This window comes from Manis pentadactyla, chromosome 2 (genome assembly GCF_030020395.1).
Source record: "Manis pentadactyla isolate mManPen7 chromosome 2, mManPen7.hap1, whole genome shotgun sequence".
Taxonomy (NCBI): Eukaryota; Metazoa; Chordata; class Mammalia; order Pholidota; family Manidae; genus Manis; species Manis pentadactyla.
This window is the reverse complement of record NC_080020.1, coordinates 228,389,095-228,533,273: the sequence shown is the minus strand read 5'-3', so window position 1 is coordinate 228,533,273 and position 144,179 is coordinate 228,389,095. Positions and strand designations below refer to the sequence as shown.

Sequence of the window (144,179 nt, the reverse complement as noted above, 5' to 3'; positions counted from 1 at the left end):
GAAGATATGGGTTCTTAATGAAAATGCCGAGAGAAGCCAATTAGAGCGGCATGAACAGTAATCATTATAATAAGGGTAATTGAGTTGGATTTATAGCTGACAACAGGCTTTTTTTTCCTTAAGTAAAGAAAATAATTTACTAATACTAAAATATGATTTAAGTTTTCCTTTAAATCCCTGGGAAACAGCTCGATTTCTGGAACTACGGCTCAAATGAGAGACTGGAAGAAAACAAGAAGACAAAAGCTGCCTTGAGTGACTTGACTCTCTGAGGTGGGAGCTCCTCTTGGCAGAAGTAAAACCAAATGAGCCCAGAAGGACTTGCGAGGCAGCGAGGGAGAGCAGGAAGGACAAACTGGGATACAGACCCCGTCATTTACTGTGTGACTTAGCAAGCTCCTCAGCCTCTCTGAGCCTTCGTTTCATCTGTAGAATGGGGATAATAATACTAACATTGCAGGGTTGTCAGAGAAATTAAGCTAAATTACATTAAATTTAATTAAATAAGGTGCATAATATGCCTGGCAAGTTGGTAGGCACTCCATAAATATTAACAACCTTCCTTAATAATAGGGAGCTATCTATGGGGAGAGCCCAGGGCTCTAAAAGGCCTGCCGTGGCTTTTTTGTTTTTTAACAAGATAAAAACTTATTTCTCTCTCATGTGAAATTCTACATGTAAGCAGTCCCTGGCTGGCAAGGTGATTTCGTGATCTGCAGAGACACAATCCCTTTCTCTCTTGCTATTCCACCACCCTCAGCAGGAAGCTTTCACCTCATGACCTAAGGTGGCTGCCAAGTTCCAGCCACCATTTCCAGCAAGCAGGAAGGAATACATAGAGGGGTTGTCTCCCTGTCTTTAAAGGACATTTCCTGAAAGTCACATGCAACACTTTGGCTTAGAGATCTTTGGACAGAACTTGCCATCTGGCCTCATCCAGCAACAAGGATTTCTGAGGAATATAATCTTTACTCCAGCAGCCAAGTGTCCAGATAAAATTGGGGTCCTTGTGCTAAGGAAGAAGGGTAGGAACACTGTGGGAAATAGGCCATCTCTGTCCCACTGTCACATCTGATTAGATGTTTTATGGGTTGATGGGTTGATGTACATAAAACTCCCAACTGTGTCTGCACCATATCAGGTCAGAAGCAGGCTTGCATCCCCGCTCTCCACTGGAAAGCAGGCCTGTCTTCTGGAAGGGTCTCCTCCCGTTATGCACGGGCACAAACCCCTTGTGTCTGACTTGCTTGGCCCAAGTCGGATGCTGAGACCAGTAAGCTCAGAGGTGCAGGTTGAGGAATGCAGGGACAAAGTAGCATTTTTATTTATTTATTTTGCAGTGGATATTTACCATGTGCCAGGCACCATGGATATCTTAACCTCTCTAAAAATATAGACTTAAACTCAGTGAAGTAATGATCGCACTTTCAGATGTTTATTGGTGTGAGAAAATCCACAGAATATTATATTTAGTTAAAAAAAAAACAGTATACAAAACAGCAGGCAGTAAGGTCCGTGTTGTGACTATTTTTAAAAGTTACCTTTTACACTGAAAAAACCTAGAACAAACCACAAACATCTACTATCATTGCTTAGATGTGTGACTATGAGTGATTTCTGTCTTCTTTATCCACTCTTCTCTGTTTTCCAAGTTTCTCATGAGCATGGATTACTTTCATCATTGTAAAAAGCAATTCGAAGTATACACATATATTGGTATTCAGGTAATGGTGCCCAGACGATGGCCATGTGGGGCGGGGTGGGGCAGGGCCGAGGGTGGAGGAGACCTGCGCTTCTTTGCCCTGGGCTGCCTGCAGGTTTGGGACAAACCCCAGGGGATTCAACTCTGTCTCGTGCCAGTTGGAAAATGACTCAGTGGCTCCCGGTCACGGGAGGCCATGCTCCGGAGAACATCTCCCTGCCAGGTTCTCGTGGGCCTACACTCTGGGCTCTGCTCCTGTAAGCCGACTGAAGCCTCCTATCAGACGTTTGGCAAGCTAAATGCTGAGTGATTTCTCCATTTTTCGGGACCACTCTGCTGGAGGCTCCCACAGGGCATGGCGGTTTCTCCTTTACTCTCTACAGAGGGCCTGGGGGCAGACCTGCAGGAAAGGGCAACCTGAAACCCAGGGGTGGGCGGTGCCCCATGGGCCGAGGCTCAGCCTCCCCGCCTGTGGGAAGAAGGCAGCGGCTAAGCCTCCCGGGTGGTCCTTCTGGCCTGGTTCCTCAGGAGGCTCAGCCTCTGGATTCAGAAACAGATCCACTACGTGGGTGTGTTCAGGGGTGACTGTGCGCCTCCCTTCAATCAGACAACTTACCCGCCCCCTCCTGGCCCACTTCTTACGGACATTTCCCATCTGCTCAGAGCACATGCCTTGCCCACAGCCAATTCTTTCGACCTCTCTTGAGTCTTCCTAAACCCTGTCCCCGAAGTGTGGGTAGGCCTGGCTTCCCTGCAGCCCCTGGAGAGACAGGGAAGCTGGGCACCTCTCTGGAGAGTGGCGGCTCAGGTAGTCTGGCTGGAGCCCAGCGGGCAGTGGGGACAGGTCACAGAGGGCCTGAAGCGGGCTGAGCCAGGGCCACCGAGGCTGTATGGAGTAAGAGAAGCCCCTCCTGGGGTGGCAAGCACCCTCTGACCAGCTCAGAGAGTGGGCGACACTTGTGCATCCAGGGAGAAGGTGTCCCTCTCTGACAGGGACACGCTGGGTGGCACTGGAGTCTCCCTCATGTGATGGCCCTCCGGCTCCTGCAGCTATAACCTCTGATGCAGGGACAGTGGAAAGGGGATGAGATGGGAAAAACCACACTTTAGAAAAAGGAGCCAGAGGGCATGAGGTGTGAGGGTGTGGAGCACAGCCTCTGGGAGCACAGGGGCCACATGATCTTCATGGTCCTGAACAGGTTCATCCCCTCCTCCGTATAACCGCCTGCAGGAAGCAGCCTCCCGTGGGCATCCTCATGCCCTGGTCTCTGGCCCTCCCAGCCCCTGGGCAGCCAGGAACCAGGTCTCTCTGACTCCCTGCTGCTGCATCTTTTCCCCTTTAATTTACTCATGATGTTCCTGCCAGAACCATTTTCTCCTGTAATCACACCGGCGGGCCGGCCCCCTCAGAGCCAGGGCCCCCAGGTCCAGCGCTTGCGGGCCCTCCCCTCCCCTTCCTGAGGGAGATGTGAGTTCCTAGAGAGGGTCCCCCACTCTCTCCAGGCCCCCCGACTCCCTTCTGGGGCCGTCTCCAGGCCCTGCCACCCCTGATGCCCTGCCCTGGGCTCTCACTGGCCTCCAGCTGCTCAGAGTGCTGCCAGCCAGACCTGCCTTCCCCGCACAGGTCTCCCTCCAGCTGTGCTACCCCTGGGCTTCCCCCACTTTCCTGAACGGCCACTGACCCCATCATATTCCAGGAAGCTAACGAAGCCAGCAATTTTGTACTCGTAATTGTGTGTTCTTTTCCTCCAGTAGGGTTCCCAGACTGAATAAGCTTCAGACACCACAAAACCCAGATTGGCCCCATCTCCTACGTGTGGAACTTTCGAGAAGTCTTGCCTAGAGACGGTTCTGTTGACCAATGTTTCAACTAGGTCCGCTGCCCCATGTCACAGCTGAGCCGCTGGGCCCAGAGAGATTCAGAGAACCAGGCTGGCTCTAAAGCCTGTGTTTTCTTCTCTCCCTCCTCCCAAATAGGGAGCCTGGGGGGAAAGGGTGGGGCCCAGGCACAGACCAGCTCACAGATGGCTGCCCCTTCTCCTTTATCTCCCCGATGGTCCCACAGACATCCTCTCCCCTGCATCATCTTCCCTAGGAAGTGGCAGTGACACTGTCCCTTCTGGCTACTTCGAACGGAAGACATTTGTTATGGGGTGTTGACTAGCTTCCCCCATTTTTGAGCAGCCACCCACCAAGCTTGGACGGATGCAGCCTCACTGCTGAGGAGGATGCTGGGGGTGCCGTCTGGCTTCCTCTCTGAGGGGGTTTCCCTTCGGGGCTGTGCCTACGTGGGGCTTCTCCTCCTCAGTCTACAGCTGGGGTCGGCCGAATTGTGTCCCCTCAAAAAAAGTCCAAACTCCCAATACTTGAGAATGTGACTTTATTTGGAGATAAGGTCATTACCAATTTAGTTAGTTAAGAAGAGGTCACACTGGAGGAAGGTGACCCAGATCCAAAGTGACTAGTGTCCTGAGAAGAAGAGGAGAGAGACACAGACGCATGCAGTAAGACCACCGTGTGACAACTGAGGCGGAGCTGGGAGGGATGCATCTATAAACCAAGGACTGCCTGCAACAGCAGAAGCTGCAGTGGGCAAGGACAGAGTCCCCCTTAAACTCTCAGAGGGAGGGTGGCTCTCCCAAAGCCTCGAGTTCAGATTTCTGGCCTCCAGAACTTGGAGACCACACATTTCTGTTTGGCGTCACTCAGTTCGCGGCACATTGTTACAGGAGTCCCCAGGACTCTAACGCCAGGGCCACAGGGGTTCCCAGTGGGGGCCTGGGGCTGCTCCGGAAAGAGGCGGTGGCGCAGGAGGGGCCAGAGCAATGGGAACGTGAGCTGCCTGCACCTTCAGCTCATCTGCACCTTCACAACCTTCTCATGCCCAGCCTCGCACCTGCCACCTCCCGTGACGATTGACTGCTGCTGGGCACACCCAACCCGTGGCCTGATCATACTCGATTCAAGATGCCTAGCTCAGGATCATGGTTAATTGACGTCTCTCATGGCTGATGCTGGGTTTGGGAGCTGCCTCTCAAGTAGAGAACAGCCACTTGCTGATGACAGCGTGGCTCTGAAAGCCTGGGCATCTGTGCGGGGAGTCCCTCACTGGGGCTGGCCTGGGGCCCCCGCCACTGCATCCTGGTCTGGCACGACACTTGGAGCACTCCTGGCTCTGCTGAGCCATCAGGGTCAAACAGCAGAGCTCCCTGCCCTGGGGTCTGAATCAGCTAGAAAGACTTCGCTTTGACCATAGAACTAAGAGCCTGTGGTTGTGGCTCTTCAGTACATGGCACAGAGCAGCCATGGAAATGTAGTATCTGTGGTCTCCAAAATCCAGAGGGACTCTCCACACTCTGTGCCTTTTTCCTAATGTGGGTGCAAAGGTCCTTTTGGAGGGGATACGCCGTCTAGTCCCAGAAACTGCTCAGGCAGGAGGGGTTTATGTATCCTCTGGCACATGTCTTCCTAAAGCATCCAGATAATACCTGATACCTCCCCAGGTCCCGTCAGCATGACTTATCATCAGAATGGTCCAGCCTGATGTCTTCTGCCAACAACGAGATGCTCATGTCCCTGTGGACTAACTCTAGGCAAGCAGCCACACAGCAGCCCCGTGGTGACAGGAAGCTGCAGACCCTGCTGGGTAACGACCCGCCTCTGGTGCCCTCTGCATATGAGGATGGAAAGGGCCTCTCCCAGGCTAGTAACCGCCCGCAGGTGCCCCCGCTGGGAGAGAGCTCCGGCAAAGAGCCCACAGCACGCCCAGCAGCTGCAGGTGAGAAACCACCTGACCGAGGCTCCGCGACCTCCCCTGGGCCCTGCGGCCTCTCTCAGGAGCATGCCCACATGGCCTGAGGTAGGTGCCTGTCCCTCACGGCCACCCCTTGGAGATGCCATCATTCCCTTTGAAATCAGGGAGCCGCCTCAGCAGCAGCAAATCCTACGGCCACCCTGGCAGCTCCGGGAGGGACACCACATCTCCCTTCAAAGATGCTGGTTCCGCTCTCAAACAGCTCGTCTTGTTACAGGTAAGGAGAGGCTCCTCCGTGTCCCCAAGGGGAGTGGGGGGTGCACAGGACTAATCCACCCACCATTTACTCTCCCAAAGTGTTTGGACTCCTCTCTCCACTTTAGTCAAGGAATCTCTGAAAGTTTATCTCAGGCCCACACTGGGTCCAGATCCCAGGCTGTGGCCGAGCCGGCAGCTCCCAGGTTAGCTCGTGGACTCCAGAATTTTGCACGGTGCAGCCATATTAATGAAATCAACCCAATCTGAAATTCCTTTCTTTCTTCCTAGCCCAATATCCTCAAATACATTCTCACATATATTTTCTTCAATTTTTTAGGAAATAAATTGGCAAATATTTTTTTGTGTGTGGTAAAGGAAGATGCATACTGTCCCTCTTCCCAGAAGCTTGTGCTGATCGCTGTGCACCTAGCTGGGTGATGGATCTAAAGGCAATGAGGGTTGGTGGGTGGTAGGCGGTGGGCAAGTTTCTTAACCTCTCTGAGCTTCAGTGGCCTTATCTGTGAAAGGGCCACATTTGTAAAAGATGAGAGAATAATACATATTAGAAAGAATTGCTGTAAAGGGAGATAAAACTGTACCCATAGAATACTTATCATAACCCCAACACAGGTAATAAGGTAGTAACAAAATCCTAGCACCTTGTATGGATTATCTCATTTAATCCTCTAAGCAACTCTGCGCCCATTTTTCCTTTGATGATGGAGAAACCAAGACTGGTCTCCTGCAGGGTAGAGGCTAGACTCTCATGCGGTCTGCATGGCCCCAGGACCTCCATTCAATCTACTGCATTGTAGCATCTTTTCTTGGCACATCTAGGAGAAACCTCCAAAAGAGAAGCTCTTTCTTTGGGACTCTCCTGGCTTTATAAGCCAGGGGGCATCCATGAGGGAGGGATCAGGATGTGGGCCAGCTTCGTGGGCAGCCAACCTGGGCAGCCACGCAGGGCCCTGGCTTGGTCTAAATTTCCGCTGCTGCCATCTGAAATTTGCACGAATTTCTGAACAAGGCCCCACATTTCTGTTTTGCACTCGTGTGAGCAGAGATATTGATCTCTGCTCCTGGTTCCTGGCACAGGGCTCCTAAATCCCTGGTGATGTTCTTACTGACAAGAGCACTAGGAGTATTTTCTGTTCTCATATTTGGTCTTTGATCCCAGAACCTGACAGAGCTCCTAAACCCCTTGGAGTTTCCTGGGTGGCAGCAGTGTCTTTGTTCTAATGAGGGGACTCTTGGTGGGTTCCTGGATGGGGGCTGGTCACCAGAAAGACTGAGCCATGATTAGAAGCTTGGAGTTTTCAGTGCCCCCTGCCCCTGCCCCACAATTCCTCAGAGAGGAGAAAAGGGCTGCAAGTGGAGTTAATGACCAATTGCACTTACATGGTGAAGCCTCCATAAAAATCCCAAAAGCATGGGGCTCAGCGAGCTTCTGGGTCAGGGCCCACGTGGAGATATGGAGAGACTGGCACGCTCTAAGCGCTCATGAACCTCTGTGCCCCTTCCCACACACCGTGCCCTACACAGCTCTTCTATCTGATGCCCCTCCATATCCTTTAGCATATTCTTTTATAATGAACCAGTAAATAGTAAGTAAATGGTTCCCCTGAGCTCTGTGAGTCACTCTAGCAAACCGGTCAAAGGAGGGAGGTTGTGGGAACCTCTGATCCACAGCCACTTGGCCAGAAGCACAGGTGACAACATGGACTTAGGACCGGCATCTGAAGTGGTGGGGAGGACCTTCTTGTGGGGCTGAGTCCTCGCCCTGCGGACTCTGCTGCTCTCCAGGGAGTCAGGATTGAGTTAATTGTAGGACCTCCTGCTGGTGCTGCACAGCCGCTCAGTGTGGAGAAAACTCCACATCTGGTGTCAGAAGCGGTGAGTATGGTGGCAGCGGGGAGAGTCAAGGGGAAGTGCCCAGGAGGAAGCGTGAGTTTTTCCCAAATAATTAAATTTCTCTGTAAATGACATAGCTGGTCATGACCAGCATGGTGAGGGGCCTCAACAAACCCAGACCATTCGGCAGGGCCACTGTCACCTTGGAGCGCAGGGAAGACTCACAGCTGTATGCAAGTATCTGAAGTGCCTGGCAGAGAGAAGGACCCGGCTATTCCAGAGCAACCCAGAGGGTGGAACGGAGGCCAGTGTCTGGAAGCCGGAGGCAGAGAATCAGCATCAGAGCAGCTCCAAGGTGCAAGGGGCTTTGCTCCCCACCACTGGGGGGTGCACTGCGGGCTGGAGACACCGGAGACAGACGCAGGGCCAGGGGTTTGGTACCCGGGATGTCCTTCCTGACACCTTGAACCTCCGCAGAAGGAAAAAAGCCATGTGGTGAATGCACTGAGAGACCACCATCTGAGCAACCAGAGGACGCGATGACGTGCCAGGTCTTCTGAGCACACACAGAGCCACCTGTCCCTTGCCTGGGTTCATAAACAGAAGGCCTGATCACTCTGGCTTTCTGTCTTCGTGACTGTCATTTTCTGAACGCATTCTTCCCCATGTGGGAGACTGGCATGCTCCCAGAACTTGCTGTGCTGAGCTGAGCTGCAGCAGCCAGGCCGCCAAACATGCCCTCCAGCCCTGCTATGGGCTGTCTGGGCTGGCATTTCGTAGTTGGCATTGCTACTCCATGGGACTTAGATAGAGAGGCGCCTCCTGTCTGACTACTCCTCAGCCATTAAAGACAGCCGGCTTTCCAGCCACCTCCCCACGCGAGCCCCGGCGGTGGTGTTTGCTGGCTACTTCCTGCTACCGTTTGCTTAGGTCTGTTTGACTGGCAGTTCAGAAAGAAAAGGGCCTTTCCTATCACAACCTTTGCAGACACAGAAACAATTGAGCCTGGTTGTTTGGAAATTCCTTGCCCTGGAACGTAATATTCTTTTGGCTTTTAGCTTTGATCTTGTGTTGGGAGAACCTTTATTTCTCTAACTGGTGAAGGTTATTCTAGTTCAAGCAGGAGGGTATTTGGAGCAGGGAAGCTGTGCAGGCAGCCTAATGCTTGGGGAAGGTGAGGGTGGCATCATTTTTTCATTTCTCAGGATCGAGTTGGTGCTGACGTAGGGGGGCCAATTTGCCTGGTTTTCCCAGGACTGCTTCAGCAGAGCCCCACAGTCACGCCAGGCCTACGTCCAGGACAGAGGCGCTCGAGGCCCTCAAGGAGGTGGGTGGGGTTTCCCTAAGGACAGGGTGCAGCGTCCAGTCCCCTCTCCCATCTGCTAGCACCTCAAGGCCCTCCTGGGAGAAGCTGGTTCAGAGGTACCAGCCCCACAGCCAGCGAGAGTTAAGAATAACAGACTCTGTTGGTCTGTTAGGACAAAGTCACAGAAATAAAAACAAGATGGTACTAGTTCAGGAATTGACAAGTAAACGAATGGAACACAACAGACAGCTCACAAGTGATTCTATGTGTAATGGGTGCTTGCTATGTGATAAAGATGGCACCACAAAAATAAGGGGGAAGTATAGCTTATTTAGAAAACAGGGTTGAGAAAACTGGCTCATTATATGCACAAAATTAAGCTGGATCCCTTTACCATCACACCTAGATTCCAGGTGAGTTAGTGATTTAAATGTGGAAGGTAAAACTTCAAACCTAATAGAAAGAAAGGTAATAGAGATTGTATATGGCCTAGAGATTGGAAAATGCCTCTTAGATGAGTCCTCAAAAGCACACACCATAAGGAAAAAAATCCCAAAGAACACAGACTCTGCTCCCCAAGCTCCCCTCCCAACCCTGACCCTGACCCTGACCCCAGACACCCTTCCCACAGACCACCTGTCACCATGGCCCAGAAACCTTCCCTTTCCTGCCCATCCCATTGCCAAGCCTTGTAGTCTACACATTCCCACAGAGGCCTGGGCACCAGGGACCTGTGTACCCATCCTGGGATGAGCCTCCAAACCCTTGGGATTTGCCGAGTGTAGGGTATCTTGTTATGCATGGTGGGCCCCTGGACCACACTGATTGGTTATGCTAATGAGGTGATTCACGGGCCCCTGACAGCTCGTAGTAACAGATAACTCAGGATGGCGGGTCACACCAGAAAGACCACCTGTGTGATTACAGCTGGGGCTTGAGCCACACAGTATCACCCGACCTGGGGGCTGGGGTGAGGGGCTGGAGAATGAGGTCAACCCCAGGGCCAATGACTCAATCAGTCCCGCCTATGGAATGAAATCCCAATAAGAACGCTGGACACCAGAGCTCAGTAAGCACCCCTGGTCAGCAGTGCTGGGTGAGTACTGTCCCACTTGGATGCCGGAGAATGCCATGACCCTGGGGATGACGGAGCCCTCCCGACTTTACCCAATATGCTGCTTCCTCTGGCAGGTTCTAATTTGTGTCTTTTGCTGTAATAAAATGGTAACCATTAAGTATAGCACTTTCCTGAGTTCTGCAAGTTGTTCTAGGCAATTATCAAACTTGGGGGAGTCTATGGGGACCCCGCATTTGTAGCCAGCTGGCCTAAAGGGAAGGTGCCCTGAGGACTCCTGAGCCTGTGGTTGGTGTCTAAAGTGAGGTCTGCCTTGGGGAGGACATACCCTTCACCTTGAGTTTGGCTGACCCCAGGCAGCTCTCCTTCCTGAGGCCCCATCCTCTCTGCACCACCCCACAGTTACAGCACCCCTCTGGCCGGCTCCCTGCCCCCTGCCTCTCCTTCTCTGCATCATCCTCCAACCTGTTGCTAGAGAGACTGGACACCTCCCTTCGGCCCTTCATTGGCCTGCATTGACCCTCTCGGTAAAGTCAAAACTCCTTGGCCCCTCACACAGGGCCTGTGACTGGCCTCTTGCTGACCTCTCCCACCCAGCTCAACCCCAGGACATTTCTCTCTGTGTTGCTGCACTCCTTATAATTTCCTGAAACATAGGTCATGATTCTGACCTTCAAAGCTGAGCCTGAACATCACTTCCTTCTGGAAGTTTGTCTTTGACCCTTTTCTATGACTCATGACAGATGGAGGAGCCCCCTGCCCTCCTCCCAGCACCGCCATCACCCCATGATACCCACATCGCACGGTGGACTTGACATCTACCCATCTGGACTGATGACTGAACCGCGCGATTCTCAAAGGCAAAACCACGTCATTCAACCTTGTGGCTTCAGCAGCCCCCAGGCGTCCCCCGAATGAGGGAATGAGAAGCTCAACCTCCAGAATCATCACTGATTCAGTTACATCGAGACAGTAAGATTGACGAATATTTCCTGCTCATATTGTCACTGGTCCCCACTTGGCCTCTATGTCAGAAGGTCACTTCTGCATGCAAAATATGGGGCGCTCTCTCCTACATTTTGTCCCTTTTTAGCATTGTGTGATATTTGCAGATCACTTGTACCCGGATGATTCATTATGGATAGATGAATTATATCACCTGATTTTAACAGTCTTCAAATAGAGAAGTGGATTTGATATAATCCAGCAAAAAAATGAACAAATCTTAAAATTGAAAATAATCTTAATATGCAAGAGCAAGGGAACACTAGGTATGGTAATAAAAGAGTGTCTTTGCTCATGAAATGACCCACGGCGGGGAGAGGGGTTGCTAAACAGTTTCAGGATGGGGGCTGGTCACTAGAAAGATCCAGCCGTGACCGGGGTTTGGAATTTCAGCCCCACCCTGACCTGCAGGGGGAGGAGAGGGACTGGAGGTGGAGCTCACTCACTAACGGCCAGTGATCCCAATGTCATGCCCTGGTAACGAAGCCTCCACTAAACACGCCTAATTGGTGGGGTTTGATGAACACCTCCATGTCCTCACCCTCACCTCCACGAGGACAAGCCTCCCGTGCTGCAGGTGCCTCCACACCTGGCCCTATGCTGCTTATTTGTATCCATTATAATAATAAACTGTGAGCCCGTGAAGCACTTTGCTGAGGCCAGTGAGTCATTTTGGCGAATTCTCAAAGTGGGTTGTAGGTGGCTGGGCAGCAGGTGGGTCACCTGCGGGACCTGCGGCTGGCGCTGGAAGGGGGCAGACTTGGAGGGCCGAGCCTTTGCCTGGTCAAGTTTCTGCTGTTTACCTCCAGGTTAAGTTTAGTTTCCTCCAGGTTAATTGTTGGAGTTGAATTGTTGGTCACCTGGCTGGCATCAGAAACTTGGAGAATTGGTTACTGGTGAGGAAAAACGATGCCTATCTGGTGTCAACAGTGATGTCAGAACATGTGATAATAGTGCCCAGAGCTGAGCAATATTCAGGAAAAAACAGTGCAGATAGCATTGGCTCAAGTCAGTCATTTTCTTAAACTTATTAAGCTATTTGGAAGGTGGATTCATATTTATTGCTGTTGCTAATCAGAAGCCTGATTATACATCTAAGTATATGTTACACATCAGGTTGTGCGGCGCCTCTTCAAGTAGCAATACATTTAGAAAACTAGGCATCTAGAATCCAGCACACCTCTACACCTTTTGTGATGTGTATAGGGCTCCTTCATCCAATTCTTTACAAACTAGCAAATTTAATGAAAACTGTTTGGAAGCTTCTTTTGAGTTTTATTGTAATAGAAAGTCTAAGAGGCATTACCAAGGGGCAAACACTTAAATGGATTAAATAAAGGAATACAGAATGGTAAAAAACCAAAATACATTCTTTTGTCAACATATACTGTTGGGAAATGCCTAAAAAACACTAGTGAGAATTTGAACAAATTATTCAGTGGGAAGTTCGCTATACAACTGGATAAAAAGACAGATGTTGTTACTCTATCTGGAAAAGATTATGTTTCAAGAATGAAATGAGCAAAGAACTACTTTTACAGAATGAACCACAGAAAGAAGGACGACTGGGGAAGGTATTCTCTCAACTGTAAATGACCTCTTCAAAACAATGTGTTATTGAAAAACTTTGTAAGTAGTGGAGCTGCATTTTACTTGGAATTAAAAAAAAAAGAAAGAATTCAGGATCAGATTACAGAGACAGGGAGGCAGGGAATTCATTCCTTTCATTGTTGAGGAAAGTAAAGCAGGTGCAATGCACCAGAAATGCAATGTGACCATAAGCGTTTAGTTTTATAAAACAAGGCATTTAAACCTAGTAGGATGTTTGCAGTATTTTGAAATGAGATTGGAGTGAAGAACTCCAAACATGATCTCATGACAGGGCACTTAATGGACCCGCTGAGCTGAAGGCAAGCAAAAAAATACATGTTCCGAACTTAGGGACCCATTCTCTGGCACTTATACGCGCAGTCCATCTCTTCAGAACAGAAATGACGGTCTGATAATTCTAAGATATTGCCGTGTCTTGTGCACTTGAGCATTTTGAAAACTGTATTTGAAAACGGTACCGTTGTTGGGTCGGGGGGCGGGAGACAACGATCTATCTGTCAACGAACCAGCTTTTGTATCTGCATGCTTCAAAAACGGGAACGATGTCAGAAAACCTGGGAATGAAATGCTCTAACCTGCTTAAAAATCACCCCGAGGAGTCTTGGTGGACTTTGAACACATTTCTTGAAAGTATAAAAATTTCTGGTTAGTTCGCAAAATAATGGATGGAGAACAGGGAGGATGGAGTTATTAGCCAGATTTTAACAGTTACAACAGAATCTTGCATAGTTGGTAGAGTTAAAAAAAGAAACACAATTTAGTCTGGGTAGACAACAAGGTTTTTATATACTTATCAATTTTTTCTTACTACTATTTATTTATTTCACTCAGCATAATGTCTTCAAGGTTCATCTGTGATAGCGTATGTCAGAATTACATGTTCTGAACTTGCTAGACCCCACCACGTCCTTTGCTGTTCCAGCCAGGCTGATCTACTGTCTCCCCAGCATGCCTTACACATGCCTGCCTCTGATCCTTTGCTCATTTCACTTCTTTCTTCTGGAATGTTCTTCCATTGCTCTTACATTCTCCAGCTCTGCTCATGTCTTGGAGCTCAGCTCAGACTGGACTTTCTTCAGGAAGCATTCTTGGATGACCCCTTTAGCCTGGAAGGGGGCTTTCTCTCTCCTGGGGTTCCACAGCCCTCAGAACCTGCACCCAACACACGGGGCATCACCCTCTGCGGGCACCCTGTTTCTCAGCTGCATGGCCAGCTCTTGAAGGAAGGCTTGGCATTATGTGTCCCTGACAAGCTCCACACCAGACCCCTCACACAGCAGGTACCTGATAAGTAAATGCTAAATGTATGAACCATAATAAAATTGCTCTAAGTACCCTGCCCATCCAGGTCCATTCAGTAGGCTCTTAGCGGATCTGCCAGCCCAGTGGTGAGCAAGGCCTCTGCGGCCTGGAGTAGGCACAGCTCAGCTTTGAAGAGCATCAAACTCCAGCTGGGCCACTCAGTGGCTATGGGACCTTGACCAGCCTCGACTTCTTCATCTACGAGACAGACAGACTCTGTGGACTTTCCAAGGTTGGAGGGAGCAGCCGCTGGACACCAGGCATAGTGTCTCACACGGTATCCAGCTCTTAAGGGTGCGAAGCTCGCTGTGGGTGAGGCACGCAGACACGGTGCATTGGTCAAGGGTGTGCTCCCCCGGCCCACCCTCCCCGGGGGTCCTCCCTGGAAAGCTGGCCCCAAAGCTCTGCAGTCCTTCGCCTCTTCTTACGGGAGTCCAACTTAGCGGTTCCAGAGTGAACTGAGTGCAGAAGGAATAAAGACGTTCTCGAGCCCTTTCACCATTAGACGTCCACGTGCCCATCCCACGTCAGTGGCCGCCGTGACTGCCTGGCTTCACGCCCGGCGCAATGCCCCACCACTGCCGCCTGGCCCTTTACTCACAGGAGGAAAACCACTGGAAGCGCCTCTGAGTGTGGGCGGGGCTCCATGGGACTCCGGGGAGGGGAGGCTGCCGGGACGCGGGGCCCACCCGGCGCCCTCTGGGTCAGAGCCTGCGGCCGCCCGCTTCCACCCTGACGTCTCCCCGCAGCCAAGGCCTCACAGCGACGGGAACTCCCGAAGCTTCTCTCACTAACGAGCCCTTGTCTGGCTGGCCCCACGGCTGGGAACGAATCCTGTTCTCGGAGAAGGCTGTGGCTACGCATTCCCGGGTTTTTATCTTTAGTTGTTAACAGTTTCTTTTTTTGAGAATCTATTTAAATGTTTCCTTTTAAATGACAGAAGTAGGCAAATAGGCTTTGGAAAGATAAAGACAATACAGCTGTGTATAAAGGCAAGTATAAAACACCCATCTCCAGCCCGGCCAGGAAGAAACTGTTTCTGCTAGAAGAGTCACAGCTTCCCCACTTCTGAATTCCACGCCAAGGCCGCCTGGCTGTCCTCCCCGCTCCCCGCCCCTGCTCCCCGGGGTGGTTTCGGCGGCTGCGGCCCCGCCGTCCTGCCCGCTGCCCTGCTGGGACGGCTCCCGGCCCCTGGACGTGCACAGACCCCGCAGCGGAAGGCCTGGTCGCCCGCCTCGGGCAGCTGACCTCGGTCCTTCCTTCCTGAGGGCCTTTCCTCCCTGGGACTCGGGCCCGCTTGGGGCCTTGGTCAGACGCCTCGCTCAGCAGCCACAGGAGGCGGCGTCCCATCTGGAAAGATCGGATCTAAGAAGCAACGTCATCCAGACACGTCAGCGGCATAAACTGGGTCAACAGCGCCCTCAGTATTCCGCAAAAAGGGCTTGTCTGGAACCTAAAAGAGGTATTTTCAGAATGAAAAAAGGAGGTGCCATTTGGCCCAGCAGGAGGTCACTGTACAGCCTTTGTTACTCTCCAGGTAACAGGACTCTAAAGGGTCAGATCAAACCAAATCAAAATGTTTCCTCTATGCTGGATGCTGAAAAGAATACATAGAAGCATAAACATGGTCTCTCCTGCCAGGGAAATGTGAATATTGCTGTCATTCGGATATAATGGGCATTCATTCCATGTGGCCTTGTGAGGCGGAGAGACTCCAAGCCGCACCCTCCCGTGCTCCGGCAGCTTGGACACACAGGGGCTCCACCGGATCGCTGGGGTCCGGGCCCCCCGGCTCTCAGAGCCCCATCCTTGGGGTGTATGCCTCGTCCTCACGGTTCGGAACAGCTGCTGGGGCTTGGCCGTTGTGCTGAGATTCCAGTCAGGTGGAAGAGACTGGAAGGGTTGCTCTCTCCTTTGGGAACACTGACTCCGCAAGTGGCACTTACCAATTCTGTCACAGCCCCCTGTCCAGGACTTAGTGACACGGTCACACCTAGCACTGGGGAGACCGGGAAGGGTGTGTGCTCCAGGGGGCTATGTGCTGGCAGGTGGGGTTTCTATGGGAAGAAGGGGTGACGAGCAGAGGGATGTCACACGCCACAGTACAATAAGGAGAAAGGAACCCCTGGGGCGCTGGTGGCAATGGCATCAAGATGGGGCTGGGCTGACAGGTCCCTCCGCACCAGCCTCACGCAGACCATGGGGCCCGTGTGCTCCAGCCGGGTACAGGTTCTTAGAATCTCAGGATGAAAGGCCCTCAAGGACCAATTGTTCCCATGCCCTCTGCCCCAGGAGTGACGTTGGTAGCCCCCCAGTATGTGGCTGCCCCTTTCCTGTTTGAACAGACCCATCGATGGGCAGTTGGTACCCTCTGAGGGAGTTTGCATTCCTTCTACCTAGATGGTCCTTCTTTAGCTTCAACTTAACCTGCTCTAAACTTCTGCCCAGGAGTGACTAACGCAGCACCTGAACTGTGCCAGACGGGGGACACAGGGCAACTGAGACGGGGCAACGTGACGTGTGCACAGGCTGGACCTTGACCTGTGCTGGGCCTCGGGGGCCCAGGGGTGTGTCCTCGGGGTGAGCAGGGCAGGACACCCCACACAAGGGAGAGCCGCTGTGGGCGGGAGACAGGCTAAGGGCCGGGCATCTCCAGGGCCACTCTTTTCCAAACACCTGGGCGACAGAACCCGTTCCAGCCCCTGAGTCTTCACTGCATGAAAGCTCAGTGAGGCAGCTCCTTGGGGAGGGCAGGGGCAGGGCAGGGGCGCCCCTTCCCCCCTGAGATGGTGCTGCCTTTGTCCTGTCAGGTCCAGCAGCTCTGCACGCCATCCTGACAAAAAGGCCCAGGGGTGGGATACCCCCAGTATCGCTGGCACGGGTTCCCGGGCTCGAGGCCAGTGGCAGGGCAGGCACGGTCCCCAAGGTCTGGCCACACCTCTTGCACTCGGGGTTTTTCCGTATTTATCCCTGAGGGTTCCTTCAAACAATTGGGAGGAAATACTCTCAACCCCAGCTGTGCAGGATACACGTGTCTGCAGCCTTTTTCCAGGGAGGGAGCTGCTGCTCTGGGGGCGCTGGTCGCGGGAAGGAAGCCCAGCCCACGCGATCAGGAAGCAATAATGTGGCATCGCTGATTTCACAGCCACTTCATTCTTCAGACAGTGAGGCAGGCACTGCAGGCATCCTTCCTCAAACAGCAGGTTTGGGCGGGTCCCTGGGGGCTGCCACCCTGCTCCATGCTCCATGCACCAGCAAACCAGACGCAGAAGAGGGCTGCATGCCAGACCACACAAGGCCTGTGGCTTTTCTTGAACGCACACCCAGCCTTGCTTGCCCCCCATTTGAGATGCTCAGGCTCCTGCTCACCGGGGGAGCCTATTTTCCGGCCTGATTTATAAGGCAAACCTCAATCAGCCATGTTTGATCTTGCCTTCCACTATCTCTGAGGGCCACGGGAAAGATCACAGAATGCCACCCTAGACTGCTGTGAAGGGAGGGAGGGAGGCGAGCAGAGGAGCCCCTCTTGGGGCCCCCAGGTGCAGCTCTGATTAGGACTGCCAGCCGGACAGTCTGCGAGGGCTGCTGGAACAAGGCACCGCACGCTGGGTGTTGCAACAACGGGCATTCGTGTCTCAGAAGCTGGAAGCCCGAGATCAAGGTGTCAGCAGGCTGGTTCCTTCTGAGGCCGGGAGGGAGTGTCCGCTCCAGGCCGGTCCCCTGGCTGCTGGGGCTTGCAGGCTGTCCCCGGCGGTGCTTCGCTCATAGACACATCTCCAGGATCTCTGCCTGCATGTTTACATGGCGTCTCCCTTTGTGCGCGTCTGTATCCCAATATCCCCTTTATAAGGACACAATTATATTGGACGAGGGCCCATCCTATGACCTTATTTTAACTTGATCATGTGAATGACCCTATGTCTACATAAGGTCACACTCATAGGTACTGGACGTTAGGACTTCAACATGTGGAATTTTGGGGACATAATCTAACCCAAAACAGATTAACTACAGGACCCCCAGTCACAAGTGAATTTCAGTGTGTCCCATGCAGGAGTTGGGACACACTTACATTAAAACAAATTTGTTGTTCATCTGAAATTCAGATTTAAGTAGGCGTTCTGTATTTTTTTCCACTGGCAACCCTACTTTAAGCAAACCTCACCTAAGAAAGCTCAGATTCTCAACAACAAAAAAATGGGGTGATTTTTTATATTATGAAAAAGTTAATCATAGGACACTTTTAAGTAGCAAATTCCTCTGGAGGCATTAAGGCAGTCAGAGTAAGGACCGGTACCAGTACAAAGGCAGAAAACCCTATGTCTGTTCTGTGTGGAGGGCTGGAATGGGGAGGGTGGGTCTGGGGGGGAATCAGAGGCTGGGGGACTGCGGGGTTTTACCCCTGGAAGTGGCAGGGTGTCAGGGGTGAGCCAGGAAGTGACCAAGAGACCCAGACCCTGTCCCAAGACCATCTCAGGCCAGTCCCCTACCCTCTGAGCCCCGGCTTCCGCACCTGCATGGCGGGTCTCCTGCGTCCCCTCCTCACCGACTGGCAGCTCCCCGTCACCCGCACAGGCCCACTGCACCAACAGGGTCGCAGCTTTGGTTCTGAGCTTTAGGCAGCCAGGACGCTTGACACAGTTAGAGCAACAGGAAAATAAACTTGCCCAACTCTGTGACAAGGTGGCAGAGAGACCGCAGGGTTGCAGAGGTAGGTGAATGAGGTGAGGGGTGTTTAGGGCAGGGGCAGGTGATGAAGGAGCCCCCGGGTCCCGCCAGGGTCTGGGTTCCCTGGGGGAAGTGCACATCTCCCTCCTCAAAGCAAGAGACCAAGACCCCGAGCCCGCGCGATGCGAGGCCGGCAGGCCGCAGGCTCCCTCCAGCAGAAGGGCACGGGAGGCCTCCAGCCCACCCCTGCCAGGCCTGCCAGGGGCTTCCCCACACATCCAGGGGGACTCGCGGTCATGAAGATGCCAGCAGTCTGGCCACGGCCCGCCAGTGTCCAAACTTTCTCTGCTAAGAGATGGTCTGAGGGATGGTGTAGCACGCCCGTAACTGTATCCGGCATTCCTGAAACCCGGATTGTCTGCTGCGGTGAACAGCTCGCCAGGGATAATGGCAGGACATTATTCATATAGACGGCATCAGATATGGTTAGAATTCCCCCAAAGTTTTACACTGAGGAGCTGAGCTGTTCTGTGACATGAAATTATAGTGTCAATCTGAGGGGCATTTTGCAACATGACACACCAGCAATCAAACATGGGGCGATTAGCAGGACCAAGCAGTTCTGGGAGAACCGGGTCCTGGCACCTCTGCCTAGTGGCTCAGGGCTGGCTCAGCCCCCATCCTGCTAACACAACAGGCCTGAGCTCAGGGACAGGGCTGGCCTTTGCTCCTGCAGCCACGAGGCCCCGCTGTGCCCTGTGAGCAGCGTTCAGCCCCACAGTCCAGGCCCTCTGGCTGCACCCTCCCTCGGTGTGCTGCTCACCAGCTCTCCCTTGCCAGCTCCTGTCTAGACGAAGGTGTTCACTCCCGGAAAAGCTCAAATCCAGGTAGTGCCAAGGACAGCCTGAATCCTTAGAGTCCAGCTGTGGGTGGCAAACACCCATTAGATGAGGAATCGGGATGGTTGCACAATCTGAGGAATCTGACAAACTGGGTATGACTCAGATGGGTAAGTCTACCATCTCCTTCAAATGCATCCCACCTTGTGTAGTAATACTGGTGTGCGTTTTGTTCTCCTTTCTCTTTACTGTTATTTAATACCCACACTCACTCCCTCCCTGACTGGTGAAACTGCATCTACAGAAATCCATCAAAAATGGCAGACAAAATTCCTGCCCCAGAGGTTGTGGGTGCTGGTGGGTGTAGGGGCATACAGGAAGGGGCTGACCAGGTGGGAAGGGGGAGCTTGGGCATGCAGGGTGGGGGCTGGGGGATTCCTGAGAGGGGAGCCGGGCACATGAGCATGATGGTCAGAGCGAGGCAGGAACAGGCTGTCCTCAGGCAGCGGGGTGGCAGCTGCCCTCCCGCACCCCCTCAGCAGTCACCGCACAGGCCTGCGGACTCGGGGCTCATGTGCTTCAGTCAAGCCGTGGAGAAAAGACCAAGAAGCCCAGGCCCCAAACAGGGTCCCAAGGAGTGGGGTGCTGCTGTAATAAATACCTGAAGATGTGGAAGTGGCTTTGAGTGGGGTGGCAGGTGAGACTGCAAGGGTTTTGAGGTGCATACTGGAGATACAGGAGATGGGGTGGCTCTGGTGAGGGCCCAGAGAGGGGCGGCTGGAGAGGTCCCCACCTCCTGGGGGAACGCCCAGCGGCTGGGAGCAGAGCCTCTGGTAGGAATGTGGGCAGTAAAGGCCATTCTGGTGGTGGTGGAAGACAGAACTTGTTGGCAGTGACCCCACATATTTAGCTGAAGACGCTGCTGAGTAGGGTGCTGGGAGTGGCCTGGTTTCTCCCGACTGCTAATAAAATGCAAGGAGAGAAATGATTTGAACATGGAATCGTTAAGCAAAAGGGAGCCAGAATTTAAAGATTCCAAAGTTTCTCAGCCTATCCAAACTGTGAAAAATAAAAACAGTGTGGTTTGAAAAGAATACTAAGGGTGTGGCAAAGCGACCATTATAAGGAGTGGACTAGACAGACATTAAGACAGACTAGGGTCTTCTGGAATGTTCTCTTGGGAATGGAAGGAAGAGGGACTTCTTTTTGTTATGTTTTTATTTTCAAGTCTTTTACATGGTGCTGCAGTGAAGAGCTTGTGTAATTCAAACACATTAAGTTCAAGTAAGCATTACTAAAAACTTGAGACACAAGTGTCAGAACTTCCAAACAACAGGAAATTGACTTCTGCATGCAGTTCTTAGGAACAGATGGCTCCAGACAACTAGGAAAGCTCATGTTCAAAAGGGCAATGTCCTGTATCAAGGCAGGGTGTGCCTGAGCTCCCTAATTCTGCATGAATCCCCTACCTTTCACCAAGTCAGAGAAGTGCTTCCTGCTGCCAGGCCTGGGACTGGGGGACCCTCTGGGGTTTCACTGCTGAATAATCCCCAGTTCTGGCCTTGAGGACTTAGTTTGCTCTCCATGGAGAAAGCCCGGGGGACATAAACCCCCAGCGTGGGGTGAACCTGGGAGGGCAGTCCCAGGCACTGCATATCCCCAGAGCCCACCAGCAGTCCCATGCAGTACCACCTGAGGTTCTGGAGAGCCCAAGCCCCATCCATTTACATTCCAAGGCAGAACTTTATATTACAAGCAAAGGAACTCGTAACGTTTTGGAAGACACGGCTAGAAGGGGTAACTTTCTCCTTAGTTGGCTAGAGAATGGATTTACCTGCACAGCCATGCGCTCCTGGTGCAGTAACGATGCCCTCCTTGGGTTCTTACTCCAACACATCTAGATGGAGCATGGGGCTGGCCCAACACGGCACAGCATGCCCCTTACTGGCAATGCTTCAAGGATGTCTGCTTAGCATTTACACGTATTAGTGAGGCTATGGGCAGCCTCAAGAAAGAGGCTTTCATTTCTCATGTGAGGGTTTGTAAGGAAGTAGTCTGAGCTGCAAGAAGTCACTTAGGGGCCTGGATGGCTTTGCCACCTCCCCGGTGCACGGTCGGAGCTGGCCTCCTATCTCAGGAAGAGAAAGAGAGGAGCTGAAGGGCAGGCCATTTCCCTTCAGTCCGGGCACACGGAAGTGGCGCACATGAACCCGCCCCATGCTCCCTCCCGGGAACTCCAGGGTGCAGCCCCGCGCTAGGTGCTGCGCCCAGCTGAAACTAGGGGTCCCATTACTAAAGGACTGAAGGGGGACAGTCCGCAGCAGTGCGGCATGGGGTCAACACGAGTGGTGACGGTCCCAGCCCGGCCCTCATACAACCCAGACAAGCAGACTTTGAGCTTCTTTCTTCTGCAAAAGGGTAAGAATGCCATCTGCTCCTAGAGGACTCCACTTACGGGAAAGCACTGGCAGAGTGTCTAGAATATTCTAGACACTATTCTAGAATAGTGTGCACTGCTGCTCCACCAGTGATAGGTCTTGTGATGAAGCCTGTCATTTATCCCCACAACCTCCTAATTGGTCTGGTCAGTTACCCTGAGTTAAGGTTTCCTGAATGCACGTTAATGTGTGAAAACATATGTGCTCAGAATGTGAGCATCATTTGTGGGTCTGAAGCAGCACTAGACAGACAACCCCCCAGCAGCTATCAGACAGATCTGTGCTCACGTGGCTTACAAAGTGCATTTACACACTTCATCACTCTCTCCTTTTAGGAGGTTGTGTAGCCTGTATCGGAGTCATGGGGCTGCCATTTGACTCCAAGTCCAGGACCCCACCCAAATCCAGATCTGGTCAACGTTTCCTGCCAGAGGGGACTCTCCACAGTGGCAAGAATCATGGGTCCCCTCCACTTGTAGTCTTGGTCCTGAGGTACTAAAAGCGGCCACAGTCTCAGCCCGTGCCAGAGGCCACACTGGGAGAGGCGGGCCTCAGACTTCCTGGTAGCCCTCTCCTTGCGATCGTCTCCTGCAGTAACTGGGTAAAACTCTATGATCGGAGTGTCCTTGGCTGGATTGCAGGGCATGTGGATCAGACAGCCCCCTGGACATGCAATTGCCTCCAGCAGGACTGGGGCCCCCCGCCCCCGCAGGCAGACACCCCCATCCCCGGTTCCCTGCTCTCAGCAGGGTGTGCCCAGGCAAGGCTCTGGAGACTCCGGGCCTGATGAGTCCTCCCCATGATGCTTTGTGAGATTAACTGTTGGAGGCCAGAACTGTAAGAGATCCCAGATGTAGCTCTCCCCCCTTCTCATCTCTCATTTCTTCCCACTCCTGTCCATTTCCAGTCTGTTCCCTTAAGACACCTGGTTAACTAAGGTCCTTCCTGGGCATGGAATACCTAAGAGTAGCCCTTCCTAGTCCACCCAAGTATATGTGCTCCCAGGTGTGTGTGCACAGATACAAATCCAATAGAATTAGTGGTTAATATCCAGAATATATAAAGAACTCCTACAACTGAACAAACAACCCAATTAAAAAACGGGCAAAGGACATCTCTCTAAAGAAGATACACGGCTGCAACACGCATTATGGAAATGCAAATCAAAACCACAGTGCAATACCATTTCACAACCACAAGGATGGCTATTTAAAAAAAAGAAAAAAAACATAGAATAACAAGTATTGGCAAGGATATGGAGAAACTGGAACCTTTGTGCACTGCTGGTAAGAATGTAAAATGGTGTCCCCACTGTGGAAAAGAGTTGGCAGTTCCTCAAAAAGTAAAGCATACATTTACTATATGACTCAGCAGCTTCACTCCGAGGTATGTATCAGAAGCAGCTGAAAGCAGGGACCCCAACATACTGCACACCCGTGCTCACGGCAGCATTATTCACAATGGCCAAAGGGTGGAAGCCAACTCAAGTGTCCATCAACAGATGACTGGCTCAGCAAAGCGTGGTCCATCCCTCCAAGAGCATATTATTCAGCCATAGAGAGGAACGCAATTTGGACACAGCTGCCACTGCATACATGGACCTTGAACACATCACGGTGAGTTTGAAATAGGCCAGACACAGAAGGACAACTACTGTACGATTCACTTATGTGAGGAGCCAAGAATCGTCAAATCCAAAGAGACAGAAAGTGGCACAGGTGTCACCAGCACTGAGAGGAGAGAGGAACCTGGAGTTAGTGCTTAATAGGCACAGTTTCTCTTTGTGAGGATGACACATTTAGAGGGGGATGGTGGTGATGATTGCACAACACTGTGAATATCCTTAATGCCACTGAACTGTATGCTTAAAAATGGTTAGGATAGTAGAGCAATTCTCCGCCATTAAAGGGATGGGCCATTTTTACTTGTATTAGTAAAGGCATTTTCAGCTCAGCAAATGCCCCAGTTGGCTGAGTGAGGCTTGCTTAGTGCCTGGGGCCAGAGCTCGGGCCCAGGACAGGCCAGTGTTAGGCCAGAGCATGACCCTGGCCAAGGGCCCCCTGCGCTGCCTGTTCCTTTGGGTGTTGGCTTGGTGTGTGCACACCACGCAGGAGCGGAGCACGGGGAGGGAAGTTCACGCCGAGCCATCTGCAGGACATGCAAGTCCGGGTAGGACCTCCGGTCTTGGTCATCTCTGAGGAAATGATTTTCATTTTTTTTAGATTCTCGTGTAACCTGGACACTCAGCTGGGTCTCCGAACAGTTGTGTGTGCGATCTCCATGAACACATGTCCAGGGGAAGGAACCAGGAGCTGGGCCTCTGCAGGCCTGCTGGTCAATTCCTCCAGCTCCCCATGCCCGTCCAGCACTGCAAGAGGAAGAGGGTAGCAGGGGACAGCCACGGGACAGGAAGTGGGGACGCTCAGGAGCTCCTTTCTGCACTTGACCTCAAAAAGCAGTAAAATGGAATGTGGACTGAGAAGACATAGTGAGCGTGTGCAGCTCAGCATGAAAACTCCGCTCCACTGAATGGGGGAGAGCGGGGGCTCCGACCTGCGCGTTCTCAGGCTTTACGCCTTCATGCAACGCTTCCCTCCAGAGGACAAACAAGTACACACACTCGGGCATCCACACAGCGTCCACAGAGCCCTCCCTCGTGGCTGGCCGAGGAGGCTGAGAACCAGGGCAGCGAGGCCTGGCCTCTGCCCTCCAAGTGTCTGCCAGCTGTCCCTTTCTCCGTAGCATTTCCAGGCCTCATGATGCCACTTACAGGACCAGGGCTCTGCCAGGGAAGGATGGGGACCGGTGTCGAGATGGAGCCTCTGACTGTTCTCCCCCTGAAACACTCGCCTCCAGTCCTTTGCTCCCACGGGAGGCCACTCTGAGGGGTCCCCAAGAGGCGCCCCAGTGTTTCCAGCTGAGGAGCCGAGGAGAATGCGCAGACCCAGGCCTGGGCTTCTCCTCCCTCAGCAAAACACTCACCGCTTTGCCTTATCTCCTGGTTTTGTTATTTCTTTAAATAGACTTTGTTTTTCCAGTTTTAGATTTATACAAAAATGGAGAATATAGCACAGGGAGCTCCCACACAGCCTGTACCCAGTAGTGGATTGGGTGCCTTCCCCACTGACACACGAGGTGGCTGGTGCCCAGGGACATGGAGTGGCCCACCTGAGATGGCCAGGGGCACAGGATGGGCCCAGGGCATGGGCGTACCGGCTTTCTGTCCTCACCCACCCAAGGTATCAGGACAGGGGCTTCGGAGCCATTTGGTATAAATGCCATCCAGCACAGTGCAAACCACCCCATCTCCTCCTTGGGCACTTCGGGCACCCAGGCCCTGGCCCTGGCGAGGATGCTGCTGGAATTAGCAACACTCCAGGGAAGGCGGGCAAGGCGATGTGGTGCTGAGCAGTCAGGGCGCTTAGGTTGGACAGGTCACCCTTGGCTCAAGAAGCTGCCCAGCCACCTTTGCTCCAGAATTGAGGCCCAGCTTCTTGGGGCTCCCAGGGAGCCCCGCGAGCCCCTGGCCACCTCTGGGTACAATTGCCGGCAGTCACTCATTCCCTGGGCTGCACCCCATGCCTGGAGTTTGGGGACCACCCACCCTATCATTGACTTGCCCCAGCATATTTTTCCCAGCTGACCTGTGTCCTCATGGAGGGAGGGCCGGGTCTGATCTGTCTCTTACACATCTCTTCACCAAGTGAGCACATGCCAGGGGCAAAGGAAACATTTTCCTTGCTCAATTTCAACAGCAAACTGATGGAACAAGCATTTTCAGGCATGGCTGACATTTCTCTCTGAAGCCTCAGGTCCTGTTGAGAGCTCACGTCCTGGTAAAGGAAGCTGGGTACGTGGTCAGGGGAACAAAGCTGGGCCTCCAAGGCCCACCTGCCCCCAGCTGAAGACACCACTTTGGTGCTTTCTCTGAGCCACTGTATCTCCCGTGACCTGCAGTCACCCCACCCCTGCCTTCAGACCTGCTGACCATCTCTCCCCAGGACCAACATGTCCCGGAGCCACACCACACTCTGGCCCTTCAGAAACACACAGCAGCAGTCCGACTGGCAAAGGATCTCAGGGAGAAATGGACGAGCAGGGATTGTGCCACCAGACAGACACCCTGCAGCCTAGAAGTGTGGGTATTTGGTAAAAATCACCAAGTGGTAAGTCAGATTCATGTACCATGTGTTGTTATTATTGAAGCCACAGATCTGCTTTTGGGAAAAGTCAAATGTTTGAAACCCAAGACATCAGAATTCTGAAATCAGAGAAAGGCTAGCGGTGAACAGAGGCAGTGAAATGCTTGCAGTTCAAAGGCTGGGGTTTGCTCTCATCCAGAAACTGCAGGGCAAGAAGAGAAGGTGGTTTTCCACTAGGAGGCTTGGTACTGCCAAGCAAAGGAGAGGAAGGTCATGGCAGCCCGCCAGGCAGCGAGCCAGGGAGAAGCCCATCTGAGGCGAGTCTCCTCTTTCTTTCTCCACAAAACCTTCTGAGGTGACTTCAAAGACACAATGCGTCCGGCAGGCAGTGTCAGGCAGAGGGATTAACAGTCACTTGGAGATTGTAGCTGGCTGACAAAACAGTGGTGGTGCACAGGGGGTTCAGCAGTGGGGAGGAGGACTCTAGGATTTCCAGAACTGTTTCCATGGTAACAGAGCCCGTGACCCGAGTGTGGAGCCCATTTCAACGACATGGGGCCTGGGACCTCACTTGGAGCAGATCTCCACTGCGGTGCCACCTTGCCAATCAGATGACTGTCTGTGGGCAGAATCTGCCAGGATGACGTCTCTGCAGCGCTGCTCCTGTGACTAGGCAGGGTCCACGCTGGGCCACAAATGTTGGCAAGACTGGGCAGGGTGCTGATGTTGAATGTCACCAGGAACCTACCACTTTCCGGGCACTGCCAGATTCTTTGCACACTTTATCTCATTAAATGCCCCAGAGCCTTAGGAGGTCGAAATAATTATGCCCACTTTACAGATAAAGCAATCCAGGAAGTTTTAGTCATGTTTCCAAGTTCTCAGATGTGGTGAACAGCAAAGCTGAGTCTCCCCTAAGCTGTGCGGCAGCTGGAGCTCTGCAGAAGGGAGGCCTGGTGATGGCGCGGGCCCCGCCCACCAGGAGGCTGCCGTGGCGGCACCGACTGCACGGAATCCCAACCTGCTGGATGAAGCTCTCGGAGGGCACTGTCAGCTCCGGGAGAGGAAGAGCAGTCCCCAGCCCTGCCCGATGCCATCCTGGTCACCAGAGGGTGCCGTGCATCCTGTCCCACCCTGCCAGGGCTGGAAGTGATTGATTTAGGGGTTAACAGTGAAGATGACAGATGTGAACCGAATAGCTAAGATTTAGAACACAAAGCTGGATTGCAGACAGCATGCTGTGGACACAGCCCTTGGACGGTGTGGCCCCCAAGGATCCCCAGCTGGTGGGTTCTTAGCCTGAAACCTGAGTTTTCATTGCATGTACTGCCCATCTCCATGGAGAGAACACACTGACTGTAATTCCTGGGGTGCCGTGCTTGCCCACATGGAAAGCCAAGACCCTATGTGTGAGACCAGACCCTGAAGGAAAGTACTTTCAAGCAGGTATTTCTTAAATGCCTCTTCAAAAGTCCATCCCACAGCCCCCTGCCGAGGGAATGCCCCCTAATGGGGGAAGAGAAGCCTGCAGTTCTGGGAGAACCCACCTCGCCCTGCTTCTCCACCTCCCCACTCGCACTCCCCTCCATCTATCTCTCCCTCTCTTCCCAACTGGTTGCCCCTGATGCTGCCTCGGCGGCTTCTCATAGACAAGAGGCCTCTGCTAGGCAGACCTCCTGAGCTTCCTTGGTCTTGGTTGATTCTCTCCCTTGCCCCTGCAGGCCTGGCGCTATGGCCAGGGCCACAGCCCCTCTGTCACCGGGGCAGTAGGAGTGTGACTGGGGCTTGCATTGGGCACCCCGGAAGGAGGAGTCCTGTGATTGCGGCTCCGGAAGCACTGATGGGTTGTACCTCTGGTGACGCCTTGGGGCCTTAGAGGGGACTTGCTTTTTCACTTGAAGTTCAGGGACAAGCAGTGCATTTCTTGTTCAAGGAGGAGAGAAGCCAGCCAACCAGATTCTTACAGTTGGAATGCACTCGGCCCTCTGCTTGCCTCAAACTCCAGCCTCATCACTTTCATCATTGTTAATTAAGAGTGTGTTCTCTCCCGTCCTCCTTGATCTTTGTAGCTTCATCCTCCCATTTGAAGTTTTAGTATTTTGTTAACATCTGCTCCCAAGTCTCATAGCTGGTCCCAAACCTTCGTTTGCTGATCCCCGGAAACAATGCCTAGTACCTGTGAAGCATTTGGCCGAATCCAGTGGGCTTCCCCACATCTGTTTGCTCATCGATTTATTGCTTCTTTCAACAAGGCTGGACCAGAAGCTCACTGAGTGTGCTGAGTTCCAAGTGTGGTGTATAGATAGTAAGGGCATGGCAAGTATCAGTGTGATGGTTAGTTTCATGCATCAACTTGACTGGGCCACTGGGTGCCCAGACATTTGGTCAAACATTCTGGGTGTGTCTATGACTATGTCTCTGAGATGAGATTAATATTTGCATCAGTGGACTGAGTAAAGCAGATAGCCCTCCCCAGTGTGGGTGGGCCTTGTCCAATCAGTTGAAGACCTGAATAGACCAAAAAGGCAGAGCAAGAAGGGATGCCCCCTCCCTGACATTGGTCTTTTCTGACCTTCAGGTTTATATTGAAACACTGGCTTTTCTTGAGTGTCAAGCCTGCTGGCTTTCCAACTGGAGCCACACCATCAGGCCTTTAGACTTGGGCTGGAATTGGCACCCCTCGGCCTCCAGCTTGCTGACTGCACACCTTGGGACTTGTCAGTCTCCATAGTCATGTGAGCCATTTCTGTACAGCAAAAATCTATTGATTTTGCTCTCTGGAGAACACAATCAGTGTTTGTTACTAATATTACAACTGTATCTCCATTCTATGCAGCCAATAACTACCCCTGGAGTGTCAGGCACTGTGAGTTCATTAGTTCAAAGTCTTTATTAAAAGTGCCTGTTATATGCCCAAGAGAAATAATAATGCAGTCCTTGCTGCAAGATGCAGAAGTTACCAGCTGCATAACAGCTGGCTGTCACTGTAAGACTGTCAGTAAGGAACTATACATTCCTAATCACAACAGAAATCAGCAAAATAAAATTTACTTGTTATTGTGAGATTTATGGCCACCCCTTTTCTATATGTGTTTTTCAAACAAACCTGTCGTCATGGTAACCCTCTTAAAACAAGATGCAACCTGGTTTGAAGAACCTGAGAGCTAATTACAACAGTGCTTTATATTCAGTCACACCTTTCTTCTAAGGGGTTTAATGGACCTCACTCATCAAGCCTCACAAACACCCTCCTAAGTCTTTAGGGGACAGATACCATTAAACCCACTTTACAGATGCAGACACCAAGGGTTAAGTGACTTGGCCACTGACTGGCAGTCTGGCCACAAACAAGTCTGGGCCAGACCCAGGTCTCCTCTTATTTCCTTCTGTTGTCTCTACTCACCAGACTCCATTCTAGGTTTTGAAAGGCTCGGTTTCCCACAGTGTGGTCTGGGGTCCCCAGATTCTGCTGTAAACCAGGCGCAGAAAAGGCCGTGGGCCAGGAGGTTGCAGGGGTGAGCAGAGAGAAGAGAGGGGGTGGGCCGTTGGAGGTCCCCAGGGCAGAAAGTGCTGTCCCACCAAGTGCCGGTGCGGACTCAGCCTTCGACGGACCTCAGCGGTCTGCACGCTTGGCCTGATGTTCCCAGGGTGGTGCAGCCCCAGGGGCACCACTGATACCAAGCTGCTCCTGCCTCAGTCGCATGGGAGTCTGACATTCCGCACTGCCAGTGGCCAACAGGCTCTTCCTTGGACATCCAGGCAAACGCCGCCTGAGGGCCTCTGCTCCCGCTCACTGGTTCTCAAAGTGGGGCCCAGGGCAGCTAGAGCAGCAGCTGTGAGCGTCGGAATGCGCCGAATCAGAAACTGTTACAAGCCCTCTGCAGGCTTCTCCAGTAACTGTGCTAGAATGTTCCTACCCCAGATATCCTGGCCAATGTCTCGGTCCCTTCAAAGCTGTCCTCGAATCTCAGCTTCTCACCAAGGCCTATCCAGGCACGCCTGGCTAACCAGCTAGGAGCCCTGTCCCTCTTCCCGGGTCGCAGCGCTCACCACCTTCACGTATGTTAGATACCGCCTGTCTCCTCACGGAAACGTCAGCTTGGGAGAGCAGCGCCCCGTGCTCCGGCGCTTGCACGGCGTGATGAATAAGTACTGAGAGGGACCACGACTTTTGACTCAGGTTATTGGATGAACAGTGAGGAGGAACAGGATCTGGGCGGGTGGGGGCAGGGGGTCCATGAGTTTTGGTTTTGGGGCACGTTGAGCTTGGGGCACCTGTGGGCCACACAGACAAATGGGGCGCTGGCTATTTGGCAGGCAGCTCCACAACCACGAGGTGACAGCGCTCAAGGAGGAATGAAAGGTTTCGGGAAGAAATCCCGGGGCACGCCACACTGTGGTGGGGTGAACAGCCAGCGGCAGGACAGGGAGGCCAAGGGCCAGCCGGCTCCAACACGGCGGAGGCCTGGGGCTGGGCTGGAGAGGTGTGGTCTTAGGTCGGCAAGACCGGGAGATGGGCTTCCGTCCCGAGCGCTTCGGTGTGTGTGCAGGGGCAGGAGGGGCTCTGGCAGGGCAGGGAGGGCTGTGCAAGGGAACAGAGGCTGGCTGGGCTGCTGTGGGAAACCTGGGAGGGATGGCTGGCAGGGGTGGGAGGGGGAGAGGTTTCAGCACTGCAGATTTTAACACACAGTCGGAGCATCTGCAACAGGAGGCGCCTCTTGTCCCTGGGTGTGCACAGCAACTGGACGGAACTGGGATATGACTGAGGACATCCAAGCAGGCAAGTGTCTCACTAACCAAACTTGAAGATCCTTCAAATCCTGAGAGTCCAAGAGTCAGAGTTCTGTCCTGAATCTGAAAGAAGCCAAGGCTACCAGGAAAACACAGCTGGCTTCCCTCCCACTGACAGGAAAGCGTTCGGCCTGACAACTTTGAAGTCCCATCTGCGTTTACAAAATAGTCAAGAGTCTGGAAGCCACCACCGTCAGAGAACAACTTCCTTCCCAATTAAAATGTGTGGGACTCTCACTAGGCAGGAAGACCGGGAGCGAAGGGGCGGCTTCCACTTCCCTGCAGGGGAGCGGCGCAGCTGGACGCCACACAAAGGCCGGGGAGCCTGTCCCTCCCAACGCTCGGCTCCAGGCCATCCTATCTTGAAGGGCAAGGACGGAACATTTCCTAATAAATTTCCATCACGAATGTGCTCATTTATGATGAGGCTTACATGTTTGGAGTGGGAGGCAGCACCCTAATTTCTAAAACAGCTCTTTCAAAAGTAACTGTTAAGACTTTTGTATTACACTAATTAATTTTGGAAAATTTACATATGGGTGAAAAAATGAATTTTAAGAATCAAATTACTAGGACTGGAATTTTCCCTGTATGTTCAAAGTGGTGTATAGTATCCTAAATCAAGCTACTACAGGTGACCCTTGAACGTGGATTTGAACTGCACAGGTCCACCTAAATATCAATTTTTTTCAATAAACATACTGGAAAATTTTTTGGAGAGCTGAGACAATTAGCAAAAACATTTTGTCTCTAGCTTACTTTACTGTAAGAATACAGTATTATAATACATGTAATATACAAAATATGTGTTAATCAATAGTTATCAGTAAGGTTTCTACTCAACAGTAGGCTATTAGTAGTTAAGTTTTGAGGGAGTCAGAAGTTATATGGGAACTTTTGCTCAGAGGGTCAGCTTCCCTAATCCCCTGCATTCTTGGAGGTCAGTTATATAATGTCTAAATATGAGGAAACTCTGGATACAAGGCAATTCCATATTTTCCAAAGGAGAAGAAAAAAAAATTATACGATCTTGGATATAGGAACTTTTTAAGGACGTGAAAGAAATAACCAAGTATTTACTTAATTATATTTATTTACATATACTGTAAAAATCACTTTCTTTTGCTATCCTTTTTCAAAGTTTTGAGTAGAGTTCAGTCACTCTAAGAGCTAACACATCGATTTACTTTGGACTTATCTTGTACTAAAATGTATTATCTCTAGCATTCTGAAATGCTAAAGGGAGATTTCTATTAGATATGAAATACGGAGACTGGTCTTCTATGAACAGGAAAATGGTTATGTAACTGCCATCATCTCTATTTGCCTAAAAATTACGACAGCACGAACTCGAGTATTTTACTTCAATTTCATGGCCACACAGGTAAAGCAAGGTTTGAAAATAATTTTAAAACCAAAACCAAATCAAATTTCTAGATTTTTAATGCATTGAGAGCTTACCTAAGAACCACAAAATCTTCTAAATTTTCTTATGAAACCATTAAAGCTGTTGCATAAAATCTATTTTGCATTTAGTTTATGCTGAAGATAGAACTTTAGGAAAAAAATACTCACCTTGTGTGCTCAAAAAAAAATTCTCATGGAAGCTCCAGCAAAATGTCTCACTACACGATTTATCACCATTACAAGTCATGGCAACAATTACACGTGTGGGGAACATGTTTCAGTGGGCATGCCAACATGCTCCCAGGTGCAAGAATACAATCTGGGGAGTAGGTAAGCAGTGGGGATGGGTCCATCACTAGTGGGTCGTGAAATCAATTTAATGGGTTTGGGAGTTGGCGGGGGGCAGCGAGGCACTGGAATAGGGCAGAACAGAAAAATACCAGTGTGCTTTATGTGCTGCAAGGTGCAGCTTGTAACGCTTTGGATATAATACATGTGTTCTGGGCTGTAACGTCAGATGTCTTTCTTACTGGGACAAAGTAAAAAAACGTTTGAAAACCACTGAGGTAGAATTCTGGAAACCCAGAGAGGCAGTAAAACCAAAGGAAAAGAACAAGCAGAATCCAGGCTTCTCAACTCTATGTCCTGTGCTGCGTTACTCTGAGGAAGCAATCGTTGTTTCTCAAAGATGGTCGCAGGGGTGGAGAGGCGTTCAAGGACAAGGAGTATCTACCTGCTCCCTTCCCCCAACCTACCTACTGTCACCTACTGACCTGAGCTCGCCTGTTACCTGCCTTCACGCTCGGTGCCGTCTGCCTGTTGGTCTGCGTAAGGTCAGCGCCTCTACCTGTACACTACATCCCATTCCCACTTCGGTGATTCAAAGATATGTCTACAAATTCTTTCTAGAGTTGCCAAATCTAGCAAATAAAAACGCAGGTCATCCATTACATTTGGATTTTTCAGTAAACAAGTAATTTTTAAAATATAAGTATGCCTCAGGCAATATTTGGGACATACCTATACTAAAAAGTTACTTGTTTTTCTGAAATTCAGATTTAACTGGATGGCCTGTATTTTATTGGCCCATACTTGATACTCCCTCCACTTAAAAGATGGCACCTAATTAGTCTCCTGTTGAAGCATGAGTCGTAGAGTTACTTCAAACAAATCAAAGAAAGGCGAAGTGATGATGTGCACCCTCTGATACTGGGGGGTAAAAGCACTGTGGCTCCCACCTTGGTCTCTCGTACTCTCCTGGACCCCCGCCCGGGGAAGTCAGCCACCGTGCCACAGGGACATTCAGGCAGCCCCGTGGGGAGGTCTGGTCTGCTGGCTGCGCCAGGCTCGCAAACACTCTGCCCACATTTTCCTGGTGAAGACCCAGGAGAAATACGGCCAAGTAAGAGCTAAGCAATCTATCACAACACAGAAAAATTACAAGTATGAAACTTGTGTAATATTTTTAAAACAGGAGATGTCAATGAAATGTGAGGGCTGCAGCAGGGGCCTCAAGAATCTGCGCCCTGAAGAGGAGGGGCTGTTGTAAGGATCAGTAAGGGGACAGTGGTGCCTGGAGGAAGGGTTCATGTAACTGTGTATTCAGCAAGGGTTTCTTGAATGTCCACGACTTCCACCAGATTCTGCCCAGGCCCTCCAGCCGCCCTTTCAGGAATCCCCCAGAACAAAAGCTGAGGGGCATCTATGCTCTGGAGCAGCCTCGGGGTTAAAGGGCATGCTGAGTCTGAGTGGCGCGCAGGGGCGAGGGCAGGGCGGCTGGGGCAGATGAGCTGCATTAGTGCTCGTGGGCCTCACACTGATCGATGCTCCCTAATAAAGCATCTCCTCCGATTCTCATGAAAATGAAGCATTAGGCTCGTTTTAAAGGCAGAAATGAGACTCAAAGAGGTTAAATAAATAGCCAGGATACAGAACTGACAAGCAAGAGGGTTGGGATCCAACCCTGGCCAGGCTGGCTCTGCCGCCAGCGCCTTGGGCCTGGAACAGAGCCACTGCCCTGCTCCACCTGGGAGACGCCAGCGCCCCGGCTCAGAGTCCTTGTTTCCCAGGGAAATGCACGCCCTCTGCTAGCACACAGCACTGCTTCTGGGACTTTCCGCCACGGCACGCTGGCTCCCCCCACACAGGGAGGTCCCCAGAGAGGAGGGAGGACAAGAGAGGCCGGGGAAGGCCAGGTGTAGGTGTGGGAGCATGACTCCAGGAAGTGGGTCTGCGGCAAAAGCGCTCAACCCCTGGGGAAAAACCCCAGCCACCAGTGTCCTTTTGCAAGTCTCATCTCTAAGGAAGCAGTGTGGGAAGCCGAGGAGCAGAAGCCACGGGAAAGCTGCAGCCCCTTGCTTTGGGAAGAGGCAGCTCATGAGCAGGAGTTTTAGGGCACAAGAAGCTGGAAAAGCAGAGCAGCCGGCACCAGGGACTGAAACAGGTGGAGGGCCTCTGGCACCTCAACACAAATAGGGCTGGCTGCCCAGGTGACAAGAGTCTCTTCCTGGCGACCGTGCCTGCGCACACACACGTCATCCGCACCGTACACCCGAACACCACACACACACACGCACACAGACGTGCTCTCTTATGGAAACGGGCCCCACCTTGCAGACCACAGAAGGGGACCTATGGCCCGCACTGTCCTGGGGAGAACAAGTCAGTCTGCGCAGAAGCTGCAGAGATGACGGGGAGGGAAAGGGGTCAAGGAAAGAGAGCAGGGGAGGCCTGAGGAGGAACAATGCTGAAACCGGAGGAAGAAGGAGAGGGAGCGACCGGGCTCAATCTGGAGCCCTGGATCCGGGCGTCCCTGAGGCCGGTTACACTAGGACAGCCTGATTATGTCAATTAGTGCATCCCGCCTTTTTGCTTACAGCATTTCAAGTCAGAGTCTATCATTTACAGCCTGAAGACTTATATTCCAGTTGTACATAAAGAAATGCACCTCCAAATTTCCTGAATATCCAAAAACTAAGGAAACCAAATTTAATTTTCAAGTTAACTCAAGGTATGATCTTTCTCAAATAGCTGTTCAAATAAAAACATTTATTTTTATAAATGTTTTCTCCAGCCAGTTTATCTCTAATTGCACTTAAGAAAGAGAAAAAAAAATCTGTATTTAATCTTGTGCCAAGTTAAAAGAATAACCAGTAGCTTCCATTTCTTGTCTGAGGTTATTACCATTAAATTATATTCCCTTGGCATAAAAAAATATATATTTTAAAATCCCATAAAATCTTATGCTTCTTATAAACAAGAAACAACATAAAAGTATAGACACGACCAACACTTACACATTAGGTAAACAGGAATGGTATTATTTCTAGGTGGTTTAACTGTGAATGGCAGCAGGCAGTCCAAGAAAAAAGCTCTTATAAAATGACTGATGTTCATTTTCAGCACAGGACAATCTCTCATTTCATGGTACACTTTTCACAAAATCAAAAAAAACAACAACCTGATTTACTTGGTTAAATCAGGGGGGAAAGGACAATGTTTATGGGGAGAACAACTTATAGAAAGTGTCCTGGGGATGATGCGCAGACCGGTGTGGGGCCTGGTTTCAAAGGCTGACCCAGATGGCACAGGGACAGGCTGCTAGATCTTTACCTTTGCAGATACATCAAGAATTTACATGAAACTTTTAAAACGTGCACTCCCCCATCTGTGTTTCCTGTACAACGATGGTCCCCATGGGGGAGACGTGCTCCTTCCGAATCACACGCAGGACTGTTTCCCATCTCAGCGGAACGGCCGTCCTCTCCGGTGCCTTGACTTCAGGTGACTGGCTGAACGGCGGAGTGTTTTCCGCTCCTGTCGGTGCAGTTTCTCAGCTTCCTGTTGCTTCTTCTGCTGCTCAGACTAAAGGAGAAAATTAAACAAGGAGAGGGAAAGAGCAAGAAAAATCCCAACACGCCTTTTTTTTCCTCTAACACAATAATACTCACAGTTAAATGGTACATATGGAGTTGACATACCATTTTTAAAAAGCTGCCAATTCCTGAAATTATATATAGAATTCTTCTATTTTCAGATTTTCTTTGAATCTGTTACTTTATGATAAGATCTTATCAGTCTTTTTTTAAAATTTAAGTGTCATTTACATACAATCATGTTGGCTTCAAAGGTACAACACAGTGGTTCAACAGTTGTCCACATTATCAAATCCTCACAGCCCTCTACTGTGGTTACTATCTATCAATGCAGAGAGATGTTAGAGAATCACTGACTATATTCTCCATGCTGTACTACTGCCCCCGCTGATTGTGAATTATTGTGCCCTTTGTCCCCCTCCCCCCTGGTAACCCCACTAATCACTTCTCAGTGTCTATGAGCCTACTGCTGTTTTGTTCCTTCTGTTTTCCTTTGTTTTTATATTTCACAAATAAGTGAAGTCACATGGGATTTGTCTTTCTCTGCCTGGCTTATTTCACTGAGCAAATACACTGTGGATCCATCCATATTGTTGCAAATGGCAGAATTTATTTTCTTTTAAGGGCTGAATAATATTCCATTGTGTACATGTACCACCTCTTCTTTATCCATTCATCTACTGATGGACACTTAGATTGCTTCCATATCTTGGCTATTGCAAACAGTGCGGCAATAAACATAGGGATGCATTTATCTTTTCGAATCAGGAATTTTCTTTTCTTCAGGTAATTCCTAGAAGTGGGATCACTGGATCAAATGACATTTCTATTTTTAGTTTTTGTAGAACCGCCATACACAGTGGTTGCAACAATTTACATTGCCACCAACAGTGTAGGAGGGTTCCCCTTTCTCTGCATACTCGCCAACATTTGTTATTTGTCTTTTGGATGGTGGCCATTCTAACAGCCAACATGGTTTTTTTTATAACCATGAGAACACCACAGCACAACCACCCAGCACAGCCCTCAGAGAAGGGCCTCAGAGGCCATGGCAGCACTCTGGCTACTGGACTCTGGTCCTACACGGCTGCTCCAGCACGGACAGCAGGACAGGGCCAACTTTCACAGTCCCTGTAAAACCAGAAATCCTAACCTCCTGGTAAGAGAAGTGCCCTGACAGACCAGTCTGAGCTACAAAGCATGAGACCAGCTTCTCTGTCAGCATACAGCACTGCCAGGATGGTTTAAGAGGATTTTGCTCCCCTTCCTGCAAAGCACCAAGTTGGGAAGATGTTGTTGCTTCAAAACGCCCATGATTTCTCTTGTACGACTGTCTTTTGTTTGTAAGCCAGACCATTAATTTATTCATACTGTCTTGAAAACAAAACAAAAAAATACTTTTATGTACTAAAAGTATATAATTATCCACTGATGATTAAACATTCGTTCACCAGAACTGGTTCCAAAGAATTTTTGGCTATTTCCAGAAAATCAAACTCCCCCCGATAGCCAGAGATGTGTACCGTTAAGCACTGGAGAGAGGCTTGGCAGAGAAGCCACAAGGTCACGGCCGGAGGAGCAGGGAGTGAGCAGGCCACTGCTGCAAAGGCCCCACGCTCATCGGCAGGACGAGAGCGGGACCGTCTCCCCTCCCCAAACAGGCCCACTGCTTCTAGCAGAAATTCTCAGAGGAGTATTACTACAGAATCCACCACGAAGGTAAGACCTGTGTAGTTTTAAAAACACACTCGATGGTTTTGATAATACAAACTCCTGAATGCAAAGCTCAAAAAAATATGCTTAGCAGGAGGCAGCCCTGCACAGAAGGTGAGCTGACAGGGTTCGGGTTTGAAAATTGAAAAACGTTGCTATACAAAGACCTGGGGAGCCTGCTTGACTATGATTTATGTTTTCCTATGCACTTCATATTCATTTGTATTTTGCTCTTGAAGAAACGTTTCCATATTCACCTCTAGCTGGTATCATTCAATTTAAAAATTAAAGAGCTGGGAGGTGAGGGAATAGCTGGAAAGAAAAGCAATTTGTAAGACCAAAACCAGATGAATTTCCTCCATTTGAGGAAGCTCTTAAGCTGGGATTCTGTATAATTCTTTAGGTTCTTTTTCTGATTATTACCATTTCTTCAAGTGCTTTCTCAAAATAAATGCTGCCCTCCTGAGTACATGCCCTGGCTGGCACCTGGCCCAGAGAGCTGGGGTTACTGTTCTCTGCGCCCCTCGGTCCACTCCTCATGCAATAGCCACAGCGAGTTTTTAAAAATAAAAAGTTATGTCAGTCTTCTGCTAACTAAATCTTTTCAACAACGTCCCACAGGTCTCAGGATTAGGTTAAAATTTAACACAATCAGTTCCCACAGGACTTGCCATTCCGTCTGAATCACTCTCCCTTGGCCACTTATTTTACACACGGGCTCTCTCCCTCCTCAACGAAGAACCCTGCGCACATAGTACCTGTGCAGGGGCCCTACTCGACCCGAAGACCCGCCTGAACATCACTTACTGCCCCAGCTCCTCCGCCTCGGGCAGACCCCGCCCTCCCCTGGAGCACCCACAGTCATTACAATGATGTAAGGCAGACAATTACGACGGCAAGGACCATGTCTGTCTTGTTCCGTGTGTCCACAGCACATGGCACGGAGCAGACACTTGATACAAATGTATTAATAGAAAACTCAGAAAAGCTGAGGGCAATGGCACCCTCCCCAGCAGACTGAATGATGCTATCATCAAGAGCCTTGTGAAATTCACAAACACTGGTTAATATTTTGTTTCTTATGTTAAAAAATAGTTCTATGCTTGTTTCAAGAACTTGGAATTTGGTGCTTTCCATGCCTGGCCCACTCTTCTCCAAGATAGTCTTATGGCTCGCTCCCCTCCTTCATGTGGATCAAATGTCACCCTCTCAGAGAGAATTTTCATGACCTTCTTTGTACTCCATACCACCCTTTTCCTGCCTTAATGATCTCTATTTCACTACCAGCTGACTACTAGTCTGATTTGTTACATGTCAACTCCCTACACTAAAGGGTCAAAGAGAAGCGTCTTTGTCTTTTGTTCATACTGTAACCACAGCGTTCAGAACAGGTGCACGGCAGAAGCTCTGCATAATGTCTGTGGTTAATGATACTCACGTTAAATGTTTAGTGTTCTGACCACACACACCCACAAAAGGGATTCAAGGTCTCTTTGGAAGTAATGAATATGTCTAACATCTTGACTGTGGTGATGGTTGCATGAGTGTATATACATGTCCATATCATCAAATTATATACCTTAACTATGCACAGTTTTTACATATTGATTATACCTCCATCAAGCTGGTAAAAAAGAAGCTCAATTAAGATTTCTTGAGTGAACAAGCAAATAAAAGCTATTTTTCTTGGAAAATCATCTTCATTACCTACTTAAGTTCTTGTAATAACTGTCATTCACTGAGTGCTTATGATTTTCAGGTACCATGTTGACTTTTCTTTGTACATTATCTCACTTAACCACCCGAGAAACTTATGCAATGGGTCCTACTTACGTTATAGATGCAGAGATTTTATAAGATGGAGAGGTTATAAAATGGCATAGTGGCTTTCAAAAAAAAAAAAATAGTTCTAAAAAAAGTTTCTTGTTCAAGTGATTTGTAACGATGTACTAAATAAAGATCTACAGGGTGTGCTAGAGCTTCTAAGTTATGTGTTTTGTGCGCCTTCACTACAGACATCACTTGCAGGCATTTCCTTATGCGTCGATGGCGAAGCAGTCTCCTGCGAGTACCTCTGCATCTCCGGAAGCGCATCTGGGGAAGATGCTGCCAAACCTTCCCCACAAAGACAGGAGCCTACAGAGGAGCTTGTAGCAGGGACCACCCTGCAGACAAACCCATCCAGAAAACGACTCTCCTTAGCCTCACTCTACAAGGCGCTTACGAGCCAAGTAGCTCGTGTCCACGCTTTCCTGCCCTTCCCCCTTTTGCTCCTGTCAGAGAAGCATCACAAGCACAGACCCACACGCCCGTACCAGCAGCAGCCTGGGCGAAGAGCTGAGGAGGGACTGGATTATACGGAATTTTAGAAGTGGATTTGGAGATCAAATCCATTTTGCACAATACAATTTTAAATAATATTAAAGCACAGACTTCCCTCTAAAATATTATTTACATTTTAGAAGTATGAATAAAAATACTGGGAAAACTAAAGTTTTTACTTAACATTATTTATCACACACCTAACACAAAAAGAGATTTCTATAAATACACAAATCCCTAAACATTCTCAAATAACACAGATTTAATAGTGAAAATGTTGTTAGTCAAATGACATAACAGGCGTAAGTCAAACATTAATTGATGTATTCCCAGAAAGTTTCAAAGCCTCTGCTTGACCAACCATGAGGCCATTTCAAGTATTTCTTAGTGCTTCTTTAGTTTTAGCAAAAATAAGTAATTTCAGAGTCATCTTATTTTCATTTTATCACAGATTATAAACTGATATTCAACTCAGTAACTTCTAATTAAAAAAAGGTGGGAAAAGGCATGTGCTCGCACCCTAATGCCAACAGAAGCTCGCTCTCATAGCACAAGGAGCCGTCCAGCAGCTGGGGCGCCTGGTAAACCACTGGAACGGCCACTCTGCCTTGGTGACACTACTCCTGCCTTACACCTGGAACCTTTATTTGAGGGAGGCAGGAAATGGTTGAAGGTACACAGAGAATTTATAACAAGCTAGGAATAGGCATGATGAATAACTTCTGACAGGCATCTGGTTTGGGCTTGCTTACTGACATGAGAATGCAAGAGTACAGATTTGCTCTGAATGGAGAAAGATTTAATGGAAGGCTTCTTACACAGAGAATAAAAAGCTCTCATCTGGCAAACCTCCTGGATGACATCAGAGAGAACAGTCAAAGACTCAGAGGTGCATGGGCAGAGGATATGAACAGATATTTCTCCAAAGAAAAAATATAAATGGCCAATAAGCACATGAAAAGATGCTCCACATCATTAGTCATCATGGAAATACAAACCAAATCCATGAGGTACCACTTCACACCCAATAGGATGGCCATAATGAAAAAGATGGACAATAACAAGTAGTGGTGAAGATGTGGAGAAATGGAACCTGTGTGTACTCCTGGTGGGAATGTGAAATGGTTCAGCTGTTTTGGGAAACAGGCTTGCAGTTCCTCAAAGGTTAAACAGTTGCTATATGACTGAGTAATTCTACTTGTACGTATATACCCAAGAGAAATGAAAGCATATGTCAATGCAAAAACATCTGCATGAATTTTATAACAGCATAACTTAGCACAGTCCCCTACCCCCTGACAAAAAGGTGAAACAACCCAAATTTCAATCAACACATGGATAGTAGGTAAGCAAAATGTGGTATTACCCACACAATGAAATATTATGCAGTCATAAAAAAGAAACCAAGTTCTGATACACACCACAACATGGGTTAACCTTGAGAACATGCTAAATGATAGAAGCCAGTAATAAAAGAAAACATATTGTCTGATTCCATTTATATGAAGCATATAGAACAGGCAAATCCACAGAGACAGAAAGGAGGCTAGTCGTTGCCAGGGGCTGGGGATGGGAATTTAGGGTGACTGCTACAGGTTATGGGGCTCTTTTTGGGGTGATGAGGATATTCTGGGATTAGACAGGGCTGATGATTACAAACCTTAGCAAATATGTTAAAAACCCTGACTTGTATACTCTAAAGAGGTAAATTTTATGGTAAGTGAATTATATCCCAATTTAAAAAAAGAATCAGAGGCAGAGTCTTTGCCATTCTTTCCCACTTGGTGTCCATATAGATTAAGATCAACTAAATGAGAAAAACATTTTTTGAAAAAGAGAACCATGTAGTTTCACTCATCACTTAACAGCAAATATTTCAGCAGTTTATTCCTCCTTTAATTTGTACCAGGCATTTTTATAGCTGGCTAAAGAAACAACTCCTATAAACCAGTTTAGAATAGGACCTACCACTGATGGAGTAATTTGCCATCTGCAAGTATAGTGTCCTGGGTAAGTGGTACACTACTGTCACGAAGGTATCAGAACTCACCGATGCTGGTCTTCTCTGAAGTCCATAAAAGCTATAAGCGTTCTTTCCTAGCCTTAGGTGGTCAGCACTTTGGAAGTGCAGCTCATGTGGCCTGGTGACCCAGAAACCATACTGCCAGCTCCTCACTGCTCTCTGGTCACTGAGGCCCGCCTCCCTCGGACACCAAAACACGCTCAGCTATGCCTCAGTCAAGCAGCGTGTTCTAGGAGGGGCTCTGGCTCTAAGGAAAATGCCAGAACAGAAACACAGCTTCCCCACTAGGGGGAAAGCTTGGGAAGGCAGTTTTGCGTCCGGACACATCTACAGCACCACTGGAATCCTATTTTTCTTTTGCAAATTAAAAATAACATTAGGAAAACAACTTACCCTCTTTAATGTGAAAGTCAATTGTTTGCTGCCAACCATGGTGTCTGATACACTCAATGTCCCATTTTTTGCTTCAAGTTTCAAACGATCTTCAAGGGTTTTACTGTAGGAAATAGGAGGATGGCACATTAATTAGCATTACATTTTGATTTACCATTTGAAAAAAGTTTTAATTGGGATTGATCACATGATGCAAAATCTTTTACATGTGTGGTAAAGACAGAAAATGGTCTTCATTTAACACCATCAGTGGAAAGAATTAGGGGCCCTCAGTCATTACTCATATTAAGTATGATAATACATACACAGAACAGTGGCTGCCAAAAACACTCGCTAATATTTTAAGTGGTGGTTCCAAATATTTCAATGGTTGCTATTTATCTTACTAAATCGTATTTCTGAAGCCTGTAATTTACTGTAATGGTCTGTGACACTTAGGTTTCTGAAGCATTTTATATTTAAACCATGCTCCAGTTAGGTATGAGGGCATTTCGGCAATCCAGTCACCTTCTACACAGAAGAAGTGAACACAAATTAAGTTCTCCAGGTCAAGCCAAGGACAAGATGCTTTGCGAGTTCTGATTTTCTTTCATTTGGTCTTAGCTCATCGGACTATACTCATCATCCACAGTATGCAGAGTTTAAAACATGAATCTATCTGATCACACAAATAGAAACAAAAGCAGTTACTCTGAGGGTAAATTCTATCTGATTCACCCCAATTCACTGCTGTGTCTTTCAATTTCTTACTTGCATTATTCTTTCTGAGATACTTTACCTCAAATGTAAATCTCATTTCATTTCTTGATCATGTTTTCTTAACTTTTCTAGGGTCTCTTAATACCATCTTTGTCCCTGTTGTGGTTTGCTGTGCCCTGTGTTCACTGTCATCTGCATAATTAACACCACCCTGCCGTGGCTTTACAACCAAGATGTTAAATTAAACTTGAATTTTGTACCAGTTACATAACACTTTGGATGTTGTTATAATAATGTTTTATTCTAAAATCAGAACGTTGGCCCTTTTCCTTAATGTGGTTTAGAGGGGAAGAAAAACTGGATTAAGCCTAAAGAGACTTTCAGTAAGTTTTAACATTTAGCTCTAACCCTTTGAGAAATGGCTGAAGCAATACCCTCATGGCCCCGTGATGAAACTGGGAGAGAAGAGAGGGGAGGAAAACAGAAAAAATATAGCTCTTTCACTTTGTTCCCACCTCAAAAAAAGTAAATACACTTCCCTCTCCAACTCTCCTTATACCACAAATGAACCCCTTGAAAGTTAACATTAAAAACCCTGACTGAATAAAAAAAGGCTGAATTGTGTGAAAGGGTCTTTTCCTGAAACATGCTCTTTGTGACTAATTACTGAGTAGAACACAGCTCCTAAATGACCCCTAAGACAAAGTGATGCTCCTTTGAAATTCTGAAGCTGATGTTTGATGTTCACACCGTAAGAGATTTATCTCTAGTTTATGACTATTAGTAATGTACTAAACATACCTTCTTTATATAATTTGAGACATAAAGTGGTTAGCATAAAAGTGGCACTCTTTTCTAAGCAATAATGTTATTAAGAAGCACTTTTAAAGTACTTTTCATCTTCAAAGTTCTTTACAGACGAACTAATTAATCCTTTCAACATCCCTGAGACAGGAGTATTTATCCTTTATAGATGGCAAAAAGGGAGGTAAGATGTTAAATGACTTGCCCCAGGCCACGTAAGGATTCAAGTCTGAAACCAGGATTCCAATTTAAGCATTTCTGGTTGCCAGGCATGTGTCAGACCATACTTGATTTATAAAGTTTTATTCAGGAAATATGTCCATTAAGTATTCTAAATGACAAGCTTCCACATGACAAACTGAATGAAACTTAGATTTCGTTGAGCTTTTTTTTTTTAACAAGAATTCAAAAGTGGAGTGTAAACTGACTCCAGCACGCATTCAAATTATGTTAGCCTAAGCAAATTCCTCAACCTGTCCATTTCATTTTTGTTCTTTCTTTTTACAGCTATAAACTCTAAGGTTCTCAAGTTAACAGGACTTCTGAGTAACTATGGAGCCACTGAGACAAGTTGTACACAGAAAACACTAATTTGGGAAGAAAAAGACTTTTCAAGTAAATTGTGGGAAATTACTACTCTTTTAAGAATGACCTTATTTCCTCCATGAGAGGGTATATAAATTCTGGTTTTCCCTCAATGTACTTTCCGTGTACACTTGTAAGAACTTGTTCTGTCTAGGCTACACGGAAAGACAAGCAGAGTTTTAGAACGAGCCGTGGCAGGAGATCAGACGGGGCCCGAGTGTGGAGGTGCCGACATGAAAGCAAGTTCCACTTCCCTTCCTTTGAACGTCAGCTTACAGAATGTGGACGCTAACCAGCAGTTCCAAGGCCTGTAACTTGAGCATGAATTCAGTCAGAGATGATTTAAGAAGCAGACACCTGAAAAGTGTCTCTTGTAACAGAAGAATAAAACACAGAAGCCCACGCTGTGCGTCCTCAGTGCTTTGCCCAAGGCATCAGCCTGGGCAGAGGAGCCGTGCCCTCCCTGCGCACCCCTCACTCCGGCTTCTGTTCCCACCCAGGCCACAGGCACACAGCTCTGGGATACACTGCAATCGCTGTGTAAGGGTAAGAACTCTGGGGAACGATTTCACCATCACAAGATGAACAACACCCCCCATCACACACATCTGTGGGGCCTGCTAAGAAGGTAGATGTGGGCATGAGGAGACGGAAGGAGGAATTATTCAGTACAGGATGGAGAGGGCTGTGAGGGGAGAACGAGAATTACCAGCAGGCCTATCTTACAAGAGAAAAGAAAAATGAGCATGAACTCTAAGGGGAAACATCAAGTTAGATATTTATTAGATAGCCTAGGAAAGCTGAATCATTTATTTCTTTGAGGTTTTAAAACACACATGCACTAATAATTCTTTACTAAATTATTAAAATTATTTAATTAAAAATAATGCTCCTCAATGGAGAGCTTTTAATCACTTCATGTGGAAAGGGAGATGGGGTGGAAGTTAATACACATAAAGGCTGTGCTTTAGCATAACATTTACAAGAGTTACATTAACTCAAAATAAAGGAATCACCCCTCCATAGTCTACACCAAAGGGAAGAATGGAGAGATGGAATCCTCAGAAAAATAGCAAATTTCAAGAATTAAAAAATTTTCAGTACTTTGCTTTAAGTAAGTAACTGACAAACATTTATACATACTGCAAAGGTTATTGAAAACTCTATTTGCATATGTTATTCAAAGCCCTTATCTCAGGAGCTGTAAATTCATCCAACTATGAAATCAGATACCTCATCCAGTGGCTTAGTTGAAATTTAAAAAGATTCCTGATCTTCATACTTACTGCAAGGGTGGGGAAACAGGCACCCTGGTAAAAGGGCACAGCGCTCAAAGACATCTCCATGGTGAGGCAGCATATCTGTCACGTACCCTTTTTGTTCCAGTAAATTACAAAACTAGGTAGTTAGTATGTTCTAAATAAATTTTTGCACATGTGTATGTATTTATCACTGTGAAAAAGGTAAGAGGAAAACAAGAAACAACCTAACATCCCAAATTGAGGGATTTAATATTAATTTTATGGCCCATCTGTCTTATGAAATATTGATGCAGCCATCAGGCAGGCCTACATGTACTTACAAAGAAATGTTTCAAAACTATTATTAAATGAAAAGAGAAATTAATCAGCACTATGACTAGTAGGACACATTCAAGTCAACAACAGAAAAGCCAATGCATACACATGTGAGTGTGCGCATCAACAGGGCGATGGAATTCTAAACAGGCACACGCGGCAGTGGCCTTAGGGAGGGAGTGTGGGGGGCATGCAGAGACTGTCACCTTCTATTCTACATTTTAAGTACTACAATGAAAATATACTTATATATTACTGGAGTACATATTACTTGACTAATAAAAGATTATTTTTTCTAAGTGTAGGTTTGGAATTAAACTGCTTTCAAAATTAGATTTCAAAAACGCTTATATTAAAGCAAGCTTGCATTCCTGTAGTTTTCCTTCACCATCAGTGAGGAAGACTGCGGAGGAGTGAAGACGAGCCCTAGCGAATTCACAAAGTAGACACTGCTGCAGACGTGATAAGCAGCTCACCAAGAGCCACTAAACTTCCTGGTGAAGTTGAGTTCCTCAAACACATGGAATGCCTTAAAAATCTTTGAATTTCCAAGACCTAGGTGCATCCAAGAATGCTTTCCTAAACTGAACTGAAGGCTACCCACAAGGTAGTATTTATTATCCAGAAGAGGAGATCTCCTCAGCTACCGAAACTTAGAAAGCTGTCATCTAAGACTCTCTTCCTCCCCGGCTCACACACCGACGTCCCTGGGGCTCACATCACACCACCTGCAGGCCCTGACTGGCTGCCCCAGGTACCTGAGGAGGCTGCTGCGCCCAGAGCACTGACTGAGGCCAGCAAGCACCAACTTCCCAATCTTTTCACCTGTAAACGTAATTACTTCCACCCATCGCGACTTCTTTCCCTTGTGTCTCTGAATATGGAGTCCTTGTCCTTTTTGAGGCTATCTCCTTCATCTGTGCCCCTGGCCCTGTTTCCTCCTGATGGTTTCCAAGTCTGGTTGTCAATTTAGTCCCTTCTCTCATTTCTTTACTGTTTCCTTTCCACAGTTCATTCCTCTGCCTAAAAATCACATCTCTCAAGCTGAAAAAAATCTCCCCTATCAGGTTATCAGCTTTGACTCTTCCCTTTTAATGCTAAACTTCTTGGGAGAATCATCTACACTAACTGTTCACATATTTTCAAATCTCCACTCACTCATTTATCCACTGAAATCAGACACTTGGACTGTCTGCCTGAGAAACTGATCCCACCAAGACAATCTTCCTAATGGCCTTTTTTCAATGGACCTTCCCACTCCACCTGACCTTTGCACCATGCCCTCTGTGACATTCTCCACCTGCTTGGCTCTTTCCAGTTTTCCTCCAACCTTTCTGACAACTCTTTAGTAATTTCTACTGCCCATCTGTAAATCAGAATTCTTAGCCCTAGGCTATTAATATATCTGTGACAGCTCTTAAATTATATGTATTCTTTTATATCCATTTACGTTTTTCCAAACAGAGGTGTATGGTTTTTACCACAGACTCAGTAAAATTATTTGTCGTTCCTAAGGGCTCCTCTCTTAGCCCTCATGTCACCCTACACACTTATGGGAGTCTTTTTCATACTGTGGTTTCAATCACACAATAAAAGCTGGCATCTCTTAAACCGTATCTCTGCCCGCCTCCTACATTTCCATTTGTCTGCTGAACATTACCAAGACATCTGGACACCGGAGACTTGCTGTGCTGAATACCCAGCTCGATGCTTTCAGCTGGAAACCTGTTTTTCATTCTGTGTTCTTTATCTTGGTAGCAACACCACTAGACATTTCAATATCACCCCTGACTAATCCTTTCTCCTTTGATATTAAATCAGTAACCAGACAATGTTGCAGTGTACGCCCATTTCTCTTATTCTTAGACAGTCTTAGGGATAAGTTGGCTCTATGTCTGTCTACTTCTTCCCTCCCCACGGTCCAGGCTGTCATCATTTCCGACTGGGACTGACATATAGTCTGTTAGCTGAGCCCAGGTGCCCACTTTCTCTCTAAAACTGAGATACATCATTAACATTTTCTGGGTAATAGGGACTTCTTATATCTATGTTTTTCTTTTTATTTTCTACATTTTATTACTTTATTTTCTACTGCTTTTATTACGTAAGCATTTATACAATTGGTGGATGGGTTTGGAAGAGATTTGATCGTACTAATGTTAGCTTAAAAACCCTCTGAGGCTCTCTAGCACATGGCTGGGGCCTCGTCCACCACGGTGCCCCTCACTCATGCGATGCCCTGGGGCCGCATCGGCCCTCCCTCGGCGCCCACACAGCAGTCCTTCAGCCACGCTGCTCCCTGTCCAGAACGCCACCCTCCTCCCTGCTTCCAGTGCTCATCTTTTCATCATTCAAAAGACCAGTTGCAGTGTGACCTCTTGCAAAGATTTCCTTAAATCTCCAAAAATTAAACCCCTTTCTTTCTTCTGCACTTTCATGTGCCCTTAACAGCTCACACAGTGTTGGCTAGAATATGAAAGCTACAGGTATGTAAGCTGTGCCTTCCTTTCCACTCCCGGGTCTAGGACAACACCTTGATCACACTAGGCCCTCAGTGAACATTTGATTGAATGACTGGGTGGAGAGGCTGGTAGGTGGGTGAATAAACTCACCAACAACGTATAGCTACTGTAAGACAGATACATATGTGTGACAGACATATGTACTTATCTAAAGCCACGTTATTATGCCAAGCAGAGGACCGCGTTAGAATTTACTATTCACTTTTTCCTTTATGGAAATAGTTTTAAAGCTGGGCAATTCCAAGTGAACATTTAAACATAATATACTCAATTTTGATGTGTTTTATTGATTGCCTTGTGGTAACTCGCAGAATAAACATAAGGCGTCACTTCAGTTCTCTGAAAGATAATGGTCCAATGCTTCATTAAGTAATATTAAGATATTGCAAGTTCAGGATTTGCCAAAATAATCAAGTCAAGGCTAGAATTCAATAAGCACTCTGCCAAAACACCAGCAAACTGCAGGCTATTCATAGCAAAGGGTTATTACTTTAAGCAGTAAGATTTTTCTTTTAAGCTCATATACGTATTATTATTTACATAGCTGTTCTCAAGAAAATTATTTAACTTAGTGATATTTAACTTAATAAGAATGTTTAATTGTAGTGCATTAACTTAGCTAGTATTTACTCGTGAAATCCTAAATTTTTATCCCTTTTGTTTTTACATTAATATCCTGCTAAAACTCACACGCAGCCCAAGAAGGTGAAGTGAGTTCAGTCATGCCTCCCACCCCACGCCATGGCCTCCTTCAATCATGTTTACACTAAAAGAAACTGCTCCCAGATTTTTCTGGTCAATAGTTGGGAGTAAATGAGTTTTTTTTTTCAGGAGATCTTAAAAGGGTAACTTCCCAAATTGCCTGACAGGTAGCTAAGGTATGGAAGATTCATGCTTTCACAAGGACAGCTTCACAGTACCTTTCACTGTACCTGCTTGGGCCTAGGTACTGATTCAGGAGCCAGGGATAAAGTAAGTAAAACAAGGCGAAAACAGCAGATAATCTAACAAAGAAATACATCCCACAGAATCAGAATACCAGAAACAAGTGGTCTTCCCTCTGTTTCTGAATAGGATCTGACTGGGACTCCAAATAAAATATTTCATAATAAGAGCTATATAAAAAGTGAAATTACACACACAGAGTGTAAAATGGAGCAGCCTCTTTGAAAAACAGTTTGGCAGTTTCTCAAAAGGTTAAACACAACATTACCATGTGACCATCAATTCTGCTCCTAGGTACATAGGAGAAATGAAAACTTATGTTCATGTAAAAACATATGCAAAAATGTTCACCACAGTGCTATCTGTAGTGGCCAGAAAGTGAAAACAACCCAAACACCCACCAACTGATAAATGGTTAAACACAACGTGGTATATCCATACACTGAAATATCATTTGGCAATAAAAACGAGTATCATTTGGCAATAAAAACTGACACATGCTACCGCATGCATGAACATTTAAAACATTATGCTGGTAAAAGAAGCCAGACAAAATGTCATATATTGTATGATTCTATTTATACGAAATGTCAGAATAGGCAAAGCTATAGAGACAGAAAGTAGATGAGTGGTGGCTTGGGGATGGGGTGGGTGGGGCAAGCAGGAGTGAATGCCAATGGGGAATGAATGGAGTGTTGTTTGGGGGAGACCAAAGTCTAAAATTGACTGTGGTGATGGCTGCACAACATTGTGAATATGCTAAAAAACAATGAATTACACACTTTTAAGTACGTGAATTGTGTGTTATATAAATTGTATCTTAAGAAAATTGCCATTTAAAAAAGTTAGCTCGTTAGGTCTTCAAAAGACATCAAGTCTATTACTAGATTCTTTACTCACCAAAAAGATGTGTATCTTTTGTTAATTAGTCAAGCCATTGCTGGATTCTAAGTTGAAAGATTCACTTAACACTTGTTGTCCCAGATATATGCTAGGAGCTGGTGAGATAATGATGAATGGGCACATCTCCATTCCAGAAACAAGTCCGCCTGTCCATGAGTGCCCTCCCCGCCTTTGCCCCTTTCCTCCATCAGAAAAACCACATTTTCCTCATCGGGAAGCTGGGAGCTGAGGAAGTATACGGTGCAAAGCTGGTACTGCCCCTGACCTAACACTTCATCTATCCTGCCCATCTCTTCCTCCTCTGTCCCTGCTGGCTCCCCAGACCTCCAGGCTCTTCTTTCCAGATTATCTATTGCCACCATCTATTATGTTCAAATCTTGTCTATTAATACTTCGCCTAGAAATTCTCAGAGACTCCCTAACTTAGAGCTTATACACAGTTTGGACTTGAATACCTAACTTTTTCCTTAGACACCTGACAACTGAAACTGTTCAAATAATACCATTTTTTCCCCAAAGGTTGAACTTTTTCTTCTGGTGGTAAAATATATGTAACATATAACTTATTATTTTAACTGTTTTTAAAACGGGCAAATCAGTGGGCATCCACACTTGTGCAACGATCACCACTATCCATTTCCAGAACTTGTTACCATTCTGAATTGAAACTCTGTACCCCTCACGACACAGCCTCGTGTATCCTCATTCCCCCTCCTCCTGTCCTTGGCAATCACTGTTCTACTTTCCATGTATTTCATTAGTGCAGACTATCACTCATCCTAATCTCTCAATTTTCTAGTAAGAAGCTTAAAATATCTGGCAAATTTTCCCAGTGACCTTCTCAATAATAGGTAAACTGAGCTGGAGGTAAACATGATTGAAATTGTAATTTTTAAAAATAAATTTTTGTTAAGAGCCAAAGAATTTGTTACCTCTTCATTACCACTGTATAAAAGACTACTGACCTGTAGGGCATAGAATAAGATACATTACCTGTAGATTAGGGAACCTGACGGGAAAAAAAACAAGGACAAGAGTGGCTTTGGCAGCATCAAAGAGTTCTAAGTATAGCTGTCAACACTCATAGGGCTAGATCCTGTATCTTACTCTATGTAAACTCTCCCTACAAAAACTGTTAAAAATATTGACCCTAAAGACCAGTGTACTTCCCCTCAGGTCTGAGGTGCTTCCCTCACATTAACTCCAAAGATCAAAATGTCATCTTCAAGGCGACGTGCCAGCAAGGACGAGCACACTCGACAACGGTCAAGTCATCACTGAGAATGCAGTATTACTCACTTCATCAACTTCTGCTTTGTGGCAGAATCTTTGAAGCTTCTGAATTCTTCTCCGGCTTTGATCTCATAAAACTGGGGCTGGAGGACCGTCTGCTGGTCCTCCCTACGCTGTTCCTGCCGCCTCCCCCTTTCCTCCTGCTGGAGCAGTCTGCGCTGTTTCCTGACCTCTTCAACCCAGCCTTTCTCATCATCGGAACTCTCGGAACTTTCTGCATCACTTGGCTTTCCTTCCGGTTCTTCCTCCTCTTCCTGAAAATAAAAATAGTAAGAAGCAGCCCCTTTCCCCCAACCAAACACTGACCCGTTATTTTCCTCTAAACAGCATTAGCCCACCAGAGTTCATGACATCTCATGCATAGGAAAGAAAATGCCTCTGATTAAAGCAGAAACACTCCTAAGCTGATGGCCACACAAGTTATAACTCAAGTATACTCGGAAAACTTTATGTGAAAGAAACAGCAGCAAATTCTAAATAATAAAGAGTATGTTACCTTTTCATGAATCTCTTGTTGCTCTAAGAGTCTTAATTTCTTCTTCCTTTTTTCACTAATTTTTGAAACAAGTGGATTCAAAAGCCTAAATTCTTCACTCTCTTCATCTACTTGGAAATCAGGGTTCTCAAACATAACTTTAAATCGATCATCGGCGAGTATGTTAGGAAGGCTCTAGAAGAAACAGAATGTAGTCAGAGACAGACTAATACCATATGATTTCACTTATATGTGGAATCTGAAAAACAAATGAACAAATAAAAAAATCCTGAAATGGACTCATAAACACAAAGAACAGACTGGTGGTTACTACAGGGGAGGGGAGCAGGGGGATGGATGAAATAGGTGAAAGGAAAAGAAATTAGTGAGAATGTTTGATATCTTGATCTGGGCGATGGTTACATGAGTGTATACACATGTCAAAATTTAGCAAGCTGTACACTAAGATTTGTTCATTTTATTGTATGTACCTCAACATAAAATTGAAAAAGATCATTAAAAAGAAAAAAGAAAAATCTAAAAATCTAAAGTTAATATCTGAGTAAAACCTGACCAGAAAGATGGCTTAAAAACATTTCACTCAATTCTAAATTAATGAACTGCGATAAAGTGTAATTTATTATAAAATTCCTTTAGAATTAGTTTCCAGAACTTTCTAATTGCCTCTGGGTTTTATCTCCAACCCCAAACAAATTCCAGTAATGCATTTCACAGGTGATGTGTATTAGTTGGCCATTATACATAATGGACTAAGAATGAGCCTTTCTGGTTAACTTTACACTTAATACATTATAAAGAATTTTCTTCAATTAACATTTTCAATGCAAAAAAACTTTTCAAGAAAATACATGTTTTTGAAACATGGCTTTTTAAGTTTGGCCACTATACCAAATTAAAATTAGTGAGTTTTCAACTTCATATTCCAAAATTGGGAGAGGAAATATACATATCAATAAAAGCCAAGAATTAACATGGTGGGGAGCAGGCGGTGTAAGTTTACTGACTCCAACTGAGGTATTTGGAAACATAAAGAACATATCCATCACTTATAGGACAGATAGCCTCACTGATTTCTTCCCCCTAGACTATTTAATTGCTCTCAAAGGCCAAAGGAGAAGACTCTGTCATTTTTGACATAATAAAACCACTATTGGGACCCATTTGGATAGCCTGGGAGTGACATACTAAGTTCCATTTTATTTGTACCATTTTTGAAAAGAAAGTTTACTAGAATGAATTGTAAACTTATCTGTTCATGTAAACAAATGACAACCTTATACACTCAGGGCTTTCCTATGTATCTTACCTGCTACAGGCTTGGAAACCAGATGAATCAACCTACTTAATGTGGTTTTGCAAAGCAGAGTAAACAGCCTAACATAGGCTAAAAAAGCTAAACTGTTTGCAGTGGACTCCAGCTCTACTGAATGGACTTTATTTTACTGACTGCTTTCCACTACTGAGAGCAAATATAGTTGTGAGTAGCTAACTTCTCAATGTTGTGCTTGTATAGTAGAGCTATACAAAAATTTGGTAAAACATGAGACATTAAGGAACTTGGGCTGTTTATAACTTGTATGTACCTAAAACATGATAAACCCTTACCTAAAATCCTTTAATATACTGAATATATACTTAAGAGATATTGAACAAGTCTTCTCTGATTAAATATCATCTCCAAGACAGACTTAGGTTCAAGGAAGAAACAAAGACAGGTAAGATCTAGTTCCTGATCCCAAGAAATAGGCTCCCAATCTAATAAGAAAGAAAAAAGCCCTGCATGCTACCAGGCACCATATGAAGGAGATGAAACAGAGCTGACAGCACTCTAGGAACAGAGAGGTAAAAAGTAATTCCAGCAAGAGACTCTCAGAAGGGTTCTTGGGGATGTGGCATCTGGGAAAAGGCTTGAAAAGATGAACAGGTTTGAAGAGACAGAAATTTAAAGGCACTTCCAGCTTACCGATGAGTGGCGAGCAGTCTGATGCTGCAAGAATAACGGCAAAATTTGAAAGCGCATTTTTTGATGAGGCCACGCTGTAAAGGATTTTAAACACCATGACCTTTATTCTGAAGGTAAGGGGAAACTACTCAGGAAGAAGAGGACGACGAGGAGGAAGCGGACACAAGCATGCTTCCAGACCTTCAGATGCCGAAGACAGCTCTGCTCGGAGAGTCCTGGGCATCTCGGTCTGTGACGGACTGTGGAGGGAGAGGCCGAGTCACCAGGAAGACCGAGAGGCCGCTTAGGAACCCGGAAGAGAGACAGGCCTGAATCAGGCACGGGAATCCAGGGGTGGGGATAAGTACTGTTTTAGGAAAGGATTATTGTGAGATATATTTCTAAGTCGTATTTCTAAGAGTTGATGGATAGCTATGAAGGAGATGGGGGGAGGAAGAGTGAAAAACATGGTTAGAAATTTCTCGCAAGTCACTAACTTAGGTGACTAGAAAGCTGGTGATATCATGAGTTAGGATCCATCACTGGAGGTCATCAGAAAAAGTGGCGTAGGTGGAATGAAGTGTAAGAAATTATGTTCCAAGAATCCAAGATGTCCTACAGTTTGGGAATGGATAAATAAACTAGTACATTTGGACACTGGAATACTATTTCAGTGCTATAAAGAAATATGCTATCAAGCCATGAAAAGCCATCAAGGAAACTTAAATGCGTATTACTAAGTAAAAGAAGCCAATCTGGAAAGGCTGTATACGTATAACCCCAACTACTTGGCACTGTGGAAAAGGTGAAACAACGGAGGCAGTGAAAACATCAGCAGTTGCCAGGGGTCAGCAGGGAGGGAGGAGCAGCCGGAGCAGAGAGGAGCTTTTGGGCACTGAAAATGTGCTGTATGATATGTTAATGATGGATACACATCACTATACATTTGCTTAAACGCAGAATGACCACCACCAAAAGTGAAGACTAATGTAAACAAAGGACTCTGGGTGATAATGACAGGTCGGTGCAGATTCACCAATTACAACAAATGTACCCCCTAGTGGGCGGCTGTGGGGGAGGCTGTGCACTGGTTGGGGCAGTGGTATGTGGAAAAGCCCTGTACTTTGCCCTCAATTTTGCCATGAAGTTAAATCTGCTGTAAATTTTTTTGTTTAAATTCCAGTGAATGAAAAAGATTAACAAGGAAGAGCAAATTATGTTCCCTTTAAGACTGGTTAAGTCTATGGTTCAAGGGGAATGTCATTTGGATTCTGATGGACACCATTAGGGGCCTAGGGCCAAGGCACCAACCAGGTGTCTGGAGAGTGGAAGTGGCTAAACTGCATAAATTTTAGAATTATCTGTAAATAAAACATAGGTGATATTGCCAAAGACCCAAATATTTGAAATGAATAGCTATTAGCCTATAATACATTTTCAGATAAGGAAATAAAATAAAACCCAAGGGAAATTTTTTCCTTTTCATCTTGCTGCATTTATTAAATTGTATTTTTAAAATAACAGAAACATGTTAAAAAAGAGTATGTTACTAGTATTCTTAAGTTTTTTCTTAATGTAAAACAAATAAATTGCATTGCCTAATAGCAAGTATGCTTTGGATGAACAATTATAAAATAAAAACTCTGTGATCCAGCCGTAAAAATATTTCCCCTAGTAGTTTTCACAGCTGTCTTAAAAAAACAAAGTAGGATGAGATGTTATTAGCGATGTTCTACAGTAGTTTAAAAGCGTTTGGCTAGTGATCTGCCCTAGAATCACTAGAGAAGTTACCTTTTTTACCCATCCAGGAGAAGTGCGTTCACTAAGACTAAGGCAATAGTGACAACTTGGAAGACAAGGCCAACAGCCAGGAAATGCCACTGGTAAGAATGACCAAAACTCAGACCCTTAGCAATCAAAAGGACCACCGATGCCATACCTCTCCAAGCTACCTGTGCATAGTGGGAGTTCAACCACATCTGTTGAAAGACTAAATGAATTAATTCTTAATTAGAATTAATAGCACCAAATTTTAAAGTTTGGATAAAGTCTAGATAATGCATCTTGACATGATGTGGTAGGTCACTTCCTACTGTCGCTCTAACATCAACTCAATGTTAAACATCTGATTACACTGATGGGGGGAAGCATTATCAGGGGAAGCAATATTTGGAAACTTATTTCACTGTCTGCTTCCATGGAATTTCAGTGGATGCCAGAGCAAGACGTAACTGAAGCATACTGACTTGCAAATTAGGAGTTATCAGAGCTATTAAAGCTTTTGAGGGTTGCAAGAGCTTAGATCAAGGGCAAGACTAATGAACTGCTGATGGATTTAACAAGTCTTTCAAGTATTCTTTACAATATGAAGGATTCTTTCCTTAATTCATGAAGGGTTCTGAAGATCTTCATTTTAATTAGACAACATTGTTAAAACAACAAATCTTACAAACTTTGTTTAATAGCAGTCTCAGATTTTTAGAGGATTGTATTTAAGTATTTCTGGAAAGAAACCAAGCTCTGATAAAAGGGCCTCATTTTGGCCAGCAAGCTACCAAAAAGGAAATTAGGGGCACGTTTTACAAATACCGCTTTCTAGCAGAATTTTCTCACGTAACATAGCTACAAAAATAGCAACTCCAGCTTCCAAGAGCTGGAGAGAAACTGCTGTTTTGATGAAAGAAGATATGAATTTCTAAGGTTTTTCCTCCCTGTGCTTGCAGGGGTGATTCTTTCTTTACAGGGTGACCCTACTAATATTTTGACAAAATTGTTTAAAGGCACAGATAACTGTGCCATTGACTTAAGACCACTTTGCCTGTTTTCAAAATGGTCATTTTTCCGTCCTGCACTACTGTGTTATGACCTTCTCCAGCTGCCCCAGCCTCAAGAAAAGTCTGCCAAAAGAAGGGATAGAGAAAGCAAGGGGAACTTTCCCACATCTTTATAATCACAAAGGCCTTTAAAAAGGCTCTGGAACACTGCACACCCGAGGCACAGGATTAAAATTAAATTTTAATTTAACTGTCCTACCCCTCTCTATAACATCAAGGGTAATGATAAGGCCTCACAAGCATGAAACAGATAGGAATGCATATATCTGCAGCCTAAATGAGCTCCACTCTCTTCCTATGGAAGCTTTAGGGCATTGTAAATCCAAAGATCACTTGCATTTAGCTTGTAAAATGACATTATGAAGCTGAGAAGTTACCTCCCTAATCTTCCTCAGGCCTAGCAAGAAAATCAGTGTGAGTATTCTGAGAAACTCAACAGAGCAGAAAGTACTTATCTTTTATACACTTTAAGATAAACACAGACATTTAACACACTGATGTCAATTAAAAAGGTGCACAGCCATAGCACATAGATAGAAACATACATAAAAAGTTTAAGTAATTGTTTCAATGTTGGGAACATAAAAGCCACCTATGTATTTACTTAAGGAAGGCATCTAAAAATTAAGATTTAAATAACGTATTAAAAGAATGTACTAGACCAGAATGCCAGGGCACAGAGAGGCAGGGGAAGCAGAGACTAGCAGGGAGCACTACATGTGAGTCCCTCAGAAATCACCGACCAAGGTTGCTCTCTCTGGGCCTGCTGGCCACAGAAGCATGGCCCAGGGAAGCTGGCGGTCACCCGGACGACACACTGAGCATGGGGCCAGAAACAAGGCCCTTGAGCTGTAGTCCTCAGCCATCACTCGAGAGAGTGGAACAAATACAAACATGCAGAGAGCTCGTTTATTTCCTGTTCACTCACCCAGTCAGAAACTAGAGAGCAGAGAAAAAAGAAATGAGGACACAAAAACTTACTAACAGCGCGACATAGCTGGCCCAAAGTGGCAAGCCAGGCCATTAATTCATCAGCAGTGACCTTCTGAAGAGAGAGCTGATCTTTACCGTTCTAGTGGTCACCGAGCTTGGTCACCTGCCTGCCTGGTGTGAGCACGGGGAAAACGGCATGGCGGGCGGGCATGGGGGACATAATGAGGAAGTTTTTACACACCTGAGAAAATTAGTAAATCTCCTCTTGTCTTGATAATATCAGCCAAATGAAGCACTAAGTTTTATTTGCTTTATGACCTATCTTCATCTATTTTCACATTAGCAAATGAAGGCAGGGAGCAGTTACATGTCAAAGTCCATGCTCCCAATAACGCCAAGTCTAAATAAAAACTGGTTACTTCTAGATTATAAACAAACCTAGTTAGTACAAAGAACAACAATAAACAACGTAAATATTTAACAAGACAAGGATTAAGTAAATTGTAACACATCCATAAGATAGAATATGCAGGTATCAAAAATATTTACAAAGAAGTTTTAATAAAATGGAAAACTATTTGTGTTATTTTATAGAACTAGGATAAATATTTTTAATATACATTATCTTGCTATTATGGTTTATAATTTTAAGAGAAATAAGACTAGAGGAAATTCACTAAAAAAATTTTTTTTTATTAAGGTATCATTGATGGACACTCTTAGGAAGGTTTCACATGAAAAACACTGAACACTGTGGTCACTACATTCACCCATATTATCAAGTCTCCTCCACATTCCACCGCAGTCACTGTCCATCAGTGTAGTAAGATGCCACAGAGGCACTATTTGTCTTCTCTGTGCTACACTGTCTTTCCTGGGACCCCCCCACACCATGTGAACTGCACTAAAATATTAATGCTGCCTTGCTCTGGTCAGAATCAAATGGGTGACTTCCTTCCATCTATTTTACAAATTTCCCATATTGAGCATATTCTATCCTATAAGCAGAAAAAAAGAGTAAGAAAAACACTATATGCATTTTTCAAGAAGAAAAAATAAAAAACAGACATTTACAAGTTACTATTAAGAAAATACAGAAACAATTTTATCAAAATTTTCTCTGCCTTATAGAATCTTACCTTAACTTTCTTTTTCCATGTAGATTTTTTCTTCTCCTCTTCTTCCTCGATTAATTTAAGTGCCAGCTCTTTGTTAACTTTTGGCAATTTCTAGTCGGAAAAAAAAAGGCTGTACTGAAATACCTGTATCTTGGCTTTAAAGGTTAACAGTTCTGTAAAGAATATAACCTCACAAATAGAAAATATCTAACTCTTATTTCACATTTCATTACCCCAAGTAGGAAATAATGTGGTTAATGGCACAAAAACAGCAACCTCCGCTGCTGGGAGGCCCCCTCACCTGGCCTCTCCCTGTTGGGCTGAGCAGGAAGCTGGGAGAAGCTGCATTTGGCCGAGGTCAGCCTCAGTGGGTACAGTCCCCTGATTAGCAGCAGCCAGTAGGCCTGGTACGGTAGCCTCTGGCTAGAGGTGCAAGGAACCCCTCAAATGCCACTAGTAATGCTAACTGCACTATTTTCTGCTCCTGAAATGGCAAATTTCTAAGGAGAATTCTGCATATGAGTCTGGCAACTTTCAGGAAAAAGTTACATTCTTTTTTGTCTGTTACCAATTAATGCTTTATGTTCCACAGAAAAGTAAAATACAACTTTGATGATACTGCAAAGAGCTGAGACAAAAGTACTTCATACCCTAGCCCAACTGTGCCAATGTACACACATTCACTGCTCTTAAAAACATACTCTGGAAAACGGAGAAAATGGTCATGTTCCTTGTACTCAAATTATGTGTATAGACATATATATACACGTGTGCGTGTTTGTGTGTGTTCTGCTCATGTTCACTTAGACATGGTTGCATCATGTGCTGGTCAATCTTAATCAAGAGAGGCTGCTAGAGAGACTGCAAGGCAGAAGGTGAGAAGGGACCTGCCCTCCCTTCCTATTGCTGTTGGGCTGGCATCACATGTCAACAGTTCTCCATGCTGGCAGCACCAGGTGCTTCCAGCAGGGCGGGCAAGTCCCATTTACAGTTTTCTGACATTCCCTGGAGTGGCCTCATCCTAACTCGAGGGCCCCAGAACAGGCAGGCAGCCTTCCGTTGAGGTTTGGGTCCCAGTTCCCCAGCCCTGCCTCTTCTTTGTTGCCCAGGGTGGAGCGGTAGCTCCTGCAGCCACTGCCTCAGATATCACACCTTAAGTGTTTTTGCTTTTCAGTTCTCTACCTGATAAACAATTTTTTACATTAAATTCTATTAATAGAATGTGCGATCTGACTTCCATCTGACCCTGACACAGTCTAGTGGCCATCTGCCATGATCCAAGGGGACAGCCTGGGATACCGCCCAAGGTCATAAGAACCAGGGGGTAGAAAGCCCTGACTCTCCAAACACTGAAAACCCATCTGGAAACCCCACCAGATTTTCTTGACAGGGCTGCAGTGTCTGTCCATCTGGCATCATTTCCCACAATACCAATACCATGGAGTCCATAACGAAAAAATTCTAAAGAGTACCCACCATCACAACAAATAAAATACACCAAAATAGTAGTAAAAGATGTAAACTAAGAATAGAAAAATCAGGAAATGGATGGCCAGTTTCTTTGGAATAGTGATAAAAATTCTGTACTTTTCTCTAGTAAATTCAGTGGTTAGTACAATGATTACCTTTAACTGGACTCTCTGTGCACGTGTTTCTTCGATCTTCTGCCGGATCTTATCTTTCCTATATTCTTCATAAGCAAATGGATTTACCATCAATTTCACCTTTTCGAAATGGGGAAAAAAAGTTAAAAGAACAGAATGCTCCATATGCACTATGACTATTATGCCAAAGAAGAGATATCTTATAAAGCATAAGCATGTTTTATGAAAATGCAAGTAAGTAGAGCAGAAATGGCTCATTAATCACTAAAATAAAGTGTAGTTTTGTATTTACCTTGTGATAGAGTCTTATATCCATGAAAAATCCATGCATATATGCCCGGAGAAAAGGTGAGCCGATGAGATGTGTGAGCCCTGAGGAAAGTCAATCAGAAGAGGGCAGATTATTATGAAATCTTGATTAAAACTGAACAGTGTTTCTTGGATTATAGTAAGATTTCACTTCTGAGTAAAAATTTAATGATTAGAATAATTCATCTTCAATAACTATGGAGAAAAATTTAATTCACATCAAGCAATATCACCCTTACTTATTATAAACGTAATGCTAAGTGTAAAAATGAAAGAAAGAGTCCTTATGAACTATGACAGACGGGCAAAGTTTTCATACTAGTGGAACAGTTAGGGGTGGGGAGCAGGCACAGTGCTATCGCCTGTATTTCCAAAAGCAAAGGACTCTGTCATAACAATAATGTAGAAAGGACATTTTCTCTCCTAAGAACAGGTGACAAATTTATAGCAACATATGTAAACACACATGTGCACATTAACATATACATTATATATACACACACTTCATTGTAGATGAATGAAAAGTTCACTGACAATGGGTGTTTGGGAACCCAGCCTTGAACAATAGCTTTCACCAGCTTTCCTGGCTTTGGTGGATTACATTTAGAATTACTGGTGTTAGTGGTCACGTAAGGATAATCTCTCTGCCTATGTCATAGAAATTACTTTATTTATTAATTGCAGATACACAGAGAAAGATGATGAGCATATATATCTTCAAAACTGGACCACAGGGAATATACACACATGAAGCACAGCTTTTGCTGATTAAAATACCAAAAAGGAAAAATTAAATTTAGAATAATCTCAGAAACAATTGTAAGACTTGGTCAGAAAAATACTTTCCTAGAATGTGTTAGGTTAATAAACCTACAGGATTTTGCATTTTCACAGTGGAATCTTAAGAAGAAAAAAACATGGCTGAAGCATCCATCACTAAATGTCCAATGCACAATATGCATTTATGCAGTTGTACAAATGTTTTTATTATATAACTTTTCCTTAGAATGACTGACCTGATTAATCATCAGACTGTAAAATACAGTTGACCTTTGAACAACATGGGTTTGAACCATATGGGTCCACTTATATGGGGACTGTTTTCAATAAATATATTGGAAACATTTTTGGAGAGTTGAGACAATTTGAAAAAACGTTTTCTTTTCTCTAGCTTACTTTATTGTAAGGATACACTATTTAACACAGATATAAAATATGTGTAAATCAACTGTTTATGTTATTGGTAGGCTTCTCGTCAACAGTAGGCTATTAGTAGTTAAGTTTTTGGGGAGTCAAAAGTTATACACAGATTTTCAACAGGACAGGGGGCTGGTACCCCTAACCCTATGTTGTTCAAGGGTCAACTGTGCATGCATCAATCACAGCAACAATAATTTTTGTTCCCTTTATTAAATGCATAAAACCAACATTTAGGTCATAAAATAAAAACCAAGCAAAACGTTTTTCAAGTTAAAATGATCCTAAACAGAGAATCTGATAGCAGCAGCATTTTCCATAGTTAGGTCAACAGAACACTAGTCCTGAGAGATCTTTTGAGGAAAAAAAAGGTTCTATGGTCAAGTAAGTTTGGGAAATGTTCATACTTTCCTTCCCCTCCTGTAGATTTACACTGTGCAATGATAATAAAGGCTGAAAAAGTCCGTAAGTAAAGAAACTGATAGAACTTTGTTTAACCTAGTATTTCCCAAACTTATTTGCCAGAAATCTTGTAAAATAATAATTAACACTCATTTATCACATTTGGACACTGTGCTGATACTTTTGAGGCATTATCTTATTCATTCCCCAAGCAACCCTATGGGTAGGTATCATTATTATGCCCATTTTATAAATGAGAAAAACCAAGGCATAATGAGGTTAAGTAAGTTGGCCAAATCATACAGACAGGAAGTGGTAGACATGGGACGTGGGATGTGAAAGCATGTCAGTCCCCCGCCATTGCCTATGACATTAGCCACTGTGCTGTCCATCCAGCACTTCTAACAAAAGTATTATTTCATGAAACATGTTTTGGGAAATACCATGCTATAGGATCTGCTAAAGTTCACGGCTGGGAAAAGTCAGAACTTGAAAATATTCAATGTTGTTATTGCTGCACTAAAAATAATCTTAAGACATAAGGTAAGTTAGTTACATAGGCCTTATCCACTTTTAAGAAAAATTATTTAAATGTTTTATATATAATGGTTGCAATCTACTGAAAAATGGTATCCATTTACATTTAAAAGATATTCATGTACATGAAAATACAAATAACAGTATAACTGTTATTTTGTTGAATATGATACCTATTTCCATAATCTAAAAAGTGGGCAATATGATTATATCTTAACAAAATGTTTGTTATAATGGCCTTCCTCACCCAAAACATACACAGTAAATGAGACTGAAAAAGCAAGCACCCAAAGTGAATTAAACACAGTAGTTTAAAAAAACCTACAACATAGCAATGACTTTAAGACTGTAGGTAAGTGTAACAAAAGCATATTTAACATTTATGTTCCAGATATTTAGGAAGGCACTTCAGTTGGAAGATCCTATTTTTACCCTATCTCATTCATAAGTCATTTAAAAAAGACTAATACAACTCTTTTCTTTTTAAGCACATTAAAATCTAAGAATTATTCTGATGGTAAATGGTAAAAAATGAATTCACCTGGATTAACTGCGCTATGAAATATAGCTTGAAAACAAAGTATAAGAACCTCTCAATCTATTTATTACATGATTCTATTTTCTTTTAATATTTAACTGCTATTGTACATCTTTTTATTCCAAAGACAACCACATTGACCAGACGTGTAAAGAATGGGTCCTGTACATTTTCCCACTCAGAATAATTTGCTATGTAGCTTTTTCCCAACAACAGAACAAGGTTAGCAAAATCTACTCTTTATTCCACAAACTAGTGCTAGGCAACTGGTATAAATATGCTCTTAGTATGGCTAAGTGAAGAGTGTGGACTCTAGGTTTAAACCTGAACCCTCACGTTTACTACCACTGAAGCCTTTGCAAATTATTTTCATCTTTCTGTGCCCCAGTTTTCTTATCTATAAAATGGAATCATTACAGTATCCCTCCCCATAGAGTTGTGAAGATTAAATGAGTTTTATGTAAAATATCAGAATATTGCCTGGCACATGGTAAGCCCTATGTAAGTGTTGACTATTAATAAGAGGCATTTCTTGATTTGTGACCTTTAAGCCTACAGTAACTATTAAGGTTCTACCAATTTGAAGATTCAATCTGTGGTTTCTAAGTTTTAGACAGGGTCTTTCATAAGCAAACCCTAAAAGGGAGCCAGAAACCATTTACCAGCAGTCTCCTAGGTATTTTCAAAACCTTATTACACTTAAATAGTACTTGACATATGTTTTTCTACATGTAGCTTGCATGCTAAAGAAAATCATTCTTCATTTAAGACACAAAAAAGCTTCACTCAGTTGAATTATCTGAACTTTTCTCTAAGCAAATATTACAAACTTGGCAATATATGTTTAATACCTGATTTGGCAGAAAGAGCTAAGATCTAGAAAATCAGATAAATGTGACTCCCCCAGTTCCAATCTCATGTTCAAAACCCCAAAAACAGCAAGTAGAAATAAAATAATCTTGTAAACATTTTATCATAATTTCTTTACCTAAATTTTCAAGGTCTTTCTTGGTGACAAATTTGTAATCATCATAAACTGTGCTTTCTGGATTCTCTTCCAATTCTTCTGTCAAGTTGTCTAAGAAGGAACACCACTTGGGAGCAGGGCCCAAAACCTGCCGGTGTGGATTCAAGGTTAGCAAATATATGTTCTCATGATGTCAACTAAGAGTTATTTATTTTACATCCAGATTTTCTTAAATATGATTTTAAAATCTGTGCTTCTATCAGAAGTTTTGAAAAAAACCTGCAACATGCATAATCAAGCACATAATGGAGAATAAAAGTAGGATGAACTTAGGCTTCTAAGGAAAAAATCAGTCTGGGATACAAAGGTATTAATGAATATTCTTACATTAGAGTTATCAAAATACAAACAAATAATTCAGGTATTTATAATAACATCCATCCATTATACATTACCTCTTTCACTCAAAACAGTTTTAGAAAGCATATTAATTACAAAATATATTTTTAGGTTGCCACTTATGACAAACAAAAGTCTAAAATGAGAATTACCTTTTTTCAAAGGTTTTCAACTAATTACTTGATAATTATACTCAATCTTGTACCGTCTGCTTTGATTCATTTAACTCACTAAAAATAAAAATTCTGTATATAGAATTCTTCAGACCTAATAAAAAATGGACTGCTAGGATTCACAAGTTAGTCCCAATGAAAGGCTGAGAAACAAAAGATTGAACAGAATTTATAACCAACTAATAACATATGAATAATTCAGTTTATAATACAACTATTACCATAAAACATTGTGATTGCTTTTTTCCTCTTTCGCTGTTGACACAAGTCTCTCCCAGCACAATGCCTTACCCAGTGAGGTCAAAGCTTGTCCCAAAGGAAACAAGGCTCACTCAGAGGGAAAGATAGTATTGAAATTCTCTCTGAATGGGAGGTTTTCAGAGGAGAGAATGCTAGGCTCTGATAAAATGGAACCTCTAGGGACTACCTGCCTGTGTATTTTGATAGTAACCAATTGTACAGGAAAAAAAATCATAATGGAAATTATTATATCTAGCTTAAACTTTTTGGAGAAAGGAAGGTAGGAGGAAGAGAGTTAAAGAAAAAATGGTACCTAATACCCTCTCCAACCAAAAAAAAGTAAGTGTTAGGTATGGTCATGCTAATTTAGCTGTATCATTTTGCCTCTTTAGGGTGATTCTCCACCCTCCACCCCACCGCCACACAAAGGAAATGGGGCTCATGAACATGAAAAACAAACTCCTAATGAGCATAAGAGAAGTTTCATATTAGCATAATCTATATAATCTTTAAACACAGAAGTAAAGGTTTTGATACATGAAGTGGTTTAACTAACCATAAAACACAAACCTTCAAGGAATGCAGGCCATTTTCAAAAATTCAATGTGGAATACTTTTTAAAGAAATTGCTGTGGTTTTAAGCAATTTTAGGGCAGTAGCTTGAAGTCAACAAATAACTGACACTGACTTCTAATACACATAAAGCACATGTAAGATCACTGATTGTGATCTCCTTGAAGTTGAAAATCTAGCTGGAGCAGAAAAGTGTGGGCACGTGTACACATGTGTACCTGGGCACACTCACTCAGTTGTATAAAGCAATGAACTGAGATTGTACTGAGCCCATGGGGAAGACAGGGCAGTCTGGGAGACTGACAAAGTGTATGTGAAGGGACTTCAGGTTGGAATGAACACATGAGCAAGAAGGAAAATCCTGGGGCACCTTCTGCAGGAGAGCAAGCTTAGGCACTTGCAGCTACCGGGGTCTTGGCTTCCCACGGCTCAATCAATCTGAAAATGCAAAGCTCTAGCACACACGGCCTAACACAGAAGAAGAAAATACAGGAAAGATGTACACTATTATCACTCTTTAAGAATGTAAGATCCAAGATATTGTCCTCTTGCGAGGGTAGGAGCTTCATCTGTGTGACATGCTGAAAGGTACTAGGTACTAGAAAGAACACTGGCTGCCAAGTAGTATCTGTTCAACAAATAGTTCATAAATGAATCTATTCATATATAACATGAATGCATTCATGGATTTAATGTGCTCAAGGAACTGACTTAAGGGATCCTGTCTGGAAAAAGTATCTTTAGATTGTCTTATTTTCCCTTATTCAGATAAAAACACTCAAATACCTCACAATAGAACTACTGGATATAAGAGTACCTTTTGGTGAAAGTCAAGATTTATTTTCCCTCTTTTGCAAAGGGGAATACTGGTTATCAAAGGACCTCCTAATAAAGTAGTTTCACCTTTAAATCTTAAATCAGTCCTAAACATGGGTTGCAAAGCCAATGAAAAGATTTCACTGTGTTCACTGACTTCTCTTGGGGGGTGAAGAGTAGGAATATCAAAATATCAGACCAGATGTGAACTTACTTTCACATAGTCCTTTTTTATAATGTTCTACAACATTCATTTTGATTAGCTATCTAAATTCTAACAGAATTGTTTTAAATTACTTCTCAGGGGCCAGGTCTGGTTATTGTAAATAATCTCTGCAGTTAAATTCAGGGCCATTAAATTTTATAGGAGGAAATATTTCCATCAAAAACAAAATTAAATGTACTGGGTTGATTTTATTAATCATGTTCCCCTAGTTCCTTTTCAGAGAAAAAAACATCAGAACAGTCATAACAAAGTTGAAATTGCTGATTTAACTGGTATTAAACTTCAGGTTGTATCCACAATCAGAGCCTTCCTCAAAGGTCCACCATTAAGTCGCAAAAACGGTAGTCGGCTTACCCAGTAAAGCAGGACGGAACCATGTGCGCAGTTCTCTGGCATATCTATAATGGCCATAGAGTTAATGCATGTGTACAATCCCATTATCTTCCCTTGTAAATATGTGAAACTTTTAACTAACCCTAAAAAATACTTTCTAAATTTCAGGCTTTACAACTTGGAAGAAAATAACCTTTTTAACCACTGGTATACTGTTATTACTACATCAAAAGTTTCTGAGTTTTCTGTATTGTCCTTAAACTGTTATATTCTAAACCCAAAATTGATCATTGCTTGTTCATCTACATTTTTATGTACCTCAAAGAGGTCTGTTTCAGCAAATTGATGAAGACTGTTCCATTTTAAACTTTTATTATCTGTTAATGAACCTCTACTTTTAATTTACAGGAATTTCCTAAGTCACAGGTCAGTTCAAGTAGGGAATTGGAAACTGATTCATCAAACTGCTATAAAGGGATCCTGTGGGTCCCTTAGCAAATTTAATGACAATCATATAAACCAGTCTAAACGGAAATACTTGGTTCTCCAAAATAGGAAAGAATCTTTAACAACACGCAAGGGGAAGGGCCTCAACTCAAACACAGCCAAGTATCTGCTTGCTCTGATCCACTTGGGGAGAAGAACCAGTTCTGAAGTACGTGAAGATAGACGCCATGTGTCCAACCAAGTTCACCTGCCTCTATGATGACAACCTGCCTTCAAGATGTTCATTATATATGCTTAATTTTAAAACTAAATTCTCATATATTCTGGTAATAGACAAAAGTGGAAAGTGGGGAGAAAAAAGGATGAATGTTAAAATTCTTAGGGAGTTGACAGAGAAGGGTACCCCTTCCCCCCACGTTACCTTAGAAAAATCACTGGGCCACACCTCAAAGTCGTGTTGAGGCAGAAATAAAAATTAAGGATTATTGGATGGATAGTTAACAGATCAAGGATGATTAAAGTAATATTAAATAGTTATTTAAATTTTAAATAATTAAAATAATAGTAGTGCTTTTTTCTCTCACTCCTAAAAATCAGATCAACAAAGGAGCAATCTGGTTTCAATATTTTAAAAGCTTTATTTTAAAAAGGAGAAAAATTATTATCTGCCATGGTTTCAGCTTTGATTTAGTTTTTGAAATAGCAATTTAGGCACTGAAATGAAATGATAAGAAAATAAGGCCAGGAGAAAAAATGTAAGACTGCTGATGCCATTATCTCACTATTAGCCAATCAAACCAATAATTAGTCTATGTGAGGCGCTCTGAGTACAAATAAGCATAGGATGGAGTGCCTATACTCAAGGGCATGGGGAAACAGGACACCCCAAGCAAATATTTAAATACAAAATTAAAACTGATTTAAGAACTACAGATTTCAGTTGATAATAGCATAGTACTATATTTGTTTACCCCTCCCTCCCTCCCATTTAGCCTAGTTAAAATGACAATACATCAATACAAAAAGGTATTAACCTTCAAGGACAATAGAAGAAAATACAGGAGTGAAGGTAAATGTTGGGTGCTTACAGAGGTGGATAACAAGGAGAAAGGAGAGGGAATTCTTCAAAGGCTCCATGTATCTGGGAAACCAGGCCTGTGCAGAGGGGAGGTGATGCACCTGGTGAATGCTAAGTTCCCACCAGCCCTTAGGAGGCCAGAGGAGAATTCTTGGGCGTACGTGAACAAAGGATGCTCCACACGAGGGCATCCCAGGCACAGCGGCTTGGGCTGTGGAGCTGTGACCAGTACAATGAAATGGCAGCCTGTACAGCATGTCAGGGGACCCTCGGCAACTTCTCTCAGCTCCCAGAAGGCCAGAAGCCAAGTACGTGGTGCTGTACTTCTACTGTCACCAGCCTAAACCCCAATCAGTCTGAGAAAGAAACTGGGGGATTCTTCCCTGTAGAAAATGGAAGATCCCCAAAGACAGACTTCCAGATGTTGCTATCTTCGAATCCTTTCAATAGTCATTAGCTAAAGGGTCAGCATGAAAACTACCAGTGGACAAGACCACCACATACAAAGAACTGCCACTTGGCATTTCAGTGCTCACTATTAAACAGAACAGATTGCCAAAATCACCAGCCGTTTATTCAACAAACAGTTGTCAGGCATTTTTCTCTTCACTGTAGATATAGCAGCAAATACGACAAACAAGAATCTCTACATTTAAAGAACTCACATTCCAGAAAGGAATATAGTATATAGTATATGACAGATAGTGATAAGAGCTATGGGGAAAACAAAAAGCAGGAAGGATAATGGAGAACACAAGGAAAAGGGAGGGATGGTGGACAGGGAAGCCCACAATGAGGTGACCACTGACCACAGACCTGGAGGGGGAGGAATGAACCATGAGAATCTCTGGCAACTGCAAAGGCCTTGATGTCTGAACTGCTTGGCACGCTGGGGGATCAGGAGAAAGGCCAACCCAGTACGGCCTGCACAGGGAAAGGAAGGGAGAGGGTGGCGGGCTAGATCATGTCGTGTCTCATAGGCCACTGAACACTTGACCTTTTCCTCTGGGTAAGATGGAAACCATCGGAGGGTTCCAAGGAGAGGAGTGACATGATCTGATGGTATTTACAAGGCACACTCTGCAAGGGCTGGGAGACTTACTGGTTCCAGGCATTTAAGGAAATCTCTGTTCAATTATTAGCGGACAAGTAAACCAACAAGAGACTTGGGGGCCATACATAACAAAGAAATCAGATTGTACAGGCTTAGTCCAGTAGAGTCAATAAACAAATAGCAACAGTAATAATGAATCTGGGGCCAGGGGCATCTGAGTTCCATAATTGCCAAACTATATTATTTAAAACATCAAAAGAACATTACAAGGCATACAAAGAAACAAGGAAAGTATGTCACATACACGGGGTGGTGTGGGCGTGCGGGGAGAAGCTGTCTTCTAAGGAAGGCCAACACTGAAATTATGAAACAGAGACTTTAAATCAGCTATTACAAATATGTGCAAAGACAAATAGTGACTCTACAGCATCTTACTATGCTGATGGACAGTGACTATAATGGGGTATGTGGTGGGGACTTGATAGTGGGGGCAATCTAGTAACCACAATGTTGCTCATGTGAGTGTACATTAATGATACCAAAATAAAATAAATAGAAAATAATAATAAAAAAATAAATATGTGCAAAGAACTAAAAAGGAACGATGTCTAAAGAACTAAAGGAAAGTATGAGAATAAATGTCTCATAAAATAGAGAATGTCAATAAAGTGATAGAAATTATGAAAAAGAACTAAAAAGTTCTGGAGTTATAAAATACAGTAATTGAAATAAAAAACTCACTAGAGAGGCTCAACAGCAGATATAAACTGACAGAAGAAAAAATCAGTAAATTTGAAGACAAGTCAACTGAGATTATACAGTCTGAGAAACAGAAAGAAAACTGAACAGAGCCTTAGAGACCTGTGGGATGTCATCACACAAACCAACACACACATAACAGGAGTCCCAGAAGGAGAAGAGAAACAAAGGGGCAGAAGGAATATTCAATGAAATAATACCCCCAAAATTCTCAAATTTGGAAAAAACATTTATCTACTCCAACTAGGATAAGTTCAAAGAGATCCATACTTTGACACATCATTATCAAATTATGAAAATAAAAAGACAGAGAATCTTGAAAGTACAAAGAAAAAAGTAATTCATCACGTGCAGATTCCCAATAAGTTCATCATGTGATTTCTCACCATGTAAAAGACAACTCCATAATGCAGTAACTATAAATTTCTGTCAACAGACACATAACAGAGATAAAATTTGAAGCAATAAAAGCATAAAAGAGCAGGGAAATGGAGCCATGTAGCAGCAGAGGTTTTGTATACCGTTGAAATTAATTGGGTACTAATCTGAACTAGATTGCTATAAAGTATAGTGTTAGCAGTAAGGCAGAGGCAATGCACATGGAAGTGCACAGGAGACAGCAGAGCCAAGACTCTGGAAAAATAACAAAGTTGGAACTCAATTTCCAATTTCAGGACTTACTACCAAGGTGCAGTAATCAAGACAGTGTGATACTGGCATGAAAACAGGATTACAGAATAAAATTGAGAGTCAAGAAGTAAGCTCTTACATTTATTGTTAATTCATTTTCTGCAAGAATGTAAAAAATTCAATGGGGGAAAGCACAGTCTATACAACAAATGGTGCTGGGGCAGTTAGATACTCACGTGTAAAAGAATGAAGTTGTTTTCCTACCTCACACAATATACATAAATGAACTAAAAAGGGATAAAATACCCAAATATAGGAGCAAAACTATAAACTCTCAGAAGAAAATATAGTTGTAAATCTTCTTGTATTTCTATTATAAAATTCCATGGATTGGGTAATAGTTCCTTAGATATGACATCAAAAGCACAAACAGCCAAAAGAAAAAAAAAAGTTAAGTTGGACTTGTCAAAATTTAAAACTTTTGTGCATCAAAGGACACTATAAAGAAAGTGAAGAGACAACCCACAGAGTGGGAGAAATATTTGCAAATCACCTATGTGATAACAGTTTAGTATCATCCAGAATATATAAAGAACACTTAGGACTCAACAATAAAAAGACAAGTAATCTAAAAATGGTACTTGAATAAACATTTCTTCAAAGATATAAAAATGGCCAAAATGCCATTGAATCATGAATCATTAGGGAAAATGCAAATCAAAACCACAGTGAGGTTATCATACCACACTCACTTGGATGGCTCTGCTCAAAAAAAAATGGAAAGTAACAAGTACCAATGAGGTGGAGAAATCAGAACTCTCATATACTGCTGGTGGGAATGTAATGATGCAGCCACTGCGCGAAACAGTTTGGCAGTTCTTCAAAATGTTAGCATACAGTTACCATATGATCCATCAATTCTAATCCTAAGTATACACTCAAGGGAACTGAAAATACGTGTCCACACAAAATGTGTACAGCAGCATTATTTATAATAGCTCCAAGTGGAAACAACACAAATACACATCAACTGATGAATGGATTAACAGAATGTGGCATAATCATATAATGGAATGTCATTTAGCAATAAAAATGAAGAACTAATTCCTAATACAACATGGATAAACCTTGAAAACATAGCTCTGTGAAAGAAGCCAGACACAAAAGGTCATAATTTAACTCCATTTTTGCCAGAACAGGCAAATACATAAGAATAGAAAGATCAGTGGTTGCCAGGGGAAGCAGGGTTTGGGGTTTGGTGTGGGGGGGGTTATGTGATGGGAGGGACTGGTATGGGGCTTCCTTTTGGTGTGATGAAATGTGGAATAAAGAGAGTGGTGATCATCACACAACTCTGAATATACTAAAAACCACTGAATTATATACCTTAAGAGGGTTAACTTTATGGCTTTTGAATTCTATCTCAATAAAGCTGTTATTTTTAAAATCTACTAAGGATCACACATTGCATTAGGTATGTCTCCCTGGTTTCCTTTAATCTAGAACAGCAGACTTTCAGAATGTTTACATTTTCTAAGAGTTCAGGCCAGCTGATTGGTAAGGTGCCGTGCAAATGTGCTGACTGTTCCTCAGAATTATATTCAATTAAACATTTCTGACTTCTGACAAGAATGCACAGGTGATATATGCCAAAAGAACACTGAAAGCTGTTTCTCTATTAAGCATTTGGCTTTGCATGATGAATATTTATGAAGTCATGTGTTTATAGAATTTATTATCACCTATCTTTACACTTTTGTATTTGTTCTTTTCCTTTTTAAAATTTTTGGTATAAAATGATTTCCAGGAAAGGAGGCCCAACAAGGGTTTAACTGGGCACCATATTCCAGGAGCCAGAGTCCATGAATTCCTGTTGAAGTCACCCTGGGCTACAGAAGGAAAGACCAGAAAGATGCAAGAAATACCACCCTTTCTTCCCCTCCCCCACTCCCCACTACACATACCACACAAATAAATTGGACAAGATGGGTACGAATGGGGACAGGGACAACCCTCAGTTCTTTTCAAAAGGAGTTGATATCATGGAATTTGATGTTAGCAAACTTACCTGAAAAGACTGTACCCACAGATATACTATCCTTTCCCTTATATCACCAAATGCAGACATACAGAATCATACCACTACTTTTCTTTTTAGAACTAGTAACACTTTTTTGAGCTGGGAATGTCAAGAAAGCTTCTGGGAAACCAAAGTAACAATTCACTGGAGATTTTTGACCTAGAGCTTGGCGGCATTTAGAACATGGAAGCTTAGTGAAAACTCAACAGTCCTGCTAAACTTAGGAAAGGGAAACAGAATTACTCTCAAATGAACCACTGCAATTTAAGAAAGCAAAACTTTTATTCAGAACTATGAAATTCCTTCATAAGACATTAAATCTCTTAAAGTTCCCCCTTCAGTATTCAAAACTGCATTATATTTAGTCTTAAGTAATTCTAATCTGAAATAGGATGAAAAGCTTTGCATTTCTGTCCACTTTTCATAAAAATTATAAACAATACATTAAATAGCATGAAAAAACTTCTGTCTTCAAGTCTCATGGAAAAAGAAAACAATCTGGTTCTAATCTTCAAAATCCAGTTAGTTAAATAAGAAAAACATGTTACTTTTAAGGTCTCCAATTCCTTCTTTCCTGAAGTCTGGCCTTGTACCTCTGTAACAGATCACATTTGGTGTTATCATCATATTACACTTGAAATCCCAGTTCAGTTTCCTAGAACTTACCCCCGGAGATTGCAGTTTCAATGTCTGCAAGCAATGGTAAAGCCTTCTACTTACAGCCTCTTCCTCTCCCAATTTCCTAACTATGCTAAAAATGCACAGCCTTGGCGGCTATGTCTGCACATGTGCGTACACACACTCCCTGTGGGTGCTAAAGGCACGAGGCCAATTTTATCATATGTGGATGTATTTGTCTCTTTGATCACACACCTGGTAATGGGTGCTCACTAAGATTCCGTTTTGTCATTTTATTCCTGCCAAGGGTTACACAGATGGTTTAGTGTGTAATCCTGGTCACCACACTAGTAGTTTCCTGGTTCCATCCTACTTCCTTGCAGGCAGAGGAACTTATTAATAATTTTTCAGTGTATTCGTATGCTTTCCAATTCTTAATTCTGAAGTCTATGTAAAAAGTAAGGTTATCCGAGTACTCCAAAAGATCTAGGGATGGAAACTTGGCAGAAACAAGGGAAGAGGAAAATGTTTTTAAATTCTACGTGCTTGTTTTCTCAAGGTTATACATCTTAACAGTGCTATTCTAGGAAGGTCAATAAATATTTTGCCACCATTTAGAAGTTACTGTTTATCTACAGGGTGCCACACATGGAACTAGGAAATCCTGAAGAATACATTTTTAAATTCAGACAAAGTAAGATTTCCCATATGTTCCCAAAGAAAGCCAAAGGAGGGCATTATTACTGGCAGAGCAAAAGAAGAGGGTAAAAGAATCTAATTTGGACTCAAGATCAAGTAAAATGTGGCCAACCTTTAAGTACTTAAGTAACTTTCTACGACCCTAGGTGGAATGTCTACTTCAGAGTTTAAATATGTCTATTTCTACTGAGATGATAAATAGGATTCCCACACACATGACAATATTTAAGGTCCTATTAGATCTACGATAGGGTTGGGGGAGCTGCTGGAGGGAAGTAATATGTATACCGCATTAACCTTTTTTTAGTGAAGTATTAGGATAGATCCCAAAAACTTCATGTAAAATTTAACCATTTTCAAAAAGAGAAGAACTTTATACGCAGACTATATACATAATAAAATATTTAAGCTCAGAAGGAATGGAGAGCTATGTAATTTGGTAGGGGGAGTGAGAGGTAAATGAGCACTGCTATAACGGACAAAAATTTAACTTTGGGTTCCCTGGCAACAGAGACAAAAAAGAGAAGCACAGTAAGGTAGAAAGATATCACTTACTTGATAAAGGGAAGGATACTGGTATGTCTGGAAATAGAAACTCTTTCTTGGAACTAAACTCAAGAAGCTATCATAGATCCTTCTTGAAAGGTCTCCCAACACTGAACACTACTTCCTTAAAAGTGGTTTACAAAAGAAACTTTATATGACTCTTAAACATCAAAAAAACATCATTAAACCGTAATTTATGAAGGCCAAGTAATGTAGTCCAAGCATGTAGCTTGAAGATCAAATTTGACTCTGGAGAGAGCTGCTATCCAATATAGAAACCACTAGCCACATGTCGCTATTTACATTTATTAAAATGGAATAAAATTTTAAATTCAGTTTCTTAGGCACACTAGGCATATTTCAATGCTCAATAGCAGCACTTGGCTAGTGGCTACTATATTGGACAGAACACATCTAGAACCTTTCCATCATCACAGAAAGTTCTATTGAAAAAGTGCTGGTTTAGAGAATTGAAATTGGTGGTAAATATCCATTTACAGGAAACTAACAAATAAATTATGACCTATCAAAATGAAATACTATGCAACTATTGAAAAGAATGGATTTGACTTAGAGGTGCTGATCAGAATTTTTATTAAGCAACATAAATTCTTTTATGAATAGTATACCTAACAGTATGCAATTCTGCTAAATACACATGCTGGTGTGTGTACTGTCTTGTGGGGTCCAGGGGAGAGCTAACTTGACTCTGTAGGAATGTGCACCATCTTGTTAAACAATGGTCATGGAAAGGTGGTTATGAAACACTTTTCCTCTCTAGTTTCTCTATTTTTACACTGTCAGATTTTTTAACATTAGGGCTTTTTTCCCCTAAAACAAAAGTAACATCTCAAGGAAAGAGGCACAAATACAGATGTAGACATCAAGGGTTACCAAGGCCCCTATAGCATCATCAAACTGAGCATCAACTGTTTCAGATGTCTGTATAAAGAAGCCCAGCCCACATTCAGGACTGAGCCCCTTAGTGAGTAACGGAATTGGTATTTGTGTAGTTCTGAGAAGAGACCATTAAGAAAGTTGATTTCTTTTCCTCTGGAAAATTCAAGAACCTAAGTCATAACCTGTTGACTCCTCCCATGGAGATGAACCAAAAAAAACAAAAGATCAAAACAACTTCCCAGGAAGCAGTTTAGCGCAATTTTATCTCAAGTTCTAGAGTTTTAACTCGTACACGTTGAAGAGAACAACTCAAGACAATTCAACATTTCCAAAACTGCATTTATCATCCACTCCACCGCTACAGCGCCCGTCTTTGTGAATGACACCACTACTCATTCAGCCTCCTTACCTCCCCCTCGGTCTCCACCCACAAAGATCACTAGGCTCTAAGGACGTACATCCTTAATGTCTCGTATCTGTCTTCTCCTTCGACACCCACTATCACTGCCTTAGATGGAGCCCTCAGGACTTTTCCTCATCAATTACAATAAAAAATTACTGAAAGAATCTCCTTTCAAATCCACCCCCTCTCTACAGGCGAGTGATCTGACAAACTTAACTGATCTCACTTCCGTGATTAAAACCCTTCAAAGGCATGCCGCTGTACTTAAAATCAAAAGAAAAAACTTCAACACGGTACAAGAGGCCCTGACACCTCTCCAGTTTTCTTTTTAATCTCTTGCCCCTCCCTGCCCCTTGAAGACCTCAGCTCCTCCCAAATCAACTGAACAGATAGAGGCTTTAGTGTCTTAGTTCAACTCCCTGTGTGTAGAAAGATCTCCATGATTCCACCACTCTTCCGTCTACTTCTTCACTAGTTAAATCATACATGTTCTTCAAATTCAATTCAAATATCAATATTCCCTCTGACCTTTGCACCTAAGGGAAGATAACTTTTAAAAAAATTTTTTATAAAGGTATGATTGATATACACTCTTACGAACGTTTCACATGAAAAAACAATGTGGTTACTATATTTACGCATGTTATCAAGTCCCCACCCATTCCCCAATGCAGTCACTGTCCATCAGTGCAAGATGCCACAGATACACTAATTGCCTTCTCTGTGCTACACTGTTCTTTCCGTGATCCCCCACACCATGTGTACTAAACATAATACCCCTCAATCCCCTTCTCCCTCCCTCCTCACCCACCCTCCCCACCCCTCCCCTTTGGTAACTGTTAGTTCATTCTTGGGTTCTGTGAATCTGCTGCTGTTTTGTTCCTTCAGTTTTTTCTTTGTTCTTATACTCCACAGGTGAGTTAAATCATTGGTACTTGTCTTTCTCTGCCTGGCTTATTTCACTGAGCATAATACCCTCTAGCTCCATCCATGTTGTTGCAAATGGTAGGATTTGTTTTCTTCTTATGGCTGAAAAATATTCCATTGTGTATATGTACCACATCTTCTTTATCCATTCATCTACTGATGGACACTTAGGTTGCTTCCACATCTTGGCTATTGTAAAAAGTGCTGCAATATGTCTTTTTGAATCTGAGAAGTTGTATTCTTTGGGTAAATTCCAAGGAGTGGGATTCCCAGGTCAAATGGTATTTCTATTTTGAGTTTTTTGAGGAACCTCCATATTGCTTTCCACAGTGGTTGAACTAGCTTACATTCCCACCAGCAGTGTAGGAGGGTTCCCCTTTCTCCACATCCTTGCCAGCATTTGCTGCTCTTAGTCTTTTTTGATGCTGGCCATCCTTACTGGTGTGAGGTGATATCTCATTGTGGTTTTAATTTGCATTTCCCTGATGATTAGCAATGTGGAGCATCTTTTCATGTGTCTGTTGACCATCTGAATTTCTTCTTTGGAGAACTGTCTCTTCATATCTTCTGCCCATTTAATTGGGTTATTTGCTTTTTGGGTGTTGAGGTGTGTAAGTTCTTTATGTATTTTGGATGTTAACCCCTTGTTGGATATGTCATTTACAAATATATTCGCCCATACTGTAGGATGCCTTTTTGTTCTGTTGATGGTGTCCTTTGGAAGATAACTTTTTTATGTGCTTCTTTAAGAAGTATACACAAGTCCCTTATCAACTGTATTGTCTTCCTTTACCAAACCATAGGCAGCAAGGTCCACATCTTAAAATGTCTTTGATATTCTAGGCCTTAGTGCAAGGCACATCACAGTTGCCTACTAAGTATTTGTTTAATGAAATGACCCAGCTCCCCAAAATACTCACACTAAAAAGGATAGTCAACACAGACTGTCTAGTCAAGCATGGAAAGACAAAAACCACAGGGTTGTATCCTCTTTAGTGACCAATGTAACAATCAATGATACCTGCAAATTAAAACAATACACTGCTACGTACCTATGAGAAAGGCTAAAATCCGAAACACTGACAACATCAAATGTAGAAAAGGATGTGGAGGACAGGAATTCTCATTCACTGCTACAGAATGCAAAATGGTACAGTCACTTGGGAAGACAGTTTAATGGTTTCTCACAAAACTAAACATACTATTATCAGAGGATGCAGCAATCATGCTCCTTGCTGTATACTTAAGAGTTGAAAACTTATGTCCAGACAAAAGCCTGCGCATGGATGTTTACAGCAGCTTTATTCATAACTGCCAAAAGTTATTCATAATTGCCAATAAGATGTGCTTTAGGAGGTGAGTGGATAAACCAACTGGGGTACATCCAGACAATGGAATACTATTCAGTGCTAAAAAAAAAAAAAAAAAGCTTCCAAACCACAAAAATATATGAAGGGATCTAAAGGCATATTACTAAGTAAAAGAAGCCAGTCTGAAAAGGTTATATACTATATGATTCCAACTTTATGATATTCTGGAAACATAAAACACCGAACACAGTAAAAAGATCAGTTGTTGCAGGGGCTTGGAGGGAGATGAAGGAAAGGTTAAACAGGTGGAACAAAGTGGATTTTCAGGTCAGTGAAACATGATACCTAATGGTGGACACACACCATTATCCTCTTGTCCAAACCCACAGGATGTACAATGGAGTGAGCCCCGACAACTGTGGGTGTGGATGGAGCATGTGAGAACTCCGTACTTTCCACTCAAGTTTTGCTGTGAACCTACAACTGCTTTAAAGAAAGTCTGCTGAATAAATGAATGAATGAAGGATACAACCATGCAAGAATCACAGATGGGTAGCCCCAACCTTTCATTCAATATGTCGCACTATTATCATTTACACATGATTTGTTTCCAACCAAGAATAATACTGTGTTCTTCGAGAAGGTAAATATACAACCTAATTAAAGAAAGGTGACAATGTGAAGATAAAATATTCGTTTCCATTAAACAATTTTTAACAACTACCCCCTAGACCAATTTAAAGTACTAGTAATACAAAACAATCCCATCTCCATTTCCCAAAATTGCTGAAAATACTGAAGTGCGATGATGGGTAGTCTGGGGCTCATTCTATTTCTCTCGACTTTTATTTATATTTGAAAATTTTCCATAGTAATCAATTTTTAAATGAAGCGCAATAACATTCATTCCTTTAACCCACCTGTTTCCAGTGGGGGCCTAAGGTAACCAGACACTGTTGTAAGCACCAGGGGTGCAGCAAAATGCAAAACGCACAGGAGCCCCACCCTCTTGGAACCTGCATCTGAGCGCATGGGCGCTGGGAGACAAATTTCCCTGGGATTTCAGAACACTGAATCAAAGGTAAGACTGGGCAAGTCCTGGAACTTCCTGGCTATTTTCTGTATATGCCGGGCGTCTTAGAAGAATGCAGCCCAAATTTCTTGCCCATTTGTATTACCTACCTTCTGTTTTTAAGGAAAAAACAAAACACATCAACAAACCAGAGCAGGTAACAGGCATAATAATAAAAGAAACTGCCCCGTGATTCAAGCAGGCAGGTATGCTCAGAAACCAAACCGATCCCTGGTTGTGAACACTCCATCCCATCACCGTGGCCTATGTGATCACACCAATAGGAAACGAAATACTAGATTTCCTGCTGACCCTATGTTGTCCACAGTGAGAATGGTAAGGAGATCAACTTGGGAAGCCCCGAGACGGAGGCAACAGCCAGAGCTGGGACAAGTCTTGTGGTATTTGATTCAAAATGAATAGCTGCATCTGAATAGGAAGTCGTCATTCATTTTTGAGAAAATGGGCATGCCAGATGCGTATCTGTTTAAGTAAAAGCAAGTATCATCTGACATACTGACATAATGAAATGTATGTCATATGCGCATCAAAGACTTCATATGGAAATGACATGCATTTTTACCTAGCCAAAACTGAAATTTACTTGAAAATCCAACAGGAGGCTCAGAAAATTACTTCCTGAATGTCACACATTAATGCTTTCTGCATGTCTGCTATTCTTGTGACCCAATAAATTGTGATGGGAAATGGAGGATTTCCATTGTTGAGAAAAATGCCACAGATACTATGTTACCGCCTGAAAGTGTTTAGATTAAAACAGGAAGCCCCCCATTTCCCCTTGGTAAAGACACAAACAACTTGTTTGTATGAGAACAGAATACTTTATCAGCCACCTGACTTTTGTGCCTTACTTCCCACTGTATAGTTACAAATTATAACTGAAAAATTACAAACAGAACAGCCTGCCTTTAAAAGCCATTTCATGCATTAGATAAAATTCAATTACAACAGCTTTGCCGGTGAGCCTGGTTAGAAAGAAACTCACTCAATAGAAATGCAACTGCTTTGCACCCATCCCTCTCCCTTTTTTGTTCATCAGGAAAAGGGCATGAGAATGCTCAGATTTTTAAATCTAACTCTTCCACTAACCTGCTGGGTTCTGCCTACAAAAAAGTACCTTTTTTCTTCCACAAAACTAGGTCTTTCACCTTCCATACGATGTCTTACCCTAGATCTTTCTTAAAAACTTAGCTTTATCTTTAAACTGCTTTTCTTGGAGAACAAAATTAAGCACATGTCCCATTTGCATTATTATGAATCAAGATATCTCAAAAATATGAGCTCATCTTTGAACTCAAAGTTGAACTCAGTTAAAAATGAATAGCATTTTTCAGTTAAATTTGTCTTTTTCTCCCACTCAGGAGCTTGAAGGTCAGCCCTTTATTACCTCCCATATTCCATAGCTCTTCTCAAACTCTAAACAACAATTTTCTTGTCCAGCCCACTGCCCCCTCATGCTCTTCACCTCCCTTACGATGCTTTTCTATCATGATCTAACTCTTTTCCTACATCCTCAAACATGCCTTTTCTAGATGGTGCCTGGTAACAATTCATGAACTCTTTCCTGAGCTTCCTCTGACTTTCAACTTGTAGAATATTCCATGAATGCTCACCATGGTTAAGGGCTCCAAGAACACCCCTGCACTGTACCTCTTCTCCTTCACCCCATATACATGTGGAATCACTGCCAACACTCTGTTCAACGTTTATTCCTTTGACTTACAGCTGAATAAACTCCCAGATTTCTTTTTCACAGATGGCTGCTGCTATGCCCTATCCTGCCCATCCTGAATTTAACTGTATTTTTAAAAATCTTTTCTCCTACCCTATCCATTTGTGGGTAAAATTGAGATATTTCCGGAATATCTCGCCTGGCTTTAGTGCATTTGCATATCCTCTGGGGTGGAGAGAAGTTCATCTCCAAATCAGTGGGTAATTACCTGGGCAACCGAGGGCGTATCTGAACCTGAGAGGTTAAGGGGAGGGGCTTAGCTTGCTTGCTTCTTCCTGAGCAGAGGAGAGAGACCGCCCTGGACTGCAGTTTGTAAGCAATAAATGGGTTTTAAACTTTATTTCTCCCTTTGACTGATTTCGGTTTTTAGAGGTATTTTGCCCCGGGATTTCATCTCCCCGGCCTTAAACCATTTCATTTAATATTTCTGAAGTTTAACTTTATTGGCTTAACCTTTTATACATAGACCAGGTTCTAAAGTCAAGCAGATGAGACTAAATGAAGTATAATCAAAATTAAACTTGAATATCTCTTCAGGACATCCTTCAGTAGAAGAGTACATTTCCCTCTGGCATTGGAACAGGACCAGATTTGGTGGGTGACTTACATCCCACAGCCTTTTCCTACCAAAATATCTCATATCTTAAATTATCAGTTTCACACTCACTGTGGCAACTCTATAGACACAAACATCTTTGGAAGAAACAAGAGACTGAAGCAGCCTTTTTCTAATATTGTTCCTCATCTCACCCATGTAACACAAAAAACAATTAAGTGACTGCTTTCTCATTCTCCCACAAATCATATAAAACGAGCACTTTCCTAAATGCATGGGAGAGAAGTTAACTGATTACATATAGTGGACGCTTACGGGAATTAGGGCCGAATTCTTAGTTGACAAAGGCTCTTCACCTCAAGTTCAGTGCTGGACACGTGCCCACAGAGTGGAAGGGGTGCTGCGTGAGTGCAGCTGCTCTTAGGTGCTTACCCTCCCCACAACCTTGACAGACTTCCATTTACATTTACATAAGCTAAGGGAACTTAATTATAGGATTTTACTCTAAATCTAATCAGGGGCCACTAAAATATTCCTAAGTGCAAAGAAAATGTAACAAAAACATTAATAAGAATGTCTCTGATTAGTGAATTTATGTTTTTTTTTTCCTGGTATTTAAACATTTTAAAAAATATATATTACATTCACACACAAAACCCACTTTTTAATGATCTAGAATCCATAACAACATGGGGAGACTAATTAAGTGGGAATAAAAGCAGGATATGAAGCCACATAAACAATGTTTCAAGTTAAAACAATGGAAAAATATAGCAACTTTCTCCAACTTGTCTTCTACTTGCCATTTTCTACAAAGGATGCTTTATTGATAGAATGGAGGGAAATGGACTTAACATTTAAAAGTGAGATTTCTTAGTTTAGAAACACTTCACTGTTTTCAGCTTCAATAATTAACAACAAAACTTTCAATGGCATTCAATTGTTCTTTCTCAACCTATATTTAATATGATCTAACAGATTTGACAATCCCAAATCATATTTCTGAAATCATTTTCCTTGCTCACATGTATGAGTTTGTCACAACATTTTCAGTGTACCTTTGTTTTGCTCAATATCATGTTCCTTCCAAAAGCTCCATAAAGGCCCATGTCCTCATAATACCAAATACCCTCTGCCACTGGACCCCTTGAATTTTGCTCATTGCAATAAAGTTTAACAGTAATAATCAGCTGAACATCTATCATGTGCCAGGCACCATGATAAATAATTGTGTTCTGGGCTTCAAAGAAGCTTCCCCCATTCCTTGGTGTGGAAACATTTCAGCAACTATTTGTCCAGTTTATGTTCTGTCTTGTACCTCAATTATATGCTAGCATATTCCCCGGGGATAGTTTTCTTTGCATCTGGCACTACCTCCCTAAACCAAGAGAATATGTTGTTACTGGCACTATAAAATAGGAATAGGAAATAAACAGCTCACTGCTTAAATGAGCATCTTAGATGAAAAGGCGATCTTTCACTTTTAGGATTCTACATGGCACTAATTATACAAGGCCGTGTCAAAATACACTAGTGGACCAATGAGATCTCACATCTGGAGAATCTCCAAATATCAATTAGTAAACATACAGGAGCCTTCAGTATTAGCTCTGAATTGAAGTGGATCAACTGGACCAATCATGGTACAGATTCAAACCCAAATCTTAGAAAGAAGCATGAACAGCGTTTCTGGCAACTCCAACTTAAAAGGATAGGTACACACAGGAAGAAAAACAAAGGCACTATTTTCAATCTTTAAAACAGATTAGTCTATTTTGCCCTAGACACAAAGCCAACTTTGGCATAAATTTGAAAGAGGGTTCAACAAAAGCTAAATGCCCTTACTTTCATGTTCTTTTGTATTCTAGGAAAGAGTTCACCCTCTAAACACATCTCTATTAAATCTTTTGGACAAGGGATTACGCTAAGAAATCTGTCAGCACTCCCAAACACAATGATTGCGTCACACCAAGATTCCCTGATCTGGCTGATAAGAATGTACTGTCAGAGTAAAGGAACTGATCCTTATCCTACTGTATAATAATTATATTCTGGCACCTATGAGCCATGTTCTCCACTTTGGTAATTCAAGAGTGATAGCAGAAAAAGGCAAATGCAAAATTCAAATTTGGTATAACAGCTAAAAAGCATTGCAAACCAGCCATTGTTGAAAGACACAACCATTATCTAAGATTCTCTAAATTGCAGTAATCGGATTACTCTCACATGTATTTCTTACTAGTTTTTTAGCGCTTACGATTTGAATGCCTATAGTGTATCAGGCACTCCTTTAGGTGCTGGGGATATAACAGGGAAAAGGACAAAACAATGTCCCTGTGACAATGTTTCAAATTATGATGGAGAAGAACACATATAAATAAGTAGATAAATAAGTGTAGGGAAAATCTTGTGCTTCAGTGGAAAACCTTATGCATGATCTTGAGTAGGTATCAGCACACATTTTCTTCAAGGGCCAGGTAAATATTTTAAGAGCTTCTGGCTGTTGCAAGAGAGACAAAAGAAGAAAGATCAGGTAAGAGGCCATTATGGTGATCCACACGAGCGGTAGAAGCAAAAGTACTGGAACGGCTGGATTTGAATCGATCCTGGAAATGGAGTTGATGTGACTTACTGACGGACTGGACAAGAGGTCTGGAGCGGAAGGGGAGAGGAGACACAGAGCTTCTGTGCTCTGGACCTAGGTAACTGGGCGGGCGACTGATCCTCTGTAGCAAAGGGAATGCCTGGCAGGGGCTGTGTGGAAAGCGGGATTGAGAAGTCTCTTGTGGATACATTAAATATGCCTATTAGACATCCAAGTGGAAAACCCAAGGAGACTGGTGGATATATAACTCTGTAACTCAGAGGGAAAGGAAAGGTTGGAGACAGAAATTTGGAAGTCCTCTGCACACAGTGTCATCTAAAGCCAAGGACAAGTGAGTTCCCCAGGGAGAGAACATAAACAAGAGACAGGCACTAAGCCCCCCAGTGCTCACTGATGCTCAGAGGTCAGGGGAGAGAGCTGAGGCCCAAGCCCTGGGACACAGCAGCAAGAGTCGGAGCAACCAAGGAAGACTGAGGAGGGCCAGTGGGGCCACAGGAAGAAAACCAGGAGAAGGCGGTGTTCCAGAGCCACGCGCGATGCTTCAAGGTACAGATGAGTTAAATAATCTGCGTTTGAGATGTTGGTTAAGGGAGAAGGGCCACTCGGCTGTTCATACAACCAGCTCTCCAGGAGGAGGAGTACCTGCTCTACTGGCCAAAATCCTCTCTGCTGTTCATTGTGTTTCTAGAGGTTGTGGGACAAACTTGTCATTCACCATATTGCCCCCAGGTATGTGCTATGATCATAAAACAAAAAGAACAAGTCCCTAACCCTAAATTTTAAAAGTAGAACAGGGAAGATAGCATCTATATAAAAAGAAGACACAGAACATCTATGAAGAAGAGACTAGCAATTGGTACTTGATCCCCTGACCGCTCCAGGCGCACCCCTCTGGCACTGCATCCCACTCCCTTCCTTTGGAGCACTTACAGTTACTATCGCCCCAAGGTGTCAACTCACAAAGGCAGGGTCTTAGGCAGTTACAACTCACCAACATATTCCTGGTTCCGAGCACAGTGCTCAATACATCCTTGCTGAATAAATAAAAGCACTTGCTGGTCTCCTACAATTACTTTTAAAATACAGGAAAAGACAAAAATGTGAATAGGCTAAAGAGCAAAGGAATTATCCACCTAAGATTTGATACTTATTTTTCAGATATTGTCATATCAAATGTAAAATAACATTTGCAATCTGGATAGCTGATAAAAATGTTATCATCTTAAGAGTTGAAGGTAAGGAATAATTGTTAGGAAGCACTCTATCTAACTAAGCCTTCTAGAAGGTTATGCCAAAACACACAAGAGCAGTAGGATTTGAAATACTGGACTGGAAAAGGATGCCATTTCTGAGGGAGGCCACGTAGGGATTAACAAAATATCCAGATATCTCTCTATGACAGACAATCTGACAGTGCGGCTGAGTTTAGAACTAGACTTAACGAATTCAATTCACCACACAGAATAGTCAAAACTATTTGTACTTAGATTTCTTTGTTTTGGTCACAAAAGCCATAGAGAAAAAAAATACTGATGAAAAAGAGCGATACCCATTTTTAATTCTTTATCAAGCAAAGACAGCCAGATCCGCCCAAATGCAAATATCCATGTATTTACTATAAAGTTTTTCATGCCGTATTTCTAAAACCGACTTCCAAATCTACAATTAAGTTATTAAAAAGCGCCCCCTTGACCACCCCCCAAACCATGTAGCACTTCCTCCTGGCCTGTTGTCTGAGTCAACTGACGCACAGGTGCTCAGCCCAAGCCACTGGCTGAACCCTATGAGGACAGAGGCAAGTGAGTCCAGCAGCGGTATCGGGACCCCGGCCCCGCCTGACCTTCCTGCATTTGTGAGTGGGTGACTCACGGAAGTGAGGAGACCTAAAGATACTCATTAGACAGAACCTTCTATTACATGTCACAAAATCTGGCTACTAAAAATTTTTTGCATTTCTTTTGGCTTTACATCCTTTGTGAGGATATGTGTGTGTTTCATAGTTAAGTGAAGCTAGTATTTTCGAGGTTTTTCTGCTTCTTAACACCTAGTAATCTCTATCTGCAGAGACAAGAGTTTTGTGGAGTTTATGCATTATGCTGGGTAAGTTCAAGTGCTATTTCCTAATAGAAACAGCAGCACTCGTGCAAGTTAAATATGATCCTTTCTGTCCCATCTGCAGGATCTTTGGCTCCAAAGTACTTTCCAAATTTAAAATATAATTTTAGATTAAATAGTAAAGTTTAAAATATTTAATTAATATTTTGTTGATTTGTTATAAAGAGTACAAACACTTTAACAAAAACAATATAGGCATTTTTTCCCCCAAAGAAAATGGTTTAAAATAAAATGCCTAACAGCCAGTATGAAAACTGGGTTCAGTGACATTGTATATAATCATTATAGTGGCTTAAATTTACATGCTTAAAAAAATACATCCTTAATTAATTGACCTTTATTCTTCTAAATCAAATAGTTACCTAAACAAAAACATTCTTCCTCTTATATTTCCCATCAAGTTTAAACATCCATATACATTATCAAGCATGCAAGCTATCAACTATCCAGTAATGAGTGGTTTCAGGTGCTCATGATGGGTGATGCACCGGGGGCTTGGATCTCAAGAACATTTCCAGTGGAAACAATGTTAACCACACTGGCTGGGTTTGGGGTTGGGTGCCAGAGGAGACCTGGATTCTCTGTGTAGTTACAGAGTTGCCAAAGGTGTTATTATAAAGAGCTAGGATTAAAATATATTTTTAAACTTGAAAAGTCATTCTTGGCATTAGTCTCCGGGGCTGCAGTTGAATTCGACCCAAGAATTTAAAAGCAAGCAAACAAACAAACAAAATAACAGATCTTGGTCTCTGAGAGGAAAAAAAAAAAAAGGGAAGAATACTGAGAAAATGGGAGCAGGACTGGAGAAAATCCATTTGGTCATAAAAGACTAGTTAGTTATGGGGTTACGTAAGTGGCAGAGTCTGTAAATCAGAAATTCCATTTAATCTATAAAGATTTCAAGTATTCAAGAAAGATGGTATCAGATAGGAAGGCAAAACTTAACAGGCTAAAAGAACATTAGCTGTCTTTATTTTTAGCATAGGCCCAAAGGGGGGAAAAGAGTCTTCGTACCTAATTTATAAGATGTCAATAGAAATCACAGTCCAAACCTCCTAAATTTGGCATGAATCCTATATTAAAAACATACTTCTGTGGTTTTATAGGCCTCAAATGAACCTTTGCGCCAAATATTAGCTTGCTAACTTTGATGCAATCTTAGGAAAAATGGCAGGCTTTCAGACCCCTGGGCTCTCTCCTTGCTCTGAAGGAGTCTCACAGAGGGAAGGTCCTGAGCGAAGGCGAGTGGCACTGTAAAACACTCCGGGCAAGGCAGCAGGGCACAAGGCGGGCCGGGAAGGAACACCTATGTGCAAGTTTCAGCACAATGCTGAGCTGAGCAAGAATGACGTGCTCTCACTGTCCCCACATGCACAGTCACCTAGGAGTGGTCTCTGTGGATTTTCTTCACGGCTTTCTATAAACTCTGAGTTACAAAAGTTGAAACAGAAAAGGTCTTACAAGCTAACATTTGTCAAGAAAGCAATTTGTCACCAGCAAACCAGCAGCCGGCCCCTGTCACTCATGCTAATTAAAGTTCCCATTACTTGGAACAAAAAGACCATCCTGAGAAACAGACCCAGAGAGTCATAAGTGAATAAAGGGCCTCCTACGGTTTTAAGATCATGTATCACAAACCCGGCCATGAAGAATAATAGAGATAACTAAAAATGTTTTAGGAAGTTTTAATGTCTTGGAATTAGTATTTCTAAGGTTAACTGAAGAAACTAGGGTATAAAATTTTATATAACATCTGACTTCATGTCCATAACACGGTAACTGAAAAATAGTATGTCCCAATATTAATAGTGCTTATGATACTATCAAGGGGGAAATAGGTGGTTTTTATTTTCTTTTACTTTGTGAAACACTTGGAATAAACAGAAATATGCATACACAGTTTACATAACCAAAGAAGCTGTATTTGTTCCTTTGAAAGGTCATTTTGTAAAATGTACCATATGATACCAAAGGAAAAACGATTTTAACATTCCTCTACCCCTCCTGGGCCCTGGGAATGACCGCCTCACATCTACCCCAGCAGAAACTGGGCTGGCATCTCGGGCTCTGCCCTCTTCCTTACTCCCCGCATTCAACTGATTACCAAGCCTACCTTCCAACCTTAACAGTCCTTCCAATTCTGTCCCCATTTCCACCGTCTCAGCACAAACCAGCAGACGGGTCCCTGCGCGGGCATCCAGACTCCCCTCGCTCCTCCTCCCCGGGGGCTCTCCAGCCTGCAGTTGCTTGTCTACTGAGCGGCCCTCCCCACTGTCTTGGAGTGCTTCCCCCTTCCACTGGAGGAACCCATGTACTTTTTCAAGGAGGAAGGGTCTACCATCCAAGATATCAACATCTCACAGGCCGCTGCTGAAGAGCAAAACACAGTGAGCACCTCTAAGAGGAAGGTGGAGAGAGACTTCTCCCAGGATGAGAATAAAGTGTAGGGGGCAAGTGGGTTCATTCTCTCTTTTTAGACAATGTTCCCAACGGGGATCCCACTGGGAAGACTGCCAGGTTGGACTGAGGGCAGGCACTCCATCATCTCTAGAAATCTCCATCAGTGAGTATTGCTGGGACCAGCCACTTGGCCATCCAAGGATAACACCCTCTAAAATGACTGCCTGCCAGCGCACACTTCTTTCAAATTATCCCAGAACCCAAAAAGCTACATCCACTAAAGGGAGGCCGAGCACAGGTAACACGGGCACCGCTGCCTCCCTGTGCTCGGCTGTAGCCTCTTCTGGGTGCTGTCGCGGGTTGGAGCCTATCTAATGATCTGGCAGCCCAAAGAATCCTTCCCAAGAGCAAATGCGATCACATCACTGTCCTGCTTAAAACTTTCCCCTGACTCCCTGTTCTCCATTCCCCACCTGGCTAACAAGACCTTCACAGTCTGGCTCCCAGGCCTCTCCCCCACCCGTGCCTCCCTCCCTACTGCTCAGCCACGGGGAGGACCTTCGCCCTGGTCTCCCAAGATCCTTCTGTTCTGCATCGCACTCCAAGCCCCCCTCTTCATCCAGTATATAAACCGTCCCTCCGGTCTCTCCCCAGAAGTCAGTTCCACTGGGGAGGCTTCTCTGAGTACCCCAGACACTCCCACCAGTTCCAGTCCTACACTTCCTTACTTCTGGAACAGCATTCATGACCCTTAACTGAAAGTGCCTACCTCCTTGTATTCCCTTTTATGTACGATGAATTCCTTGAGGAAGGGGCAGCACCTTGCGCCACTACCCTGCCAGCACTGTGCCTGGCACACAGGGGACGCCATACATACATACACTGGTTTCAGAAATGAAGACAAGGAAAGATGGGTAACTGAGAGGAATATGGAAGCAGTGTCTGTGGGAGTCCAGAGAAAAAGAAACAACTTAGAAAAATGGAAAAGCATGCTGTTTGGATGGCCTTCATTTCACCACCAAACAAAAAATACCTCGAAGTGCTTTTAACAACATATTAGCTTCCCGGGACCACAGAAAGTCAACCTCAACCATAACACTTTTTTCTTGGGAAACACACATTGTTAAGCTCTTTCAAAAGAACTGTCATAAATATGAAGAACTTTCCACACTGGAACTGACAGTGGTTAAAGAGTTTACCTCCCTGAAGCTCTGCTCCTTAATACCAGTCACCCCTCACTCCTCCCCAGATCTCAGAAAAGGGAGATGCGTGCTGACCATAAAGTAATCTAATGCCTACTTTGTACTATGTGTTCTATGTTTAGATCATATTTTGTTTTTTTTCCTATTACAAACTAAAAAGGTGAAGGAAAAGAAGCTTCTGTCATACAGGAGATGAATTCTTTAAGGAAGGGAAACAAAGGGACAGGACTGCAAACTGCATGTCATCACTGATCATGTCAATCAAACAAACTACAATGAGATGACTGGGAGAGACTTTTATTTTACAACTAGACTCCTTGATCACTAATAATACATATACCTAAAGGAAACAAAAATGAATGTGAATCTATAGAATAAAGGCTAAGTTCTAATGTCCATTTTAATGTGAATGTAAGTAGTTTCCCACAAAGAAATGGTTAAGCATTATTTTACTGGCTCCAAGAATCCAGCGACCTGTAAGTGAGCCTGCTGTGTTTAATTTACCCTGCCACATGCAGACCCGAAGTCCCTCAATACATCCAGTTTAAAAATAAAGTATCTTTGTCCTATTTTTATCATAATTCCTATTTGTATTACTTACTGGAATGTAATAGATGCCCATCTTGGGGGTTTCATTGGCAGTAAGAAGCATTCCTAAAAAATAAACACAATGGAAAAGGTAAATACACAGGGAAAAGAAATGTGCCCTTCTCTATTTGTTTTATATTTTGAAAATGCTCAGAAAACGGCGTATGGCAGAAAGGCCGGGCCTGGAAGCTGGGCACCCCGGAAATCAGGTCATGGTCGTCAGTCCTGGCTCTCCCAGATGTGGTGCCCTAAGTATCAGAAACACCAGCTTCACCATCCGCAAAATGCTCAGGCTGTCGTAGCTAAGGGAACGAGCAGTTCCCACCAGCAAGTACTCAGGTCTATATCCAGTCTGGCACCCTTTTTACGGGGGTAAGTTTTAAAAGCTTCAGACATAGAGATAAAATGGAGTTTCAGTGCACTATTATAACAATAATGAGGAAGTGAAGAAGAAAGGCTTCTTTCTGTTAATCAGGAATCAGAAAACCAAAGTAAAGTATTTCCCACAAAATGTCACAGCAAAGCAGTTCCTGATGTTCACATTAAACTTCACACCCAAATTGAAAACAAAACCAGGGGAAATGCTACATGTAGCTACACCAGGAAAGATCTATACAGAACCTAATACTAACCCTCTTACTATACCAAAACAACTCATTCACAAGGGAATTTTAAGACTCAGCCAACAGTGTGGTTAATAATTCAGTCTTCTAAGGATGAGCATTTTTAAAAAGGCAAAAATGAAGTAAGGGACTTCCTCTCATTCAGTATTTCCCTCCAATCCTGCAGCAACAGTGACCTAGGAATCCATTACAGAACCAGAGTATGCTGATGTCTCAGTTTTGGTCTGTGTTCTGCCATATTTGCAACCTACCACTTCCTCAAAATTCCCTTGAAGCAGCTCCAACTTTTATAGCTCCTGTTCCAGAATGGCTTTAAATAAAACTGAAATCAGCAACCACTGGGGAGTCCCTTATAATTTACCAAGTGCTTTCACATATATTATCTTAGTGAACATGAAACAACTGTGAGTAAGAAATAACATCGCCCTTATTTTACAGATCAAAAAAGCAAAGCTCAAAGGGACTCAGTGTCCTTGTCATGAGGTAGAGAATTTTAGAGTCAAAATTCAAACTTAAGAGCTCCTTTTTTAAATACTTTTATAGATCAACCAAATTATACTCATTTAAAGAATATATCCATAAAATACAGTACAGGAGCCCACAGAGGGAAGACATTTGGATTATCAGACTACAAAATCATAATTAAATATGCCAAATGGTAAGGACAATGATTTGGTTCTGCGTTTTAACAGGTATATAATTTTTCTGTTCTTCCTTTTGTTAATACAAAAGCTTGTAAAAAGGATGCTATTTAATGTTGTTACAGAAATGAAATGCTGAGACAGATGAGGTCAACTAATAATCAGAAAGCAGGAACTTAATGTGCTCTCAAAAGAAATCACATCCTGCACATAACTCCAAAGTGGGAGTCAGTCCTAGACTGACCAACCCTCACACACACACAGACACACACAGACCACAAAAATACACAAAGGCACACAGTGAAGTTGAGAACCAAGAACATATGTTTCAATTAAGCAAAAGAAAAATCAGAGGTTTTTCATAGCTTATAGCTCCTATAAAATGCTTCATGTGGGCACTTTCTCTGGCCCTGAGAATAAATGCTCACTGAGGTCTTGATGAGAGGAAAATCCTCCACTGACTGTGCGCTCAAGTCTCACTAGCAGCACTGCCAAAACTTCTCCTAGACCCTTTAGACATGATTAAGGAAGTCCTGGGGATTGCAGAGACATATTAGAATGAAAAAGAAGATTCTTGCCAAAGACACCCCCTAAGTTTAGCTTCACTGGCTCAACCTTGAACACAGAACATTCCATGAGGAAACACAGCCACACCTACCAAACAAACCAGAGAAAAGGCTCTCATCTAATGACACAGAAGAATTCAGTGGACACAGAAAGCTGTTTTCTAAAAGGATCTCACTTGGCTATAAATGAACATAATACAAGCTGACCTACCAAACAAAAGCGGAGAAGGTCAGAACTAAAACCAATTATGAGTAAGAAAAACAAATAACCTCACATAATCCTGAGAGTACTAGAAGTTTTGAACAAGTAAGATGCAGAAAAATCAAACCAGTCAAAGAAAGAGTTTGTTCAGCAGAAATTAAGATACAGGCAGGAGAGAAGCAAAGTGAAGAAGTGTGATGCACTGTGCCAGACGCTTTACATCCACAGATGAAAGCAGACTCAGAAAGTTAGCTGATTTGCTCAAGGCCACCACACAGCTACAAAGAAGAGTAGCTGATATTCTACTGACTCCAAAGTCCATGTAACATGGGACTCTGAAACTACGATAACAACTTAGAGAAAATGAAAAAACATTTGCATGATCAAATAATAAGCTATTGAAAAGGGCAGATAAAAACATCATATAGCAACATGAAAAATGTTTTTAATATAAAGTCAAACTGAAAAGCAAAAGACAATTATTTATATATATATACTTATAGTATTTATATATATATACTTATATATATATATATATATATATATATATACGTATAGTGTGAGGGCAACAATTTAAAACATGTGACACAATACAACAAGAAATTCTCTAATGAAGACAGATTCTTGTGAAGAGATTGTGGAATTGTGGATGATTTTTCATTTACGTTTCCTTTATATTGATGTTTATTGTGGTCTTAACAATAAAAATATGAATTTTAAGAGAGCAGGAAAAGATCAACAGCACCTAGAGTTACAAGAAACCACCTCCAGTCTGAGAGGTCTGCAGAGCACAATACATGGTGACAGCGTGAGATAGAACCACAGTGCCCTCCCCAGAAATGCCTGCATCTCAGTCTCATCTGCGTGTACTTCAGGGGCTCAAGGGCTCACCAGTGCTCAAGGTTCGAATTAGAAACAGGGCTCTCTGCTGTACCGCTCAATGTGGGCTCCCATGGCCAGGCTGCATACCCACACCAGGCCTGGAGATAAGCATGGCAATCAAAAGGAGGAATTCATAAATGCACGTACATCGATATTTCAGTGACCCCCCAAAAGTATGATCCCTTCTCTAGCAGTTCATTCTTATTACAAAAGCATCAGTCTGTGATGGATTAGAAATTTAAAAACAAAGAGAAAACAAAACGCTCATCTTTCAGATACACTTGAGAAGCAGCGCACTAAAACCCGTGGTATGGGTGTGATGGCCTGGACGGCTCAGGGCCGGCAACCCGAGGGCAGACGCCTGCTAGAAGGAAAGCCCAGCACATTCCTTCCCACGGATTCAGCTTCTGACTTAAGTATGGAGCACGTGATTTCACCATTCAGGGCTCCAAGGATATACAGATGACCTGAATGTTCACAGATGAATGCTTTTCTATGTATTGAGAGGATACTGACAGAGAACGAAAGGCTGCCCCACGTTTACCAGTACGGATGGTCTCCGGTAGCCTGGAATGCAGGTGAGGGATCTGGCCCTGGGTAATTTATATAACTGTTAAACCTGAATTAGGACTTTCTGAGTTGAAAGTCCATTTTCTTTTCCACCAGTGCTTCTGAAACCAGTAATCCTGACTCCCCAGGGCTGTGGTGGGGCTCGGACACATGGGTGAAACTGATGCCCACCAAAGGCACAAGCCGTGCTGTGCCCCAGCTCCTGGGCTGCAGAGCAGCTGCCCGCCCCGTGCAGAGACATGAAGGGACAGCGGAGTGAGCAACACAAGCAGCACACAGGAGCCAGGAAGGCAGAACCATTTCTCAATGTTCTGAGCAGTCTTAGCATTAGAAAAACATTACAAAACAGTGATTGTGATTCGGCTTTAATAACTCCAAAATGAGTAAGTGAGAAGATAAAAAAAGAAGAATGTTTTAGGTTTTCTAAATTATGATTACACTCAGAATGATTAAGCACAGAACATAAAGAGCAGTGCAAAAAGGAAGAGGAGTGGTAAAGCAAAGGAAAGAGAGTAAAGCGTATGAATCAACCCTACTCAGATCCAAACCCCAGATGCAGCTGAGGACTTGTCTCGCTGTGCTTGCGATCTCCTGGAATGAATTCCCAGGCTGGTTTTGTGTCTGATTAACCTCTTACAAGCCATCTATAAAGCCAACAGTAAAGTCCGTTCTCTGTCCAAAACATCACTGTTAAAATTTTTACCTATCATGAAAGTGTACTTTGCAATGAGGAGAGCTGGTGGTCAGCCTAACAGTGCCCACCCTCCTCCTCACTGGCAGGCGGATGACTGCAGGATGTGACCTAATGGTGGAGAACTCAGCAGTGCTCTTGTCCAGAATATTTAACCTCAAGTGCATCAAGCCGTTAGATTTAACTTCTATTTTAGAAAAAAATATAAGGGCTGGAGGAGCCAGTTAGATGAGATGATGAAAAATCTTCACATAAATCCAGGAAGAGGAACAGTCTATGAGACTATCAACCTGATCTTGGAACAGTCTGTGTTGTGGAGAAGAAAAAGATAGGTGGACTATTGTGATTAAAACAAACTAAAGACACAATAATTAAATGTAACACACAACTCCGATTATATGCTGGTTCAAAAAATTGGGCTACAAAAGGCATTTAAGGCACAATGAGGGAAATGTGCATGGACTGGATGTGACTGATGACACTCGGGGATGCCTTTTATCAGCAGTGTAACGGCACTCCCCTAGAAGGACATCTCTCCTCTACAGGATCAGCGCTGCTCTTGGCTGAGGGAAGCACCGCCAGGCCTGCAGTGACTTTGACACCCTGCACCGCATCGGCGCCCTCACCTGCCAAAGAGCTCCAAATAGAGATGTTGAACAGAAAGAGCATGCAAGCCACATGTGACTTAAAATCTTCTAGTAGATACATTTAAAAATAATAAAAAGAAACAGGTAAAATTAATTTTAATATATTTTATTAACCCAGTGTAAGTCCAAAATATTTTTATTTCAATATGTAATCAATATAAAAAATTAATGATTTACTTCACATTCTTTTTTGGTATGGTGTCTGAACTCTGGTGTATATTTTATACTTAGAGCACAACTCAACTCAGGTTAGTCACACTGCAAGTTTGCAATGGCCAGATAGATAGCTGCTGGCTACCAAAGTGGACAGCACAGGTCAAGAACTTCTTTCTCTTATCACTATCTGCCACCCTTCAACCTCCCTACCTCCATCCAGCTAACCTGCTCATCACTCCTGTTCCAAGTTCAAGTCCACCTGGTTGCACTCATCTTCATACTTAGCCCAGAGCATTTCAGATCATTCAATATACCCTGGGGACCCCAGCTTTCCCATTTGCAAGGAATTCCTGAACTCACCCCCCACAATCCTAATAAAACTCCCTCAACTATCATGGATGAAAAAGCTCATCACAAAGATCCAGGGTTTCTCATCTTTCTGGGGAGAGGAGCATGTGACCAGAAAGAGCAGGGGGCTCCAGGGTCAGTAAAGGCTGGCTCGGACCGAGGCTCTGCCAAACCCCTGCTGGGCGACCAACCCCAGGAAAATTACCGAATTTTCTCACCTAAGACGTAAGAAAGACAGAAAAGACAAATGTGTGTGCCCTCACTACACAGGGTTATAAAGAGATTAATGACAAATCAATACTACAGCATCCATAACCTAGACTGACAGCAGAGAAGTGTCTAGTAACTCTTGAGCTCTCTCCTTTCTGTCTTAACTGCAACAGGACCTAATACTTGCCAAGCAGTGCCCACTGAATGGCTTCTCTCAGCTTCTCCTCTGCTGTAAGAATTGTTGGATCTTCTCCTGTCATTCTGTTCATTCCCAGTGTGTTTCTCAGCCGGCTCTTCCTTCTCCTCATTCTCCCTCTAGATGAACTGAGGTCCTGCTCTCTTCCTGTCTCCCCATACTTCCCCATCACTGATCTCATTCCCTCCCGCTTCTGCTGGGATAACCTCCAGTTACAGGTCTTAGAAATTTTTACCTGAGATCTGCTCATCTCAAGACCACGCTTTCTAATACACACTGGACATGGCTCCCAGTGCAAGGCTGTGGGTCAGGGCTGGGCTTCACAGTCACTTGAAAGCACATTAAAATACATATTTCTGGCCCCCCTGCCCACCACTGGGCACTCTGAGTACACCTGGGATAGGACCACATGATTTGTGCTTTTTAAAGAGCTTCCCAGGGGCTACTGATGGGCAACCAGGCTTGAGACCCTCTGCCAGACACTACCACTGTCCCATCACCTCCCACTTATTCAACTGCTCAAAAAGAAAACATCCTTCTCTCCAAATCTGTGCTCTCTCTCGTGCTCCCAATCTCAGCTCAGAGTATCACTTCCCACTCATTTTAGTTCAAAACCAATTTACCCTTTACATGATGGACACAACTGCCTTCTGAGAGCACAGCCTGACTACAGAGCCCAAAACATTCACATGTCATTCCTGGTCCTCCACCGCGTACGTCCCACTCCATCCCTCCCAGAGCCACCCCAGCTCCAGCAGGGAGCCTCCTCCCCTTCTCTAACAAGCCCCACGGAGCCTACAACACTGCACTATATCCTGCCCTCCAGGCCCTGCTCTTCCTGCACTGTTCCCTGGCACGTATCCCCTCACCTCCCAACCCCACCTATCAAATCTCACTTACCACTCCAAACTCAATGCAAACACCAGCCTTACCCGTGATCTCCTCTACTTGCTTTGGCTGCAACCTCCCTAATGTTGTCAAAGTGCTGTTTGTACACACATAACAGAACTCTTTCTGCTGTGCCTTCTATCCCTCTATCAAAAATACCAATATCTGTCTGTCCTCCAGACAGATACTGCTTGAGAGTGGGAACTGTTCTCTTTTTCTCTTATGTCCCACCCAAAAGTGTTCAAGACTGGCCTTGAAGGTACTGTTAAGTCTTGAAATCTGACATGGAATTTGCCAACCAGCATACAACACAGAGTATACCCAAACCCATGGCTTCTCGAGCCTGTGTGGTCGAGCAACCCCAGCCTTCTCCAAACCCTAGCCTCTATTTCCACATACTATTACTAATCACATAAAACAGCTAAAGAGTACACTAAAATAGCATCTCACCTGCCAGCTAGCTAAATACTGTTACCAGTTTCTACTAATAGCTAGGCTGGCTGAGGACTGAGTCATTGAGAGTGCCATTTTCTGAATCATCTCTACCACTTCCTGCTCTTGATTCAATACAGTATCTAAGAATTGTCCTGACCAAGACAAACCCTGTCTTAAGAAATAAAATGAGCTTTAAGCCCAATAAAGCATAGCTTAGCTCTGCCTTACTGAATAACCCATTGCCACATACTGCATACCTGAGTTAGGATAGAGGCAGACATCATTAATGTCATGTTCCGGCTCCAAGGAAGTAAATATTTTTCCCTAAAAGAGTAATAAGCAAAAAATTATTAAAATAGTTAAAGAAAGATAACTTTTGTCAATGTCATATAAAGAAACTGGAAACATAACTACAACCACACACTACTAAGTAAAGAAATGCAATTACCTAATTGAAATCACAGAATTTAAGTTTAAAAAATCTTAGCAAATTAATTTTATCAATTTATCAAATGCTCTCATTTTGGAAATGAAGAAACTGAGGCCCAGTGGGGAGAGGTGATGTAGCCAAGAAAATAAATACAAAGTTTTAAAGATAACATCTACACAACAGAAAAGGGTAAAGTTTAAAATAAAGTTGCACATCAACTTTAAAAACTTTATAATCTGGAAAATACATCCTAGTTAAACTTGTACTCAAAGAAGGAAGCTGGTCCATGTGGTAACACGGAGACACTGTCTGCATGCCTACAGCACAGGGTTTGGGAGGGTCAGATAAGATACTGGATATACAATGACTTACCAAATGAAATCCTATGAATAACCGTGTTAGTCATTACACAGTTAAGGCCCTAACATTTTTATTTTAAATATGGGGAAAGTGTGCTAATTTAAAAAAAAGTAAAGGAAGGAAAGTAAAGAAAAAAGGAGATAGGAAGATGGGAGTAGAGAGTGATGAGGAAGATCAACAAGCATAGCAAGTCCAAGAAAACCAAGCCACGGGGATGCCGGCCAAGAGGGCAGATGCAGTCGTCACGACAGAGCCGGAATGAGACTTACTGCAGGAACTGCAGAACCAAGATTTCAAGAACAATAATGCAAATGTCTGCCAGCTCCTGGACGTACGAAGTCTTACTTAGAGGCTCCTACTGGCAAAGCGAGGAGGGTATGGTTAGAACCCAGGGAAGCTGGCTATTTCACGCCGAATGAAAAACAGTGGCCCGGTTCTAATTCAAGACAACCAATGAAATTCACAGCTACCTTCCTTCATCTAAAGTTCCCACTGAGACAGGAAAGAAGAAAGAAAAAAGAAAGGGGAAAAAGGCAACTATAATAGCATGGAACAAAACAGAAAAGGCACCACAGTTCACAGAAATCCATATAATGGAAAATGGTAGCAGTTTAAAGTTCTGGGAGGATACATCCAAACTAGTAACAGTCATTACCCTTAGGTAGGATAGAAGCCAGGCGAAGGCTAACTTCTGCTTTACCAGTATTGCATGAATTAAAAAATATAAAATGTCTGCACTTGTAGCATTAAAAATTTTGTTTTAAAGTAATTAGTTAGGATTATTAAAAAAAGAGCAGAGAAAATTCTGGCCTAAGACACAACTGAATCTTCCTAAGAAAGCCAACAAATGCAAGCAGCATAGTGATTTCTGGGCAATAATCAGAATGATTCTCCTAAGAATCAAGAAAAACTGGAAACCCTTCTGTTCTCCTTAACAGTCACAGGGGCTGTGAAGGTAATAGGGCTTGAGAGGCAAACACCCCTCGAGGATAACTCTTGAGTTTCCACAACAGATCCAGAGGGAAAAAAGGTAAGATAAGTAAAGGTCAGTACTGTGAGAGCAATGAAATGAAAATTAAACACAAAGTAATAGTCCATGCAGCCAGGAATCTGGTAAGGAGCCCATGTGTGATGAGGCACCTCTGTCCTCAGCACAGGCAGTGCCCACGGGAAGGGCTGATGCCTCCCCTTTGGCAACCGATGCTGAGGCCACTGGACCCTCCACCCTGTTCATCTCAAAAATGCATTTTTTTTAAAAAGTGACACTTTCTGACCAAGATGCTAAGTTTGTAATCAATTAAATACACAAAGAACCCTTAAAAGCAATTGCTGTAATGAAGTTCTACCCATTCAGTTGACGAACCAACCTTTTACTACTGTCTCAAAATAGTTAGGTTTTAAAATGAAAAATGGGAAAGAGAGGGTGACTAAAACCAGCAATAAAGGATCTTGTTACTTTTTGAATGACACCTGGAATTGAGGGGACAGAACATCAAATATTCTTAAGAAAAAAATTTTTAAAGAAATTAAGAAAAACGCTGTAAGACATCACAGTAAAGGTCTCTTTCTAAAATCTAATTGTTTGAGATGGGGAGAAAGTACTGAGATGCACAACAGTGCCGACACGGAAAGAATCTGCAGCTCATAAAACTACCCTACAGTATGCAACAGGTGTGAGAGCTTCGGGAGCTCGGGGTTTCCCAGGGATCACCGTTCTCAAACCCTGGTTTACCCTCTGCCTACCTGGACGTGAAGGAAGGCAAGCCAGTGGGCAAATCAGGAACACTTTTCTACAGCAGAAAGCAATCTTGCCTGCTTTCTCTAAGTATGAGTGTTACCCATCTTGAAGTAAATGACTTCCAACTGAGCTCCCAAATGGGTACTTAGTACCTCTTTCTCAAGTACCCACATAATTCAAAAAGGCAACAGAAAGAAACACTAGGAAAATACGCAAATAGGTAAGTAATTTCAATAAAACATACGTACTGAGTTCTTATTCCACATTTTGATAATTCGAGAATCTGCAGACAAAATCAAATCTAATGAATCCTGGAAATGAACTGACTTAATGGGCAGTCCATACTGGTGATCCTTAACCAGCAATGGCTTATCAGATCGAAGATCATACAGTAAGACCTAAAAGAAACAAAACAAGTCATTTCTATTTAAACGAACTAAATATTTTATCTCAAAAAGAAACACTGAAAATTTAGAATAATGGCTGCCATTTGTTCCATTACCTTTTTATAAACACAGTGAACACCTTTACTACTTATGGTACAAAGATTCTGAAGTCAGCCAGCAAAAATACTCTAGAAAAATCTTTTAATCACCCTAGAATACATGGTTTTATAAATTTAACCCTAAGAGTAATTTTTAGGCACACTAAGATTGAGTTATCTTAGTATAACCAGTAAGCTATACTAAGAAACAAAAGGAAAGCCATCAGAATTTGTGCCATTTTGTTAATTCAACAAATACATACAGAGGGCCTACTATCTACCAGGCACTCTCCCAGTAAGTGGATAGAAACCAGAATGAAAGGCCTAATGCAGACAGTCCTGGGAGTACAAGGCAGACAGATGGTGGTGGCAAGGGTCCCGGTGACAGACTGTCTCTAGACCGTCATGACAGAGGTATTAACCACTGGAAACAGAGTCTCGGACCTGCTCTGGGGGACAGCAAAGTTAACAAGTATGTGGGCTCTGCCTTGAAAGAAAGCAGAAAGAAAGATGAAATTAAGCCTCTGGAGCTTTTTCATTTGTCCTCCTCAGACCAGCATTGCTAAGGTATGTTCCACTGAGCGCTCACTCCGCCGGGTTTGGTTAATGGTACTACATGAAAAAAAGGTTCTTTAAACAAACAAATTTTATAAATTCTTATTAAACACATATCTTGTCTACAGGAATTCTCACAGCCTTCAGTATATATTTAAGTATACTGTGAATTTCTAAGAGTAGGAATCCAACAGAATTCCACTTTTTTGACCACAGAACTCTGTTACACACACTCTGGAAACATTCTTCTAAACCACAGTCCAGAGAATGCCGCTGTAACTCTAGACTGAGAGCCTCTCAGAACAACCATTCAGGCCCAAATCATAATTTCTCAAGGTACTAACACAATACAGGATTCTGGAGTGCCCCCTCCACCTTGGCCAAAACAGCAATGCCTCATTTCCCACCCACAGTACAAAGGTATATGGATGTTTCCCATGATACATACACACCTCTGAAATACTAATTAAGTGAAGTTTCCAAAACCATATTTACCTGCCCTGTAGATGTTCCAACTGCCATGGTTAAGGCACCATTAAACTTCAAAGCAGAGATTGTTGGTAAACTATTTATCCTGAAAAGCAAAATATTCATGTTCCATGCATATATGGACAAACCCCCCTCCAAGTAACGAATTCATCATTAATCTTCAATTCTAATGGGGAAAAATCATATTTCTAGCTTTCTGTTTAAAAGGTAATTGCAAATTTTCTTCATCAAGATAAAAAACAAGCTTTACATATATAAAGTAAATCTACTTTTAAAAAGTAATCTACTTTAAAAAATCTGTAGATTTACCTTCCTCAAAAACTATAATAAATATTCTGAAAGAAGCTATAAACAAAAATTTCTGAAAATATAAAATCAATTGAAAAGGATCAGTATGCCATATATTTCCTTTTAGTTAGCCAAGGATAAAGATAAGGTAGCATCCCCTTTTTGCTTAAGAGGAAACACTTTTATATTCAGGTGTGGGTATACCATTTCCATTTCCCCTCCTCCATTTACATTTTTAAAGTTAGCTGTGTCAGGTTCAAACAAAAGACTAATCCCTAAGGGGTACCCTAGAACTTCTACAAGTACAAAGACAGAATGATGAACGGTTATGGCTATGAACCTAGACTATGCTTCTCCCTCAGCCACCAAAAGTATCGACAACAAAAGCAATGTTGAAGGGTGCAAGACAACAGACAGAGTGCCCAAGACTGATTTCAGCACCTATCGTCTGCGTGTCCGTGGACCAGGCCCTACATCCCGTCCAGGCCGACTGTTAACATCCTCAAGTCTCTCCTGCCACCTAAAGCCTCAGCCCGTAACTACACTGACGCATCAGGTGGAACTTCCTGCACATGATTTTTAGTCATTTACTCTTCCAAATGAACTCTATCATTTTTCAGTGCAGTGACACTACTTTTCTTCACTTATTCAAGCTTTTTTTTCTTAATAAAATGTTGTGATTTCCTTCAGATATGTATTTATTAAGTTTATCTCTCAGTATTTTGTTGTTGTTATAACTGAGAAATGTTTACCACTTTATCTTACTAACTGGATATTGCCAGTTAGTATCAAAGCCATTGATTTGCACATTTGTTTTGTAACCAAATAATTAACTCTCATATTAGTTAGTTATTATGGTTTTCTACTTGATTCTACTGAGTTTCTCAGGCAGACAATCATATCATCTGCAAATAATAATAGCGACTCCACCTTCCAGAACTCCACCTCTGTCAAATAACAGAGGTAATAGCTTATACTGTTTGTGTTGGCAAAGATAAAACAAAGCACAAAATTTTAAATATGAAAAATCACCTGAAACTGAATCAGCCTGCTGAACCACTTCTAACATTTTGGACACACTCAGATTTTTTGCCTTTGAATATACACACGTTTGTTGTTTTTCTTATGAAAATGTGATAAGACTCCATATGCTGATCTTCTTTATGGTTTGCTTTTCCACTTAACAGAACATTAGGAACATCTTTCCCTAAAAATAAATAGGTGTCTGCAACATACTTCTTAGAGGCTTATGTATGCCATTGGTAACTATTTCCTCATCTGTAAAACAAATGCAGTCGCAGTACCTACACCAAAGGTGGCTGTTGTAGCTTTAAGTTAAAATATGTAAAGACCTCAGGGCTCTATCTAGCCAACAGCAAGTACTGGTGTCCTCTCTGAGCTTTGTGCCTATTAGCTATTATTTCTGCCACATGGTATTTAATTGATGTCCTCAGCTCTTTCTGACATTTTAGTACTATTAACACGTGATGGATGTTGGGATACAGAGGGCGGGAGAACACAGACTCTGTTATGCAGGCAGAGATGCTACCTTTTCTGTCTGGCAATTTAGCAATAGGTAACAAAAGCCTTAAAAATACGGATGGTGTTTAACCCAAAAATTCAGACTCTTGATATTTTTTCTCAGGAAACAATCAAAGAATGGTAAATGGATGTATAATAGTAAAAAACGATAAACATCCCTCAGGCACCAAGAGTGGCCTAGTTACTTAAAACCTGCCCAATTGTATGCAGAGGTCATTTTTGGTTTCTTTTATGTATTTTTGAAACTGAGTTGTATCTTCTTATATTAAGTATAAATCAGTTTTACAAAATAATAAATTTATTTTTAAATAAAATAACCTTCAATGTGACAGCTGAAAAACACCTTACCCCCAAGGACAAAAGAGGCCGCTAAAAAATGTTTGTGAATCAATATTCCATTTTTTTAAAAAAAACAATCAAAACTCCCATGTTTCTAAGGACCACAATTAATTGTGTTTTCACATCCATCCCTTAAATTTTCTATGATATTATTTCTATTTCAGTCATTAAACTTGAAGTAGAAACAGCCTTAAGACATATTGCAAACAACTCCTGCTGGTCTGTTTCCTTAAATGCTTTCTTCAAGATGAAAAAGTAAATAACAGCACTTGTACTAGAATCCAAGTCTGTTTCTTCCAATTCACAGATATGTTTAAGAGTAAGAGAAAATTAGCCTTTCTGCTTCCTAGGGAATGGATAATTATCTTTGACTAGTAATTGATTTTCTACTTTCTAAAAATAAACAGCTTCCTGATTGGTTTTCTTTCATACCAATATGGTGAAACATTGAGAAGCTTTTTCCATTGGTTTATTTGATTAACAAATGCAGAGGTTCACAATATTTCAGCAGTCTGTACCTTCATGTTTGAGGTTTTCTGTTATGTGCACTATATGTCACAATAAAAATGTCTAATTCTAAAACCAAAACAAATGTAGAATGAGTGAAATTTTCCCTTTAAAATTCTTTAATACACTATATTCCATACCATGACTAATGAAGTTACTACTAGTATTACTTCAATAAAAATTTCCTATATTCACTTTGAATGTCATAATTGAAAGATGAAAAAAATTAACTTTTCCTCTACTTATTATATAGGGAAAAATTTATACATTAGACAGAGATGTCTTCCCAACTGAGTGACCCTTTTTTCTGGGTTAAGCATGCATTACATAAGCTGACTTTTCAAAAGAAAGAACTGTATGAATTCCTCTCTCCCCCTATAAAAATGCAAATCACACAAAATTCTGCAGTAATTCGAGGGTTCATAGCCTCTCTGTAGCCCCCACCATCAAACACTCCACCTCTTATAGAATACAAATACAGATAAATGTCTGACCAACTGACATGAGTAAATGCTAGTAAAATCATATTACTATGAATACCGAAAGAGCAGAGAAAGGGTGTTCCTCAACTGATTACAGCAAATAATCCCATGATAAGGATCTGACCAAGATGGTGGTAAGTCTGCATATGTGTTTCTATGAGCATAGAAACATGTCTGAAAACATGTACCACACAGTGCAACAGTAACTACTCTGGTGAGTGGGGAAAGGACAGGGGTCTAGATTCTTACTTAACTCAAGCTTTTAGAGGTTTTCATCCTCCAAGTATGTATTACTTTTCTAATTGTTTTAAATGTAGGAATTGGCAAACAACAACAAGAAATATCAAAAACACTTGTTTCCCTCCACCTTAAGAATTCAAAGCACATCTTTCTGTCGTTTGGAGTAGTAGACTCCTGGATCTATCACTAGATCCTACAGAACTGAAATGTAAATGCCTGCAGTATATTTGTTTTAAAAAATTCCATGGCAACTAAATAAGGCATTCTATATAGTACTAAATAAATAAGGTGAATGTAGTACTCTAGAAAGGAATCCACCTGGCTTACCCACTTAGTGAGTTATTACATGGAGGGGTTTTTACATAAAACAATCACAAAAACTACAACCTCAGAAACAAATCTTAAGAATTTCAGCCTTTTGCAACTGACTTTAATTTACTATTGATATATTTGTTTAATTCAGAAACTGATGAATATCTAAATTACAAATTACTTTCCACTTACTCGGCATCTGCTGGGACGCTACTCAGCGCACAGTCAAGGAGGCCAACTCGGTGTCGCGTTCTTGGGTCCCAGCACTCCACTCGGCCCTAAACCAAAATGCAGAAATTATATGTAAGAGCTGCTACTAGGATATTTTTTGACAAACACCAAAAAAGGCCTTATTAACACTGATTACCTCATGGGGAAGAGGAATTTAACTTTTTACCTTATGCCTTTTTTATTACTATTTAGTATTTTACTATGAGCTGAATTTATCTTAAAATTTTTTAAAAAGAGAAAAAAATTGGTTAAGAAGAAAGATACAAAATGCAATGCATGATCCTGAATTGGACATTGGTCTGATTGGTGGGTGGAGGCAGGAAGTACTACAAAAGACTTTTTGGTATAACTGGGGAAATTAAAATACTTAACTATTATTGCATCAATGTTAAATATTTAACATGTAATATTAGTCTATCAATGTTAAACTTCTTAGGAATGATAATGTGCTATGATTTTATACAAAAAGTCCCTGCTTTTAAGAAAGACATTTCAGAAGTATTTAGAGCTAAAATGTCATGTCTACAACATTTCAAATGGTTCAAATGGTTCAAAAACATTATTTTATATACATACAATTTTTATAGAAAAAGAAAGCAAATGTGCAAAATGTATGTTAGTGAACTACGTTTTCAACTATTCAGAAGGTGTGAATTTTTTAAGAATAAAAAGCTAGAGGAAAATAAAGCTAAAAAATGAGAAAAGAACTGCAAACTATAGAGCAACAGAGCAAGAACATAATCTGTTTAACAGAACATGATACAGTCATGAAAAAGAATGACATAGACTATATGGATTAGAAATAGGTCCACAATCTATTCCATAAAAGGGCAGTTTATTTTAAAAAATAGTATCACTGTCTTTTTCAAAAAATGCCTGTACAAAGACAGAAAAACCTCTGAGTGAACAAAGAACAAATTATTAGCAGTGTTTTCCTAAGGAAACAGGAATGAAGTAGGGCAGACGGGGCTACACTTTTTACTCTTCTGTATTGTTTGATTTTGTAATAATGAAAAACAAACACAAAGACTTTTAAAAACTGCTTATTATATTAACCACCTTAAAAACAAATCTTGGGTAGACTTAGAAAGCTGTATCTCAGAAATCATTTAAAATTACTACAAATATATCTGTTACAAAGATAAAGGAAGAGAAATCTTATGAATCATCTATCAGCTAATTACAAATGGTCTGGTCTTCTATGTCTTCTCAAAATGAGTTAATAGGCTTTATGGACATAAGAAAGAAAAATCACATTTCAAAAACAAAAAAATGGGTATGCACATACAGAGTAAATACAAAATGTTTTTTTAACCATACTGATTTTCTGTGACCTAAATTTGAATATTTCTATTGCTAAAGTCTATATTTTTATGTACTTCAAAAAGCACAAAAACCCAAACCCTCACAGCCTGATTTTGACAACAGTAAGTACTATTTTAGTAACTGTCACAGAAAATATCAAAATCCAACATATAATGTCAAAATTAATGTAAAAATGATTTTAAAGTCTGACTATGCATATCAAATTTCAAGACCCCAATAACCAGGGAATTTCAGGAACCTCAGTCTTTGGGCTGGAAGGGGTCTACCCACCCCCAACATGTCTCAGGACTGGTTTTAAAACAGCTGTTGAGAACAGCCTGCTCTAAATACATAATTTCTCTTACAAGCACGTTTCCTGGTATCTAGCCTAGTTTGTTTTATAAGAACTCTATATAAAAACTATTTTAAAACTTCCCCTTGGTAATCTCAAGAATAGTTACCAAGAGATTGCTTTGACTGGCCTGATTTAAGCATAATAGTATTGTAACACATTAACAGAGCTTTACAGAGTTCCATTAAATCAATCCCATGTGTCCCATTTCAAATCCTGAGTAGAGACCTAAATTTCATCCATGTGGGATTACTTGAATAACTTATAGTGCATTCCAACAACGGAATCCTAACTTATTATCAGTTTTTAGAAATTAGTTTAGCATTTTAAGTAATCATAAATACCAATGTATAAAGATGTACTTATCAATGTTACATTAAAAAAAAAAAGAGCAAATGGAGAACCATTGTATAATTTCAATTTTGTAAAAAACTCAAAAAAATATACTACTAATACATATGCGTATCTGCATACACACAGAAAAAACCCATGGGATAATACTGTGAACTATTAAAAGAGTTACCTCTGGGAGGCAGGACTCGGTGACTGGAATGTGTGAGAGGACACTTTTTTAATAATACTCTTCTGACATATTTGCTTTTTTTAAAGCTATGAGTGTTTAGCATTATTGTAATTTAAAAAATTATTATAAAATCTAGAAAAATTCTTGAGAAGTATGAAGGACACTGATTCAAAGGTATTGCAGTTTAAAAGTAAAATGTATATTTATTAAATGCTACTCAACAGGATGTACAAAAAATGATCCTATGTGCCTTTATAGTTTGTTTTCATGTAGGTTGTTTCATGTGATTCTCACTAGTACCTCTATGAAGTTAGCAAGGTAGGTATGATTATTTCCATTTTACCAAAGAGGAAACTAAGCCTCAGGGGAAGTAATCCAGTCATAAAACTATTAAGTAGCAGAGAGCTAAGACTCCATGACATATTGCCTCCTGTTAAGAATAAGACTGGCCATCACACTGCTTTCCTAGGCCAGTGATTCAGCAGCGACTTTGCAGCTAGCTCCTGATGATCAACGTCAACACGTGCCAATCAGATGTGTAATCGGGCACAGTCTACAGCAAAGAAGCAGTACTAATGTCCGTGCAAAAAGCCAATCAGTGGCTTGTTGCTTCATTACCACCCCACTCTTGAGAAACAAGCAACTGTGTCTTTAAACAAAACTAGTCATTATCAAACGTCAAACAAACATTTAAAAAAATAAAGTCAATGTATGCTTACCTCTATTGTTCCTGTGGCAAACAAGCCATGAACTGAATTTATGTCACAAACATTATTCTCCCTAAAAGAGTAAAGCAATAAGGGAGAAAATATTAGCATCTATTTTAGCAGGGCAGAATAGTCGATATTAACTTTCTAGCACTCAGCCCAATTCTGTGGAGAAGAAAGATGCAGATTCTCTCTCACTCATCTACATATGAAAAACTCAGGCATGAAAGGGTTAAGTGCTTGGCACACAGTGACTGAAAGCTGCTGATGCCCAGGGTGACACTCTATCTGCCAGGGAATGAGACAAGGAAGGACTTCCTTCTGAAATACTATTTCACCACCACAAGAACAAAGGTTCATTCTGCTTTCTCAGCATATTTTTGCCAAGGCAAAAAGAACATAGATGGCTACTATGATATTCTGGACACCTGACTAACATGAGTTGGGTATCCTCATTTAAGCCTCCTTTCCTTTTCTGTAAAATGGATACTTCACCTACCTCATTTGGGTGGTGGGAGAATTAAATGAAAAGCTACAAAATGTTCAATACAGTGTCCAGAGTACACAAGACACTCAATAAATGTTATCTTATAGAATATATATAAGAAATGAGGGAGCTAAAGAACAGATGACTTTTTGTCATTCAACAATGCATCATGAAGTTACTGTAATTTTATTTGAAGAAAATTAGAGCATTTCAAAGCCAATAAAAAAAAAAATCAGGAGTTTACCTGGTTTTAATCACTACATGTTCTTCCAACTTTAAAAAACCCTCTCAAAGCAGTAAGGAAAACCCGACAGATCTTTATACACACAGATGAGAAGTAATCCAACTGTGACCCCTCACTAACTGTGTGGCCTTGAACAAACTACTTTCCCTCTCTGAGCAGCCCTATCTGTAAAATGGAGATAATAGTATATCTATTGTAAAAATGTGTTGTCAGTGTAAAATGAATTTATATATGTATATATTAAATACAATAATAATGTCTGGTGCACAGTAAGGGTTTCCATTATTGTGGTTATTACTCAATATTATCATTATGAGAGATTAAGTCCCAGAGGATTTCTCTTTGAACAAAAGTGTAGCCTATAATGTATAATAAAAGGAAGACTTGAAAAAACCTTAAATGTCTACTAACAAAAATGTAAAAAATACAAATTTGAAAATGGTACTCACTTGATTTAAAATTTCTCCACAAGAGAAAATATCACAAAACAAAATCATGAATGAAAATTTTAAGAACAGCAAAAAATATTAATAAACTGAAATTTTTAGTTAGTTTTAGATTTTTTTGGTATATTTTTTTAAAAATTAAATTTCTTAAGAAATCACTGGGTCTCTTAGTGAATTTTTTTAAGAAAACTTAACAGTACTCTAAGTTGCCCAGAGCTGTGCTTGAATGCAACGCAAGCTAACAGCAGGTTGAGTATCTGGCTCCATCTCCTGGCCAAAACAAATATAACAGTATTCTTAAAACAAAAATACTTACGCAGCATCAGTTTGCAGAGGATTCAGGTACTGTCCTCGCTCTAAATTTAATCTATAAACTTCAGAGCTGAAAAGCAATGAATAGAACTAAACATCTGGTAAACTACAATGAACTTTTCTTCAAGTAAATATAATTTTTATAAATACATATATACACACAAACATATATCACTCATAAGATATCACTTCCCTTTGTAAAACTGATACCAAAATGTATTCTAAACCCAAAAAATAATCATTTTTTACTTGTGAGTTTGTTAATATATAACAGTAACTTAAACCACCTCATGTGCCAAGGAAATATTATGAAGTCATTAAGTAGAATATTACTTAAAATATCCTGGAGAACGTAAGATCCAAAATGTAGCTATATGTGTATATAGGAAAAGACTAGAAGGAAGTACAGTAAAAATACTAATAAGGATTTCCTCTGGGTGACATATGTAAGCTGATGTTTTTCTTTTTTATACATTTTTATTTTCCCAATTTTCTAAAATGTATAGGTATGATTTTTATAATCATAAAGAAGATAGCATTTAAGAATAAAAAAATTTTAATGCTATGCAATGGAGCTAAAAAAGTGACCTCACCACCAATACTACACTCTTAGGTAAGTTACCCATGTCTCTCTCGAGTTAGAGCACTGTGCTAATCAAAGTTCAGGGTGTAATTACGCCATGTCCAGTCACTTTGAACACTCTTCAAGCAACTGAAAGGCTGGGATCATGTCTCTTCATTTAATCCCTCCCCTCAGTTTTAAACCCGGAAGTGGTTTGGGAGGTGGAAAGGAGAGTGATCAGGCCAAATACCTTGCGCCGACAAAGTACAAGTCGCAGGATGGATAATGGTAAGAGAAATCTCTCCCGTACTTTGGTATTCTGGTTTTGTAGTAAAAACCGGATTGTGAATGAAATTCTATGTATCTATCATTATGCAAGAAAACAATCTGGAAATGAAACAAGAAAATTAATTTGTTTAGGTGTCTAGGTAAAGCATTATTTCATCATAGCTAGAGATGCAAAGCCAGAAAACCTGACCTCTCTCACCCTCCTTTCTGTGAATACACAACTCTACATTATGACTAAGAACTGTGATTAAGAAGCAAACTTCTCCATTGGTCTCTTAGTGCCTTCCTGCATCCTTGATAGTTTTTCTGCAAACCTTTCCCTTTAACTAAAAGACTTGAAACAGATTCCCTTCATCATCCAGCGCAAGCACTTGAAAATGTTAAGCACTGCTGCGTTACCTCAATGAGTAACTTCCTTTTTTACTTAAGAACACATTTTAATAATCTCACAATCATCACACAGGGTTTGATAAAGTCTTCTATAAATTTAACTTTAATGTATTATAATGGTATCTTAAAAACCTGCAGGTGGTCTTTAAAAGCAAATTTATCACTATTTAGAGAAAACACATTGTAAAATTACATGACCCAAAACATGATAGATGTACCATAAGCAAAGGATAAACTGTACTCCAGTTTCCAGAACTGTAGACACACACACACACACACACACACACACACACACACACACACACACACACACACACACACACACACACTCTCTCTCTCTCTCTCTCTCTCTCTCTCTCTCTCTCTCTCTCTCTCTCAACTGTTTTCAACTGTTTCAAAACTGTTCCACAACAATTTATTTGCAGGGTTAAAAAAATTCAACATATGACAATGCTGTTTTACTTTGCACACTGAATAAGAAAATGAAAGCAACCTAGCAAATAACACTAGTTTAAATGCAATAATGCAAATCACAAATTTAGACTTGAATATGATCTAAAAACAATGACCACTACCAATTCTTAAAAATATAGGTAAGGTTTCATATATGATATCGAGAACTTATTTTGATAGTAGACTGGCCAAAGTCTCTATCACCATTGTTTTAAAAGATACTATGTATTATACATATGTCAAATTAAGAATGTACAATAGAAAATAACAGGTTTTATTTTACTACACAGCCATTTTTAATTTAACAGTGGGAACATCATAAAAATACTTAGAAAAATAAATTCCACTCGTTTCTTCCGTATAGCCAGCACAAATCAATGCTATCAAGCATACCTTTGAATAGTCATCAGACAAAGTTTCAAAAGTGAGAACTGAAAAACAATAGGAGGAAAAACACAATTGTCAGTCTACATTTTTAATAAAAATGCAAACTTGATGAAAAAAATTCTAACTCATCACAAAAATTATATACAAATGCTAGGTTTTCTTTTCCTTCTTTGCCCCTACACAATACAAGAACAAGGTTGTCATATTATATTGTTCTTGAAACACTACATGGAAAATTGAAAGTTTTATAATTTCTCAATACAATCAACCAGATTTTCTGCAGAACTGAAATTAAAAGTACATCAATTCATAAAACATAATAATTTCTAAATTAGGCCATGGTTTTTCTGAGATGTTCAAAATAAAATAATAGACATTAAAGAACATTAGAAAAAGAATTGCTTTGAAAAAAGGTAACAGCAACTTTTTACGCATTTATAGCATACTTGCTAAACAAAAATAAAGAATGAAAACAGTTATTAGCAGCACATGAAGTTTATACTGTTTTTAAAAAGAAAGGTAAAAAAGTTAGGAAAATATATATCCCCTCAAGTTGTTTTCTCTCAGTATTGAACACAAGGCCACCTGATAAAAATGCCTGGCCCTTCCCACTTCAACCTGCCCTCTGAGCCAAGCGGACTTCTAGGAAGGACCCCACTGCCCCTCCCCCTCATACAGTCCCTTCCTCTCGAGAGTGTGGGTGGAATCTGTGAACGTGAAGAGCTACCACCCAAGGGATTTCATTATAGACATGCAAAGGGAGATTTAGAATTTCAGGAGACCTTTAAAAGCAGAGTATTTTCCTGTTGGCAGCAAAAGGGACAGTCAGAGAGATCTAAAACACGAAAAGAATTCGAGGAGCTGTGGTTCCCTTAAAGGCGGAGGAACCCGGCAAAGAGGATCGCTGGCAGCCTCTAGAAGCTGAGAATGGCTCCAGGCTGACAGCCAGGAGCAAAAGGCACCGCAGCGGAACACGCACAACGAACTGCATTCTGCTAGCAACCTGAAAATTTGGAAGTTGATTCTTGCCTGGAGCCTCTGGATAAGAGCCCCACATGGCTGACACCCTGAGTTCAGCCCTGAGCACGGAACACAACAGACCCGGAGAGACTTCACTTCCAGAGCTGTGAGCTAATGGGTGTTTTAAGCTGCCATTTATGGTAATTTGTTACACAGCAAAGAAACCGAATACACAAGCCATTCTATAACCAAACCGAATAACACAAGTTAACCTCTTACTTACCTTCTGAATCTAAACACCTTTCAAATTTCAAGGATAATTGATAGGTGTCGTAACATCGAACCCGAGGTTTATATGTTCCTATAAAAAAAAAATTAATGTGATGTAAAACCTACAAGACAAACTGTAGATACATTGAGTAGTACACTTTCTGTTCAGAGGTTAAGTAGGATTCCTTATAACCATAACAAAGGGAAAGAATTTAAAAGCAGCTTTACCCCAACATCACCAGGAGAAAATGAGCAAAGGAAATATAAGAACAAGTCATAGAAAATGAAATACAAATAATAAACTTGACAAATAATAGAACAAAGCAGATTAAGGAAATGAAATAGTTTTTGTCCATCAGAATGGCAAAAATGAAAATCTGTGTTGTGAGGATGCTAAAAAGAAAGTACTCTCATAAACTGTTGGTTTTTAGTTTAACTCATTATAACTTCTCTGGAGGACAATCCAGCAATATTTGTAAAACACATGATGTTTATATATCTTTCATCTGTATTTCAACTTACATAAATTTATCCTACAGAAACACACCCACAAATATACCAAAGACAGGAAGAATACTTGCAGCGTTGTTTAAAAATGGCCAAAAGTTGAAAGCAAATATAATGTCCACTTCTAGGGAAGTGGTTAAATAAACGATGGTGTATCATCAAGAGGATGATACAGACGTGTAATTACTGACAAGGAAAGCTGCACAATGTATTAGAAAATGAAAGAGAGGGAGTACAGAGAGCCCTGGTAAGCACTGCAGAACGGTACAGGTAATATGACCCCATTTTTGTAAAACGACGATAATGGTACTTTGTACAGAAACAGTTGGAGGAATAAGCACAGTGATTATTTACATCTGTGAAGGGCAAATTTTAGGGCCTTTAACATCTCATCCTAGGCATTTCTGTAATGTTTGCATTTTTTGTAAGTTTATCATTGCAATAGGAAAAGAAAAAGACTGATTTTTAAAACCAATAAAGATATTTTAAAAAGAATGAGGTCGTCCAATGTTTACAGACATGGATCAAAGTTCAAGATCTCATTTAAAAATAGTATATGACATAATATACATATGTATACACTTGCACTTATATATGTATTTAATAGTATACTATATGTTATATATGCTCTATAGTATATGGCTTAGAGTATATATAATTATAAAAATAGAACTACATGTAGTCTTTACATATATATTCTTATATATGTGTTCAGAATATATATTAAAAAGGAATGTTCTGTATCTTGATAGGGGTTAGTTCTACACAAGTATTTGCATTTGTCAAAACTCTCATTCGATATACTTATAATCTCTGCATTTCACTTTATGTAAATTTACATTAAAAAAGTCACATAAATAAATTAATTACTGAACTCTTGTTAATGATACACATGCTGAGGTATTTAGGGGTGTATTCTGATGTATGCAGCACACCAGTATCTGCAACTGGCTCTGAAATGCATCAACAAACAGAATGGACTGACAGATGGACAGAGAGATACGTGATAAAGCAAGCAGAACAAACTATTACAGAATCTACGTGGCAAGTAATGAATGTTCACTACAATTTTTCCAGTATTTCTGTATGTTTGAAATTTTTGTAATACAATGTGTGACCTTTCCCACCATAGCTTTCCCTGCTGTCAAATGTATGTAAATCATAACCATAACAATGCTTACCAGTTGCTAAAATATACTGTCCATCTTTTGACACCTTAATAGTGGTACAAACAGTAGGCATTTCAAAATCCTGAATAAGTTCAATTCTCCTACGGACATCTACAAAAAGAGGAAATAAATAACTGGTTTAACCACCGTGTGTTTATTCTTTACCATAGCGAGACAAAGATGCAGAGCAGTGTCCCAGCGCCGTGGAACCTGGGGAAAGCACACCGATTCGGCCCTGCCCCGGCAAGAGCAAGGCTTTTTCTTAGCTCATACATTACTTTTTTAAGTATTTTATTTTTACTTTTTAAAAAGGAAAAAGTATCACTAACTGAAAAGAAAAATGCCCTGCATAAAGGGGGAACAGAATAAACTTCAAACCACCATCATTACTCATTTATGGTAAGTCAAAAATCTTATCATTTTTTCCTCCTAAATAATAACAAGTCCAAACCTTCAAAATCTTAACTCTATGCAAGTAACTGCTAACCAAGCTCACTTTTGCCTCTTTTGGCACCACAGATCTGCAGCCAAGAGGACCCAAACTAGAGGAAAACTTGGAGCTACCTCTCTGGATCACAAAACTAACACTGAAAGTGCAGATTCGCTCTGGTTGCTGTCATAACAATATGCCTATCGTAAGGACTGTGTGAGACTCTATGGCACATTACTGTCTTGTTTATCAAGCCCAAATAAAAGATTCAAACCACCTGAGTAGGAATGGCTCACTCAATTTGGAAGACACATGATAATTTTGAGATGGAGTGGGAGAAACAGTTAATTAGTGAGTTCCTCTAACTAATCTGAATCTGTTTTCTTACACACTGGGACACTAGACTGGAATGTAGGAAATCGGAAGAAATCAGAATCAGTAAACATTATGAAACTATCAATTTCTTTTTTCTTTTAATGTAAAGTTTTCACTTTCTGAGTGAGTACTAACTATATAAAGCCTACTTTTCCAAGATGCTTTCCTTGGAGTATTTATCTCACATCCAGAAACCCCTTCAGTATCTTAGTCTTAAAATAATTTAAACAAAATATATGGGAAGATAAATCATCTCTCATTCTTATCGTACATTCTCGTCTTCCCTGCTGCCATAAGTTAAAGAATCAAAATCATCTTCAGTGATCTTTTATTGCTCATGTTCATATGACTTGCACGTAAAATTACTCCGATCAGAAAGAAAATGCTCATTGTCTCTATCAAAAACTGACAAATGGAGTTAACTAATGGGAAAAGATTTTGATACAATGAAGAACAAAGCAAATGGAATAGTCCTCCTTGGATCTCCTGCATTCCTGCACATCTTGCTGGGTATGGCAAGACTGCAATGCCCTGGCCACTCCTTTACCTGCCATTTCACAGGGTTATTTATGCAACTGGAAACCTTGACAGGCGAGGTAACAGATCTCCTGGGGACAAAGATCAGGCTTGCTTACTGCTTGCTATAAAAGCAGTGTACTTCCCAAACTCGGTGTCCCTCAGCTGCAACGCAACCTGCTGTGTGCACAGCATCCATCTGGGCCAGGTCGAGTGTGTCCGTGGGCCTTAGGGACAAAGGGAACTGACAGCAATATGCTGATGCTCAGGCTATTTGTTGTGCTGTAAGAGTAATGGAGACCTTGTCTCTGACCCAGCAGTTTTGTGTCCTTTGCTACCATACACGAAACAGTAACAGACTAACTTATTAGTTTGTAAGTAGGTAGAATCAAACCCCACACCCACCAAGAACATATTGACCACCACAAAATTTCTCCTAAGAAGGAAAAGGGCACAAAGGTTATTTTCCACTACATTAATTCCACTGTATTTTTGTAAATCTGCACTTAAATATGAAACATTAAGCAAGTGAAAGCACTATAACATGGATCACAAATGTAGCTGAAGTGGGAAAAAATAATACTCACCCACATCTTTTTTCTGTAGTGCTCTCTTCTTCCTGTCAGAAAGCCACTTAAAGAAAATGAAAACTTTATTTTAAAACATATTTACTTTGTTTTTCTGCTTACAAAAATAAAACATTTGCTCATATAAAAAAAAACCTGAAACCTCACAGGAATCTATTCAAATAGAGAAAATATTCTGTAATCCTAACCCTGTTAGCATAACCTCTGGACTTTTTTCTTGTATATATTTACATATAAAAGAAAATAAATTTTTAGGACTACTATGTTTTATACAAGAGAAAACATATTAGTGGAAAGCACTAAGTCTCAAATATTATGGGTTATAATTAATACATAGAACTATTTCAAAAGCAAAACACTTCAAGGAGAAAGCTTCTTGAAGAAATATATTTTTATAAAGAATAAAACTGACCAAATAGCTGACACCTGATAATAAAGGAATCATACTTTTAAAAATCATACTCACGGATACCAGATTAGGGTCTGTTATTAAGGATCCTCAGTTCAGCAGGCAGCATAACTGCATCGCATGAAGAGGTGCCAACAATGAAGTACTCAGCAACTATGATCACCCTAAAGCAGTGGTTCTAAACCAGGGGCAATTCTGCCCCCAAAGGGCATTTGGCAACTCCTAAAAATATATTCGGTTGTCACAACTTGGGGGAGGTTTCCTTGCATCTATTGGGTAGAGGTCAGGGATGCTGCCGAACATCCTATTATGCATAGGACAGCCCCACAATAAAGAACTGTCCAGCCTAAAACATCAATAATGACAAGGATAAGAAAGCCTACCCCAAACAAATGAGAGAAAAGCAAGAGAAAAATTAACAGATGTCATTCCTAAGAGCACAAACCTAATGTACAGCCTAAACACATGACATTGAATCTTTAGGACTCTGGCCATGCAGACTCACCAGTCAAGACCCCAAGAATGACTGCTGAGGCAGTGTCTACATGTGAAGACTTGGAATACTTTCAGGAGCCTGAGTTTGAGCCAGAGCTTTCCTCCTGCCTTTGTACTTAGTGCACTGATTTTCAGGTTTATGCTAGTCTCTGTGATTACATTGCTCTGATTTTATTTTAGGCAGTAATGTTTCAAATAATGGTACTGCTAAAGCAGACTTCTAGGTACTCAATATATTCTTTCACATCAACCTAATACAAGCAGAACAAAGGGATTCTGCCACGGCTTCTCTAACGGGATTCAATGCCCTCTTCTCAGGAAGCTATGGTAAGGAAAGGGACAGTTCATACAATAACCAGACTCCTATATCCCGAGCAAATGAGCTTGGGGCAGAGGGGAGGGGGCTGAGATTTCCTTCTAAATCAGAGCCTGGGTCCCTAAAAGGACAGAAATTCTCTAACACAGTGATAATGGGAGGAAGGAAAGTCGATTCAGGAGTTTCTATATGTACTGACAACACTACAGGAAGAACACAAAACAAGGAGTCAGCATGTGCAGGAGCAAGAGAGTCTAGCATTAAAACAAGTTCAACAAAGAACTGAAAGTTGTCAGTAATTTCAGACACCCTCTCTCTATTCTATAAAATCATAGCTAATGAAGAATGGCACTTTACCAAGGCAAATAATTTAATGAGAAACCTAGCAACAGAGCTAGGAAATGCTGACGACCTAATTCTCTCCCTGGACAGGCACCTCACTATTGTTGAAAAGAAAAACAAAATACTTAATTCTTACATTTGAACTAAGTAAAACAAAAGAAGCAATTTGTTGGTAAGTTAGAATCATTTTAAAAGAAGTTTCTGAGAGATCACCATACTAGCATACACATGACTGTCTACTCAATATTTCCACTTAATGTTTATGAGAACTTAAAACCACTAAAGTATCAAAAATAAAACTTTTGATCCTTTTGGCTCACTACCTTCCTCCTCCCCATGCCCAAAATGCTCAATTCTTCTCCACTTCAGTTATCAGCAACATCATGTACTCAGTTGTTCAGATCCCAAATCAAAGTATTCTTTCCTGATCACTTCCTTTGCTTCATTTCAACTCCTTCCCACCACCATCCCAACCATTAGCCAGCCTACTTTCGAAATATATCCTGATTCCTGCAGTGTCTTAGCATCTCCTTTGATCCCATACTGGTTCACCCACCGAAGTCGCTGGGCTGGACTACCTAACTCACCCCTGCACATTCTCCCCAGCTACAGTAATTTGCCACACAGCAACCCCATTCAAAACTCAACAATGGCCTCCATCAGCACTAGGAATAAACTGTACCTTCCTACCTTAGCCTACAAGGCTCACGTCTCCAGCCTTATGACCCCCACTTTCTCCTCTCATTCAGCATACCATGGCCACACCTTCTATTTCTCCAACATGTTAGGTGCATTCCCATTTGGGGACATTTACATTTTCTTTTCTCAGCACTCAAAACTCTTCCCCCATATCTTCACATGACTTGTTCCTTTTCATCATCCAAGTTTCTGCTCAAATGTCACCTCTTGGAGAGAGGCCTTCCCTGAAGGCTTTGTTCAAAACACTTTTTCTGAACATGTGACCCACAACAGCTGTCTTCTAGTCACACATCACTCAAAGCACTTATCATCTTAAGCAGTGTTCTGGTTTGCTCACTTACCCTTGTCCCCAACAGGGAAACTTATCTGATACGTTCACCATTTATCCCAACACTTAGAACAGGGCTGCCTGCATCTAGTCACTTCTCAACAAATGTGAAGAATGAACAAAAGGAAAAAGATCACGCTATGTAAAGAATAATTGAAAGACAAGGAATTGCCTAACCTCAATTCTGGTAAAAAAAAAAAAAAAAAAGAAAAAAAAAAAGGGAAGAATCTGATCGTCAGCTCCAAATCTTTCAGGGGCAGACACATGAAAGTGGAACTACATGAATTCTAATTTCCAAGGGAAGGGCTTAGACCAACAGCAGCATGGTATAAACAGGCATGTTGTAAAACCACTAACACATACTCTCAAAATGGAAATGAGAGTCTGCAAAAAGTCTTCTCTCATTTTAAGTGCTTCGACAGAGGCTTGACTGAGAAAACACGCAGGTTCAGAGCCTTAGGTCTGTGATCCTGTATAAGTCTCCCTTACTCTAGCTGGATTTTAGACGAGAAGATTGGAAGAGAATCCCTGATTTTCGCAGCCCCTTCTGATGTCCTAAGACAATGAAATTAAGTTCAGCAAGGTTCAAAAATACTGCCGTCTAAACCATAAATTCTGCAGAAGCAAAGTCTGCATTTCTCTTGCTTACTACTGTATTTCTAGAACTTGGCGTATAATAGGAACTCAATAAACAGCTGATGAATGGGCATTAAAACGGGAGAGAAATGTCTGTCAATCATCTGTCCACGCTTTTCCACCTCGGTGTGGCAGCGGCTGTGAAGATCCATATAAGCCCAAGCAAGGGACGCGCGTCCTCTTGTTCTGGAGAACTGTACAAAGGTCAAGCAAAGCTCACCGACCCTGACCACCCTTGGCCCAGCTTCTGGCGCGGAGATGCCAACACCGACCAGCTCCCCCCGGGGAACCGTCACTCGTCTCTGAGACCCCCAAGTCAGAGGCCGGCCAAGGCCCAGCTGAAACAGAGGCCGCGGAGAGGGGGGCTGCCTCACGGGGAAGACCCCGAAGTGTCTCACCTCAGGAAGCGACTTGCCGCAGCTGAGGCTATAAATCTTCACCTCGTTGAGGCTGGAGACCTGCATAGCGGCGCCGGAAAGCGTAGACCCCGGCTCCTGCCAGGGCCCCTCTCCAGGCAGCACACGCGTGCATCGGAATCTAAGGGCCTCCCGGGCGCAGGCTGATGACGCAAACCCAGGCACCGGAAACGGCCAGTTTCCGGAAGAGGAAAGTGGCCGCTGTGGGCTTGGCAAGCGTCTGAACTGGGGACGCGTGAGGCTCCGCCGAGGCCCTGCCGTGGGCTGGCGGCAACCCCGATACGGGGAGGGCCAGGAACCGCTCTACTGCTTCCGAACCCCGCGAGCAGCAGGTAGCCCTTGGGGTCGCTGCCCCCGCGGCAGTGTCCCGGGTGGGGCGGCAGGGCTCACCGGAGGCATTGGGGCCTCGGTCCAGGCAACCCAGCGAAAGCAGGCAGGCAGCAAGCGAATTCAGCGTGGAAGTCTCATCTTTTCCCCTGCGTGTTTCTGCAGTATTACATTACACATAAATGCTCTTTAAAACTGATGTCCTAAAAATATTGTATTCGCCTGGATTTGTTTGCCATTTATCCATTAAGGAAGGAAATAAAAAAAGCATACCAAAAAAATGAAAAAGTAGTTAAAGGGAGGACGTCAGGGAAGAAGGGAATTTGAACCTGATGTCTTTGGAGACTGGTGTGTGACAATAACAACAGACAGCTGCTCACGTACGTGTTATTTTCAGAAAGTTCACACGCTAACTTTCTCCGCCGATCGTCCAGTTTCAAAGACAACAACCTTTACTGTTGTCTAGATCTGAAGACGAGAATTCTTGGTGTAGTTAGAAGAAAACTAAAGGGAATAGTGTAGGTTAATTGTGCAAAAGGGTTCTTTTGAAATTAGAACATAATCCTCACTTCCCTTACATGGAACTGAAGTGGGTCATTTTGAGTACAGGCTATGGTTGGGTAAGGACTTCTGGGCTTAGAAATTTTGTTTCTATTATAACTGTCCTTAAAATTACAGTCGAAATTCTGCCTTCTGCCTGAGACCTTCTTTGAGGAAATAGGTAGGACCACCATCCTTGAAGAGGAGTGTGCCACAGTAGAAAAATCATGGGCTTCATAGTGGTAATAAATAAGCCTTTTAAGCAAGTTATAAAAAGAGAAAAGGTTTATTTCCCAACCTACACTGGATGGTTTTCAAGAAATCTTGAATAATTTTACACACAAAAAGCATGTCTTTTATTATTTTCAAGAATGTATTGTAAAAGACACTGACTGTAAAACACAATAGTATTTGTCCCTAAGCGCTAAGTGTTTTAAAGATATATAGACATATCCTACTCCTAACTTTGATAATTAAGGGCCTTAGACCATTTCACTTTATGCAGTCCTATTTCCCACTGACGCCCAGATCTGTGTTGTTTCATTATTCTGGTTGGAATCTTTGCCTCTGCAAAGCTGGCCTCTGGAACACCCTCTCCCTCTCCTTAGACCCAGATCCCACCAGCTGCTCAAAACTCACCTTTTGAGTATTTTGCTGGTTCTCCTGTTTTCAGTTTACTGTATAAATACCTTCATGGTAATTATATCTTTTTGGGGGTAGATTTTTATTATAAGAATATACACTAATTTAACACATCCTACAAGCACAATAATAATGAACTTGGATGTAATGCAATGTTATCCTAGATGTCTATGCTTGGAAGCTTTCCTTCAGACACTCTGCTTTCCTTATATTGCCACAACCACTCAAGGCTAATTAAAATGTCATTTTTAAAGAGTCCATAAAATTTCCTTTATTAAACTTGGAATGGGCTCCTTTTGAACATATTCTTCATTCTATTTTCTTTCTCCCTCATTTTGATCACTACAGGAAGATTTTAACATATTCAAAAGGCTAAGAGTGTATTGAACTCTTATACATAGTACCTAGCTTCAGCAATTCACAGACAACCCATCATGTTTCAGCTATACCCTCACCACCCTGTCATCCTCAGATTATTTTGAATGATTTTGAAGTAAGTCTATGGCAATTACCTCTGTGGGTTGTAGTGTACTTACCTGATCACCCCCTCCATCTCAACTTGATGGCAAACTGGGCTTAATTCATCTCTGGGTTCCCTGGGCCTGCCCCAGTGCCTGGTATGTAGCACACTCTCAGTAAATATTTCTTGATTAAAAATGAACAATTGATCACTCCTCTTCCTGACCCAAAGCCCTAATTCTTCATTCCATACATTTTGGCCATTGGTAATATTGAAAACAACATAGCTCTGTTTAAGATGATTATTATTTCAGACAGGTCCATTTACACATTTTGTCTCCAACAAGAAATGTCATAGCTTAGAGCCAGGAACCACATTTGAGGGAATAGTGTTTTCTTTAAGACAAAAGTGAGAACAGGTGTTCTTGGTCCTCAGTGCCAGGAAGGTTTGACCTGCACTTTCCACTGAGGTTGGAACTGCAAAGCAGGGTACAGGTGCTCCAGTATTTCTAGTACCACCTCTGATACAAACTTCCAGTCCCTAGGCTGTAATGAACTACAGCATAGTGCTTATTAGATGCCTATGCTTAGAGCTAAGAGCACAGAGGCTCCAGAGCCAGACTACCTGTGTCCAAATCCTGCATCTACCACTGTCTACCCAGATAGAGTCTGGATAGAGCAAGTTAATCTAATCGCTCTCTGCCTCTGTTTCCTCATTTGAAAAATGAGGATTATAATAGCACCTACCTAAGAAGGCCTTTGTAAAGATGAGATGAGTATATACCATAACTCATTGAGTCCAGGACATCTATTTTAATATTCCTGAAATCAGGATGTGTCTTGCATGTCATGCATGTTTAATTGACCATATTTTTTCTCAAGTGGTATGTGAGGTAACGGTGCACCTTATAGTTAATGGGTTTTTAGAGTCAATAAAATCCAGTACATATGAAGCATTTAGAACATTGCCTGATATACTAGGCACTATGGATTAGTTATTTTTTAATCAACTGGTATTCATCAAAACAATATCAATAATCATTTAAGTTAACTGGAATTATATTGGTTTGAACTTTAAAGTTTGCTTGAAAATAATGTATTAATTTGTTTTGCTATACAGTAGTACAAGAGCTACAAGCACAATAAACTTAGAGCTAGATTTATATTTGCCCATCTTTAAATAAAACATTAAAAAGAATTAAGTCCTGACTTTACTGCAACTGGATAGGCTCCTGGAACAGAAGGAGGACGTTGGTGGAAAAACTGGTAAAATCTGTAGTTTAGTTAATAGTATTGCCCCAGTGTGAACCTCTTAGTTTTGATAGATACGCTGTGGCTACGTAAGGTGGTAGGAATAGGGGCAGCTGGATGGGAGTATACGGGACTCTCTGTCACATGTTTACAGCTTTGCTGCCCATCTAAAATTATTTCAAACTAAAGTTTTTTCTTAAGAGTTAAGCCAACACTGAGAGTCTGAGATTTCCATTTACATGGTTGAACAGTATTCAAGGCTGAAAAATGCTGTCTTATATTGTAATTTTTTATTTACTTATCCATATCCCCATAGATTTCCAAACTGCAAGATACATCACCTGATCTCTGGTGCCTCCGAAGTGTCTCACCCTGTGTAGGTGCTCCCTACGTGTACGTCCAGAGAATTAATAATGAAATCACCGAAGTTCACTGCATGCAGAGTAAGCATTCTAAATTAAATGATTCTCACAAGTTCTCTCTTTTTTAATCTTCACTAAAACCTTCTGAGGGAGGTAGTATTACTATTCCAATATTACAAATGAGGAAGATGAGACTTCAGCTCACAAAAAAGAAACTTGCCCAAAGATGTTAATAATTTTTCAATCTATGTACGGGGTATCGAGTTGTTGAAAATACTGTTTTCTCAACTTTTCTGTAGGTTTGAAAGTTTAAAAAGAAAATCAAATTTGCCCCAGGTTGCATGAGACACAGGAGGCAAATCCCACCTGTGTGACTGCAGATCACTTCCCCCCTTCTCTCCCCACTCCTCCTCCTCCTCCTGCTTCTCTCCACCCTTCCCCTCAGCCTCCTCAGCCTCTCTGTCCTCAACCCCGTCCTCTAGTTATATACCACCTGTCAGGATTCCTAGTTGCAAACAACATTTACAGATTCTGACCATTTCATAAGGGAAAAAAATTCACAGAAAGCCTCTTGAGAGGCTCACAGATTCCTCAGGAAAGCAAGGAAGCCAGCTGAGATATAAGCAGAATAAGGGAGGCTGTACCTCGTCCAAGTTTTATCCAGCAAGGACTCTGCTGTCCTCCCCACTGAACCCACACACCATAGTTTGCCACCCTTGGAAACTGGACCTTCCTGCGGCCACTGCAGCCACCACCTCTAGGAGGGATGCTCCCATCCTTTCATCACATGACAGTCCCAGTCTGGAACCCATCCTGCATCTGACCAGCCAAACCTAGAGCAATGGCCAGTGTCCAGGCCCAGTGGGAGGCCAGGAGGACATACCTGGTGTTCTCAGCTTCTGCACAAGGCCAGTTCTAGAGACCTTGGAAGAGGGTTCAAAAGCTGGGCAAAGATGACAGATGTACACTCCTAGGCTTTTGTTCAGTGTGAATTATCTTAATGCATTTTCCAGAAGACTTGTAGACACTCGTGGTTTAGCATATTAACCTGGGGTCCATAAGTCAGGACTCTGTGGGGTGGGCTTTAAGGAGTTCTAAAACCCCCCAAACTGATGCCAAATATCTGTATGTGTGCATTTTCCCTATGGAACAGACACCGAGTTCTCATCAGATTCTTAAAAGGATTGTTGACCTGGATAAGGTCAGGAAACTTAATCAGAGCCTGGGCCTTGGAACTATGCCCCACCCAATTTTGCCAGCCCTGCCCTACCGGGCCACACTATTCGCACTGAAGCCAGGTAGGTTTTTGGTGCCCCTACTGCCAAGACCGTGGAGCATCTGTGTTTCTTCTAGGACCTGCTTCCTCATTTTCTCTGTGTGAAGCATTCTAATAGGCCTGTGAATAGATTTCCCAGCTTCACCTAGAAAACCACACCCTTCATTCCCCTCATCCCCGACCTAATAAATGGGACCATCACCCACCAAGTTGTTCACCCTCTAAATCAAGTCCCCCAGAAAGTCTTATCTGCTTTATCTCCGCAGGAAGGTCAGCGCCAGTGTCCCTTTCTGGTCCCAGCCATCGCCACCTACTGCCTGGTTTCCTCCAGAGCCTGCGGGCTGGTCTCCAGCTCTCACCCTACTCCGTGTGGTCACTTCTCCCCTCAGCCCCCAGAGCACTCTTTTAAAAACAGTGCATCAGACGGTACTGCACTCCTGCTTAGAACCCAGAGCACTCACACCTAAACGGAAACCCCTTCGTGATGCCCAGATCCTGCACGACTGGTCTGCAGTTGGTCTCTCTAAGTGTGTCACAGAGAGCTCTCTTCGGTGACTCTAGCCACACTGCTTTCTTGCTCTTCCGGCCTCAGGGTCTTTGCTCTTGCTGTTCTCTCTGGCTAGAATGCTCGGACTTCAGATTTTTCGTGGCCGGCTTCTTTGCACCATTCAGATCTCAGTTGAAGTGTCACCCACCCCTCCCCCGTCCCCCCATGAAGATGTCCTCTCTGAACCCTTCCCCATCCCAGCACCCTCTATCACATCCAGGTGCTTTATTGTCTTTATTGCATTTATTAGCTGACATGACTTTGCTCTTTGACACTGCAGCCCCTTTATACTCTGGTTCCTCCATGCTCACTAGAGTGTAAGCCCCATGAGAACAGGGACCTTATCCATCTGCTGCTAGGTATATAATTATAGCAACACTGAGAAGAGAGCAAAATGTAAATATTCGCTGAATGAATGAAAGAAGACGCTGCTTTAAGTGATCACCAAAAGAGAATGTTTCCGTTCTTCAGACACTTGCTGACCTCGTGGTCTTCTTGCCTGTAAAAGCCCATCTCAGCGACCCCGAATGCCTGATGGCTAGCCAAGCTGTTCTCAGCCCAAGACACCAAGCCCACCCATCTACCTGTTTCTACCTATAACCTGTGGAGGAATTTTCCATACCTTAAAAACACCATTCACAACTGGATTTGTTTTCTATTGCTATATAACAAACTACCACAAACAGTGGCTTAAAACAGCATGAACACTGGCTCACAGTTCTGTAGATGGAAGTCCGGCACAGCATGGCTGGGTTCTCTGCCTCAGCGTACCACAAGGCAGGAACAAAGATGTCGGCCAGGCTGAGCTCTGGTCGGAGGTTCTAGGGAAAAAATCAGCTCCCAGGCTCATTATCGCTGTGAGTGGGATTCGGCCTTCTGCAGCTGTAGGCCTGAGCACCCTTGTTTCCCTTGTTGGCTCTCAGCCTGTGGCCACTCTCAGCTCCCAGAGGCCATTCTCAGGCCCTTCCCCTGCTGTACCCACAGGCAGCTCACAACATGGCACCTGCTTGCTTTCAGACTTTTCTCGACTTCCTCTGCGGCACCCAGCAGAGGAGACATCCTGGAAAGAGCTCATGCAAGTAGGTTAGGCCCTATCTCAAAATCAACCAACTACTCTTCTTAATTACACTTGCAAAGTCTCTTTTGTCATATAACATAACATAATATCCTATTTTATTCACAGGGGAGGAATCATGCCAAGGTGGGCATGGGTCACCCTAGATCCTGCCAACCACAACCAGTAAAGGCTAAGCCACCATCATCATCACCCAGCCAAGGTAGCTTTCCCACAGAGCAGAGGAGGATGACCCCTCCCTCCATGCAATAGACTCCTGGGGTTCAGAAGAATCTGAGAAATTAACTTCAGTTAAGCACATATGTATTCAGTTGCTACTATGTGTAAATACCATGAGTTGAATTGAGTTGAAATACTCTCAGGACTTACTGTAACATTTTTGTGTTATTTTAATACTTCTTTATGTTTGATCAAATGTACTGCGACCACATTCATTCATACATTCATTCAACAAATACTTCTTGAGTTATTACTATGTGACAGGCATGGATCAGACATTTGTCATTATGTCTGCTTAGTTTGTAAGCTTCTAAAAGGTAGGTTTCAAGTGAAATTACACATATGAAAATGCTTTGTAGATGACATTACGTTATTATATAAAAATAAGACATTACTATGTCTTTCTCTGTGAGTTGAATTGGCATAGAGGCTCCAGAGTGTATATTGCATTAATAACGTTAACATTTTTAGGGATGCTATGCACTTTGTACACTGGCACCGCTCTTTAGTTTAACACAACCTTATGTTTTGCCTTTTATCCATTTTACGGCACTGAGGCAGGAAAGAGAAAGGAATATATAGTTCATAGTTTTACTGTTAAAAAAGATATACTTTTTCATTGTGCTTAAATGGCCAACTGTAAAATAAACTATTTTTGATCATGGAAATTTATTTCCTAGTTATGACATATAATAGGCACTTGGTATCTGCTGAATGAATAAATGAATGAAAAACTAAACTTAAAAATGGCTAAAGCTATATTCATGTTATTAAGAAAATAACATTTCATAAATTTTATTGATATAAATTTATTATTGTTTTCATTAACATTATTAATATGAACATTTATCTTCAATGAACCAGAATGAGTTATTATCTACATTATGGACAAAGTTAAACCGGACTTTATGTTGGGGTTAGAGTTTGTTCTCCTCCCCTCTTGTCCCTCTGCCACAAGGAATTGAAGGGCAGATGCAAAGAGGCGAAGCAGAGCAAAAGTTTCATTTGAATACAGTCCAAGGGAGAAGCTGGCCAGAGTCAAGGCAGACAAAGGCAGGTTTACTTGAATAAAGCAGAGGAAGGGGAGGCTCATTGACGGGAACCTGCAAGCTCAAATCAAAGCTCTCAGCAGCCCCTCCCTTCTTTTCTGAAGTAGGCCAGAGAGAGTGAAGACTTGTGCTTAAAGTTTGGAAAATAGAATGCAATAGCCAAGTGACAAAGGCACAACTGGAGGAGCAGAGAGGAAACGTAGTAAGCTGGGCATTAAGAAGTCTTAAAAATACACACTCCACTAAGAGAGAGTGCAGGCAACCTCCGAGAGGAAGCATGTTTAAGGGTTAGGTTCTGGGGTTTTACAGGGCGTTTTCAGTAAGGGTCAGCATAAGGCATGATTTATAAAGGTGATTTATAATTCCTTTGAAGTTGTATCTTAAGAATAGGGTTATTTAGGAGACTGTTGGCTTGGATCTCAGCATTCTTTGTCCACATAGGTTTATTTACACTTAGAAGGTCTGTCTCCTGCCCTAGTTACAAAGTTACTTGATTAAGTCCCTAGAAGAAGAGGAAAAAAACAGTGTATAGGTTAAGGGTAAGGAATAAACTGGGCCTTTTTGCAGGCTAGATTTTACAATGGCATAATCTAATTGGTACAGTGAAGACATGGGCTGTGCTGGGATACTTTTCTTTATCTGGGGAATCTCCAGACATTCTAAATCACTCCTGGCCTTCGGAATCTCAACTAATTAACTCATTAATTCTGTGAGTCCTTTCTGGCTCTCTGGTTTTACCTGGTTGGTTAATTCTTTAAGTCCCTTTTGGTGGAATTTACTGGCCTTACTCTCTCTCCACTTGCTCACGTCTATTTTTCTGCCTAACATTTAGATTAACTAAGGTTTTTATTTGCTTGTTGGCTTTAGGTGATAGTGGTAGGGGGTAATGTTAGCTATCTTATTCCACAAGATAATAGAATATAACCCTGAAATCTCCTTTCTGTTTCCTTCTCCCTTTATCCCCCTATGTATTGGCCCTATTGCCAGGCGTTGTGCACATTAGGAATGAAAGGCTGCATGGGACCAAGTCCACACTGACTGGAAGTTCTGAAGGGGAAGAAAAGGGCAGCTGGGCAGTAAGACAGACCAGAAGACTTCTTACACTTGACCATGAAGATCTTCACTAGGACCTGGGCCCCAAACCAGACCACAGTAAGCACCCTACACCCAGCCCCAGACAGTGAGATGCTACCTTGCTATATACATTTCCTCCACCAGTCACTTACCCTTTGTATGGACAATACCAAATACAAATGTGCATACATTTACAGCCTATTTGGAAGGAGACATTCTGGGGTGTTTAATATGTAGAATCCTTTGAATAAGAACAGGTATTTACTGAGAATGAGCACAGGCTATTTATACTCTAAGGAATACAAGCTGGTGACTTCCGGGCTTGAAAGTGTATGCCCCACTCTTCCTCTGTGATGGAGCTGCTGGCTGACATTCCCACCACCAGCAAACTCCTTCCATCAGAGCTTCAATGCCCAGATCACAGTGGGTCTTATGCCTCATTGTTTGTTGACTCAGTTTTCAGAACCCAGTCACTGGACTACAACACTAGTGAATGTTCTACCTCCTAAGAGCATTTAAATTGATCAGGTTATAACAAACGACAAAAGCCACTGATTTTGGAAGAAAGCAGTTCACTTCATGGATGACTTGCCTGGGTCCTGCAGAGCCCTAGGGCTGCCCGCTCCACAGGAACAGAGACAGTAATCAAAGTGTGATGTGCAAACGACCCGTGCAGTCACACAGGGCCCTGTGCTCAGAAGGGCCTTACACTTGGCTTAACTCACTATGGTCACTATCTTGAAATTCTTCCTAATTTCTGAATAAGGGCCCTATATTATGCACCCAGTCCTGTGTACAAGGCATAATGGCATGCCAAGGAGGGGCCCCTAACTCATTTGGGGGCTGGGGAGGCCTTCAGAAAGAGGAAGGTATGGGGGAGATCAGGAAATGTAGCTGAAAAGGTAGGCAGTTGAGACTCATCCTAGAGCTGACGGGCTTTGAGCCAGAGTGGTGTGGTCAGATGTGCAAAACAGCCTCTCTGAGGCCGGTGGTCAAGCTAGATTTGCAGGGCCCAGCTAGTAAGGCCGTGACTGCCATTACCTAGGTGAGTAACGAGGAAGCCTGCATGATGGCAGGGGAGGCAGGGACAAAGATGAGGATGGAGCCGGTACATGTTTAGTGAGAAAAATCAACAGGCCATAATGATTGTAGTTAGAGGAAAAGGACAGGACAAAACTAAGGGTGCCTCTCAGTGTCGGAGTCAGGCATGGTAGTACAGAGCACGTTTTGGTGTTGGGTAGTCGGGGGAGAAAGGGGAAGAAAATAAATACTTCAAGTTGAGATTTGTTGTTGAGATGTCCAGAGTCTCACCACACCCATCTATAGGTTCAATGCAATCCCAATCAAAGTCCCAGCAGGACTTTTTTTTTTTTTTTATTGTAGAAATTGGCAAATTGATTCTAAAATGTTTTCTCAAAACCTTTTTTCAAAAAATGTTTGGGAAAAAATATTAGAAGACTGACACTACCTGATTTCAAAACATACTACACAGCTATAGTAATCAAGACAGTATGTGTCTGCAGTAAGAATCAACAAACACATCATGGGAAAGAATGAAAAGCCCAGAAATAGACCCCGATTTATGTAATCACCTGATTTTTAACAAAGGCACAAAAACAATCCAATAAGAAGAGAAAATTCTTTTCAGCAAATGGTGATGGAATAACTGGCTTTCCATTTGAGGGAAAATGGACCTTTAGTTCTACTTTATACTGTATGAAAGTAGGAATTCAAAATAGATCAAAGGCCTAAAAACCACAAAGATTTTATGTTAAAGTTAAAACTATAAAGATTTTAAAAGGAAATAGGAGAATATCTTGTAACTTGGAAGATAAGCAAAGGTCTCTTAGTCTCAAAAATCCATGATCATAAAAGAAAAACTGGTAAGTTAGACTTCATTAAAATTAGAGACTTCTGATCCTCAAAACATACAGTCAAGAAAATGAATAAGCAGGATGCAGACTGAGTCGTATCTGACAAAGGACTGGTATCTAGGATGTATAAGGAACTCCTACAACTCAATAATGAAAAAGCAAACAACCCAATAAAAATATATTAGGTGATTAATGACAATAAGTACACAAAATTATCCATTACATAATTTGTCATCTGAGAAATGGAAATTAAAATCACAGTGAGCTGTCATTACACACACACATCTGAATGGCTGAGATGAAAAATTCTGACAAAGCAAGTACTGTGTGTGTAGGATGTGGAGCAATAGGAACTTCCACACAGTGCTGGTGGGTGTGTGAATTAGTGCACTCGCTTTGTAAAACCACTTAGAACTATCTGCACAAGTTGAATGTATATAAACCCTATGGCCCAGCAACTCATTCCTAGATACCTGTTCAATGCAATGTGTATAGTGTGTTCACCAAAAGGCATGTATGAGGGTGTTCACAACAGCATTATTCATAATAAGCCAAAACTCGAAACAAGTCCACAAAAAGACACTGTGGTACCCCCGACAATGGATAGTGTACACAAGTTAACAGTGAACGAACCATCACTACACCCAAGAGCATAGACTCCTGTAAGCATAATATGGGACTCATGACACCAGACACCAAAGAGTAGATGGTGTAGGATTCTCTTCGTAACAGATAAAACTAACCAATGGTGTTAGGTGGTCAAGAGAGTAGCTTCCTTTGGGGAGAGGGAGGGTGGGTTGGCTGGAAGAGGGCCAAGAGACTCCTGGTACATTACTAATGCTCTATTTTTTGATCTAGGTGATTGTTTCATGGCTGTTCCCATCTGTGATTCAGTGAGCTGTATACCTGCAATTTGTTCTTTCCTGTATATATGTTATAGTTCATTTAAAAAAATACCCACACATTAATTTTTAGAGCAGCTGTAGGTTCACAACATAACTGAGCAGAAAGTACAGAATTCTCATATATCCCTACCCCCACGTGCACACAGCCTCCTCATTATCAATATCCTCTACCAGAAGGTACATTTGTTACAACCGAGGAACCTACACAGACACGTCGTAATCATCAAAAGCCCATGGTTGACGCTGGGGAGCGGGGGCATTCACTCTTTGTCTGGTGCATTCTATGTGTTTAGACAAATGGATAATGACACACATGCACCTTTATAATGGTGTTGTAAGAGTAGTTTTACTGCCCGAAAGATCCTCTGCGCTCTGTCTCGTCATTCCTCCTTCCCCTTTGTACCTTTAAAATGAAAAGTTTTAAAAGGTAGAAAGAACAGATAATGCTGTGAGAGTGGATGAAATTTCTCCTGAGAAGTGCAGAGATGAGGCTTCCTAATCTGGAGTTCATGACACTAGGGGAACCCATACACCCCCGTTAATACTCTCTGAAAGAAATCCTGTGCATGTATAATGTGCTCTTACTTTTTCTAGGCAGAGAGCAGCAGAGAATGAAAGGGAGTCATGACCTCTGATGTGGGATGAGACAGTGATGGGGGAAGGGCGGGGTCTCAGGGACGACAAAGACAGGGGCTCCAAGAAAGGGCATGACAGAAGGAGCTGGGACGGGGTGACCTCAGCAAGCACGAGGTCACGGAAGGCACAGGAGAGGAGGCTCCAGAAGAGAGTGCTAGGCCAGGTCACAGGGAACAGGGTGCTAGCACCCACAGCCATGCTGTCCACGGGCTTGGAACTGAGGGGAGGCGGTTTGCAAAGAAGCGGTGAGGGGAGCCCAGGCAGCGGACGGAGGGGGGCAGGCCCCCCGCCTGCGTGCTTTCCAGGCTCAGCCAGTGGTTTACTGCTGCCGGGCACTGACTTCCCACCCCACATCCCCACATGCCCCCAACACCCCGATGCCTGGCACTTCTTAGGGAAAGCCCTGGGGAAGTGCATTTCCCCACCACTCAGTCTCATTATACCTTTTCACCTTCCTTGTAGAACTTTAAAAAAAAATGTGAATTTCTCATTTTTATTTACCTGTTTACTTGCATATGCACCTGTCTTCTATATAGAATGTAAGCTTCCTGAGGTTGGTGGCCCTGCCTGTGGTGTCCCCTGTTGTCACCAGCAGGGAGCACACACACAAGCACACAGGCTCCCCAGCCCCCCACTGTCAGGCCCACACCTCCTGTGTGCACAGCAGGGAGGAAGGAAGACAGGGCCTGAGGGCTCCCTGCAAGGGGGAACTCAGGGACCCAGGGGCCAGTGTCAGGACAGGAGGAGATGGCGTTTGTTTGCAGGCCAAGGGGAACAATCAGCAGAATGACAGTGTGAAGACAAGGAAAGGTGTGAGGTTACAGGTGGGAAGGTGGGGAGGACTCGGTGGCAGGCGTGGTGGTGCCGGCCCTGGAGAGCAAGACGGACCCATCTTCTGAGATGAGAAAAAGTGGCCAAGGGGGCAAGGGATACGTAGGATGACCGAGTCATAGATTGGCCAAGTTAGAAGGGATGTGACTCTGGGGGGTCTCACTCTTCTTGGAGTAGGAGCGAGGTCATCAGAGAATGGAGGCTGCAGAGCCCAAGGAAGGGCCACCAGCCGAACAGCAGCGCTGAACTGGCTCGATCGCCTTGACCACTGCTTGTCTGTTTCTCTCATCCCCGCGAGCAGGTGCGGCCCCTGAGAGGAGCACCTGGCCTGGCCTGAAGACTTGGCTGGGGAAAGGGGCTCCGGCGCCAGGAGTGGTGCCGTCTGCACCTGGGTGGCCCTTCCCCACGCGGCTTGGCCGCCAAGGGGCAGGCAGAGGAGACACGCCACAAAGTGGATTAGCTTCGGGTTTTGCTGAACAAAGTGGGTGTGATTTGTGGAAAGAGGGCACGAGGGAATCAAAGGTGAAGGAAGGTCAGTCAGTTGGCTGGCAGGTAAAGGAGCGAGGTCCAGAGATGACAGTGGGAGAGCAGGGGTGTGTGTGGCCCCAGAAAGCGCAGTGGGAGTCGGGCAGGCAGTGGGAAGAACCGCAGGCAGTGGTGGGAGTGGGATACTGGTGTTTAAGCTTCCGGAGGTGGAGTAGTTTCAGGTGATGATGACAAGGAGCAGGTGCGGCCACAGGAGGGGGCAGCTGGGAGGACAAAAAAGGGAAGGTCCTCGGAATGAGGGAGATCCCGGAGCTTAAAGGCAGTGGTGGATGTGTCCACGGCGACACTCAATCCAGAGGTCACATGCCCACAGCGTCACCGAGAAAGGGGGAATGCCCAGATGATGACATTTCACTCGCGCATCACTCACCGCTCATTCATTTGGGAAATACTGTTGATTAGCCTCGCCCCTGCGGTGAGCCAGGCAGGCACGGGCCTTTCCCTGGTGGGTCTCATCATCTCCCAGGACCTATCAACATGACACCCAGCCCTGCTTTCTCTTGTCCCTTCTTAGGAGGGGCAGAGGGCAGCCGGTTGGCTGGACAACAGGAGCCCTAGGGGGCAGGGGCCTCTGCTCATGGAGGCGTCTGGTCTGGCGGCAGTGGCTCCCTGATGGGTGCCCTCAGGGGAGGGCCCTGGCAGGAAGTGGAGGAAGGTTGGCATGCAGGGAGTCTGCTCGCCTGGGAGATGGCTTCAAGGAGCCCCGAGCTTTAGAATCAAGGGAGGACACAGGGCACTCTGGGAAGAACTGGAGTGAGAACAGGGTGGGGGGAAGCAGGGATGATGAGAAAATGGGCATGGTGGGATGGGCTGGCCAAAGAAACGAGGGTCCCCAAGGGACCTGTGGACACAAGGCTCAGGGTCATCCTCAACCTGGACCCTCAAGCTCTCTCCCAAGAGATTTCACCCTTGAGTGTCGCTAATACCTCGGAAGCCCCAAACTGCATGTTGGTGTCCGTGCACTGCTTCACTCTGACCGAGTTCCACAGGTTTCCACAAAGCAGACGTGTGTGGAAGACGGGTGCTGCTCTTCCGTGGCTTTTATGTATGTCAAGAACCACTATTCCTTTATAGCATTCGTACTCAAAATTCCCTATGATCATGGTGGTTGTTTTCCAAATGAACACATCTTAAAAACAATGCTGAGCATATAAAAGGATACCGTGATAGTTCATCCCAATACATTTCATCTGTTGGTGTGTCATTCCTGCCAAATAAATCCACAGGACAGGAGGCTGTACACATGGCACGAAGGTTCACAGGTGCCTCCAGCAGTTCTAAAAGAGAACTTTAAAACTTCATTCGGAAGATGGCAGGGCAGGAGCCTCATTTGCACCCTCGGGCACCGCCTACACCGTCCTCCTGAGGTGCTGGGGCGAAGGGGTGTGGAGGACAGAACCAGCCACTTCTCCCACCATCACCACCTGTGCACTCTTGCCTCTGCCTGCCAACTTCCTCCCCTGGTGAGCTGGTCTCCAGGGTCAGGTCAGGTAGAATAACTTGTAGCACAGCCTCCCTGAAGACCCATTCATTCCATGTGGGACCAGAGACACAGAGGCACAGAGATGATTCAGATACAGGGTCGAGAGGACCTGCTTCCTCACCAGAGCCAGCTTCAGGCTGAGGGCCAACAAGGGGATGGGAAGCTGGGCTGGAGGGTTCAGGGCAAGGCCTGGCCACTCCAGCCACCTATGCAGTGGCTTGCTCCCCCAAAATGTTGGCTGTACAGTGTTGGGATCAAAACAGAGGTCAAGTATTCAGAGAATCTGACATTCTTGATGTCTGAAATTATTAAGCATGGTGTGCTTCTCAGTATCTTAGTTTCTACAATGTTTGTAGAATCAAGGATTTGTTTTTCATGGCAATGAGCAACATATGTGTATCAAGTAATCAAACATCTGTTGATATATTTACTGCATATATGATATTTATCAAAATATGAGAATTCACTTATTAAACAAACATTTACAGAGAAGCTACTTTTTGCCAGGCACTGTGCTGGGCATTGGTGATACTGAGGAGTGGGGGCTGGTTTGTGGCCTCGAGGAGCTCGCATTCCAATGATGGGGACAGCAGAGTCCCCAGGACTACAGCCACATGCACTGGCTGCTGTGGTAGAGGGACGGGCAAGGCCAGCTGGGGTGCGAATTCAAGCAAGACCCTGGACAGGTTTCACAGGCAGTCGTGCTTGTGCTGACGTGTTTGTTTACAGGTTACCTTTTTTAGTAGATGGCATTTGTGGTTGCTTTCTTTTTCTAAATAGCTTTATTGAGATACAATTCACATACCGCACAATTCACCAATTATACTGTGTATAGTTCATTGGTTTTTTTTTTTCAGTATATTCACAGAGCTGTGCAATCATCACCACAATCAATTTTACATTTTCATCATGCAAAAAAGAAATTCCATATCCATTACTCATCACTTTCCACTTGGCTCCAATTCTTCCCACTGTACCCGTGCCCCTCCCCCTAACTCTAGGCAACTACGTGCTGCTTTCTGCCTTGGTGGATCGGCCTAGTCTGGATATGTCATATAAAAGGAATCATACACTCAATGTTCCTTTGTGACTGTCTTCCTTCACTCAGCATAATTTGTCAAGGTTCATGCATGTTGAAGTATGTGTCAGCACCCTATTCCTTTGCACCGCTGAATAGTATTCCACGGTGTGGATAGGCCACATTTTACTTATCCATTCATCAGCTGGTAAACATTTGAGTTGTCATCACTTTTTGGTTCTTGTGAATATTGCCATTATTAACATTTATGTCCAAGTTTTTGTGTGGATTGTCTTAAGTTTTTTTGTGGATGTCTGTTTTCATTTCTTAGGGTAGATACCTAGGTGTGGAATTGTTGAGTCATCTGGTTACTGGTTAACATTTAAGGAATTGCCAAACTCTTTTCCAAAGTGGCTGCACCATTTTATAATCCCACCAGCAATGCACTAGGGACCCAATTTCTCTACATTCTCATTAAATACTTAATTGTCCATCTTTTTCATTTAGCCATCTTAGTTGGGTGTGAAGTGGTATCTCACTGTGATTTTGATTTGCATTTCCCTAATAGCTAATGATGTTGAGCATCTTTTCATCTATTTATTGGCCATCCGTGTATTTCTTTAGAGAAGGTCTGTTCAGCTCCATTGCCCTATTTTAAATTGGATCTTTATATTATTGAGTTATAAGAGCTCTTTATAAATTCCAGATACAAGTTCTTTATCAAAGATATGATTTGCAAGTTTTCCTTCCATTCTGTAGGGTGTTTTTCCACCTTTCCACTTTCCAGATGATGTCCTTTGAAGCACAAAAGTTTTTAATTTGATGAAGTTCAATTTATCTAGCTTTTGTTCTTTGAGATTCTGGTGTTGTATGTAAGAAACTTTTTCCTAACCCAAGATTACAAAGATTTACTACTGTTTTATTCTGAGAAGTTTACAGTTTCAGAGCAGGAAGCTTTTCTACCTCTTAGAAAAAGAAACAGTGAATTTGTGAAGAATTGACAACGCAAAGGGGTTTGGAGTAGGGGTAGCAAATGGTGAAGAAGTAACCAGGAAGAGAAGGGTTAGTTCAGCCGGGTCGGCTTGTACAAGTTTCTCGGCCCCAGACTCCCCGTCTTTGGTGGGAAGGATGTTTGCTTACTCCCGGTACAGGGAGGGCACCTTTCGCATGGGAGTTTTGTCTCCTGCTTTCAGAAAGAAAAAGAAGGGTCAGATGTCCTTCTTGTATCTGCTTTTTCTTCAACCTTTAATTCAAACACAGTTTGACTCTTGTACAATGTGGGGTTAGGGGTGACAATCCCCCTGCACAGTCAAAAATCCATGTATAACTTTTAATTCCCCCCAAACCTAACTACTAATAGCTTACTGTTGACCAGAAGCCTTACCAATAACATAATTGATAAATACATATTACCTGTGTTATATGTCTTATATGCTGTATTCTTACAATAAAGTAAGCTAGACAAAATAGTTTTTTCGAGTTGTTGTAAATTACCAAAATACTCTCAATACATTTATTGGAAAAAATCTACATATAAGTGGATCCACACAGTTCAAACCTGTTGTTCAAGGGTCAACTGTAATCAGTATGCCCAAGTGGCATGTTATGGGGTGACATATCTTGGTTTCCTTCAAGACCAGTCAGGTAGTCTTGTGTTTTTCTCCCTTCACATACGGCTGCACGAGGCAGGCACAGGGCAGGTGGAGAGTTGGACTTTAATTGGGTCGGGTTTTTGTCCATCAAGCAAAACAAGGGAAATAAGGGACAAGAGAGCTGAGAGAGTATAATAAAATGATGGACAATGTTAAAAAACCAAATTCAACCCAGTAAAGTTGAGGATTTAAATGGCTTTATAAAGCGATTCATGACTTGGGAAGCATCCCATTCGGCAAGCAGAAAGATGCTCTGAGGAGTTGTATATAATGGAAGGTTTTTTAAGGAAGGAAAGTGGGGTCAGAAGTTTTCAGTTGAAGAAAAGACAGGATAGTTTCAGGAAAGGTCACTCTCACTGAGGGGAAGCATGGGGGTCCTATCATGCAGATGACCTCATCTTCCTTTGTGGGTGGGGAGTGGACAGGGCTCATTGGTGCTGACCAGGAAATGTGTGATTGACTCTTAAGACTACATTTCTGGGGGAGGTTGAAACTGCATTTGGGCAGTCATTAAGCCCCAGTTTGGTGGCCTGGTAAGACAGGTGACTTGCTCTTGGGCCTATGGCTGACTTTTTTTTTCATTATTATTAAACTTTTTATTATGAGAAATTTCAAACACAAAAAATCATAGCATAATTAACTCCCTATACTTAGTATCCAGCTTCAACAACTTTCAACATTTTCTGTGCCTGACTTTTTAACCATCATGAAATCTAAAGAGGCAAGAAGGGGTGATAGACAGTGGAAGGATCGAAGGATTTTGGTCTCAGGGGGGTGGAAAGGTAAGGAACTAGGGAAATAAGGTGGAAAAATGAGAGTGGTGGCATTGAGGAAAAAATAATTCACCTGGTGATTGGGGTAGCCATCTGTGACTTTATCCAAAGGAAAAAAAACCCATCATATTTCTGTGACAAGCAGTTATAGGGAGGTGTCTTTCTTGATGATTACATTTCAAAGAGGTTGCTCCTGAGACTTTAAGAGAAACTTCTCTAGGTTGTCATTTTGACCAGAGGCTTATGCAGCTTTTTAAAAATTTTATGTGTGTATCAGAAGGACAGTGGTAGGGTTTAAAAATATACTTTTCTCAGCAAATGCTCTAATAAAAGGAAAGGGAGGGCAGGGAAGATCTTTGCCTCTTTTGACTACTGGGCAAGATTAGTCTCTTTATTGTTTGTCCTTACAGTGGTCAGAGAGCACGGAAACAGTGAGCATCTAGAGTCCATGGTGATGATGAAGTCTGGGCTAAGGACGTGCGAGGAAAGGGCAGAGGGATGCCATCACTGAAGAAGGGTTCGAGGAAATAAGAGACCAGGGCATGCCAGAATCATTTTAATCTTGGTACATAGTGGTGCTGTCACCGAGCATTAAGCCATGAGTAGGAATGGAGAGAGCGGGAGTGAGGAACTACAATCTTGAGTAAGAGGTGGGGAGTGGCTGGGGGAATCTGTATCACCAGAGTAAGTGGGCAGTGAGTGGTATGTTTCAGCTGTGCTGTCCAATATGGTAGCTACCAGCCATGTGTGGCTATTTAAATTTAAGTTAATACAAATGAAATAAAATGTAAAACTCATTCCTTGGTTTCACTGTCCACATTTCAAGTGCTCAATAGACACGTGGGCGGGTAGAGGTGACGGGGAGAGGGAAAAAGACCCTAGAAGTGGCAGGAAGGAGCAGCGGGTACTGCCCCCTGGGGCCCCAGAGCTGGTAGAGGGACGTGAAACCCAATGGGCACAAGTTTAGGGGCTGCAGGGCTGAGGAGGGATAGGAAGATGGGCATGGGCAGAGGGCTGGGGAGGGACAGCGGCCTGGCCTGAGGCTTCCTGTGGAGAACGAGTGGACAGGGATACAGGCAGAGTGGGCTGTGGGGGACAGGGCCTCTCCCTTCCCTTCCAGGGACTGCGCCCTGCAAGTCTGCAAAGATCTTCCTTTTGTTGGTTAGTTTTCATCTTAATATAATTTCAAAATTACAGAGAAGTTAAAGAATAGCACAAAGAGCTCCCACAGATATAGATAAGGGTATAAACATATGGTGGGATTATATGTGTAAAGAGAGAGACACATACATCTGTATATAATGTGAACGTTATTATTTTTAACAGTTTGAGAGTAAGTTGAAGGCATTATGTCCCTTTACCACCCACTATTCCAGCCCTACAGCCACCCATTTCTCTAAGGAGCCCTGGTTCCTTTCCGTGGACAATGGTATTTAGAAATCAAGATCTAGATTACTGATGTGTTCACTGTTACTGGTAAATCACTACGTCTAGGCTTTCTCAATGAACAGAGCTAGGAAATTTACCTATTATCTATCTATCTACCCATCTATCTATCTATCTATCTAGCCATCCACCCATCTCAAAATCTTGTTCATTACTGACACCTCCAGTTCCTGTCGGGCAATACAGGACTGCTGTAGTTTTCTCCTATTCCACGTGTAACTTCCTTCCCCATGAGTGAGAAATCTGGCTTTCGATATTTATTTGCTCAATCTAGGATACACCAAAAAAATGTTTTCAGGCCTATTAACCCATACTGCTGTGAAAGGTGAACTATCTAGCTAGTGCTCAATATTTGCTTATAGATTATTTTTAAGGTTTTCATACAGTGAAATATATCAATTTTGAGGGTACAGTTTGGTATGTGTTCCTCAATGCCTACATTCATGTAAGCCACGTCCCTGCCAAGGGCTCCCTTTTGAACCCTGTTGATGAAGGCCTCTTAATAATTTTTATGGGAAATACATTGGCATAAGAATTTTTGGAGCTGTGATGAAAACATGGCAGGAGAAGGAAAGCCAGACTGACGCTGCGGAGACGGAGTTGCAAAGACACACCACCATGTTCCCTTGTTAGACTCATTACTAGCAACAGTGTGGCCCCAGCCCCAGCGGAACGAGGGACGGCCCAGTCACAGCCACCTGTGGGCCATGATATGGGTGACGGAGTTTTTAAGAGCAATGGGAAGTGACTGGAGGATTTTAAACAGAGGAGTGACATACCGATATATGTTATAAACTCCAACTCTGGGTCCTAGGAAGGCGTGTCAGTTCCCTGGGGCTGCCTTAGCAAAGTACCGCACACTGGGCGGCTTAAAAAACTCAGATCTGCTCTCTCACAGTTCTGGAAGCTAGAAGCCCTAAATCAAGGTGTCAGCAGGGCCATGCCCCGTCTGAAGGATCTAGGGAGGAATTCTTCCTTGCCTCTTCCTGGCTTCTGGGGCCTCCCTGCAATCCTTGGTGGCCCCTGGCTTGTAACTGCATCTCTCTAATCTCTGCCTATCTTTCCAAGACCCTCTCTTGTGTGTCTCTGGAGCCTCTCCTCTTATAAGGACACTGATCACTGGACTTAGGACCCATACTAAATCCAGCATGCTATCATCGCACTATCCTTAACTAATCACATCTTCACAGACCCTTTTTCCATATAAGGCCCATTCTGAGGTGAGGTACTGGGGAGACATGAATTTGGGAGAGGAGCTCCCTTCAGCCCACTGCAGGAGGGTGGGAGCAGAGCTGATGACAGCCTGCAAGAGGAAATGAGAAGAAGAAAAGCAGGCAGATTCAAGATACACTTTGGAGGTAGAACCTGTGGGGCAAGCTTTAGACTGGCTATTAGGAAGCTACTTAAGGAAGGATTGAGGAACAGTATAGAACACATGGAACATTCTACTTCATGTTTTCAAAAGGTTGAAATAATGCTAGAAGAGCCTTTGTTGGTTGTAGCAAATATTTACTTAACTTCGTAACCTCGGAAGGGTCGCTTGATGCCAGACCTGTTCTGTGTTCCTTGGAGAGGTGGAAGACAAAAAAATAAGTCCAGATAGAAAAAGGTAATTGAGGGCACTTTACATTTAGCTGTAAACAGATAGACAAATAACTAATTATGATACAAGGTTGAATAAATCAGAAATGGGTCTATATGGCAGATAAAAAGTTCTGTAACATTACCCTAAATGCTTGGCCCCTGGGGATAAAGTATTAATCATGCGCTGCATTTCCAAGAGCGGAGGATGGAAATATTCAGATACACAAATGAAAAGTAGGAAAAGGAACAAGAAACGGGGAAAAAAAAGGCAGTCTTTGACTTCTTGAGCTTCAGAGTTGGATAGGGCAAGAGCAGTGACCTAATGGGAGATTACAGAGCTCAGAATAGGAGGTGGAAAGTGCAGACATTATTGCTCTTTAGTAACTGGAGTCCGGTTCTCGGGGTGGCTGTCAATTTTAATATCCCTCAGATTTTTTCTTAAGCTTAAGAGTGACTTACTCATTACAGAAAGGTTGAAAATATAAAGGTCAGAGGAAAAAAGAACACTTATAATGCCACTCCCCAGCAATAACTTCTTTTGACACCTTGATTTCCTTTTAAGATAGATATATATGTATTTATTATATTTATATATGATTTCTTACAAAATGGGAATCTTAATTTTGAATTTTTTACTTAAAATTTTATGATCATTTCCTATGTCACTTAATATTTCTCTAAAACATTTTCAGTGACAGCAGGATTATACCGTTATTAATTGGCCCAATCCCCTTTTGATGGGCACACACATTGTCTTCAATTTTTAGTCTTGTAAACATAATTGAATGACTATGGGTGTCACTCACGCTTAACATATATATGCAAGTACTTATATATGCCGTGCTGTATCTTCATGACGTTTCCAAGCCATTTAAAACTTCTAAAACAGAATAGATTTACAAAGAGCAAAAAAATGCTCAGTTTCCCCTGATTCTGCAGGCTGTCTCCAGCACAGCACTTTAGGTAATCAAAGAATATTCACTGAGCATCTACTCAGCAGTGAGAACTTAACAGTGAATGAAGCAGATGTGGTCCCTGCCTACTCATTCTATTTTCATTGTTAACTCTCTAACTAGACCTCGAAGTCCCCACTACACAGGGGAGGAAACCCAGGTGCAGAGAAATTGGGTACAAGGGAAGGGCACAGCTAATACATGACGTAACTGGGGTGTGAGGGCAGATCCTTTCAACTCCAAAGCCAGAACTCAAAGCCCTGCAGGGGCTCTTTGCTGTAGCCCACACGACTCTTCCTGAAGCAGGGTGCCTGATTCTACTTTCTACCAAGTTAATGACATCAAAGACATGTTGGCAGCAACTGAATACATGAGTGACAAATGGGCCACGTGTCTACAACAGAGCAGAATAGGTGTTTTCCAAAAGAACCTTGTGAGGGGGAAAAAGGAACCTAAAACAGGACACGAAAGGAGGAAAAGAGGCAGACAGCAGAGAGGTTTTGAAGTCACCT

At 42.8% G+C, this 144,179-nt stretch overlaps 1 protein-coding gene and 2 long non-coding RNA genes across 5 annotated transcripts; 1 reads left to right on the top strand and 2 right to left on the bottom strand.

Moving 5' to 3' along the window:
* Positions 1-35,177: 35,177 nt before the first annotated feature.
* NOL10 (nucleolar protein 10) lies at positions 35,178-121,283 on the bottom strand. The gene is made up of 21 exons (XM_036881668.2): positions 121,128-121,283; positions 117,505-117,550; positions 115,609-115,707; positions 113,934-114,011; positions 112,697-112,734; positions 111,423-111,559; positions 110,615-110,680; positions 109,134-109,194; positions 106,196-106,281; positions 102,300-102,378; positions 101,014-101,163; positions 98,495-98,561; positions 91,196-91,248; positions 64,702-64,828; positions 61,023-61,102; positions 60,752-60,850; positions 59,148-59,237; positions 52,300-52,473; positions 51,810-52,057; positions 42,476-42,578; positions 35,178-36,013 (listed from the first exon to the last, which is right to left on the bottom strand). Exons 1-21 carry the CDS (start codon positions 121,191-121,193, stop codon positions 35,894-35,896), a joined length of 2,067 nt encoding a protein of 688 aa, XP_036737563.2. The 5' UTR covers positions 121,194-121,283; the 3' UTR covers positions 35,178-35,893.
* Positions 121,284-121,323: 40 nt separating this feature from the next.
* LOC118910497 (uncharacterized) lies at positions 121,324-132,837 on the top strand. 3 transcript variants are annotated; one of them, XR_008995951.1, is made up of 5 exons: positions 121,324-121,477; positions 124,681-124,807; positions 127,733-127,826; positions 129,880-130,044; positions 132,699-132,837. It is a non-coding gene; the product is annotated as an uncharacterized LOC118910497 (long non-coding RNA). The 3 variants fall into 3 exon arrangements; XR_008995952.1 differs by lacking the exon at positions 127,733-127,826; XR_005024007.2 differs by lacking the exons at positions 127,733-127,826; positions 129,880-130,044; positions 132,699-132,837 and adding an exon at positions 126,269-126,890 and having other exon boundaries at positions 121,326-121,477.
* A 1,023-nt stretch (positions 132,838-133,860) lies between these two features.
* Positions 133,861-136,493, bottom strand: LOC118910621 (uncharacterized). Its single transcript, XR_008995950.1, has 3 exons — positions 135,921-136,493; positions 135,685-135,796; positions 133,861-135,599 (listed from the first exon to the last, which is right to left on the bottom strand). It is a non-coding gene; the product is annotated as an uncharacterized LOC118910621 (long non-coding RNA).
* Between the last annotated feature and the right edge of the window lie 7,686 nt (positions 136,494-144,179).

What these genes read in the sequence shown, in the direction of transcription:
- NOL10 (XM_036881668.2), bottom strand. Translation starts at nt 121,193, where the DNA reads ATGCAGGTCTCCAGCCTCAACGAGGTGAAGATTTATAGCCTCAGCTGC. An exon ending in CCTCTGCAAACTGATGCTGC is followed by an intron (nt 109,195 to 110,614) that starts GTAAGTATTTTT and finishes TTACTCTTTTAG; the next exon opens with GGAGAATAATGTTTGTGACA. An exon ending in TGACTTTCACATTAAAGAGG is followed by an intron (nt 36,014 to 42,475) that starts GTAAGTTGTTTT and finishes TTTCTCCTTTAG; the next exon opens with TCTGAGCAGCAGAAGAAGCA.